The sequence below is a fragment of the Pagrus major genome, chromosome 3, assembly GCF_040436345.1.
Source record: "Pagrus major chromosome 3, Pma_NU_1.0".
In the NCBI taxonomy this organism is placed as follows: domain Eukaryota; kingdom Metazoa; phylum Chordata; class Actinopteri; order Spariformes; family Sparidae; genus Pagrus; species Pagrus major.
In genome coordinates, this window is record NC_133217.1 from 4,223,494 (window position 1) to 4,367,672 (window position 144,179).

The 144,179-nt window shown below is 40.9% G+C and overlaps 1 protein-coding gene across 1 annotated transcript; it reads left to right on the top strand.

Annotated features, from left to right (window-relative positions):
• The first annotated feature begins 18,299 nt into the window (after positions 1–18,299).
• On the top strand, positions 18,300–115,687 carry trps1 (trichorhinophalangeal syndrome I). Its single transcript, XM_073463704.1, has 10 exons — positions 18,300–18,318; positions 49,641–50,342; positions 52,000–52,115; positions 57,749–58,361; positions 58,737–58,951; positions 59,409–59,610; positions 59,696–59,936; positions 65,813–66,638; positions 109,140–109,262; positions 114,095–115,687. The coding sequence occupies exons 1-10, from the start codon at positions 18,306–18,308 to the stop codon at positions 115,685–115,687; spliced, it is 4,644 nt and encodes a 1,547-aa protein (XP_073319805.1). The 5' UTR covers positions 18,300–18,305.
• The last annotated feature ends 28,492 nt before the right edge of the window (positions 115,688–144,179 follow it).

A 144,179-nucleotide genomic window follows, 5' to 3' on the forward strand; every position in this document is an offset into this window, starting at 1 on the left:
TTCATTTTTAAAAAAGGTCAACGTTTCGGACACAGAGATGTCTTGAGAAAAGGTCTTTGTGACTGAAATGTTGAATAAGACAATGCAGAGGTAAACAGATGTGCGCAGGAATTACTATTCTTCATCGTAACTGATTCATTGAAAAATTGCCAACTCGACCTTATCGCAGCTCTACCCTCGTGTACATGACACAGCAGAAGTTCAGGGGCGGGTGAGGTAATTTATTTACATCTCCTGCTGAAATCTGTCACTACTGGGAAGAATGCAAGCTATTACTTGTAGATGGGATATCAACATGCTAGCAAATAAAGTAATCCCTTTTTAAAGACCTGTTGCCCACTACAGAAGGAGTGTGTGGCAGCGAAAAACACGAGAATTAATTGAGTTAAACATTTTGCATCGCTGAGACGGTTACTGAGTGACTGAAGTCGCAGCTGGAGCAATTGTTTTTTTTTATAAAACTTTGATTTTGCTGTTTTATTTCAGTTTCACTCCTGGTTTATTCTGATAATACAGCATAAGTGTTCACAGCTGACTTCTCTATACCTCACCATTTAGCTCCCTGTGTTAATATAATCAAACAAAGCAGACGCCTTATTGTCGACAGGATCACGAGAGATAGGTTTTAAAGTGTTTTCCTTCATGTGGACGCACAAATCTCATTTATTTCTGATTTCTGATTCCATTTATTTATGGTCGGGTACCGTCTTAACCCTCATTGTTTCCAATAAGCAGGAAAAGATAGCATCTATTAGAGCAATCAGCCGTTATTCATCTCGAGCCTCGCTGCAGTTCAGATAAAGGAAAACCTCCATTTGTCACGGATAGTTTATTTAAAGAAAAAACCTTTTTGCAAGGCTTCTGGCTCTCTTGGCTCGAAGCTCTGTAAGTCGCGCTGCTTTATTACCCGGTCTCTTGTTTTGCTCATATCCCAAGGACACAATTGTTTTTAACTTATTTTAACTGTCTGGGCACATTGTTCTGGCTCTTTCATTGCTTTATATTAGCTGCTTGTAACGTCTGCGATACAGTATTTGAGCTTATTCTTCTTTTGAATTTACTGGAAGTCGCTCTGGAAAAGAGTGTCTGCTAAATGCCCAAAATGTCATCCCCACTCTGTCTGTGGTTAGTGCAGCCTTGTTTAGGCTCGAGTTTGTCTCTAATGTTTTTGGTCTTATTTTAGACTTTTAAGTCTGTCTTTTAGACGGCCTGCTTCAGATAACGAGCACATGGTCTTGGTTATGGGTGATCTTTTTTCCTTCTTTTTGTAGTTCTTTTGGGACAGACAAATCCTAAATATGGGACAATTTTTCTTCCTTAGATCTGAGAGAATAAATAATCCTTCTGTCACGACACAGTGGAGACTGATAAAGTGGTGGTTGAGCAGATTGAAGCATATACTAGTAGACGGTGATGACACAGGCAGCAGGAGAGTTTTATGTGGTAAATGTAGACTCAGAAAGGTAACTGAGTATCAGTTAAATCTCTCAAATATGCTGTTTTTTATGATTTGGAAGACATTTTTGTTCCTCTGCTCAACACAACTTTCCTCCTGAGGCAATTAACGAAAGCTCACTTGTCTGAGAAATGTGCCGACCTGTTATGTGATGTGATATGAGTAGCGAGTTCTGACTGCTTTGACTCAGCATTGTACTTGGCATGCTCGGGCTTCCTGTGCACCCAGACGTTCAGTTATCAATCACTGTTCACACACGTTTTTCGACCTTGCGTAAAACAGAAGTGGATGATTTGTTCCAAGGCTGCGTTCAATTAACTTTCAAATAAATCAAGATCTAATTGAAAATTATGCTCATCAGCTGTCGTATTAGAGTTTACCACACAACAGTAGCTTTTCTGTACTTTCCCATATGTTATGAAACATAATTTTCACTGTTGGTTAATCTGTTGATTATCTTCTTAATTAGTCGATTAGTTGTTTTGTCGATAAAATGTCAGAAAATGGTAAAAAATATTTATTAAGACCAAGAAGGTCCTCAAATGTCTTGTTCTTTCCACATTCCAGATATATTCAGTTTGCTGCCATGGAGGAGAAAAGGAAGCAGAAAATGTGGAAAGAAAAGCTGGAATCAGATAATTTAAACTTTTTCCTTAAAAAAAAAAGAAATTACTCAAACTGATGAATCGATTATCAAAATAGCTGCTGATTTATTTAATAGTTGCCGACTCATCGATTAATCAGTTAATACTTGCAGCTCTACACAAGTTACAAACATTGTGTGACTCTGAGTATGCCTGTAATAACCACTTTTGTTGGACGACCTATTGTTCCAGAAATAATTGCAATAAACAATATTGTAATACCACCCATATAATTATAATAAAATACTAGAACACAAAGAGCAATTGACTTTTAATTGGCAATCTGAAACAAATATTAAACTATTCTAAATTATTACGACATAAATAAAAAAAAACAAAAAAACCACGCAATCATAACAATAAAAAAACAGTTAGTTGAAAAAAGTGAACAACACGTACATTTTAACACAACTGCAGAAATCGAGGTCATGGACATAAATTGATCAGGCGGTAGTAAATGACATGAGACATGTACGAGGAGTCGACAGTGTAATTATCGTGACAGTTGCTCCTCGTCTCCCAGCTATGGCACAGGTGTCGTCCTATGTTTGAAAAGGTAAAATGAAAAAGAAAGAGCTGAAATATTGAAGACTGCGTATCTACCGCATTCCTATAAACAGTCGTCGGTAACTTGCTTGAAACAAAGTCGACAGTGACATGTGTTTTGAATGTTGGTGTCACTGAGCTGTTAATAAGAAACGTTTGGAAAGTGGGGAAAAAAAAGTATTTACTCTGTATTATAAGATGACCATTTTACTATTGAGGCTTTGCAGAATTAGTCAGTCAGCCTTCTTACACTCTGACAGTGCATTAAAAGTTAACATTAAATTTGATTGATGTAGTCCACAGGCACTGTGGGTCTTGTTGTGATAATAGGCAGTAAAAGCTTCCTCTTAATGGTTTCACATTTGAAAATGAGGGCTCCTCATTAAAAAGGTAAAGTCCAATTGCAACAACTTGTAATTGACGACGATAAATATTGAGCTAAAACCTGCGGGAAAAATCACTAAAGGGGGAATCAATTTAGCTATTGTGGTGAATTATTAGGGGATTGCCCTTTGTAAATTTTTAATCCTTGCATAATGACTTTGAATGAGATCCAGTGTTGCTATTTCTCATGGCAACAGTATTTTAAGTGGTTGCTGTAAGTGGAGTGGAGATATTTGCAGCTGTTAAATCAGGACTTCATATCATTTTTAAACATTTGTGATTATTTCATATCATTTACACTCGCGTGTCAGTGTAAACACATCCAGGATTTTTTTCTTGTATTATTCGCTCAGATTTCTGCTCTCTTTTCATCGAAGAAGATATTGGAGCTTATTCTGCTACCTTAATGAAAAGCCAATGGCTGTCATTTAGTTTTCAGTGTTAAAAAAAAAAAATTAAAATGACTTGAAAAGAGTCAAGAGCAAGATAATCCATCAGAGTAAACACAGCAGCTTGAGTTTAGTTTTGTCAGAGATTACTTTTTGTTTCATTTCTTCACACCAGGGTTTAGTGTTTACCTATCAGAACACATACTGTGTTGTGTAAAGCTTGGCCTGTTGTTGTTACTACTGGGAGATATGAAAGTCTATGTGAGGATAGAAACTTCCTATAAACAAGAGAATGCATCGCCAACTTTTTGATGATCGATAAATCGTAATTTTTGAGGCAACAATGTCGGCATTTGCTGCTTTTCTTTGTCATTTATGATACTAAATGCAGAATTTGGGGGTTTTCATCTGAAGACGTCACTCTGGGCCCTGGGAAGTTGTGATGAGCATTTTTCACTTTTTGAAAAAATATTTTGGAAAATAATCACGGATTAATTAATAAAGATAATCAGAAATTGTCACATGGACACAAATATATGTATTTATATTTAGGAGGCCACTGTTAACAGTGTTTCAAATTTGTTTTATCGCCCTTAATGTTTGTTTTAAGAAATGCAAAAGAAAAAAAGTATGTTGAAATGTGTTTGGCACGCATTAGGAGAAATAAACTAGCTGTAGAAAAAATCAACAATGTTGCCAAGTGATTCTGGTGGACAGAACATGAATCAAGAGGGGGGATGATGGCTTTCTTAAAGCAAATATTTAATATATATACAGTGAAAAGCCAGCGCAGGCCCACAAATTGATATAATTACTGTATTTCTGTGGTATAAGATAAGATAAGACTTTATTAATCCCTCAGCAGGGAAATTCACGTGTTACAACAGCTTAAGAGTCATAGGCAGAGGGAAATGAACAACAGTGACAGTTGAAGATAAAAATGTAAAACAGAACAAGCGAGACGAAATAGAATATGTATGTAATATGTATATCAGGCAGCTTTATAGTATAATAGAGAGATTGTGAAGGGAATGATTGTGACATGCATTTTCAAGCTGTTAAAAATGCATTTTAAACTCGTGCTGTACGTTTTATATACTTCGCTCAAGTGTTCCCGTAAGCACGGCTCCATCTGTAGTTTCTTACAGTTTTCACACAACACCCGGACAGACAGACAGACAGCGAAAACTATCTATGGAAAATGTGACAGTGGCATAAGTGGCATGAGTTTGGATGTGATTTATGTTGTAAGCTTCTTTGTGTGGAGGCTGAAAAGGCCGTGCAACACGCAGATGGAGAGACTGCTGAACCATTTTCCTCAAGTACTGTATGCTTAATTCAGCGAGACTTTTCTTGAGTGGAAGTGGCAATCTTTTTTTTATTTTTAATCGAGGAAGCTGCTTGGGTAAAAGTTATCTCTCTGAAGTGAAGACACAGTCGATTGATCCTGATTGAAGGGAAGTCTTTTGATTTTTATGCTTGTAAGAGAAATCAACACATCCACCTGTTGCTTTGCAGCTGTAAGTTAAAGTCTTTTACACCGTTACAGGTCAAAGTTTTGTATTTAATCAACAAGTTAAGTGCACGACACAGAACACATTTCCTTATGCTATTTTCAAGCTGAATTTGAGTTATGAGTTATTTTTGATGTGGTGTTGCAGGTGATTTCTACCCTCTGTAGCTCAATATATTTCACTAATATGGCATCCGATGATGATGATGCATATCTAATAATAAAATCTGAAATGCATACATTCTCATGGTTAGCCTGCAGTACTGGAGTACTGGAGAGCATTCATGCCAGACAGTTCAGCATTGTTGATAGATGCCTATCAGTCGTTCTAACAGTCTATCAGCGCTTATCTCCTTCCTCTGAGGTCAAATCTGTCTCATGCTCTGCTTGGTTACGATTGAACTGACTCACAGATTGTTTGTTTCTGTACTAAAGGTTAACTGTCACCAGTCAAAGCAAGAACCTGCACACTCACATACACACATGAGATTTCTTCGCTGACGAATTTGTTGTCTGTGTTTCACTTTTTCCTTTTTCTCTGTAAGTGCCTCCGTCACCCTGTTTCTTTATCACTAAATCTCTGTCTGTCTTATTCTTACTGTACCGCGAGACGAGAGAGACTGTTGGCGTCACGTGTGTTTGATCGTACTGTAATCGTTGTCAAAATATAAGATTTACTTGCTCCCAAATTGCAGCTAACTCTCATTTTTAGTGTAAATACGCGCTGACGTTTGTTTGCTATTGTGATCCTTCTCAGTCACAATAACATTTCTTCCTGGATTTGATGTGGCGGTCTCCTCTGTGGAGACATGCCTTCTGCCCGGCGCATGTCTTGCAGTTATATGGCATTATCGCCAGCTACTACCTCTTTATTCGATGCCACAATATTTGTTAAAAATGCCATTTTATGTGTGTATCTGCGTGAGTGAAATATGAAGCCATTTGTTTCATTTCTGAGCGAGTTCTCGCAGCCTTGTTAGAACCATATCCCTGCTGAGGAAGGGGACTCATTTTTGCCTCTTTTAAAACTTTTGGGCTCTCTCTCCTCCGCTCTCTCTTGCACACACACACACACACACACACACACACACGCACGTACAGCCCCATTAGTATTGTAGTCTGGGATCTGGCTAAAACATCTGGCGACTGAGTAACTTTTCAAAGTAGTCTTTGTCCTCACTCTGTGTGCGTGTGTGCTCGCATGCGTGTGTCTGTCGCTGTGAGCGTTCGTATGTGCGTGCATGCGTGTTTGTGTGTCTGTGTAATAAGGGGCAGACTTTTTATGGCGTCCCGTCAAATTAAAACTATGATTTAAACGACTAACAAGTAATTTTTTTTTTCTCTCCGTAAAGCGAATAGCCACACCAGCCTCTGCAGATTTTGTGCGCGTGTCTCTGGCCGTGTGGACTGTTTAGACTGTAGAAAAAAAACATAAAATAAAGATTAAGCATGGATCTGGTAACTGTAATTCTTGAGTGGCCAGTCTGGTCGGTTGTGTTATTTTATTCATGTAACTCTGGCCAGCTGCACCATAGCAGAGGGAAGAGAGAGCACAGGGGGATGGGACGTGACACCCGTCCAACTCGCCTCTGGTCCAGCTTGACATTTCTGCCCATCTTCTGAAAGAACCAGTGAAATGTGGTTAGATGCAGCTAACAGTCTCACCTGTTTTCCGTGCGATGGGGCTGGGCTGGGCTTGCTGATGCTGTTAAATAATCTTGCAGTAGCAGCTTTGGGCTTTAGAGGATACAGGCCTGCAGACAGTGTGAGCTGATGCCCTCAGGGCTTCTCTTCAAACCACATAAACTTTGAAAGAAGCAGGGATTCATCTTCTCTTAGAGCAGTTAAGAGTGCTTAATCGGCATATTTAAAGGTGTAGCATCTTGGCCTGCTGCAAAAACTTTAGTTTATGTGTGTGTCATATATAATGTAGGGGGTTCTTTGATGTCAAATGAAACATTGACTTTGAGCTCTAAGCCACAACCGTGGGCGGAGCTCGTTTTTTTTTTTTTCTTTTCTAATTTGAATTTCAGTTGCTGCAGCGTGATGCAAATGACAGGGTCGTCTCGGTTGCAGTCACTGGATTAGCTCTGTAGGTATATACTGTAAATGTTGTCTCACAAAGTGGGAATTAAAGAGGGTGGTCTTCTTGTAGTATTGCAAGTAGGGCTGGGCAATTTTAACCTGAAATGAATATGATGATTTTCACATACACACTGGTAACTATTAATGAAACAATAGCTCCTTTAGAGCTGCAAAGATAAGTCAGTAATGGACAAAATAATCAACAACATGGATGTCATTTTGAGTGATTTTTAAAAAAAAAACAACTTTTCTGTTTTGTTTTTTTTTGTCCTCTGTGACTGCACGTCTTTGGGTTTTGTACCATTGATCAGACTAAACAAATCATTGGAAGGCTTCACCTTGAGCTTTGGTAAACTGATGATGGGTGTTTTTATATTTTTTACTTTATAGTATTTTCTGACCATTTACAGAACTACAAATAAGGGCTGAATGATATGCAAAAAAAATCATAATTTTGACAGATATCTCATAGGAGTGGGAATGGTATTTTCTGCATTTCATTTGGATTTCAAGCATGTTCCCTCACATCTTGAGAATATACTGCCTTTATATATCTGCTTATATTAAATCTTTTACTGAGCAATAAACAGACAATGGTGGGTTGTAATGTTTAACATAATCAGGGGTTAGGAGAACTTAAATGTGTCTGTTTAAAGAAGAATCAAAGTGAAACATTCTTCTCTGATGGAACACAAACCAAACCAACTGAAAGTAGTTTGTGTGATATTGATTTTTGGTTTCTATTAATTGCACAGCGCTATAACACCGACACCAGCATACTTTTTAAAACACCATCCAAGAAGCCTTGAGTAATAACTTCCTCAGGACTCACCTTGGGTCCTGAACCAGCAGCAAGAGAGAGATGTGTGGATTTTGTGACCATCAGCATGTTTAAAACAATTCTCACTGAAAGGGGAAGTCTTCTAGTGGTTAACTCTGTGCAACGGTCCAGCACTCCCCTTTAAAGGATCTTGATAAGTGATATTTGTCATGGTCAGCATGTTTTTTGTTTTTTTTTATTCTGTCTCTCACGAAAAAGAAGAAAAGTCAACTTGCTGATAAGTGTGTGTGTGAATGTGTTAACAGTGTGTTGTTGAAGTGTGTGTGGAGAAGTGGATGCATGGATAGATGGACGGCGGAGGGAGGGGAGGTGGTTCTTTTTTTGAAATGGAAATGAAGGGGGCACACATCTGGGGGTCTTTGAGACTTTTGTCGAGGGGATGACGAGAAGGTGGGTGTCAGAGGCCCACAGTCAGAAGTGTGAGTGTGTGTGGTTAGTAGGGGGTGGGGGTTAAGAAAGAATAGATGGGGAAGAAAAGGGAAGAGGAAGGGGTTGCTTCTCGTTTCTAGGGAGGTAGAAGATAAGGAGAGTGGGATAAAGAAGGTAGTCTATGGTCAGTGTTGGCCTGTGTGGTGGAGAGAGAAAGAGATGGATAGATTAATGAATGGGGGGAGGGGAGGGGAAAGGAAGTGAGACAAAAGATGAGGTAGTAAAACTAGTGATAGACATAAGTAGAAAAGGAAAAGGAAATGTTTAGAACAATAAGGTGGAAATAAGAGAGGAAATAAATAAAGAAAGACGGATGGACGGACGAGGAACTCATTTGCATAGACACAGGAGCGGGACGGGGAAAAGTGGGGAGAGAAAAGGGGGCAAAAGATCACTCGCTATAGTCGAAAACTTTACGGCTGACAGTTGAATTTACTTCGGGCCTGTGTGTGTGAGTGTGCTTGTGTGCTTGTGTCTGTTGGGGTGGGTGGAAAAGCACAGCGGGGGGCATGGTGTTTGTTCTGCAACATGGCTTTTGGGCTTTTTAGTGCTTCACACCCCAAGATGTCCTCTGCCTTTTCTTTAGAGGCCGGTTTCACCTAGATGTGAGAATCTCTTTCTCGGAGTTGCTCCCATTTTCTCTCTCGCTCTTTTAGTCGAGTTGGGAGCTGTTTCTGTCTAATTATCAAGCAAATTTGAAGCAAACGCTTAAAAATCAACTGATTTTGGAGCGAATTAACTAGGCTATGCAAATGGTAGTTTTTGTCAGAAGTCGACGGTAGGGGCTACGTACTGCGTGGCTGTAATAAACAGAGTAGAAGAAATAGAGGTTGCGAATTTGAAGCAAAACCAGTTCTTTGCCAACTGCCACTAAACTTTGAAGAAGAAGAAGAAGAAGAAGAAACAGTCTGGTCATCTTAACCTTCTACTTGGAAATGTGGGAATTAATCTTGGAATGGGAATCTAATGACATTATCTGGGAAGACGCCAACAACGGACACAGCTGCTTCGTCTTCTTCTTTTTCTCTTGAAGCGTAAAAAGCTCATCAGTCATGTGAGTTAAATGTTGGCTACGTATTCAAAGAAAGGTGTTTCTATGAGGGACATTGACTGGAAAACGGCTTAAACCACCTCGAGATGACATAAAAACCTTTTTTTGCAAAATTGAGGAAGGTTTTTCAAATTATTCATTTATAGTTCCATACCTGCAAACAGTAGGCGATGAAAAAGAGGGAGATTTTCTGTTGTTTTAGTATGAGTATGAAATCTGAACATTAATGGGAGAAAGGGTCAGGATCACAGCAGGATAAAGAGTTGAAAATAAGGAGACGCATGCGGGTATGTACCGTACGAAAATAAACATCGCAATACTGAATGTTTGACATGTACATGATGAAGGAGCAAGTTGAAATTAGATTACATTCCCCTCACATATAAAATGGGTTGGGAACAGGTTAGGGAAACCCGGACAGATGACATGCCTTGACAGATCGACTTAACTTTTGTGATTGGCCGCTCCCTCTGCTGTCTTGTGTTCTTTCAGTTGCTTGGACAATAAGAAATATGCCCTTTTATGCGTCTTTACCAGATTTAAATAAAACTTCCGGGTATGTGTCTGTTGTGAGATTAGATAAAACAAGTGCTCTTCCGTGTTTTTCAACGAATGAAAATCTCTTCAGGATTAGTTTGGCAAGGTGTGAATAGGGAAATACTCCAGATTTATCCTGCCTGATACTTAAAGCAGATCTAATCTTGAAGAATAAGGTAAAACAAGTGCTTCTTGTTTTGTTTTTCAGATTGGATTCCAGTGATGTTGCACCACAGGGCGACAACTTCACTTAGACTACACATATGGGGTTATGAAGCAAAGTCTCTGAAGAATGAGGCAGCTTTGACAGTTTTCAATTTTACAGATGAAAATGGAGGAGGTGTAGAGAAGGAGGGAGGAAGAGAAGAGTATTGCATCCTGTTGTAATTTGTTACACCTTACAATAACGCTCCGTGTGCTCCAGACCATAACCACTTCATTAGGTACACCTGTGAAATCCGATACAGCAGCTCAGCCATAAATCTACCTGTACAAAGACAATGATGCTCAATTTTGACTGACACTGTCAAAGACTTATTAGTTAAACTATATATATATATTTATATGTTTATTTTTGAGGTTGCACTTAAAGTAGAACATGTGTCAGAGCTGTTGTACTTGATTGGATTATAATGTGCAGGTGTACCTATACTACTCACAGATACCAGCCACCTACGCCTGATATTTTTTTGTCTCATCAGGATCCATTAATCCCTGAGAAATGAATGAAAAATGTGAACATTGCATTTCATAGTGTTAAAGAAAGTGCGAACAAATTCCCGGTTGTGTCGCTTTATTCGGATCCACACCAAAAGCTAATGAGTCTATCCTGGGCTGAGAACCATCCTCCATCCAAATTTTGTGGAAATATCTTGATGAAGGTAATAATTTATAGAAAATCAAACAATTTTTCATATTTAAGTGTGAGAATGAGCTCAGGAGTCTGATTGTAGAGCAGCGGCTACTTTTGTATCTCTTGTCAGATAGCAGCTGGGTGAACAGACTGTGGCTGGGGTGGGTGTTGTCTTTTAGTAGCCTTTTGGCTCTGTGCAGACATCTCACTTCACTGATGTCACTGATGCTCGGTAGATAGGTGCCAATGTTGTTCTGGTTGGTTTTTAATCACCCACTGTAGAGGCTTCCTGCCCTGCCCTGTGCTGTGCTGTGCATTGCCCGTGCCAGTTTATGATGTTTCCAGTCAGAATGCTTTCTATTGCTTCTCTGTGAAAGCTGACAAGAACTTGGCACGGGTCTTTAGCCTTTTTTTTAAGTTTCCTTACAAAATATGGTTTGCATAATCATTTTCACATTATTTCTTTGCAAATTAACAACATAACATTCCTTGCTACAGTCCAGGAAAGTAAAAGCTGCTTTGGCATTCAGTCGCCAGATCAGTTTCGAAGCTTTATACAAGAATCAAAGGAACGTTAATGGCTCAGTATCTTTGATTGAAACAAATTAAAGAATGTTATAATTGCTGTGAAATTCCCTCATGAAAAAAAATTACATGACTCACTGTGATATTATGATCATTTGGCTTTGAGTTTTTGATTAAAGTCCAGTTTTTGAAAGGAGTCCAGCCCTGCGTTGACATCACACAGGCCGTGAAACCTCCCAGTCCTGCTTCCCGATGGTGTTCGACAGGGAAACGCTGCTTCACTTGGCCAGCGTGCAGATAGAAGGGCTCTGGAAAGGAATATAAAGTCAACATTGTGGGTTGAAAATGTTCCGTTGTGTGTCTGTATGCATACGCGTGTGTGTGTCTTAAGTTTGTCCAGACATTTTTCCCGTTGGGCCGGCCGCTCGCAGGAAACGTCCGATTCTCCAGAAGTGGAAAGTGTGTGTGTGTGTGTGTATACATGGCAGAGAGAGTATAGTGTATCGGCGTGTTTCTGTCTGTGGATGTGCGTGTGCGTGACTGACGTAATGTTTGAGCTTACCCAGACAGACAAACCAAACCAAACCATCACACACGCACACATACAGAGGTGTGTGTGTGTTTTAAAATCATCAGATATGCCTGGCAGACTTGCGGCAGGGTGGTTGAGATGCATGTGTGTAATGTGTGTTTCTGGCAGAGCTGCAGTTTGTTTTCCGTATTTTTTGGGGAAAAGACAGCGAGGCGAGCGTCAACAATCAGCATGTTGATTTATGCAGCTACTAGTTCCTTCCATTACGCCTACAACTAGCACTGAAGCAGAGTTTGTTCTCCATTATTTTTGATGTATGAGAGTCTAAGCTGCGGAGAGCAAGGTCAAAATCAACAGTCCCCTCGCTGATTTATGCAGCTCCCGGTTTCCTGCTACTATCGTACATCAAGGCGGGACATTAACACCGTCCATCCAGGCAAAGAGGGATCCTGTCTTGACTGTGGTTGGTGAGTTTGTCCCCTCTACCAGCCACAGCAGCAGCTAACCCAATGGCAGTTTCTGCCACTACGTTAACCAGACCAGAAAGTTTTTCTTTCCAGTCCACAAACTTTAAATTTTTGATGAATCCTTCAGTCATTTGTTTTTTTTTTCTGCTGCCATTCCGCTGTATTTTAGTAACCAAACTGAAAATTTACAGCTGGGATTTCTCATTTCCAACATTGCAAGAATAGTTTTACTTCCCTGAGTTACAGATGGCATATAGTAAAGCATTAGGAGGCCAATTTGAGCTGTTGATTTGATTGATTTTAATAAAAAAAATTTCTGTACATCATCATATTTCTCTTGTGCCTGGTGCTCTGAGGTGCATACCATTTAATTGCAATGTCGCCAGTCTACCCGGAGACCTTTGTCGCATGTCACTCACCCTCACTCTCTCTCCCCATGACATCTACTTTACTGTCAACTCTTGAATGAAAGCACAATGCCCCAAAATAGCCTCATTAAAACAAACCATACTTCTGAGACTGCTGGCTGCATTTTGACATATTTGAGTGTTGACAATGATGCCTTGTCTATATCCAATAAAAGCCCTCGATTCACACTCCACAGGAAGAAAAAGGACTGATACCATTAGTTTGAGAGTTTAGTAGGAGCTGAGAGGCACTAAGAGGAACCTATCTATTACGGGGAAGTGGCAGTGTGTCAGTGACATGTGTGTGCATCTGTGTCAGAACAAAACTTGAAAGCTCTGGGCGTTGCTTCTTGTAATGAAAAGATGGACCACGCCCTCAGCTTTAACCTCAACAGCTGAAGAGATCTGGTTGATCAGGGTTACTGATTTATGTAAAATCGTTGGCGTGGTCGTGTTAGGACGGTTTGTTCTCTTTGAGTTTTACATGGCTCTATTGTTTGTCCCTACGCGATAAAACCTGCCTACATTGCAGCGCACACAGCAAACCAAATGGGCGTCGAGAAGGTGTAGCTTTGATAAGAATATGTCGTATTATTTACTTGGTTTTCCTGATTTTCTTGATTTTCTTGAGTCATTGTTTGGTCCATAAAATGTACCAGGCACCAGGTTTAGGTCCTGAAATGTTTTGTTTTGTGCATAAAACCATCCAAACCCTCCAAATATCCAGCTTCCCACGAACCAAAAGCAGCAAATCCTCACGTTACAGAAATGTAACTAAGGAAGTGTTGGCCTTTTGTGCTTTCAAAAACAACATTGTTGCAGATGAATTCTTGGAGCTGCTAATTACTCTATTAATTGACTAATTGTTTTGGCTCCACTTTCATTTAAACTGTAGATTTTAGTCAATGGGTTTAATTTCAACTCAAATATTCTGTATGTAACCGTAGACGGTCGTCAGCGCACCGTTTTGACGCTGACATCAGCAGTTAGTGTCAGCTGCTCCTCAACTACTGACACGTCCTCCACTGGGAGATATCATATTAGTATTTTCTAGCCAAGGCCTAAAAAAGTGTATTGTTTCATTCTCTTTCACACTCTTCCGTCAGTCCACATGACAGAGGAGTTGTGACTAGCTGACTTAAATTGACCCTCGGGGGTTACTGTAGCTGTTGATAGAGAAGAAGACACATTTTTTATTATTGTGATTTAACATGATATTTGTGATAGAACTGTACAAAACAATGCTTTCTCTCTAATGTAAATTTCAAGCTCATTTCTGGAACATTATGAAGGCTTCTGGCAATTTCATAGTGTATTTAAAGGAAGAATGAAGAACAGATGTATCTGCCTTTCCTGTTGTATTTGCCTGCTCTTTTGCCTCTCATTCAGCTTTTGATGATAAATCCATGTTGCAGTAGTGATGAGTCAACAACTGTAAAAATAAGACCTACTTTTCCGCCTGTCTGTGTAACCAGGGTAAACATAGCCATGCTGTAACTTCGATTTAGCCCAAACGCACTCAGAACACGAGCAAACAATAAGAACCAATCAAGAACTTTGAGGCAATTTTCATACAAAAAATATATGCAAATGCACTTTAATTTTGAATTCCCCACGCTGCTTTATGTATTTGTAATACAAAGAAAGTAGGCACACACAAAACAACAACTTTCAGATGTGGTGATGTTCTTTTCAGCTGTGCTTCACAGTTAAATATTCTATTTCTGCGTTGTGATTGGTCGAAGGGAAACCCAAAATTACATAACGTTTTAAACGGCGTGCCAATCCTGTCTGTCTGCTTCTGATATCTGATTTCTGTCTGTCTTCAATATTTTCTGAGAACATTTGAACATCACGCTTTGTGAATTTAAAATACAAACAATCCAAACAACTGAGCGAGGCTGTAATTATAATGTAGCGTTTTAATAAAAAACAGTGTGGTTTCCTGTCGGTCCAATGAGTAATTGATGGAATGTGGAACTGGACTCGGCCTACATGACATCTGAAAACAAACCAATATGCATCAGAAAAACGAAAGCCCTCATAACTGTCTGTCTGTCGGTCTATTTGCTTGCACTGATACAAGATAAAGTCTTATTAGTACATGTGAAGGATCAGCATTGCGTATTTGGAATCCAAACAACAAAACCGACTAAAATAATCCATTTCAGATGGAACGGTTGAGTTGAATGTGAGACAATGTGCTCTCTGTGCTCTAATTGGTGGAACATGGAGCTTAACTCTGTCTACATAACATCTAAAAACGCAGCAAGACACATCAAAAAGAGCCTTTCAAAGACAATCATTTTCCCGGGGCAGAGGGGAAAAATCACTGAGAGACAAGGAAGAAACAAGCGTAATTAGTTTGACCACCATGTCATCTGAAACGGCATTAGCAATAACAATTGAGAAAACAATAAAAGATGAGGATAAAGATAAATTAGGGGGCTTTCGTTTCATGGTAATAATGATTAAAATTGAGTTTGAGTGTGGTCGTCAGTGTACGTGTATTTTGGTGGCAGTGACACCGCTTAGCATGTGTGCGTGCGTCCGCGTGAGCGGGGGGGAGAGTTAGTGAGTGGGTATTTGTGTGTAATCATGTACGTCAGGCCGTCATGAATGGTGTGTTTGAGACAGAGCGGAGTGTGGAGTTCCTCGGGCTGGACCAAATTGGAAACAGAAAAACAAACATTCCCTAGGAACCCCCCCCCTGCTCTCCCACCTCCTCCCACCCCTCGTCTGCCGGCTAGTGGCGCAGTCCAACCTGTCTGGGACAATGTAACGGTCTATAGTCGGAACGGACCACACACATTCGCGGAGGGGGGTCGGAGCGCAGGAGGAGGCAGCTGCGGTGATGCTGGTGGTGGCGGCGGGGGGTGATCTCACAATGACAGTTGGAAAAACAGACAGAAGACGCATATGAAAATGACAGAGCTCAGTGATGGATTGATGGGAAAGACAGAGTGATGGAGAGGGAGAGAGAGAGAGAGAGAGAGAGAGAGACGGGGAAGAAGTGAGACGGAAAGTTAAAGGTTGATGGACGGACTTGAGTAGATGAGAATGAAAGAACGAGATAAGTAATGGTGTAGGAACAAAGAAAAATAAAGAGGATAAGGAGAAAAACAGAAAGACAGATCGAATAAATGAGTAAGCAGCAGCTCGACTGAGTCAGAGTTCCACAGGGAAAATATTTAGAGTCGCACACACTCTTAAAGAAAAAAGAAAACTCTTTTCTTTCCCTTTTCTTTCCGTGTTGCGAGTACTACTAATGAGTAAGTCGCCTGCTGGTTCTTCTTTTGCTTTCTTTCGTTGGTGAAGTAAACGTTTTCTTTCAGCGCTAATAGCTAATGCTATTATGTGGCCAATCATGTAATAACCGGAAGCGCGTGTGTGTGTGCGCACAGTGTGCATTCTTTGGTGTTTGTGTGTGTCCGTGTGTTTGCATTCGCTCCTCATAATGTGTCCATTTATGTATATTTAAAGCAGCAAAATATATCAGATGTTCTCATCGAGGACACAATGATAAACTTCTACCTCGAACTGATATACAAAAAATCTTTATATTCTGAAAAACATGACTGTTTTAGGATGGGCGGGTCTTTGAAATGACTCATAATTTCAGTAATGACTCATAATGTGCTTAACTTCTTGTGCCAGCAGTCCTTTTTGTTTTTTTCCTTTCTTTTAAAGCAGCAGATATCCCTTTTTTCAGATAATGACACACTCCAGCTCCCAAATAGCTGCTGTGTTAATTTTCTATCTATAGTCCGAAAAAGTTAGAACTGCTTGTGGATGTGGTGAGGACCGCACTGAACCAGGTAAACCACTGGACAGGTATAACAGCGCCTCCTTCGCCCCTTTACTTTGCATTTAAACTCCGAACGAAGTCGTGCAACTCGTAATGGAAATATGAAGTTTATAGTTCTGTTACGTCCCAACGAAAGACAGTTTAATATGCGCAGAAGATAAAACGGTGGCTTTATAAGCGCCCGAGAAACAGGTTCCAAATATAGACTCCGCTCTGAAGTGTGTGTATGTGTGAAGACTTTCGGACTTGTCTCCTCCACACACACACACACTGCTCAGACTGACCCAAGGAAACGGGCTTTGTATAAATACAGACTCAGATTTAGATTTGTGGTGAGAGGGAGAAAGAGGCAAGACGGATGGAAAGAAGAAGAAGGGGTGGCACACAGTGAGAGAGAGCGAGAGAGGAGTGGTACAGACAGAAAGAGGGTGGGGTGATTTTTGTGGTTGGGGCAACAAAAGGGGGAACTGAGAACTGTAGAGTCTGACATTTAACACTAGAATTACCGAATAAAGAAAATACAAGCGTAAACGGTCGCCACTGGAAATTTAATATGCGAGAATGGGTTTATTTATTAATTCCTGGAAATTGCTCATTGACGACTCTCTTGTTCTGAGTCATGAAGCGATCAATATTGAAATGGAGTGAATATTAGAAGTAACACAGGAGAAGAAGCCACTGATTGCTGCTACAGTCTGTAACAGTTTCCTTAATTTGAATTAATTCCTCGTAGTGTTATTAGTGGCTTTTCTGTCACCAATTTATTGGCAGCACACAGTACTGAAGTCTTTATTCAAATTACTTGTAGCTGACTGAGTGTGTTTCCACCAGTGTTTTTTGTTTAATAGATAGCTGTTATTAGACTGCACCAATTTCTATAATGCACCCCTCCCTCCCTTTCAGCTGTTGTAAAGAAGTATTTCCTATCAATAGAGCCTCCTCACTAGAAGCTTTTTAAAAAGGGGATGGCACGCATTTTTACAAAGTGGAAAAAATGACAGGTTTCTTCATTTGAGCTGGGTGATGCTTTCCATGTCACTGTTTCTCGACGTGTGTGTGTGTGGAATGTATTATCGGTGGCTTGGCTTTATCCTGTGCCCTTAAAACAGTCTTCACATGTGGAAGGCTTTGTCAGCTGTCAACTACGGTGATGAAACAAAATTGGTACAATTAGAGTGTTTGACTGGCTGGGGTCTCAGCAGGGCATTTAATATTTCAGCTTATTGTGCACCTTTTGATCAGCCAGTCAGTTTAGATGTCTGAAGTTGGGGCAAAATGGTTTCCCATATACATAAAAATGTGGTTCCAGTAAATGCTGCAGAATGTGGTCGTTTCTAACTTTATTTGTTCTCCTGTCATTTTCCAGGTTGTTAAAGTGATGGTGGAATCTGACAACCGCGACTGAGGACCTAAACCAGAACCAAAAAACAAAAAGAAAAAAGGACCGGACAGCAAGAAGGGGGCAGCCTGCATAATACTTCTTACACGGATCTACAACACACATAATCGAACTCAAAGCTGTATTGCCCAGCTGTGAAGCATAACAGGAGCAACAGCCCTGGACCAAAGGTAGCTGACGCTACATGGAGTTTAAGACCTTCTTGCTCTGATGTTCTCGGACCTGTGTGGAGTTACGTGGACCTGATAAAGAAAATGATGGGATATTAGTTTGGGCCTGACACCTGGTTTCTGCTTCCCATTACCGTGTGTGGAGTACACAGAGGGACAGTAGCCGAACTGGTGGCTGCTGCTGCTGGACGGACCACTGGGTCGAATCGAGCCGCTTCAACAGAGCTGATGCCAAGGCCAGGAGTCAGCCATGATGTTTTTATAACCTGATGAACGACAGAGGTAGGACAGCCATTTTTTAAATTATGAATCCCTCAATATTAAGGTTAATTACTTTAATACCCTTTTTATCTCCATCACTAGGATTATATGACATAAATCATTTGATAAAATGAAATACTTAAATGACTTTTAATAAGTTTAATATGAAATAAAAAATAATGTATAATTTATTAGCATATGTGTGTAAATTAAATGTCTGCATGCTTTGGTAACATTTAGTAAATAGAGGTGGGATCATATCCCTTATATTAACCTTTCTGAAATATTAGATCATTGTCATTAAAATGTTTTATTTATACCATGAAATTATAATATACATCATTGAATTTATTTGTAGAATTAGCCTCAATCTTTAAGCATTGCTGTCACTTATGTAGGTTAAAGTAAAAAAAAGCACAACAGAATGAATAGACCAAGTTTGGTGTGTGTGTGTGTGTGTGTGTGTGTGTGGGTGGGTGTGTGTGTGTTGTCACGCCCATGCCAGAGCATATTATTTTAGCACAGTGACCCATGTTTGTTGTTTTAAAGTTCATTAAAAACTAATCACAAAACTACAGGCATCATTTGTTCGGAGGAAAGACAAAAAGCTGCAGCCGGCCTCTCTGCCTCTCAGAGCTGGAGCAGCTCGCGGGGCTCAGCAGCAGATCATTGTTGTTGCCTTGCTGCAGCTTGATTGCAGAAAGGTGGTTTGAGAGTAAATGACTTGCTGATAAAATGGCGTTTATGCAGAGCCACTCCGAGAAGTCTCATGAAAAAGTGCTCTTAGTCATCACAGTCGGAAGAAGTGACTGTGTGTGTTGCCCCAATGTGCTACCCATACGCTGTGGTCTTTAGGTTCAACTGCTGCACTTGCGAGGGCGGAAAAGTGTTTGTGCGATTATTATCCACATTCAGAATTTTTCTAAAGAATGCGTCTGACCCTGTGGAGCGATTGACGAGCGATTACCTGCTCCGTCATTATGCTTACTTTGTTGCACCCTGGTACAGTAAACCTCTGCATGAACACAGCTCATTAGTTCCTTACACTCAGTAAAGTTTAGCAGTAGCAACTCGGTCAGTTGTTTGAAGGCTAAGATCATATTCAAGTAATTGTTACCAGACGTGTCTTGTAAACCGATCCTCTCTGACATAACTGTTGATTTTGCTTTGCGAATGCTGCAAACTTTGTTCTCCAAAACATCGATAAGTAACAGTGTGTATCTAGAAGCCAGTATGACAGTGATAGGGAGCAATTAAAGGGTGACGCAAAAACTAGACGTGTTCGGGCTTGTTAATGACGTGTGGAGCTTTTATTTGTTTAACTGTTTGAATTGAAAAGGCCAGTGTTTCTGATGCAGCACACATTCATGCATTTGGGAGTTTATTGTACTACAGGAAATGCAAGTACATACAGTTGAGGTTATTATGTAAGTGTGTGCACAAAGGTGCAGTGGTTTGTGGTGTGGGATACGTTGTAATAATAGCTGTGATTATTGTTTCCGTTGAAATACTGTACGTGTGTATGTTTAAAGTAAGCAAGATTTTGTGTTTGTTCAGTTATACTGTATATGCAAAACAATTCTTTATTCTTGTGTGTTTGTATGTGTGAGTGCATGGACTTTAGTAAAAGTAAGCAGCAGCACGATGTCCCATATTTTGCTGCATCGGGTCCGTCATAAAACTGTGCATTGAAGGTGCATGCACGCACACAAACACGCACGCATACACAAACGGCTTCGATTTTTTCCGAAGTCATCACTCGTACGCACACAGATACAACTGCTGTGTTATCCTCCTACACCTGTGTCATCACACACTCCTCTGTCTGTTTCCTTTCTCTTTCTCGCACATGCTCTTTTTCCTGCTGCGTCGACAGTTTTCATTGTGAACAGTTTCTGACAAAGTAAAAGAAAAACAAAAGAAAAAACGCAAGAAGTGTTCTCACCCAAAATAACTGGGATGTTGTTTCTGGAAGGAAACAATGTGTTTTTTTTACAAATGTCACTTTTCAGCGCTTTGAAATCAATTCCACTCCCTCTAATTGTATCGGGGTGGTGGCAGAAGCCTTCATGGAGAATTGCCCCAAATCTCCTTAAATAAAAATGTCAGGCTTTGTAAAGTTATTTTTTGGGTGTCATTTGGGTGAACTGACCCTTTAAGAGCAAATGCATGCCTTATTCCGTGTGTTCATGCTGTGTTATTTTAGTGTGTTTGTGTAGATACATGATAAGTGCATGCTTTAGTATATGGCACCGGGTATGTACGCATGAGACCTTGTGCGCACATGTGTGTGTTTGTATGTGTGTGCGTTTGTGTATGTTTTTCATTATGTGGTATGGTGGCTTTGCTTGGTGATGTTATTCAACAGGGCGGATTGCTTTGAGCTGCTTGATGCTTTTAGCTGTGGTCTGCGTGAGTGTGTGTGTCCAACTGTGTCTACGCATGTGCCTTTTTGCATGCCTTCAGCTGTGTATATACACATGTGCGCGCGTGCACGCCGCGTATGTGTTGTGGTATTATATAGTCTTTGATGTGCTAGTACAAGTCAGATTTGGCAGATTTCTTAGAAAATTGAGGAATGTTGAGTGGAGACAATTCAGTCGGGCCCACGAGCAAGTTTGACTCTCGCGCTACACACAGACACGGTTGCACAAACAAACACACACGCTCACACACATGCACCCACACACACACACAACATTCAGGAGTTGCTCCACAGATGAGTTTCTGCTCTGAGGCAGCGAACCCCCATGCAGGTTTTTTTTTCTCCTTCTCGTCTGTCAGAAGGTTTTTCTCTCTCTTTTCTTCTGCGTCACCTTTTGTCTCTGTGTCTCTGTGTGTGCCTCTTTCACACAACCGTAAACAACAAGAGTTAGAATCGGGTTCAGTAAAAAAAAGTGTGAACGTACATATGCGAGCTACCTGCTGACCCAGTTGCATAAAATGGGTCAACAAGTTGTTCATTGTGTGTCTGATGATCTCATCCTCTCACAGTAGGATGTACTGCACACACAAACATACACACACACGCACTGACACAGGTTTTTGTGTCAGTGTTTCATTCTGTACATGTGTGTGTGACAGCAACAGGCACCCATTCATCATCCCATACAAAGGGCATTAAACCTCTGCCCCTCCTACACGCACATACACAGCGCGTTTTTCTCCTTGTCCCCCAAACCCCAAACAACAATTAATTCTAATTAATTCCAATTAAGGCTTATTAATTATGCAGACAAAGATTAATAAAGGAGGTGTCACCAGCTGTCATGGCAATTAATGACTTAATTTGTTGGTTTGTTAATGATCGACTTGTTTAAAGGCCAAAGAATCAATCAAAGATCAAAGTGACGGATGTGTGTTTGTGTGTGTGTGTGTGTTTGTCAGTCTCTGCGTGGGTTTCTGTCTGAAGTGTGTGTCTGTTTATTATAGTCATTCGTAACCAGTTGGAAATTGAGGCAGTCTGTCATCACTATTATCTCGTTTTTGTTGGCTTTGTCACTAATATATAGGGCTGGGATGAACGGGCGGGGTCAATGGGCGGGTTATTGAACTACAACAACCATAATGCACAGCACTATGTGGACAGTGCATCAGATGTTTGTATCTGTCAAACGTGTAGTTGCCTATTAATAAATGTTTCACTCAATGTTGAAGAAGTAACCCAGGAAATAGAATTTACTTTGGCATTTCTAGTTCCCAGACCGATGACAAATTCATGATGAATGACTTTACCTTTTTCCTCGGATAAGCATGACTCTTGGGCCGAGTCCATGGGCGCTTGAGTCCCAAAGCTAGCCCCAGTACAGCTAACTTTAGCTCATTCACAGCCCAGACCGTCCGCAGCTATGCAGCCACATATTAGGAAGGAACAGTCAACTAAGTGTTGGGCTGACTTCGCCCACACTCAGCGCAGTCAGCCGAACTTGGCTTCTGATTGGCTCTATGATTGATAATAAATCAGTGTAATGTTGGAGTAGCTTTTTGCCAATCCTGCCCTCCAGCTTGCAGTATGCTTGATTAAGTTAAGGTGCTTTGCTTTGTACCTTTGACACTGCCTTTATGGCAGCATTGACTTTATATCGAGAGTTTTCACTTAAACACTCATGAAATTCGGTTGTTCCTCCCATCCACCTGTTTGTGCACTCTGTATCGGACTGCTGTGTGCAGCCATATCAGACTGACGTTTCTTTGCCACTTTCAGTGTTAATTTTCCGAGCTTTTTCTAAATCCGGCTTCTCTGTGGCAGAAAAAAAATCCATTAATCAGATTAAGAACGGTAACCAGGCAAAGCAGGGGCAATGGACCCAACCTAGTTTTCATGGCTTCTACCGATTTATCTTCCTCTGTCTGTGTCTGTGTTTGTAGAGGAGTTGGGGCTGAAATCCATTAATCAGATTAGGATAGCGAGTGACCACAGAGCTAGAGGGAGACCAGACCCCAACTAGTGGTTCAGTGTTTCAGTACTATTACACCACAGGATTACACTCACAGCTTGTTGCTTGAGTGTGTGTGTGTGAGGCTTCTGTTGTATATAAGTCTGTGGACCTGTATGTAACATAGTGGCGTAATGCTGATACAAAACTGGTTATGTGTATCACCACAGTAGCACTCAAACACACACACACACACTTGCTCGAGTCTTGTAAATGTGTTAATGCTAACACGTGCCTATGAAAAGCTTTCCGCCTCAACGATATATATTCGTCTGTATGCGTGTGCTTCTCAAGCCATTAGACCTACATATGTGTCACTACTTGCTTCCACACCCATTCACTTACAAACTACCCTTTAATGTTTGCTCGTGCCTGTGTGTGTGACGCTACCTGTTTGTGTTTGTGTGCATGAAGCTTGCGTATGTGCCTTCGTCTGGGTGTGCACAGATGTGGGTGTGTGTTTTTTTTTTTTTTGTTCACTTGGCTACAACAGTGTGTTGTAGCCAAGTGAACAAGTGTTAACAAGCTCTGTGCAGACTGTATTTATTTAATCCATATGCTGGTGAACTATACAGCTGTGTGCTGCTCCTGGTATGTCTGGAAGGAAAAATCCCTCTGCAGTCGCAGCCTTGTCTGAGGTACAGAAATTAATGCCAAGTCAGCTCGTATGTGGCTGCTTATATTGACAAAAACTTTTTTTTGCTTGAAGGAGCACTTTGCTGCTATTCAACATTCATCACCATGTATTAGTCATACATACTGCCCTTACTGGCAGTACTTGCGGATATTTTCTGTATCACGTTGGCAACTTTCCCCATTCACTTATATCTCCTGACTTCACAGGGAGAGTTTCCACGCGCAGTGGATTTTATGGATTGCTTCACATTTTATAAAATGTTGTCAGAATCTATGCAGATTTGTGTAAGGCAGTCCACTGTTGAGGAAATGCAACAAAGACACAGAGGCTCAGGCGGCTGCTGATAGTGCTGCTGCCAATTCGTCAGCTCCAGGTTCGCTACCCAAGACGATAAAGACAGAGCAGCTGGGAGCTGACAGGCTAGTGGCTAGCGGTGGTGCAGCAGCTAGCAAGCCAGCGCAACCAGCTAAAGCAGCCAGGCTGCTTGGCAGGGTAGAACAACTTGCCAGAACAATAAAAGCAGAGTAGCTGGAGGCCGACAGATAGTTCCAACTGGTAGTTTTTTCAGGTCCAGGTGCCCAGCAAAGCACAATACGAGCGAGTCAGTCACCATGCAGCAGTGAGTTCCTCAGTAGACCGCTGTGTTTGTTTGACTGCGTTGCCAATGCCAGTGCAGGGGGAGCGATGATCTGTGAATCAATGTGGGCACAACAGGAAGACACAAGCATCGCCAAAAACAACAAGAGAGATGCTGAATGAGACTGTCTGTAAACATACAGTACATGTGATTCTGCTCGTTATCTGTTGATCTTCATAATGTTGGATGCTTTGCGCAATACATTGAAATGATTTCAGCAGTTGAGAGCAGAGCTGCGTGGTGAAAAATGCAAGGTTGTATTTACTACTCAGTTTGTCTGAATATTAAAGCTTCTCGGGAACAAGCTTGTCAAAGGTGATCCATCATGTCTTTCCATTCAGTGCTTGCAACACTGATACCAGTTAATGGTATTAGCTAGTACATCTAATTTTTGTGTATGGGGATTACTGCTGTATGTAAGAACAGTCTACTTGACTGGCGGCATCCAGTTGTCACAGGGACAATAGAAAATGTGTCTGTGATGAATAGAGATGTACCCTGGAATGTCTCTGAGGAATATATGTTTGTTTGTATAATGCTAATGTCGCTAAGTAGGTGACTCTTAATATAGTAACTATCAGTGGCTGGCTACTCAGCGTGAGGCTGACGAAAAATCTGGCACATTAAAATCCGAGAGGATGCAGTAAACCCTATTTTTTCCCTGATGATTCTACCTTGTGAGCGACAAATAAATAAATAAAACCACTGAATTTCTTTATCTAAATACAGTTGGGAGGGAAAAGTACGTTGAATACTTGCTCATACTTCAGTAATAATAAAGAAAAGTAATAAAGAGAGGTTTCAGGAGAACATTCACTTAAGGACAGTTAGATTTGTTTTTCTTGACAGTGGTGAGAAAAGTTAGTCTGGAGCTTCATTAAACAGAACGTTATGTTGTTTCTTCCCTCTTTTATTGAAAGGAAGTTTTGCTCACGGTGGGATGACTCAGTCTTGCTCCCTTTCTCTGCGTCATGTCTTACAGAAAACAATTTTTTTGGTCTTAACGAATCATTGCTGAGTAAGTGGACTTGGAAAATGGGATGTTTCCGACTCCGGCTGCTTTGAATCCCTCGGATACGTTTGACTGCAATAACAAACACTGCAGAGTTTGACTCCCGAATCCTTTCAGAGCCAATTGTCAGTAATGCAACATGAAACGTTCCATATTGTTACATATATTGAAAGACCTGCCGAGTCTTTGACTGCACCGGGAAAATCGGACAATGAGACATTTGCAGAGAAATAGATTTACCTTCACAGACAGTAAAAGGCAGTGGATGAAATAACACTTTTAATGAAGGAGTGTGGGCAGCATACCATATTGATAGAAACGACAAAGACGGCAATTAATTGATTTGAGTGTAAAAGACAGGGAGAGAGATATTAGACTGAATGTATAACCATGAGAATGAAGTCATGATGATCTCAAGGCAGACTTAATAAGGAGGTGTCTGTGCTTTGTTTAGTTAAGATCTGCTCAAGTTTGGCATGTGATACTGCTTCAGGACTGCTGCCAGTTCATTTGTCATGTAGTGAAATTTGACTAAATGCTTTGCTTTTATGCCGGCGATTGTCTCAAAGGTTGGATTTTTGTCAGAAATTCATTGCTAAATAACTCTAATGCAGGTTTTTAAAATCTAAAGTGTCGGCGGTGGCAGTCCACAGTAAAACCCTGAAGTGAAGTGTAGTTCTCTTTTTGGTTTGGCTTCCAATCAACCCTGTCAGTTGTTTATCTTGCTGACGAGGTAGAAATGTATATCTCTAATGATACTTTCTCAATCCATGTGAGCGAGATAGCAATATGCTATATGCTAATAGCAAAAGCTTTTGCCAGGGATAGATAGACTGATTCTTGGCCTGGCTGGTGGAAGTAGTATAAAATGGAAATACGCAAATAAAGAAAGAGTACCTCAAAATTGCACTTGATGGATCGGGGTCATTATCTACTCACTGTCATGCGAATAGAAAGTCAGTTGAAGTTTGGTAGACCACAAAACATTTCTGAGCTTCACAGCAAAACAGCGTTGCAGCGTTCTCCTAAACAACAATGTAAAAAGCAACCATGAAAGAATTTCTGGATGAGATTTTTCTTTAAGTGTAGTACATTTTCATACTTTCAGCCAGACTACAGCCAATCCCACCAGAGCCCTGAGATCTAAGATGTCGTTAGATTAGTAGATATATATTTCACTGTGGCGGTCTAGAGCATTGTGAGCACAGGGGTCAGGTGTTGATTTTAATACCATCTTTGTCTGATTCAAAATAAGTCACATATTAGCTGTTATACTAGCCGGTATAACTGGCGCTCTGTGGTTCTGAAGTGTTCCAGCTCTCACAGACATCTGCCCCAGCTGCTTAACAGAGCAGATTTACAACTGCCTCTGTTGGAATATGAAGTTGAATACCTACTTTTAGACTGGGGAAAATAACTAACCTCTCTAATGGATAAGTGCCCTAGAATGCTTAATGCTGAGCCTCTGCGTGTGTATGCCTGTGTGTTTCAACGTGTGTGTATGTGTGTGTGGTAATCTCTATGGCAGGTTCCTTGCCATTAGTGCACTGTTGAACAAGGCAGCAATTCATTCAGCAGGTTTAACTGTCTGGTGTGTGTGTGTGTGTGTGTGTGTGTGTGTGTGTGTAGCTATGTGGCAGGTTTCTAAGTGCAGAGTGTGTGTTGTTTTTAGAGAATTGTTTCCGTGCGCCTGTCTGCACCATATGGCCCAATGTGGAAAAAGGCCCCTTTAGGGGTCTGTGCATATGGGACTGTGTATGTACGTGTGCGTGTGCGTGTGCGTGTGCGTGTGCGTGTGTGTGTGTGTGAGAGAGAGAGAGAGAGAGAGAGAGAGAGAGAGATAGAGAGAATATGTGTATTTGTGTGTTTGAATGTGTGTCCAGCGGTCTGGTCTGCCTATGGTGAAGCTGTAAAAACAAAGGGAGAAAAAAAGAGAATACATAGGAGCAGTGATGTCAAATACTATACCTCTCCCTGTCTCTCTCTCTCTCACGCACACACACACACACACACACACACACACACACACACACACACACACACAGAAAACATCCACCGTCACGGTCCTCCACTTCTTTCTTTTTAACTTATTTATTCTCCTATTTTTTTGTTTTTTCCTCTGGTTTTGATAACACTGCTTTTCTTTTTCTCTTCCTGATTTGACATTTTTTGTCTTTTTCTTGTGTCTTTATCTATATAAGTTCTGATGACTGAGTCCAATGTGTTGTCTCACTCAAATGATCACTTTCTCTTCTTACTTTAATAATTACTTTCTTTTCAGGCAAATGTTTTCGCCACTCTTTTGTCATTTAAAGCTGCTTTTTCTTCTCAAATTGGTGAAAATAATCACTTTAATTTTTCCCTCAGTAATCACTTTCTCTTCTCTTCTTGTTTTTCATTTGTCTGTTTTGTTTTTCGCTTGTCGTTTATTTTGTCTAATTGGCGTAAACCTCAGGGCTGTGGTAATGACTTCTGAGGTTAACGAGCTTCTGCTAACAATCACTCACTCACTATCCACACACATGGACAAGTACACACTTGTGCAACCATTCACGCACTTACATGCGCTCTCAAGTATGTATTTACAGTGTACACAGATGTAAGCATGTACTTACGAACAAACTGCACAAGACGCGCGCATATGCACGCACTTACAGTACAAAATCTGCAAACACTGACATTATTGCCAGAAACGTGTCACACTTGATTCATGGAGCCCGCTCGCAGCTTCACTTTGAATGTCAGATCTGAAGTTAAAGCCACATTTGCAGGAAAAAAACAAAAACCTGCCAATTAGACTTAGTTGTGACATTTTAATTAAAAAAAAAGTGTGCGGGCATTTTCTGTAACACGTTGAGACACAAACATCTACACCTTCATTCTGAAATTCTGAAAAAATTATAAATGCAGCTGTCCTCAGGCAATATGAGTTCCTGTTGATCTTAAAACCATAGAAGGATCGAGAGTCTGATGGTCTTTTGAAAGCAGAATTCTCTATTAATCTGGCTCAGCAACACACTCACAAACTTGCAATAAAACCTGATCTACATTTCTTAGCTGCGCTTAAAGTAAAATCAGGTCAGCATACTACAAATGAGGTGCTTGTGGAATAGTCAAACAGTGTCTGAACCCTCACCCTCCAAACCTTTCCAACACAACTACTTCTGTTCCTTTTTGCTGTCCAAAGGTGACTGGCCTCCTTTTCACAGCAATGGCAGCTGAGGCTCATGGGTATTGTATTAGAGCCATCCACCGTGCAAAACCTGAGCTCCAAATGAACTTTTTTCACTCTGAACCGTCCAGACCAGAGTGAGTGCACAAGTGAGGAAAACAGTCCCAAAATAAAAATAAAAATTGCTTCTTTACTTTGTAATCATCATCTATAGTTGTGAAAGTATTAGCATTCAAAGTACTTCCACCTCCAAACTTTACCCAGCTAAAGTACTTAAGTAGATCTACTTACTGTAAACGTGTTGTGTCACATTAAACTGCAATTCACTGTTAAAAGATTCATGCTCCTCTGAACAGAACCTGTCAGTCCTGCTGTATGTTTAGCTCAGTTAGCTTGTTAACTCTTTTAGCTCTATTAGCCGTGTTTGGGTAAGCTTTTGGCTTCGTTAGTTATTGGCCCGCTTCAGCTTAACACACCCCAGAACTCTGCCCAGCACCTGCTAACAGCTAACCAGCCCTTCTCCTGCTGATTTCAACACAGATATGTGTATCATAGCATTTTCACCGCATCCTTATGTTTTAAATGCGCTGAGTAGACAGCCAGTCATAGTGTTTGTCGTTTGCCAAATGATAGTTATACATGCATAATTACAAAAATGTATTCTGGCCTCGAGGTGTTCCAGGCAAGATCTCAAGACAAGATTTGAACTAATCAAAATGTGTGGTCGCAGCATCCTTCTTGAGACTTCTGTGTTTCAACTGTATGTTGAGGAACGATGAGGACATTGCTAGAAGAAAATTTTGAAATTGGAATCAGATTGGGGAACGTACTTCTGCAACCAGCAGCTGCAGTCACTTTACAAGTGTCATTTTGTGCAGTCTTAGATGATGTGTTGCAAAATCTGACATTTTGCAATATGTAGATGCAAATCACAATAGACAGGACACACTTCAATGTTTTGAAAAGGACATACATTTGATTGTAATGGCGTATGACCAGAGAACACCAGCAGTGCTTGAACACATTGTTTTCACTTTCTTAAACTAAAAGCCTCTGTGAGTACTGTGCCATCATTAAAAAGTTGTGATTTATAAACACAGGTGTCTAATGCATCAGACTGGTCATCCTTTTCAGAACTTGATGCATCCCTTTACATTCAGTGACAGATTAGGGATTTTGGCTGAATAGCTCTCAGATGCTGAGCTCCACTAAGCTTTATTGATGACTGGAGTCTGACTTGATTCTTGACTGCAGTCTCCTGCTAGTTCTCCCGGTGTGAACTCTGCTTTAATCTCTCCTCCCTCTCTCTTGCTCTCTCTGGTATCTTGATATGGTCTGTGTTCTGCTCTGACTTCCAAACATTTACATTTCTGCTTTCAAGTGCTGTTTATATATGACTCTTATCTGCTATCTAACACACACACACACACACGCACATTAAGACAGGGACAGACGGTGAATCAAACCTTTAGTCGTCCTGACAGCAACTCTGTTGCTATGTCCATAATAGGACAGGAGGAGAGAGAAAGAGGAAGGCAGTAAGAGAAAAGAGTGCCACATAGACAGAAGGAGGGGGAGGCAGATAATTTGCCACCAGAGTGTTTTGTGGTGAGGTGAGGCGTGGAACTTTGGTGACTCGAGCTCACAGGCTTTTTGTGATACTCCACTGATCCCCTGTAGCGAGATTTCTCTTTTCATCTCCCCCCTGAAATTGCAGCCTCCGCTATAGAACAGCACCCCTGGGACTGGTAAGGATTCGGTGTCTTGCTCAAGGACACACTGGCAGGGTGAATTCTTGCAGTCACAGGGGAGATAACTTGGCCTTCTGGTTGAAGGATGTTTTAGTCTTTAGTCACTCTGCCATTCTGCCCTGCTACCCTTGGCTTGTGTGCTCGAATGCTGCCCTATCTTGATAAACTCCTGACAAATTTCCAGTGTGGAAAACACACCTCTGGGACCAGTGGCTCCATCGTCCTCTTCAGTCTGCAGGAGAGGACAGAAAAAGGTACTAGGGTTGCACATTATGTATACTGATGTGGTTTCCCCAACTTTTGGGTGTTTGGCCTTCAGTATAAAATAAATCAGGCACTAGTTTAAACAACATGACGCTTTTGGTTGGTGGACGACCAGACATACACACTACGAATACTAGCAGATATTAGAAGATTAATCAGTAATAAGAATAATTGTTGTTTGTAGCCCTTTTTTAATCAGAACATGAAGAAGTAAAGTAATTAACTTGGTGCACTAGCATCTTGAGGCTGTGTTTTGATCTGACCTTAATGTGCTAACATGCTCACAATGAAAGATTCTAACATGCTGATGTGAAGCCGATAAAATGTGATTACCATGTCTAACATCTCAGTTCATCATGTTATGATGCTAATTAGCAATAAAGACAAATGAGTGTGTTCCGATCAGGATTTTCAGGGCTGATCACCGATCACCGATTGCTGGGAGCAGTATTGGGAGGATTAAGAAAATCAGTCAGGACAACTGATGTTTCCATCTCTAGAGCCATGCTGCTAAAAAGTCAACCCAAACATAGGTTTTGTGTTGGAAAAAAACATGTTTTTTCTGCTTTCCTCTCCTGTTAATTATCTCACAATCTCCAGGTTGGAATCACCTGTTTAAAATTACTTGAGGGTTTAGGTATCAACTTCTTAAAAGACACGGTGTTGGCCAATAAATCCGTAACAGCTCCAGAATCGCTCTTCGCAGCTGCTTCTGAACTCTGACCCCCCCTTTTAATCCACGGCAGGAGAAAAGACAGTTCTGTTACGGAGAGCAGAGTATCACATCTGACAGGGCTACTTTTCATTTGATCACCTAGTGACACATTGTCAGACGGCTAGAAATCAACAATGTGTTTGACAGCGCTAATCCGTTTTCTTTTATTGGGGATAGCTGAATTTATTGCTTCGGGGAGGGAGATTTGCCAGGATGATGCTGAAAGGTAGGCTCGCTGAGGAGGAGAGGGCTGATAGAAAGTCCTGTTATAGTGAAATTATGGTGTGAGAGCAGAGAGAGAGGGAGAGAGAGAGCGGGAGGAAATGACACATAGGTGGAAAGAATCTCATCCTTGCTCCTGTCTCACACTAGCTTTCTCTTTCTTCGTCTCTGACACATTTGCACACTTTAACGTGCACACACACACACACACACACCATAATTGAACAGTAATTGAACACTTCTTATCTACTTATCTGTCCAAAGAGGTTCAAAGTAAAGATTCACAGATCAGTATGTGTCTGGCTGTGTGTGTGTGTGTGTGTGTGTGTGTGTGTGTGTGTGTGTGTGTGTGTGCGCGCTCATGTGCATGCGCCGTGTGATTCTTATCACAGTGTTTGACTCAGAGCTGCTTTTAAGGCAATGAATTCACATCTCGTCCTGTTTCTGTCTCCCCGTCTCTTCCCCTTTCGTGCTGTCTTTTTAAATCTCTCCTGGTCTGTTCCTGTGTTTTAATCTCTCTCTGTCTCTAAAGTCAAAGAACAGTTATTGTCAGTTTTTTCATTACCAAACACAAAGACAGCAGCTGCGCCCACAAAATTTGACTAATAGGTGCTCAATTTCCTGTGTGACATAAAATGAAATAGTACGAAATACAAATCATATGTCTTTTATCTCCTGCTTCACTTATATTTCCTCCTAACTCTGATTAATTGACTGTATCCATTCATTCATCTCTCTCTATCGCTGCACTGTTTCCCACAGTCACATCTCGTCTGTATTCTCTGTAGAGATTATGTAAATTTGAATCCAGAAACATGCAGAGATGCAGGTTTGACAGGTTGAAAGATAACAGATAGCAACAAGAAGAGGAGGAGTCGATATTCTCCCCTGTCTCTTTGTCAGTGAGCGTTACACAGCATGTCAAGCTTTGGGCAGATTTGGTGGAAGTTTTTGGGGACAGATAGGCGTCTCCCCTCAGGATCAGTTGATTAGGCTTTAGAGACCTTTTGGTATTTTCTGTGCAAGTCAACGCCAGGAGGTAAACCATTCTGTATTGTCAAGCGTTTGCAGAGTTTGAATCGTTGCCAGAATTGCGGTTTGTCATGTTTGAGTCATGCTCGTCTGGAGCGTAATGGTGCAAGTGCAAATATTAAATACAGGCAACAGGTAGTGATTGACGGTGAGGGAGATAGCCGAAAGGCAGATAGAGGGGAACAGTCAGTTGTACCTCTGAATAATTTCCCCATTGATGCCCATGTATTTTTGACATTTTACAATACACAATCTGTGGTTTGGCCTCAGGGCTACAAAACATTTTCCAACATGCAGAAGACACTTTCAGCTGTCAATTGCGGTAAAAATTGAAAATGGAAAAAATGGAAGAAAGTCTCAGCCGTACAAAGAGCTGTTTTTTTTCTCCCTTTATCATTCATCAGCGGTGTAGATCAGAGAGAGATTAGAGAGTCGAATAAAAGGAGATGAAAAGAAGGGAAAGACGGAGGGAGGGGCTGGGTATGAAATAAAAGATGAAAGGATTTAGGGTGTAGTAACAGCTAGATAGGTTTAAGCAATGAACTCCGTGTGTTTGTGCGCGTCCATGCTTGTATTTGTGTGCGCGTGTTGATTTTTAAGGGTGTACCAGCAGTTAGATGGGTGTGAGAACTAAAGATGACATACCTTCGCTCTTATTACTGATCCACACCTGAATCGCTTGCAAATCTTTTGACCTACTTAAGGTGTCCTGATCTAGTCACATGACTTCAGCAGGCACCTGAAAGAGGTTGATAAGTTCTGACAGAACAGGCAAGATAGGGTGTGTTAAGTGTTGCTATTAATTTGAAGCCTGAAGAGCTGATAGCGAGCACATATTGGATATCACACCCTCAGTAAAAAGGTCCTCCGAGGTGAGATCAAGAATTCTGCCAATGTTTTTGGAAATCAAGCGCAAAGATCACCCGATCCTCCAAGAGATAATATCAGTCTACTTTTCCAGGCTTATCTTTTGGGCTTTTGCAGCTGACAGATGTCGGAATCTTTTATATTCACAATCCTAAATCTTCTATTTGACAGGTAAATTAAATGTACAGGAACATTGAAAGCAGGTGCGGACACACACGGAGGGCTGGTTTGACCTTGCATAAAGGAAAAGCACAATGCAGCAGAATGTGATGTGTATGTGCATCACCTTTTAGTCACTCTTTGGGATCAATACAGCGGCACGCAGCTGTGTTTCTTCAATAAGAAACGTATCTGTACGCAGTACCAGTAAACCTATATAATGAACTGTGCATGTAGCCTGTATCAGACAAGTCAGGTTTAATGCCGTGTCTGCCCTCAGGTCAGAATACGGCAAAAACAACCTAACTGATGTCAAAGTGAATTTCCACAGCAGGTGTTTACCGGGGGCTCTGTTTGCATGCTTTTTCAGTTCTTACCCAAAGTGCATTGCAGAGGGGATGCCAGCGCCTGCTCCACAATACACGATTAAAGGTCGATAACATTCTGTCGATATTTCAGTCAGAGGAGCCGTGTCAGGACAACACTCCATGAATAATCGCCATCTTCATCCCACTTGCAAAGCCTCTTCTCCCCTGTCCGCCATAAAATCATCCCGAGCAGCCCGAGACAGATACTCACAGGTGATCGATTTCAGTTTATCATGTTGAGAATGCAGAATTAGATCAGATCTGATCAATGTACATTACAGCCGTCTCCTTGGTGTGTATAAGCAGCTTTGTAGTTAAAGGTGCAGGCTGCAGTAATGTAGTGATTTAGTAGACTGGCAGCTTGTTTGCCCGATAACAATTAAAGTACACGATACATAAAACAAAAACGCAGATATTAAGCTTGATTTGTATTTTATTGTTGCTTTTCATTACATTGACCTGACAAATTGAGCTGAGCTGAGGGTTTTTATAGGGCCTCGACAAACTAATGGCCATTGTTGACAGTCTATGGCCCTAGTTAATGCGGTGTGTCGCGCACTGTTGGCGCTAGTCAACCCTTGTCGGCTGCATTTCAGCCGACTGAGCATGTGGAATCTGCGGTGGAGCCTGGCGAGATAAATCACTGTGACTGACAGCGAATCCGTGAATGAGAAAGGGAAAGCTTCATGAGCCTGTCATTGTAGTTTTAGCGCAGTATAGAATATCGCCACCTGGTGGTATGGAGAGGTATTTCCTCTCACGCAGGTGAAGAACGTACAAGCTAGTTGGCCGTCGGCTGTAGTCTTTGCAGTGTATTTGAGTGAATCTTTTTGGCCGAGACACAGGTGACACGAGGCAATGCAACAGTCCCCGCTAGTCTTTGATGACGGTTTGGTGTGTCTGGGCCCGAAGACGCTGCTCATTCAATATCAGCATTCTTCAAGGCCGGTTGGGGGTCTTGTTGCAACTTGCCATTGTTTCCTCCAGTATTTAATGAAGGCAGAAAAATCCCCATATAAAAACTTGTAAATGTAAATTAGTGGGGAAAGATAAATTTTAAGGCTGAACGTGTTTGTTGTGTTGCAGACACTTTCGTAGTACAGCTACATGAGTTAGGAGACAATGCTTAACAACAGGAGCCTATTTCATGTGTTCAGATACTAAGTTTGACTGCTTCAGGAATGTTACCCGCCCTTTAAAGCTGAAGAGCAATACAGCACCTGCCTGAAGAGTTAAACTCAGAAAAACAACATTCGGGATGTTGTTTCCCATCCTTTCCACAATCTTGTTGCAATGTTTATTATTTAAAAAAAATTAGTGGGGATATATTTATTTTTCAAATCACATCTCTTGTCTAGAACGTTCACCTTCAGACATGTTTATCTTGTCATGTTTATATGGAATAAACGCAGCAACTGCATCTTCGTAGCTTTGTGAAAACTCTTGACTTATGGTTATTTACAATCTCTCTAGGCAGTGTGAAGACTGCATTGCCTTTCATATACATGTGCATGCAGGTGGAAATCCTGATACAGCAGGATTTATACGCTGTAGGTTAAACAGGGACACTCCCAAAAAAAAACAAAAAACTGGTATAGCACTGTGGTGGGGTGATGTGCAAACACGCAGGAGTGACTTCGGGTGTGAAACAAGACTATTGCATTGTCTCTGTTGAACATCACACACTCCCATAAATATGTGTTTATGTAAGCTCTTACAGCTTCTATAAATTCAATTTACTCCTAAAAACTTCTTTATGATAAACCTAAAACAAAGTCTTAAACCAAATGTGTGTGTGTGCGTGTGCGTGTGCGTGTGTGTGTGTGTGTGTGTGTGTTAAGGAGCTTATCTCAAACATTGATGTCGCAACGACCTGCAACTTCCCCAAGCACAGGAAAGCTCTCTGTGTGTGTGTGTGTGTGTGTCTGTGTGTGTGGGGTGGGGGGATGATTAAAGATGAAAATGAGTGAGAAAAGCAGTGTGTGGCTGTTACGCAGGAGAGCTGGATGATGTGAGCTTGGAGCCCCCCCCCTCTTTTTTTTTATTTCAGGTAAACCTTCTCCATCACTGTTCCGCCGGGCGACAAAGCTTTAATTAGTAGAAGAACTTTTATCGCCTCTAAGAGGATGATGAAAGCTTTTCCTGTGAGTTACTTGAGGTATCCTCCTCGTGATGAGTGTGACACTTGCTCTTGTAGAAAAGAAATATAGCCTGAAGTTAAAACAAAAACTTGACACTTCATGAAGAGTTGAAGGCCCCCTCAGACTTGGACTGACTTCTTAACCCCGCTCTTATTGTCTGTGTCTTCTCTAACTCGTAGAAATCAAAGTGAAAGCTCCAGGTAACACCTTTTTAGCTATCACAAAATATAAAATGGATACATGGTGATTTGCAGGAAACCTCCTCAGTGTCTTCTTTTTGGTGGTCTCTGATGGATGATGACTCCATCGCTGGGATTATCATTTTAGGCATAATTGTGAGAAAAATTGCTTTTTTTTTTCTTATTTCACTCGTTAATTTTCATCCCAGGCTGGATGATTATCGTTCAGTCGGTCTTCTAGTCAATGTTCTTGATTGTTTTAATGCAGAATGGGGTTCTGAAGTAATTCTCTTAGAGCTAGATGTCTCTGTAGTCCCTCTGGGCAGGACAAAAGTCTGATAACCATCCGCTCGCTGTCTGTCTGTGTGGATCTTGTGCATGTGTGTGTGTGTATTTGTCAGTTGTTATGCAGGATAGAGGAAATGAAAGCTCAGACTGAGCCCCAAGGCTTTTCTAAACTGTCTCAGTGTCCTTCACATGCATGTGTTTGTGTGTGTGCGTCTGGGCCCGAGCACATCTGCTCCCATAAATAAGTGTGTGACAAACACGAGTTAGTGCCGAAAATGAGGAAAGAATACATTGTCTTCCTCTGTTATAATCAAGCACACACACACACACACACACACACACAAATGCATATGCATGCACTGTATGCACGCAGTGTAAGGAAGTGATTGAATCTCAGCTTTTATTGTGAAACACTGGGCAGCGCTGCCACCTCCTTCCTCTTTTTTGTTCTGTGTGTGTTTGTGTGTGTGTGCTGAACTACGGTCTGTGTGTCTTGTGCATGCAGATGTGTTTTGTGTGTAGATTTAAACTATCTTTCCTTACATTGTGCACACTGTGTAATGTATTACATCATTCAGGCGATAGTGGTTATTACTTATTATTATATACTAATAGTAATTTAATATATTTTCAAAGAAAATATCATTATTAAATCACTTTTCACTTCAATGTATTGCTGTTCACTAACTTACAAAAACACATTAGTTTATTGTTCAGTCTGCTCACATTACTATGACCCAGTTTGTGCGTGTGTGTGTAATTTCCTGGTTGTCCCCCAGCAACCCCCGAGCTCTGATCACAGGAAGTTGAGAGGAAGTTGTCAGGTCTCCACTTTACACACACACACACACAAACACACACACACACACACACACACACACACACACACTTCTACCTCCTCCCACGCTTTCACACTAGTAGGAGAAATGGTATCGGCGAGCGAATAAAGAGTGAAGAGGAGCAAGAGAGAAGGGGGGCAGGGGGAGGAGACAGCGTTCAGGTGCGACAGTCTTTTTTTTCATGTGGGGCTCTCTTTCTTCGTAAAGTGTGAAAAGCCTGTTTCCACTCTGCTATCTCTCTCGTCCTTTCTGTTTTGCCCCCCTCCTTCTCTGTGAGGCATCTGCCACCACTCATCAAACAAACGTGGCATTCACACGCGAAGACTCAAAACATGGTGGAGCGACAGGCTGCTTTTCATTGTAAGAGGGAACTGGTGTTGCTCAGTGGCACTATAGGGAAAAGTTGAAAAAAGCTTTACTTCACGCAAATGTTCCCTGAGGCAATGTGGGCAACAACCAGATGAGAGCCGATCACACTTGTTTTAATTTAGAAAAAGAAACACAAAGTCATTCGCTGCTCCAGGATGACTTCAAGTGCAGGTGTAGGACAGCAATTCCCATCAGTCCTGCCAGTGTCTTGACTCACAAAACAAATTCTACTAGAACTTCATCATGTGTACTAGGCTTGCCGCAGTTGTCATTGTAACACGTTGTCTGGGCATAAACCAGTTAGATCAATTGCCCACCGCCCACAATTAATACTTAGTCGGATGACGGAGGCTACAGCGCAAACTAGCAGGAGTGACGTTTCACTTATCACATGATGAGAGTAAAGAGATGATGACAGAGGATTTGTTGTCAAAGCACAAAGCCAAAGCACCTTTTTGGCAATATTTGGGATATAGACCCAGTGTTAACAGGGAACCTGATAACGTTAATGAGGGAAAAGGAGTTGGTTACTTCACTGAGAAGTTGGAGGTGTGCTGTCTGTCGCCCGCAGCTCTTAATCGAACAGCTCATTCTTGTTCTATTACTCCCACAGACTGTATAAAACTGTCATATTTCAAACTGATCCACTGTCAACAAATGCTGAAAATGACGGTTGTTTTGCTTCCTTAGACGCATTTTTGATTAACGATAGCACTAAAATGCTAAACTCACTGAACACATTACCTGTGACTTGCCTACTTCCTAATAAAAGTCAACTTGTGTTTCACCAGTTAAATGCTTTCAATGTGAAGCTGCAGCAGTAGTAAATGTTCGTTCTGCATTAGCAGTAAGTTAACACAGTGCTCTGTGTGTTGTTACAGGTTTATTAGCTGGTGGAAAAACTGAACTGTGTCAAAATGTCAGAACACAAAATGATAAGAAAGAACATAAGAAAGAATGTGTTTGCATAAGTTCACATTTTCATTTTCATTCACAAGTTCAGAAAATTACATGATTTATTTCTCAGCACTAACACATGCAAAAAGACCAGGACAGGGAAACTGTTGCTTGACAGCACCATGGTGAGATGAAAGGAAACATCCTTATATCCAAAATAACTTCAAAAAGTAAAAATAAATCAGATTCCAAAGCTGAACTGCAGATTATCTGTAAAACCCAACAATCGATGGTAGAAAAACCTGACCCACACACGGGATAAAGCTTTTCACTGCAGCTGCCGAACAGCGTTCTGAGTCCATTCTTTGTGAGCGGCACCAAACTGTTCCTGGCTGTTTGACTGTTATAGCCAGTGTTTGTGAGATGGTGCGCCCTCAGTGTGCAGAGTTAAACTGTTTCTGATAGTTACACAGTAAATCAATATCCTGAGATAGACTCCATCGTCCTGTCTTTGAACACAAACATAGAAAGTCAGTGCCCGTGTTGCTCTCTAAAACAGTTGTTTCAGGGGATTTAGATACGTCATATGTTTTGTGTACTTGTCAAATCAAGCTAAATAAGTTTTCAGGCAAAAAGGCGTAATTGTTATCGTAAGATTTTGATATTGTGGGTTGTTCTTTATTTAATATTCATATTTTCTTGTCGTGTTGTGTTTTTTTTGTGCTACCACCACGGACGTTTTCTCTCTCTCTCTTGTTTCACACAGTATTTTGTCTTTTTTACTCTTTGTTTTAAAAAGAGGCTTTTCAAAACAGACGTCTCTTTAATACAATAGTGCTCGGATTTGGAGGACGCCCTTTAATTATTTATCAGACACTGCTTTTGATGTGTTTTTCTTTTGTGAGTATATAAAGTGTTTTTATTGTGTATCTCTGTATACTGTCAGCGTGTTCCCTTTGGTATTAAAGGCTGTGATTTAATACTTTAATCGCAGCATAAAAATGTTTTTGTTTTTGGTTTGAAGGACTCCAACACTTTTGCACCCAAAAAACAGTTTATTGTTTATTCGGTTTGGTTTAGTGCAGCAACAGATTTCAACCTAGTGATTGTTGTGTGTGTGTGTGTGTAATGTCCACCACGTGTGTGTGGCACTTGAAGAAAGGAAATGGGGATTTGATTAAAGTTTGGATTATTTTTAAATAATGCGAATGATTAGATGCAAATGGTGGAACTAATCTAATTTGTTTATGTTTTTAAAAAAAAAATAAGAGATGAGAGATGTAATTGTTAATCAGTCCCTGTGTGGATGTGTGTGGATTTGTTGTATATTTGCTCTGTATTGAAAGATTTGTTAAAGGGGTACTATGTAGTTTTGGAGAAGAAATTGAAATTCAGAATTTTAATATAAATATAAATCATATAAAAAAAAATGTCATAACTGAATAAACAAGCTGTTCTCAGAGGAAAATAATGTCCCCAGAACACTGTTTGAATCTAGAAAGGTGGCAGGGTCTAAGTGAAACAGTAGGTTTCTCCACTAAAACTACATAGTGCGGCCACAAAAAAATAATATAAACTTATATAAATGTAATTTTTGTATGTTGACATGTGTTATCCCTTTTCTTTACATTTGTGTCATCCACACGAATCTTTTCTCGTAGTCCACCTCTGTCTCCTGGCAGCCAGTTTAACATTATTAATTACACTCACACACACACACACACACACACACACACACAATCCTCATAGTCAGTCTGTGTGTGTGTGTTTTTTATCATCCTGCATGTGTGAAACTGCTGCGACGTGACAGCTGTATGATTTATCCTTTAAGTTATAAATGCAACTCCACACACACACACACACACACGCACATAAATACACACACAGACACATGCGACGTATAGCTGTTGACCACAATCCGTGCGCCGCTAATATTGGTTAAGGTGACATCATCAGAGAGAGACAGAGAGGGATCCATTTTTAAAGGAGCTCTCTTAGACGTGACCACACACACATGGTATGCTCCACACACACATTCACACACAGACAGAGTAGACTCTAAGGACCATAGCAGGGGAGCTTTGTGTGTGTATGTGTATGTGTGTGTGTGTATATATAAAGTTAAAATCCAGACAGTCATTCCAGAGGCCAGACTATTGAGTCTTATAAACTCTCAGGTCACAGATTATTGAAATAGCAGAAGAGATATATAGTCTGCGACTGTGTGTGTGTGTCTTCTGTTACACTATTTTACCAAAACATCACAAATTGCTGAGAAGAAATGCAGAAATCCAGACGTACGCATGAACACACACCTGCACGTGTATGTATTTATGTGAATAAATGTCTGATTTGATTATAAAGCACAGTTGTGTGTGTGTGTGCATGTGTAAGATTTGGATGCAGTGTGAATGCCTTTGAAGTAGCAGCCTGGATTCATGCATGTGTGTGTGTTGTAACACTGATTTATTTCAGCATCATTTATAGCCCCATTGGGAACTGAACCAGCAACCTCTTGGCGGCTATTTCACTGTAATAGTCTGACATGCACACAGACAGTCTATTGTGTGGGCTAATCTAAGAGAACGTACCTTGTTTTAACCTGCTAACCTCCACCAATTTGGCAAGAAAAGCTTGAACAGCACAATAAGTTCAAATCTGTTCCTTTGGAGAAACTGAGTAACCTGTTTTTATACTCCTCTGACCCACCTGTGGGCCTCGACACACACTTTAAATAAAGTTTTATAGACTGTGAGTCCCAGGGCGTGAGCGTAGCGCCTTCAGATTTGCCTTTCCAGTTGAAAAACAGCTAGTTTGTGCCGTGTCAAGTAAGTCACAGTTGATAAAGTGGGTTTCTGTCACTGGTCGCATTTTCTGTGTGCTGTAAAATTAAAGAGTTAATTGAGCTTAAAGGCAGAAAATCAGCTGTTTCAATTTTTGGACCAGTTAAAAGAGACACTCTTCTTTTCTCAGCAGTTTTTGAGTTGCACTTGAACGGCCCCAAAGCGATCAGTAGCCAAAAGACCATGGTTATACTGGACAGCTCCCAGTTATGTGTTCATGTCTGTGTGACTGGTGTTAACCAGTGTTCTGCCTAAAGGGGTAAACAGCCCTCCTACAGAGTATTACACACACACTTACCCACACATACAGTGCAGTGCTTTCCAGACCCTGTGTGGTGCAGTAATCCAATGTAGTTATTCGAGGTCAGACTCCTCTAATAGACTTTTAATAAAGTTTGTGTAGAGGGGGGGCTGGACGAGGGTTGTGTTAGTGTGTATTTGGGTGCATGCAACATGGATGCAGTCGTCTTCAGGGGCTCTGTTGTCGTGAAGTAGTGCGTCTTCCACTATTGGTTTCTGAATCTGTGTTTACTGTACCGCAGAGCTTGTGCTGATTAGAGTGCTGCAGAGATGACATATTTTTGTAGGCTAACCCGGAAGTTAGCATCACCGCGGTTCCCTCTGTTGAAAGCATATGGGATGGGGATCACTGCAGAAATTATGTTCTGTGGCGAACACAAGTTTATGATACTTTTGATCAATGTACAAGTCGTACAGTTAGAGTTAGAATAGCAGCAAATAAAGTCTACCTGTAAACACTGACTAGTGAGTGGATGAGTCTGGGCAGGATGTTGTTAATGTCCCAGACAACTCCTGTACTCTCATTTTGCCACCTTTTTTAAGACATGTAAATGCTTTTGACTTTAAATGTGGGGTATTTGCTGACATATTTTATGTTCTTGTGTTAACCACAGCCCTTATTTTAGGCAACTAACTGAACCCATTCAATAAAACCCATTGACTTCAAGATGAGGGAACCTGAAGTACAAAAATGCAGGTTTTAGGACTCTTTCCTGCAGCACATATTAGTATTTCTCTGTTTACTTTTACCAAATGAAAGCAATCATTGCTCATAAACAGTAAGTGCAACAACATTGATTTAAAATGTTAAAGCTAAAATCTCAATAATCAAAATAAATCGGGAAAAAATATAAAAAAATGTTGTTAAACTTTTGGCTTGTTTGAGAATCTGGGAGCTTGACTGTGCTTTCTGTTGTTTGTTCTGCATACACTAACTTTAATATTGTTGTACGTAAATACAGTTTAAGATATTAAGAAGTATATTTGCCTGATGTATTATTTGTAAGACTTGAAATAAGATAAAATGGCAGTCTTTGCATTTACACACATGTCTAACATGTCTTTGCTGTGTTAAATGAATAGATGTCCATCTGTCAGTCACTTGGGGTGATTAAAGTTGTTGTACTATCGACGCCTACACCTATACAAACACATGCCTACACACACTCCAGATTCATGTGACGACCCCAGAAGTAAAGGGAGAAGAGGAATTGAGATTGAGAACGAGACAGCAGCAGAGAGGAGGGAAGGAAATGTATGAGGGCGAGTGGAAGCAAGAGATTAACTGAGAGAGCTACATGAAAGATGGACAGATAGGGAGAGGAGCTGACAGAGGGAGGTGTGTCCGCCATATCGGTTTGTGTGTGTTGGTGAGAAAGAGACTGATACAGAGAATAGAGGGCAGAGAGAGGCAGCTCGAAGGAGCGAAGGAGCCGAGGGAGGGACTCTCAGAACAAGAGAGAGCGAGAGAGGTATTGAAATGTGAACCTCTGATTAAGTTTGACATTTAAGATGACATATTTTGCATGCTGTTACCCCATTACAAATGAGTCCTACACTCTGTCAGAGTGTGTCTGCATGTGAGTCTATACGTGTGTGTGCATTTGTGTCTGTGTGTGTGTGTGTGATTTGCTTGATCCGTGGCAGGAATGAATTGGGGCCCTGCTACACAACAGATGAAGAGTGTGTGTGTAAGTAAGAGTTCTGGCATTGATTAGGGGCCTAGCAGGCAACTGAAAGCTTTTAGTCTTAAAATGGCAGGTGGACCCCGTCTCGCAGTGATTTTATGTTGTCCCCCCTCTCTGTCTCTCGCTCCTTCTGTTTCTCCCCCAACCCCCCCTCCCTATCTTCAATTAGACTCCTGCCTCTGCAAAATCAATTCCAAGCTGTTTCTTGTCCCCCCCCCCCCTTCCCTAAAAAAATAAAACCCTAGAAATGCTACCTTCGGCCGACTCTTTGCCCCCTCCTTATCCCCTCCGACACACCCGTGCTCCCATCCAGCACTCACAAGCAGCGTGCACTTGTGGCCGATTCCTATTATTATCCCACCGCTCTAAATAGGCTTGGTTTCACGGACTGATCTGTTTTGTCTGTGTGGGTACTAAAACGGTCACGTGCTTGCTTTCATTAATATTTTCTTCAGCTGCTTTCATTCACCGACACGTAACCCAAGGCTACAAGCCATTTCAGCGTGACTGCCATTTTGTGCATCAGTGGCCTTCCTAGAAGTAATAATCTGTGACTTTTTCATAGAAATAAATGACTGCTGAGTGATACAACACAGTACTGAAAGCTTTGACACTTTGCAACAACAACAACAGCTGGTGTCTACCGGGTCCTTTCAGGGAAAATCCTTTTTTACAGACAGGAAGTGATGTGTTTCAGGTTTCTGGCAGCTACCGCAATGGTATTTATTTGGAGTAAAATACAATGTTTAAGCAGCAGACCCTGGCTGTGCACAGAAAATATATCAATGCAGTGGCTTTTTAAATGGAAAATCCAATGAAAAATCACATTTTTGTTGTGCCAAATTATTGGACACATTGACTGTAGAGAGGAAAAAATCAATAAACTCATCAATCAATCAATCCACAGAAAATTAATCTGCAGCTGTTTTGTCAGCCCATCAATCATTTGAGTGTTTTTCTAGCATAAATGCTGAACCTTTCGTGCTTCCAGATTCACAAAATACATAATTCCTGCTCTTTGCCTCTTCAGGGGTATTTTGTATTCTTCAGTTAGACACATATCGTGGTGTATCATTAGATGATTGTCTTGCAATGTATCGATTATCACAGAATCACTGTATCACGATACTATCGTTATCATGGGCAACGTATCGTGAATCTTATCGTGAGTTACCCAAGGATTCCCCTACACTTTTCTGTAATGTAGCCTTGGAAAACAGGAAAAGACAACACTTACGCCCTATGACAATATCCAAAATCTACAATGATCTACTGTATAGTCTCAGATCACAATAGCGATATACCGATATATTACCCAGCCCTATAGCACTTTGTACCAAATCTAACGGTGTCAAAGTCATCATATGCTAAAAGACATTTAGCATTGATGCTTAAAAATACACTACAAATATTAATCTGACAAATCACATGAACATGAGCTTAAAACTGCTCACACATCCAAATTGCAGATTAAGAGGAAAAACAAAGAGGAAATATTTTATCAAGTCAATTTGCTCTTGCATTAATTCAGCTGCTTAAAGTATTTTCAACTTAAAGTGACTTCATTTAATTTATTCAGTGTGCCATTAACCCTAACAGTACACATATTCACACATACTCGCTGTCAATGACTTTCATTCTTCAAATTCCCCGTCACTTAAAAAAAAAAGGAATTCAGAAGACGACATCTGGGAAATAATTTATTTATTAAGTAAAATATTGGCAAAATAAACCGAGAACCCCGCTGTGTGTTGCTGCGTGTTATTTGAGGGGCAACCAGCTGGATGCCTGACCTGATGCACGACTCCATCTTGGAGTTTGGGACAAATTGGGCCCAAACTGTGCTCGAATCTGTTGAAAAGTTTAAATAATGGGAAGTTATTTCCGTTGTCCCACACTAACTTTGAAGCGGGAGGAGAGGTTGTGTATGAAGTGCCCCTCTGCGGCAGCCCGATTGTGGCTAATAAACACTGTGCTGTTTCCAAAACTTAAACTCACTTTGGAGATTAGGAGTAGATGTTCTGAGGATGCTCATTAGTATGTGGGGCTCATCTGCTCTTTGCCTCCTGTCTTTTTTCTCTCCTCCTTCACTCCTTCCTTTGCTCCTATTTCTGTCTATCCATTTCCCCAGACAGTCTCTTTTTTCTTTTTAAATGAAGAAAATATATTCTCTGTACTATCTAAAGCCTTTCCTCCCCTCCTTCCATTTACTACTTTCACACTCTCCCTTCTCTCCTCTCCTCTCTACTCACACTTGAATGGCAGCAGCGAAAAAAGTGAGGACAGATGATGAGGAGCAGGAAACGTAGGGACAAAGACTGAGAGAATTATGAAGACACGGAATGACGCAGATCAAGAAAAGCTTGAGAGGGATCTCTCTGTGTAACGAGACCTTGCCTTCAGCGTTATTTCTTCATATGTTGCACATTAATCCTTTGTTTATGAAAGATGGAGATGCCAACTACAGCTGTCCCACAGGGGAGGAGAGCAGCAAAGCTATCTGAGAGTAGAAGAAATGTGTGGCTGAGATTCGGTATCAGTGACACAATGATACTCATTTACAGAATTAGCTCGGAGTCAATGAGTAAAAATGGTCGAGATGTACTGGTAATCTCTTTTTCCCATTAGTGAAATCGAACTATGTTATCTGAAAGAAAAAGAGGCTATTTGATATGTTACGTAATACATTCATTTTTTCGGTGTTATGTGGTGATCGTGTACAAATGATTGTGTTGGAGTGGCACAGTATTGACGCAACTTAAAGGAGACCTATTGTGCGTTTTCATTTTTTTCTTTTTCTTCAGTGTATAATATGTCTCCTTATACATATACAAAGGCTTTGGAAGTTAAAAAGGCCAAAGTCAGCACCAGCAGAAGCTCCTCTCTCCCACAGAAAACACTGCTCCTGAAACATCTCGTCAGTAGTCTCGCCTTTAATTCGGTGACTTTGTGACATCACACTACGTCACCATGTCCACATTTGCATAATTTATGCATAGCAGGTAGTTTGGCATGAAAGAATTGATTTAGCGCAGCTGATCTGCTGCAGTAAGCGATGCTGTTCAGGCGTGTGTGAGCTGACCAATCAGAGCAGACTAGGTATTCAGAAGTGGGGCCTTAAAGAGACAAGAGCCAAAACAGCGTTTCAGACAGAGGGGGAATACAGAGCTGCTGCACTGGACAGTATGAGGAAACTGATGTGTTTTTTGAGCATTAAAGCATGTAAACCTATTCTAGTAGTAACCCAAAATTAAATGATGAACCTGAAAATAAGCATTATATGTCTCCTTCAAATCTTTCATGAAACACAGAGACCCTTTTTAGTACATGACAAAAGATGGTAGAGGTTTGACCACTAAATGTTTAAGTTTCCAGACAGAAATGCTAAACATTTGCTCAAATGTGTGTTTTTGCTATATTTTTGCAAACTGAGTGAGATTTAGACTGTTGGTCTGACAAATCAAGCAATTTAAAGACGACATCTCGGGGCAAATGGATATTATAATAGACAATTTCATTATTTTCTGATATTTAACAGACTAAATGATGATTGGATAAACGACTGATTCACTGATATTGAAATGATTTGTTGTTTTTGTAGTCCGAGTCGTTTACTTAGGGTGATTTGCAGTCAATCCCTGACGTGAGATGCTGGCATTGATTAGCTTTTGTTTGGGCCCATCACCAGCACGGCCCTACCAGGAGTTATAACTTCTGCCTGTGACATTTAACTTGCTTCAAGAACAACAAACTAGGGGATAACACTGCAATGATATACAGTGCTATTTTGATAAAAGTTGCTTAACACCAAGCTACAAACATGTAACACAGATTCAATTCTCCAATATGTTTTCCCTACCTTGGCCAGACATACTACTGAAACATCCCACACCGCTCTTGGTACGTCCTTCAACAGGTCTCTGGGGGTGATTTTTGGCAATTTGAGATAAAAAGCCTCACTGGCGTTTGGGCTAATTGTAGTTGATGGAAATGATTAACAGACGCATTTATCCTGACGATGGCATTGGGGCCATTGTGGTGTATAGGCTCTAATTGTAGCTAGTAGCAGTAGTTGTTATGCGGTATGTTGTGGTGGGTTGTACCTAATTGTAGTTGATAGTAATGGTTCCAGTCTGTGTATACAGCCTGAAGCAGACAAAGGCTGTACTGCGACACTGACACACACACTCACACAGAGAGACAGAAAAAGAAAACATACGGTACAGCCTTTCAACACACACCTCGTCTTCTTGCCCACATCTTGGGGGCATGCAAGTAACACGTATTAGCCTGATTGTTGATTTCACGCTTCGGCAAAATCATTCGTAATTTTCTTATTATCGCTTTGATTAACTTTCGCAGTCACCACGGAGATCTTACGGGGCAGATGGAAACACAGTTAGGTCAGTCAGTGCTTCTTAGGTCGGGATTTCAGCCTCATTGCTTTACCACAACGATCTGTAGTTTTCCACTGTGTGTGTGTGTGCGAATGATGAATTCTGACTGGGTGTGGTGAACATCAGATGAGATTTTCCTCCGCTCCCTGCGCTCACTCACTCTCCCTCACACACACACACTCATGCAGACACACACAGTGAGTGCCAGGGCTGGTCTAGGCGTGGGCCCTCGCAGACATAAATTGCTTTAGTTTAATAGTTGTATGGTAGAGAAAGGCGAAGGAAAGAAAAAACGTTAAAACACTCGAAAGAGAGAGAATTGGATTCAACAAAGAAAAGCAGCTGTCACTCGGCCGTCCGTCTTCTCTTCTTCTGCGTTTGTGTGCGCGTTTGTTTTCTCTTTTCTTTCCTAATCCACTAGATTACATTACAGAATATGGTCCCTTTTAATATGTTTACGTGTATCCCGATCTGTTTGTTTACGTCCAGCTGATTATCTGCTTTCAGCTGTATTCCCCTTCCCTTCTGAAGAGCGTGTGTGTTCTTTCTCTCATGCTTTAACTGTTTGCAGTTCGCTATCAGCAAATAACAATACGCATTTATCTCTGGCAGGAACACAGAGCTATCTCGCTGCCACACACATCATCAAACATGCATTACTCACGCACACAAACACACACACATATTGCATTGATCTAAAAGTGATCAGTTTTTGGCGTCTATCAGGCGTCTGTCGGGTTTCACTTGTGTTTATTACCAAACTCACACACACACACACTCACGCACGCATACAAACACAGCGTATGGGTCAATGGGTTGACTGTGTTTACGACTGAATATGAACTGAACGACCACAAATAAACACACGCACACACACACACATGCTCAGAAAGCACACACACACACACACACACACACAATATCTCTGTCTCTCTGTCATGACTGTTGTGAACAATACGACCACAATTGTTCTCTTTTCAAACAAAAGGAACATTATGGTTTAACATAAAACACATGGTTGGTTATTTGATGGCTTTGTATAGTGATTATAAGGGAGGGAAGGATGGTGGGAGGAAGCGGGGTGACAGAGGGAGGGAAGGGGAAGGAACAGAAAAAAAACATTTAATGATGGAATTACTGTTATTGTTGCAATTATTCTCGCATGTGAAAGATGGAAATAAGAAGTTTAAAAAAACGACTAAAATGCATCGCGATAAGTGCTTTTCAGGTATTTAACGCTGGTTATAAATGAGCACGGTGGCAAGATGAGTTGAGGGAGAGAAAAGGGAGACAAGAAGGGGGTTAAAGTAAACTGGGAATTTGTTTTTAAAAGAGAATAAAGAAGAGGTGACACAGATGGAGCACGAGGGACAGTGAGAGATGAGAAGCCAGAAAGTGATCGAAAGAGATGCAAGAAGGGAAGAGGAATTTGGAGGGCTGCAGGGGATGAATCGCAGTCTGCCGCCACCCTCATCCATCTTTCTGATATGGGATGTGTGGTTTGATGTGGTTGTCTGTTGGCCATTCTCCCCGTCTCTCTCTCTCCGTCTCCCCCCACTTGCCTCACCCTCTCTCTACCACCCCTCCCGCGCCATCCCAGCCTTCTCTGATATGGTTTGAGTTTTGATGTGGTCGTGTGTTGAAGATTCTCACGGATGGTTTCCATAATGATAAAAAAGATTCACTCCCTGGTTTACAAAAAGGAAAAAAAAAAAGGCTAAAAAGTTGCACGTAAGGATGCAGCGAACGCACACACACACACACATCCCTGAAAAAAACTCTCACAGCTGAGATGTTTCTGATTTGTTGGGGCTGTTTTTCTTTGACGAGGTTTGCGGTTGAGGATCGTCACAGATTTCAGCCTTCAAAGACGATTGTAAATTGAATCAAAGCTATTCTGTACACATGCATCATTGTCAGAAAATTGAATTTGTGTGTATTTGAGTCCTGCAAACACCTTGTATCTCTTAGTGTCTTGATTTTAAAAGGATACTTTAAAATCTGCTTGATATTTCATCCCCCAGTTCCCTCATGGATGCATAAACAATACCGAGTCTACATGCTTTAATGTCAGCGCATCACTCGAACAATCAAACTAAAACTTTCTCTGTCTCTTTTTCATCTTATCAGAGATGGTGAGGAAGAAGAATCCCCCTATCCGGAGTGTGGGAGGCGAGGAGGAGGAGGAAGAAGAGGGGAGGAGGCCAGCAGGAGAAGAAGAGGAGGAGGGAGAGGAGGAGGGGAGAGTAGGAGCAGAGGCTGAACGAATAAACCGACCCTCTGAGCCGGAATCCTCTGACCGGATCAGAGGAGATGAGGAGCAGGAGGAGGAGGAGGGAGAGAGCGAGTGCGCATCCTCATCTGTCTCTCCCTCATCCGTCAGTGAGCGCTACAGCAACGAGGAGAGAGGGGGGAGGAAAGGAGGGAGGGCCAAGCAAGGAGGTGCGACGTCGACCGACAGACCAGAGAGCCAGTCGGAGGCCGAGGATGGGGAGAAGGGGGTAGAGGAAGGAGAGAGGAGCGAGAGAGACAGGGGGGAGGCAGATCATCTCACAGCTCCTCTCCACTCTGCTCCCCACCTCCTCCCCAGACAGGAAGGAGGGGAGGAGTCGACAACTGACACCCCTCCGCTCTCCGCCAGCCCCTCTCCCAAACTCCAGGACTTCAAGTGCAACGTGTGTGGTTACGGTTACTATGGCAACGACCCCGCCGACCTGGTGAAGCACTTTAGGAAGTATCACCTGGGTCTGCACAACCGCACGCGGCAGGACGCTGCCCTCGACACACACATCCTGGCCCTCCACAACATGGCTCCCCAACACACACCTCTAGGTAATTACTCTTCGCTTAAACAGTATTTCAGTTATTTTTAAACCTTTAGCCTATGTTTACATATTTTGCTGTGTAAATGACTAATAAAGGTACATGAAATTATGGTATTGGTCTGGTAGATCACCTCAGGTGGCAGCCACGAAACAGGCTGCAAGTGCTTGTTCTTGCCACTGACAGGCTCTCGTCTTGTCTTGGTTGTTATTCTAAGCGTCTGACAACATTGTGGAAAGGATCCCTACAGAGAAAGACCTTTATGGTAAAGAGTAAACCCTTCATTCTTAACCAGAAACAGCCACTAAATCGCCCTCTTTAAAGCCACCAGACAAAAACAGTCATTTTACCGTGGCGATCGTCATAAAACACACTTGAGACTCGACAGAAAATGAAGACCTTGAGTCGCCCAAAAGGATTTAGCTGCTGCCATTGCTGCCTGTTTCACGGCTGGTGGCTGAGGCGATCTGCGGGATCACTTCCAAGACTTTTTGTACCCATTTAGACACCAAAATATGAAAAAAAATAAAAATAGAAATAGGGCCCTGGTTTCAAAGTGCTGGAATTACTCGTTAAATTGTTAAACATGTGCTGGTACTTGTTGTTTAAAATAAATGGATGGTATCATAGATCCATGCACAAGATCAATTAATAAACATCACTGATTACAGGGCTTTGGGAGTAACAGTATACATGAAACAGGATTATGTAATCAGCATACAATTCAGATACATTCATTAAAAAAAGGGGATTTCTAATAGGATTACACTTTGAGAATAAAGAATGATATATCCATGCACATGTGCACACATGACAACACATGGCTTCACTGAGTGAAACAGAAAACACAAGTCTATTTTTACAGAACACACACACTCGTTATTAAGATGAAATAAAAGTCATCCTATTGATATTTCTTTTCTTTAGAATAATCCAAAAGTAACAGAAAGTAATCAAGTTACATTACTTTAATGTTTTGATACTTGATTATGTTACTGTCTACATCGTTTAACAGGTAATTAGTAACTGTATCAGAATACATTTTTAAAGTAAGCCTCCCAACCATGCTGATCGTGCTTTGGAGCAAGCATTGCAAGTGTTAGTCAGCTGCCCCGAAATCTGAACCATAACTATCCTATTATCACCTCATTATGTATTAACATACATGCTTGAACCCTACTAAGTTTATTGCAGAGTGAGTAAGTTATAAAATCCAAGGAAAAACGGTGCTTGTCATAACAAGTCTTAAATACACAAATATAAAAGTTTAGATTGTTTAATGAAGTCCTTTTTATTACATTTTGAGTGCACGTTTTTGATTTTGTAAGGTATTATTGTGACATTTTTTTCAGTATGCTTGTAAAACTTTTATAATAAAAAATATTACAGGTGTTAAATTTCATTATTCACACTATTTACATCAAAACACCAAACCACATGCGGAAAGAATAAATCACACATCACATAAACAGCTTGCAAACAGTTCCCCGTGTGCTCAGGTGGCAGCAGTTTCTAGCAACAAGAACTTGTTGATTGTTGATCTAAAAGTTTTCCTCCTTCCCAGAAGTCAGACATGTCCCTGAATGTTTGTGCTTCTGGCAGCCTGACCCGTGTTTGTTTGTCTGCTTCTGCAAGTCTGACCTCCTCCTTGTTTTTCTGCTCCCAGATATACAGGCAGGACAGGGGCAGAGGAACCAAGCCAAAGAGTTGGGGAAGACCAGACCAGATGTGCACAATCAGCAGCACAGGACGGTAATGATGAATGGCACATATGACGTACAGGTGAGCACGGGCCAAGGTCAAGAAATACAGATAGATATACGTGATGATGATGCCTAACTTTTTTCATTCAAGTCTAATCAATGCACAAGACATACACTGAAAGAACATACGCACCTTTAAAATAACATGAAGCCATCGGAAAAGCTTTATGTTATCAACATCGCTTAGAAACACTGATCCAAAACAGGCGACACGCTGATTCAGTTAACAATTCAATATAAGCATTGCTCCTAAATCTGTAAACCCTGGCCCATAACTGAACCGACTAATTTATTGGGTCGAACAATCTGCAACTGATTTCTAACATTGTGTGTGTGTGTGTGTGTGTGTGTGTGTGTGTTTTGGACAGTGAGGCATTGTGCTGCAAGTTATAAAACTTTATAGACTGACAGATGGAAAGACACAGAAAGGCAGACAAACAGGGCACCGGGCAGACAGCAAGGCCACACTTGTGTGTACTCGCATAATCAAGCACACGCACACACTGATACAGGTACACAGTCGTTGTAATCACTCACAGCCAATGCATATGTACACACGCATGTATACACTTGCTCTCATGCATCGTTGTTTGTGAATACATTAATGTGTATCCTGCGCTAATAACTCATATTTACTAACTATGATCATTGCAGCAGCCAGTAAGTTTTAAAAGACTAAAAAAACAACATTAACTGCAACTCCAACATTTATTAACCTACCTAAACAACTATGGCGGGATGCAGTATGTCATGTTTTATTGTGTGTGGACCTCAGGAAGAGTAGCTGATACCTTAGTTGCAGCTAATTGGGATCCAAATAAAGAATAAACACTATTCAACGTTCAATGTGTAAACATTTTAGAAAGGGTGATAGTGTCAGGTGTGAGCTGCTTTGCTGAGAAATTGCAGGATGAAGGCAGGAATGCTGCAAACTTAACATCCCAATTAATATTTCCTTCTTGTTGTCCATGTAATGAAAGATGATTGAATTTTACCTTGTAATTATACACCATCAGATCACATCAAAAGTCATACTTAATTAACACGACAGATCAGCCAGTTAATTCTAGGATTAAAAAATCCCTTCATTTATTTAGTTTTATGTCACTTATTATTGCACTTTAAATCAACAGTTACTAATCAGTCAAACCAACAGCTGTGGACTGGTTAGAATGAAACCTGTAAAGTCTCTGCTTAACATTGTACATAGTTTACTGTCCCTGTTATTGTAGACATGACTGTCTCACAAGGCAAGTTTATTTATATAGCAGCATTTACAGTATATACAGTTGTCTCAGACACAAGGTTATTTAAAATGCTTAACAGAGACATAGAAATGCATTAAAAATAAGATATTAAGAACATTTTAAATATTTTTTTATTGACAAACAAGAAGAAAAAAATAATCGTTACGGATTAAAAATATGCATTTAAATGACAAATAAAACAAAAGCAAGCAAATAAAAAGTTACACATTAAAAGTAAGTTCTGGATCAAATTATTTTAGCCACAGTAAAGAGTTTTTTAGTGGACCTCAGGTACTCAGGAAGCTTGTCTCACAGGTGGGGAGCATAGAAACTAAAAGCTAATTCATCTCACTTGGTTTTAATTCCAATGAAGGAACCTGTAAAGCCTCAGACACAAGTATGTACATGTCAGCCAAATCTGAACCAAACTGACTTTTTTCTTCATGCACACACATTATTTATTGCCTCGTGAACTTATGTAGGTCTTCCTATGCTACTTTTAAAAGACTAGGTATACTGTAGATCTTAAAAAGAAAATCACATGTATGTATTTAAATATATGCTTGAATATGAGTATTCAACATGAGTATTTTTGTGAGGCAGCAGGATGTTATTTTGAAATGAACTTGCTAAGACGGAGCTCCATCAGGTCACCATTTGTATTTTAAGCGGTCACTAGTGCCAAACTTCTGTAGACATTGAAATGCCATTCAGTTGCTTTTATGAAGCAGGATAATGAATCCACAATTAGACCTCATCAGATTTAATGAACACTTACAAAATAGATATTTCAAGCTTTATCGCAATATGTTCTTCCTTATTGTCGAGCTTTTTATGCCGTATTAATTCATGTTTTTTTTGGATGTTTGAGAGGCTGTCACATTCCTTAAAAGTCACATTTTTAACAATATGCCAATCAAGAACAGGGCAAAAAATGTGAATTTCAAGTTTATAAATTAGGCTTCAACTAAAGTTTTTATTTTCATATTTCATACTGTACAGTGTAGGTTTATATTTTCAGTACTTGGCTACAGTTGTAGGTTCTCTTTGAATGATTAATGATGATTAGAAACAAAAATAAGCTCTTTAATTGTTACTTAATTAAGCATATCAGAATTCAGAATTGGAACAACTCCAGTTTTGTTAACAACTGGGACGGGGATTAGGACTTTCAGTGTGCGTGAACAGTAGGGTTTTGTCTGAAAAGCTTTCGACAAGATGATCTAATAAACGTAACATGTGTTTGTGTATGTGTGTGTGCGTGTGTGTGTGTGTGTGTGTGTGTGTATGTGTGTGTGAGGAGTTTCATTTCACTTTAACCAGGAGTCTGTAATGGCTGTAAGTCACGTAATGGACTCAGAAACACACATAGTATACACACAGTAGTCAAGCACTGCACACACACACACACACACACACACACACGCACACACACAGAGTCAGAAATAGAAAATCCAGTGGGCTTAAGTCGTCATTATGAAGAAAAAGTGAAAGTATATTAAAAAAAAAGCGAATGAAAGGGGTCTCTATTCTCTCCATCCCTCGCTCGCTTTTTCTCTCTCCCGCCCACGTTTGGAAAATTCCATGTTGTCATTTGCTAAGAGGAGATGTCCCGTCGACCAATGAGATTTCAGGAGAAAAAAGACTCGGGGAGGAGAGAGACAGGGGGAAGAAGAAAAGTGCGAGAGAGAGAGAGAGATGGAGGAGGAAAGAGGAGAAGGGAGTGGAAGAGACAGACAGAGAGAAAGGCATTGAAACCAGTAGTTATAATCGGCTGTTAGGCAGCGTAATGAAACAGCTGTCAGACAAATTTAACTTTCTTCTTCTCTGTTCTCCAGTTGTCTCTCTCATCATCTGTCTCTCTTCCACCTTCTCCTTTAGTCTTCACTCACTCTTTCTTACTGATTCCCTTTATTCACTTGCTTCTAAATTAGCTTTTCATTCGTCTCTCACCTCTTTCTTCTCTCCCTTTCTCTTACTCGACTTACACACTCGTCCCACTTGTCCTCTGCCTCTTTTCTGTCCCCTTCGCGGTCTTTGTGTATCTCTGTCCATTCTGCTTGTTAAAATGACTTGATGCTTGGCTCGTGGCTCTTCTCTAATTGCCTCGGCAGGGTCTGTGCAATGTGAAGATTGGATGATTGCCGTTGTGAGATCACAAAGAGTAATAGATCTCATTTAGCCTTCTGAATTTCTTCTCTTCAACGAAGCCGAAATATACTGTCTCACATTTTAAATGACTTTTCCTTCTCATGTTGTAGCGTGTATAAATGTTTTGTCTTTGTCTTTAGTTTGTCCTTTTCTTATTTTTGAATATTTCTGCTAAGGCATTAGCTCTCTATGGATATAAATTCCTCATCTAAAAGAGACAGACAGATGTTTAATGAGCGAGTTTTAAATGCAAAAAGGGAAAACAAAGCAAGTTCTACAGTGTTATTCTCCAAATCTGAGTCTCCAAGATTTGTTGTGAGAATGCATTCATATCCAAGTCCAAAATATGGCAGAGTTCATACAGTAATTATGACCGAATCATCTGCACTGAAAAAAACAAGCTAAGTGCTTTATTAAAAAAAACCTCAAACCATACACCTTTACTCGCTTAACGTGCAGCCTACCAGCTGCATTTTGTTCTTGCCAAACCTCCATTACAAGACTGCCAACAGTCAGCATTAAACCACAGATCCGTAAAAAGACAAATCCATATTGTACAGTAGTAAGTCTAATGTCACTGTAAGACTTGCCAGGTTGCCTGCTCACCAGTATAGCCAGAAGCGCTCTATAATCACCTACAGTCGACGGGCCAACGTAATAAAAACCAGACGAGTGTCAGGTTGCTCGCTCAGTAATGTAAAATCTTGGCCGCTTACACTGGATACTACAGTAGAGCCTGATGGGTCTGTTATTGGTCAGTTAGTTTGACTTTCAGCGGCCTTTTAATTGTCTACAGTTACATACAAAAAATATTGGAATACTTTTGATTTGTGCTGTTTAGTGCTGAGAGCAGATAGAGCACAGCTTTCCATATTTGCAGCAGTGCAGCGCTGTGTTTGAAGGCTCATGTTACCTGAATATCTGCTGCTTAGGAATTAAAAATGACAATGGTGAATGTATTTTGTTCAAAGACAAGTTATTATAGGTACAGTACACCCAAATATGCACATTACAGATATATAGACTTATGATCCAAACTATACTAAACTAAACTATTGTCTAATGTCTAATAACTGTTGGTATGCTGTGAATTTTAAAAGCTGACTTTTCTTTAAAAAGTCAGAAAACCGATTATCGATCACCAAGTAGACTATTTGATTTAAGTTGTACAAGCTAAAAAGTTTTAACAGCTTGAATTTATTAGTCTACTTCAGTTGGTAATCGATCGATCAGTTGGTTTCCTCCTTACTCTATAAAGGAACTTTTGCAGATTTTACAGCCTAGATCCATCTTTTAAATATTAAAGATGATTGGTTTGAGTTGGGGTTTAGTAGCATTTTATTGAATCTGAATCTTACACATGACTTAAACACAAAGATTTATGTTTAGTTTTTGTTCACTAAGTTGACAAAATCACTAGTTGTAGCGCTCACTTATGCACCTTGTTTTTTCTGAACTATGGGACTTGCTCTAAAAGTTCACCTTGTCCTCCAGTATACAACTTTGATGATTGTTTTAGACAATATTAGCCTCTTGTTGGTGCCAAACTACAATTAAAAAGGTCCACCTGCATTGTTAAAAGGTAACTGCCATTTTTTCACATGCTTAAGTTGCATTGTGGCTGATGTAGGCCTAGGTTTTAAAAAAACAGTCCACCAGTCTAGCATTGCACTCCTGTAACACTGTTGGACTCAACGAATGGTCAAAATCGATACAGCAGAACCACATCACCTTTTTTTCCTTTTCAAAACATGGTGCCTACATTACCCACAATGCAACAGAGTCAACGAGTGAGGGAGTTACCCTTAAGTTACCCTTGGTGGTGTGGCAAATATGAAGACACCAGATTGCAGAGAACACATCAGACATCAGCCAGAAGTTTATTTTTATAGGCTGTTAGATGAGTATGTAATTAACGACAGCTGATATAATCTACCAAGGGCAATGTTTGGCGTTTAAACTAGCAAGAGTCAGCTGTCAGCAAATGAGAAGTTGTCGACATTGCTCTGCTTTGCATAAAAGGTTTGATCAAAGATTTGTTAGCGTTGTAGCTCAGTAAAAGTTATTTCGTTAACCAGGAAATGGATCCAGATGGAACCAGCTGTTTATAATCTTCTCTGCCTGTGGTAGCACTAAGCAAGGACCTGCTGATCTTCAAGTCTTAACCATGTATGAATTATACAGACATTGACTTGTGATATTAATGTAACAAAACCTTTTTCTGTCTTTTTCTCTCTTTTCTGCTTGGCAACAGGTGACGCTAGGTGGCACGCTAATTGGGATCGGCCGGAAGACCTCTGACTGCCAGGGGAATACTAAGTACTTTCGCTGCAAATTCTGCAACTTCACATACATGGGCAGTAATTCAGTAGAACTTGAACAACACTTCGTCTCCTCACACCCAAATAAAGTCAAAACTCCGCCAACCACGCCCCTGCTGGCGACCAATAACCTACCAACGCACGACAACCAGATGAAGGAACGGAGTCAAATCATAGACGGTGCAGAGCAAGTCGCGGTGATAGCAGATGACGATTCTTTGGTCGGGTACTCCATCCCAGTCAGGGCGTGTTCAGATACGTCGAGCTGGGCGGGGGAGCCGGGTCGAGGTCCTGTGCAGGCGTATTACTGGTGCAAATTCTGTAGCTGGAGTTGTGAGTGGTCAGGGGGCTCGGCGAAGCTTTTAGAGCACTATGAACAAAGACATAGAATGAGCACGGGAGGCACCATGAGCCCCAACAACTCTAATCCCGGGGGCATGGACAGAGAGAGGGAGAGAGGAGGGAGAAGGGAAGGAGGAGAGAGAGACCACATGGCATCCAAAAGCCGCAAAGATCTATCATCCAACCCATCCAGCACCAGCCAAGGTAATTAAATGGGAGAAAGTATGTTGAAATGTGGTGGTGAATTGTGCTGCGCGTTTTTCAATAGAAGGTATCCACTTTAATGGGCCAAGATTAATGATCATGGGTAAAAAAAAATTAAATAGCAGCCTAATGATTTTCTTTTTCTCTGGTACTATAATACTGCTTGACTTTGCTTTTCCTAGAAACTCGACTGGCCTCTACTTCTTTAGCTGTAACAAGTTCCATAATCCTGCCTGACCGCTTCCTTTTTATTGTTTATAGTTTTATGATGGTACTTGACCCTCTTTGTTATTTATCTGACATCTCCTTGTTTTTCCACTCCAAGACCCAAACTGTTTTATTTAACAGGCCTTCGCTCTGTTTTCTGCTTCCCAGGAGAGCCAAACAGCAGCGACTCAGAAGCAGTCGTGACCAGTTACAACTGCCAGTTGTGCGATTTCCGGTACTCAATGGCCCACAGCGCAGATGTGATCGTCGTAGCGCCGTTGCTGCTGCACTACCAGCACAACCACTCCATCCACCGATGTTGCATCCAGCACTGCATGTACTGTCCACAGGGGCTCTGTCAGCCACATAAACACCTGGGGGAGGTGAGACTAATAAACTGTTGGGATGTTTATTTGCTTGATGTTTTTCGTATTTGCTTGGCGATTAGAAGGAAAAAAACAAAACATGAGCAGTTTTTTAAGCGCAAGAAAGTAAAATGGAATATGAAAAAATGTAAAGGTAATTGTTCCAATTTTCAGCCTAGTTAAAATTCCCCTTGCTTCCCCCACTCCACCCACGCACGCTCCCCCACCCTCCCGTGTGCCAGCTGCCAAACAGTACCGATGCAGCTGTTTCAAATGCATAGAGGACGGTTGGCAACCAAAATTGCTGGTGGCGTTGTTGAGTTAATGATGCACATTTACCTGCACAGACAAAAACACAATTACATCAAAACTGAGAAAACATCAGAAGTCTAAATTCACCTTATGTGCACAGTTTCGTCAGTGATAAATAAAGCTTGCTACTCTTTAACGAACTTTGTCTGATTTTTTTCAACAGGTGTCTCACCCCTTCGCTTGTCGGAAGCCCACCTGCCCTAAATGCTCGTGTTCCAAGTTCCCTCAATCCACCAAACAGCAAGACACCGTCAGCTCAAAACCGACTACGGCCACCTCACCCAGCATGACCCCTCCTAATCCTAGAGGAGACCCAGGGGTGACTCTTCACACCTCCAACCCCGCCCATCCTGTTGTCACAAAAGGTATTCAAAGGCCTACTTCATTTTCAACTTTTCTTTATATGTCAGGAGATTTGACACGACATGCTCCTATGTTTTATGATCCCAGGCGTCACCCACTTGTGCGACCAGTGTGCCTTCGCCACCACCGATATCGACGTGTTGCTCCAACACTACGAAAGCTGCCACAGCCTGATAAACCTAAAGGGGGCACCTCCACATGTTAAGGCTGAGGATGAGGTCGGGGGAGACAAGGAAGGGGGGAGAGGAGGAGGAGGAGAGAGGGAGTACTCTTGTACTAAGTGTCACTTCATCACAGAAGTGGAAGAAGAAATTTTTAGACACTACAGGTAAGAGAGTCTCTGTATAAACATTGTGCTAGGATTGTGCTGGGATTCAAACCCTTTTAATTCTCTCTTTTTTTGTTTTACTCCCAATTACCCAGGAAATGTCGATCAATCCCTAACTTAGATATTTATTCTTAAAAAGACAGATTTTAATTTCGAACATGTAAAATCCAAAGAAATAAAACAGTAGAAAAGCTTTCAAAAAACAAGCCAAGAGCAACAAAATGAAAATAAAAAGAACAGTAAGCATTTACAAAGTCAAAAATCCAGCAACACGTGTAATATAACAAACAACTTTATTGTTAGACCAACATGTTTTGGCTAATGGGTTTCTTTTTATTGTAATGTGTTGTATAATGACCCACAAATGAAGCGGTTCTTTATAGTTCAAGTGTTGCTGGTGTTAAGACTCTCCATGCGCCTTGGAAGCAGGTGAAGTTGAGCCAGAAATCCCAACTGTGTGATGAGCTTCATTGATATATCCCTGCAATAGATATTTGTTTCTTTTCTGCTGTTTATGGGTCTCAGGAACAAGATCAGCACAAGGACGCCATGACCTGCTGAGTTATCAAGGCCTTAATCCAATCTTGGCATCGACTCTGTGAGAATCTAGTTATGTTGAGGACCTTTAGAAATGATGGGCTTTGCATCACTACCTTTTAAAGCTATTGTTTTCTTGTGGAACTATTTAAAGACAGTGCTGTGTGTTGCCATATTTTTAATCACCTACATGTAAAAGCGCTATAAAAGAGTACTCTGCTGATTAAGCACGCCTACATTAACGTTGCCAGACTCACAACGGACAGTTTAAGAAAAAAAAGGATCAAAATCGATGCAGCAGAACAAGATATATCATCTTTTTTAATTCCAGTCACCCCACTTCTAGTTGATTTGTAGTTTTTAGTTTTCCCCAACTGATGCAATTTGATTTCATGCAGATCCCTCTGGAGCAACAACAAGGCTTTATACAACTATGTCAAGCATACAGTAGTACTTAAAAAAGATCTCTAAACAGACCTTGATGTGTTAAACAAGTGGAGTATTCCTAAAATTGTAACTACTCTTTACTGACTATCCTTCGTTGGACAGCTTTCTCCAAAGAGGATCGGCCTGGCAATATAGAACCAAAGACTTTGTGTTAAAGGTGCAATATGTAATAAGTGGACACCTGTCGGATTCAGGAAATCACCAGAGTAACTGCTAAATGCTACTTACTGTAACTGCCATTAGCTAGTTAGCTCAGTTAGCCGTGCAACTAGCTGTCTGGACTGGAACCCCGGGGACCAAGCGTCACTAGCACAGGAGTTATGGACAGGGGCTAGCTGGTTAGCATGCTAACTTTAGTAGATGTCTCTGCAAAACCACCAAACGTCAAAACTGTTACTTCTTTAAGTTTTGAACTAAAATTCCTACATGTTGCCCCTTTAAGTTTTGATGTTTTAAAACTTATTGGTTTTTATGAGACAGTAAATCAGTAAAATTGTGTTTTTTGCTTGCACATACAAATGTCTGTGCACAGTATGTGTACACCTGCTAAATAAGCCATAAGCTCAGTTTCACAAATTGTTAAAGCCTGTATAGGTCAGTCTAGACTCAGCTAATTTGTTGCCTACATACCACACACAGAAACACACACACACACATGTTCTCAAGGTTTTCAGTGACAGCGCCAGAAAAAATGACAGAGAAAGCTTAAGTATGTTAGGGTGGGGAAGAGAGGGAGAGAGAGAGGGGTGGTGTGGGAAAGTTGTGTCTGAAGACTGAGAGACTGAGAGATAGTTGTGTGAAATCGTTTTGGCTATTTTAGTATTGATCTAGATTGCTGATCTGGATTGCTTCTTGAGATTTGCTCTCAAACAAACTCGCAAACACAAGTTACTCGTTTTCTCCAACACACAAACAAACATAAAATTACAGTCTGACGGAGCCGTCTCAGCAGGACGTCTGCCACAAATCAATGACAGATTAAAAAAGTTTGATTCATTTCAGGGTGAGAGCGGGGAGAAGAAGGTGAGGTGGAGAAAGATAGAGAGAGAGAAAAAGGGATGTATTGACGGAGAAAGGAAAGAAAAGGTGGAAAAAGAAGGAGACGGCATGGGGGGAAGAAGAAACGGAGAGAAAAGCAGAGAGGAAAGTGTGGATAGAGGGTGACAAAGCGAGAGAGACAAAGAGAGAGCGGAGGGGATTTAACAGTCCACTCACGTCCTTAACAAAATCTAAGCTCTGAATCTCGGAGCTCAAATCAAATAAAACTGAAATAAAGCCAGAAAGTTTCACACCACCACTAAAATCAACCAGACCTAAAAGGATTCCAAGGCCAAGTTTTAGAAAACAAATCCAGGATTTAATTACAGGGTGCTCAGAACAAAGGCACGTAGTGTTTGGGGGGGAAAAAGTTACCAGCTGAGACAAACTAATCAATCTCCCTTATAACTTCCACACCGTAACACCCTCACTGAGGCTTTGACAAATGTTGTGATTGCTGAGAATGTGCATTATGTAATTACAATGCCAGTATTTTTAGGCTATTTATGATAAAGCTCCGAGGGCTTAAAAATAAGATGCGCAAATGAGTGTTTTCATGCACAAACAGAACTTCAAACATTTTATTAAACATAACAAACAGACTTATAAAGCTTATTCTCAAACATCTTTATATTGCAGAAATACTGCCATGCTCTCACTGTAATTATTAACATTTGTGTGTGTGTATGTGTAGAGTCGCAGGTTTGTGCTGACCTCAGCAGGTATAGGGGTTGTGACCGGTAAGACAAATTTGTTATTTGAGAGACTTGAAGACTTTCAATGTGAAATGCACAAACATGTGGTATCTTGGCAACAGTAGCATTAACAAGGCCTTAGCACTGACAGAGTTCACATGTTGCATTGAAGTAATATCAGAGTGTTTGCTTTGCCCTGAACATTGTTAAGCAGTTTTTATCTTCAGGATATAACAGACATTTTTTGGACCATTTTTCTACATAACTCCCTGAAAAGATCTTTTAAAATTCTTTGTCCACATTTCTTTGTGTTGCTTAACAAATGAATGCCTCCAAGGCCAAAATTACCAGCAGTGAGTTTCCCAGTCAACCCCTCATACTTTAGTAATGCGAGGTTATGTATTATTCTCAAAGACTAACTTTACTTATAAAGTTTTTTTGAAGATTTATAAATCTGACAAATGCCATTTTAGTTTAGCAAAAACTCAGAAACATTTAGTAAAGCTCATAAAATCAGTGCATTCAAACTAGGTTTGTAAAGGTATGAGAGTAAATATCACAACTTCGCTGTGTCATGATAAGTGGTATCACACCATTATTATAAAAAATATTTGCAGATACAATGAACCTTAAAGGATAAGTTCACCCAAAAATGAAAATTCAGTCATTATCTTCTCACCCTCGTGCTGATGGAGAGGCAGTTGAAGTTTCGTAGTCCGTGAAACATTTCTGGAGCTTCACAGCAGCAACTGAAGTAGATGGGGACTTGTTTTAAAACGTAAAAAAAAACAAAGAAAGATAAATCATAAAATGGCTCCATACAGATTGTTCGACATAATCCAAGTCTTTGAAAGCCCCTGAGATCCCAAATTGATTTGTGGATGATATTTTCACCCATCGGCACGCAGTCAAGCTTATGGACCCACCTCAGACGGAGCACCATTACACAACGCTTTTAGCGTACATTGAAGATTTTGTCTTCTAAAATGGTGTAAATATCATCTTTTCACATCAACTTGGAATCTTGGGGCTTCAAGATATGTGGATTACGCTGGATGAGCTGAAATGAGCCATTTTAAGTCTCTATCTACTTCAGTTTTTTAGGAGAATGCTGAAACGCTGTCTTGCTGGGAAACTCAAGAAATGTTTTGTGGATTAGGAAACTTCAACCGACTTTCTATCTGCGAGAGAGTGAGCAGATAATGACTCAATTTTCATTTTTGGGTGAACTTAATGGCTTGAAAACAGACTCTTTCTGTGGTTGAACCAGCGTTTTCTTATAATTTCACAAAATGATAGACTGACAGACGTAAAACTTAATATATTTTAATAACAATAACGCGGCAAAATTCTTACCATGGTATACCTTGAAAGTGTACTGCTGCAACCCTAATTCAGACTGCTTTGATATTTGTTATCTTTCAACACAAAATGAAATGTCCTCTCTGATTGTCTGAGGGGAAATAACATGATTCTCTGCATGTGAGACAGATGCAGTTGTTGATGGTTCTCAGGGTAGAGATTAGATCAGCACATATGTAGAATGATGATTATCATGAATGGGTTTGCGTGTGAGAAAGAAAGAAAGAAAGAAACAGTGAGTAAATGAGTCTGTAAACTGCGCCCGTCCATGTGTGCATACATGTGTGGTGTGAGCGGTGATGACAAACAGAGAGGCCGCTGTGTCTTTGTTCAGCATCTGGAGACATTTAAGTCCATTAGGTACAAGGTGTACTTTACTCATACACACATATATATGTATATATATATATATATATATATATATGTTTTTTTTACAAATGTTCTACAAAAATCTGGATCATTATGATCTGCTTGACAGGCAGTTTTTTTATCTTCATCAGTTAATAAAGGGCAGCAGATAGACAGAAACAGATAACATATTCAGAGAAAAAGAGATATAAAACAAGGCAAAAAACATGTCAGTAATAAGAGAGTATGTGTGATCTTTAAAGTTATATACTTGGATGTATCCTGAATATTTGTGTGGGTGTTCATCTGTGTGTTTTTCTTTCCTTTTTCTGCGTGCAGAATAGTTCTGGCAGGTTCCTGAGCAGAATCCAAAGGCATGACAGATGCCAGAACAGAAACACGACAATTTGATTGTTCTTTGGTGTTTTTAATGACATTTTTGACATATTCCACTGTTATAAACGAGTCGTTGCATTGTGGCAGTAATGAGAAGTCGCTAGTGAGAAATATGCAGGAGGAGAAATGCATTAAGAAAGACAGGTCTTATTTGTTGTGCTGTTATTTATTTTCAGGAAGATTTATTTAATGTATTTGTGAATGTATATTTTGACAGCTTCCAGTTAATGCTTTTCCTGTACACCTAAATATAAAGAAGCTGCCCATGGCAGGCCCCCCAAAAGCCACTGCAAACAGATCCAAGTTCTTGGTATAGATGCTCGATTGATTTTGCTCGCTGGCCCGCACAAGAAGCACCAAAATTGTCCTCTGAGCCAGGAAAAACCCTGATGCTGTGTATCGTATATATTGGCGGTCATTCAGGGCCTTGCCAGCAGGAAATGAAGGTGGTTTGTTGATGGCTGATACATTTCATGTCATTCAGATTCATTTACATTCCTCACAGTTTGGTCCTAATTCATGGTGATTCAGTGGAATACTGAGTCACTTTTTGGCAACAGGCTCGGTGAAACTTTACCTGAGTGTTTTGAGGAAATACACTTTCAATTGAGTCATTCAGGGAGTGGGTTTTTTTTTTCGAAATGTGATCAATTTAGCCATTTTTTCCCATCTCATATACAGCCCAATAAAAGCTATTAGAAATGAAAACAAAACCAGGTACTTAAATCGTAATACTTATGTTCAGTCTCGTTAGTTTTACTGTTCTGACTTCAGTGTGACTCACTCTCTCATTGACAATAACCTCTAATGAGCAAATCGTTTTTTCAAGAGGTCATGTTGGCGTCGACAAACCTGAAATTACTCTTTTTATGTATATGTTTAAGCAGTTTTATAATGTCAATTCGTTGCCTGCCATTTCTCAATTACAATGAAAGTAAACTTTTCCGACTCCTTTGTACTTTTCTATATTTTTGATACAACATTTTATTTATTCTTACTCAAGTTTTTTTATTTGTGGATAATTCACTCATGGCCTTTTTTCTCTCCTTGCAGGCGTGTCCACGCATGTTGCCGTTGTCGACGCTGTGACTTCACAGCTCCTGATTCGTCTGCCCTCCTCGACCATTTTAACTCAGCCCACTGTCACGAATCCTCCCCCTCATTGAGCTCATTGACAACGACCTCCTTACCCACCTCACTGACCACCTCGCTGACACCTTCGTTAACACTCTCAGCCAATGGCTGCTCAGCTCCCTCCACCTTAGCAATCAAGGAAGAAAGCAAGGGGGATCTTCGCCTCCTCTACTCCCTCGCACCACCCGAGGGACGGCTGGCAGAGGGAGGCAGAGAAGAGGCAGGAGGGGTGGTAAAAAGTGAGGGAGGTGAGGAGAAAGAAAGAGAGCGTGAGAAAGGCTGGGTCCTCGGGGAGACCAGAGGACTGGGAGAAAGAGGAGGTGAGCAGGCCCACGGTTTACTCTGGGTGCCCAAGGAGCGAATGGGACCCGAAAGAGGAGTAGAAAGAGGAACAGGAGGTGGGAGCCCTTCTCTTTTCCCCTCCCCCCTCTCACTGTCGTTTGTTTCAGCCAATCACGAGGCCTCGCAGCAGAAAAGAGGCGTGGCCTCACCTAGCATGGTTTACCTAGGAGACACCAAGTCGTTTTTGGGAGATACCAAGTCGTTTTTGGGAGACGCCAAGCTGTACGGCGGTGGGAGGCCCGGAGGAGCTGCTGCAGGTGTAGGCGGAGGGGAGAAACAGATCCAGATGGCTCCTCAGCAGTACACAGGAGGAGGAGGAGGTGGTGGAGGAGGTAGTGGAGGTGGAGGAGGACAGGAGACGAAAGGAGGAGCCGCAAAAGAGGAGTCCCAATCCCTTCTACGGGTAAGGCGGAACACGTGCACCCCGCTGTTTCACATTCAGCTCATTCACTGATTGAGCCTAATTTTTCCTAATTTCCTCTCTCACACCCTGATTTTAGCCTCTCACTCTCTGAATGAAGACCTCTGTATCTAGATCTCTATAAGCAGATCTGACCTGCTGAGAGCATTAGTTGTCATAGTGCTTCTATTAATACGCCCGTATCTTCCTTTCCTTTGAACCACATGTGAGGATTAGACCTCATGCAGAGAGCAGCGACAATGAAATCTGTAATTCGTCCGTCATTTAGAGCACTTATGCAGATTCACGTTGGCCAGAAACGTGTGTGTGAGTGTGTGCATATCTCTGTGAGCTTTTGTTCTTGTGTGTGTGTGTGTGTGTGTGTGTGTGTGTGTGTGTGTGTGTGTGTGTGCGCTTCCATGACATAATTTCCTTTCCCATAAGTTGCATTCATCTCTTTTCTAAATTAAATTTTAACTCACAACACTGAGAAACTTGCCTGTTGCTATGGCAACGGAGAGGCAAACTGAAAGTTCCCATGGTTACCACCTGTCAGTCAGCTCCCTCATCCCACTTTGTGGCCCACAATGCTTTTCACTTCACAGTGATGTCATGGACTGGCAGGAACAGACTATGGTTTGCCAGCACCGCAGAGCTTATTGGCTATGATCACATTAGATCAGAATAGACTGAACTGTGTGTGTGTGCGTATGTGTGTGGTTGTGTGTGTGTGTGTGTGTGTGTGTGTGTGTGTGTGTGTGTGTGTATGTAGTGTCAGGGCACTGACATGGGTCTATGTTACTGGTATTATTGAGTGTGACAGTGGTGTTCGTGGTGTGTGTACACACATCAGTGTGTGAGTTGAGTATATGGCTTCTTTGTACAAGTTGTGGGTTGGTCTGTTCCATGTACGTGTGTGTGCGCGCGTGTGTGAGGTGTTGGCAGTAACTTGGCAGACTGGGCAGGGTGGGGCAGCGAGAGGTTTGCTCATTATCGTGGGTGGGGCAGTGTATGTCTGTGAGAGAGTGAGACAGAGTGAGAGAGAACATGCATGAGGGAGAAAGGGGAAAAAAACTGAGATGAAGAGCGGAGGACCGAGAGAGTCCGATGGAGATAAAAGTAAAAATTAACCCCTTATCGTACAGTTTTCCCATTTGTTTGCCTCAAGGAAGAAAAAGTAACCAAAATTTAGCTCCCACCAAGGTCTCAGATTGTAATTTTTACTTTTCTGTGTGTGTACAGATGTAACAAATTAGTTGTACAATGTGAATGAGTGAGCTTTATAGATGTGTTTATTAGGACAGAGCCAGGTTAGCTTCTGCAGAGCTTCCTTTCTTTATTCTAAGAAGAGCTGACTGGGCAGAAACAATGTTTTTAATGGCTGCACCATTCAATAAAATCCGATTTTTCACATTTCCCCCCAATTCACATGAAAATATTTGGTATCTTTGAAAACTTCGGGATCTGCGCTAAAGTTAAAGCTCCTCTAATGGATGTTTTTATTTATTAAAATAAGTGTTAAATTGCTCTAGAATCCAACAGTCAGTCAGTCAACATTGTCTGTCCTCCCCCCGCTCATGCAGTAAAAGAGAAAAGAAATGTTCTGGTATCCCTGCCCGCTTTATCCAATCAGGACAGAGAACTCCTTAAAGGGGCGGTCCTGTCTGCTCATGAATGTGCAGAGAGCAGGATTCTCCTGTTTGCTGCTAAGGCTGGCGATTACCGCCGCGCCTTCATGTGGTGACGTTAAAAGGGAGGGAGGGAGGGAGGGGATTGGTTACTGCAAAAACGTACAGGAAGTTAGCCAAAACGCCGACAACGCTTACAGCTGCTTTAAAATAATGTAGGAGAAGAAGAAGTAAGAGATGGAAGAGACCAACAATTTATTAGAGGAGAAACACGAACATGACTTATTACTTAAATAGCGTCATGAGATATGGCCTTTGCTGCTATCTTTCTCCCTCCTCTCACTACACAATATTTATTCTCAGTTTCCATGGCATGCGGTGACAAGTCTAACACACACACGCACGCACGCACATTCACACAGGCTTAGGTTGACTCATCACTGGGCAGGGTAAGGGAGGGGCACTAATGCAAAGGATCATCTGAAATAACTTAGTACACACACGCACACGTTTAGTTCGATTTAAATGCAGCCTTTGACGCAACAGGGCAGAGTCTGAATTATAAAAAGGTGAATCGGCCCGAAATACAAATTGACTCTTTGTAAATGGCAAGTGAGAGAGAGAGAGGGAGGAGAGGAAGGAGGAAGAGAGGGAGTTAGTGGGGAAGGAAGTGAAGGATTATAAAAAGACAAAAGCAGAAACGAATATTCTGTCATATTCCATCTGAGCACGTGTATGCGTGTGCATCTTTTCTCTGTGTCCTGCACTCGTGTGGGTGTTTCTCCTCGTCCTCACTTGTTCTTTCTGTTCTCCCCCGCATCGATCTGTCCCTCTTCTTCTCTTTCCACTCTTTTTCTTTCATTTCCCTTCTTTTTCCTCAAAGGACAACTCACCTGATACACGTGGGATCGATACACACCTCGCGCACACACAAAAGCATTCAGGCGTGCACACACACACAGGCCTGTGCACACACACACACACACACACACAGTTCTTAGTATTCTGGTATTGGAGGCGTCTTGCTTTGTAGAGAGGGGAGAATATTTTCTTTTGAAAGGCCTGATCTATAATTGCTGCACAGTGTTGAGACATTGCTCCACTATTGGCTTTGTTTTTGTAGTGATTTATTGCATTGAAGACATTTGCTCAGTCTGAAATCTTATTTTCAGTCAGTTTTGACTGACTGCGCGAGGCAAAGATAGACTGTGTATGAGGTTTAAAGATGAAATTAAAGTAAAAGCCTGCATGACGTTTTAGTTTATAAATGGAATTGGACATACTTTGAGTAATGGTGGTTTTTCGAGTTAAGTAGGGCTGAGAAAGGTCCACCTCTGAGCCAAACATATGTGAACGCATGTGAATGTACCCAAACACATGTGAATCGACCCGAAATTTGGTCCGTCTAATACGTTCCAGACTGTGTTTTCAAAGGGAATTCCACCTCAAGGACAGCAGAGAGGAGGAGATAAATGGACGCATGCAGAGGGAGGAAGAAATAGTGGATGCGACCTTACGAACACAATATAATTGTGTTCATCTTATGTGGTCATAATGCAATACTGAAACGTAAACCTCCAGGGTTTTAAAAGTCCCATGCGTGACATTCAATTCCATTTGAGTCGAGAGACAGACGGAGAAAATAGAGACGAACTGAGAGAGATAAACGGGAATGTGTGCTTTCAGCAGATCAGAGAAGAGTTTCATTAAAGTTTCTCTCGTTTACATTTCTGCCCGACGGAGCTAATTATGTTTAAAAGACACACACACACACACACATGCACGCATGCACACACACACACAGCTGTATTTCCATAAAGCTGTCATTACTTTGCATTCTATTTCCCTTCTTCCCTCTTTCTTTGGGTAAATTCATCCGTGTTGGTGTACATGTGCGTCTGTGTGCGCTCTCCACTGCTTGTGTACTTAATTATGTGCGACATGTGTCTGCATTTGCATTCTGCCTGTGCGCGATTGTGTGAGAGCAAGTGTGTGTGTTTTGTAAGGAAATTAAAGCATGAAGTGAACTTATTTTCCGTGCTGATAATTTAACATCACTTTATATCCGCTACAGGAAATTATGGAGCTTATGCTCCAGTATGTGTGTGTGTGTGTGTGTGTGTGTGTGTGTGTGTGTGTGTGTGTGTGTGTGTGTGTGTGTGTGTGTGTGTTGTGTGCCTGATGCTTTTTATAAAGGAAAAAACTTAAGCGATTTAACTTATGAATTGTGGGCCTCGACTGTTGTGCTGTTTTATGTGAATGTTGTCTTTCTATTTCCAGGTCCTTTGCACTCCCACTATAAACTCATAAAAACAGCCACTTTAAAGAAGCACTGTCTAGTTTTGAGGAAGAAATTTTGATCAGTAGAGAAAGATCTCGATTGACTGATTCTTTTATGCCTAAAATGAAGATCCCTTGAAAAGTGCTCTAAAAATGAAACATTGTGACGAAGAGATTTATTTTAAAGGCTGGAAAATGTGTTTATGTGGGAAGAAAGAGCTGATAAACTTTTGGTGAGAATATGACTTGTGGACCTCACTGATCAGCTGATGTTAGCACAGATATATTGCTGTTGTCACGCAAGAGGAATGCCAAATATATGTTGGAACCAATTTAAAAAGTGTCACGGAGCTCTGAAAAGTTTATTTTTCAATGCAAAAATGTCTCCGATTGTTATGTGTTGATATTGAATGGACCTTTTCAGACAACCTAACAGCTGGCAGTACACAGTGGAGCATTAGCTAGTCTTTCTAGTCATCACTGAGAGACCTTGGTTGCTTTGTTTCTTTATTTGCTGTTATGGAAGATTTCGCTCTGGGAGACAATGAAGGTACCAGTACGCTGTATATGCCAATAAGTCCCACAATGCCAGCTATGAACAGCAGCCATTAAACATCAACACAGAAGTTTTAAAGCTGCATTTTCTACAGACATCCTTATAAAAATGGAAATGCTCCGCTAAAGCTGTTAGCATCTCATGTACCGGCCTTATGGAAAACGAGCAAAGTGCTGCCTTTATTCTTTCTAGTTGCTGCGGCACGGTTTGTGTGTGTGTGTGCGTGCATGCATATCTGTGTGTGAGTGTCGGAAAAAGGGAAGACCCACTGATATTCATCAAACTGCACTCCCACTCTCTCCCTCTCCACACACACACACACACACACTCAGACAGAGTTGTCTGTTCTGGGCTGCTCAGTTTGTTTGTGTAGCAGTCACATTTCCCATCAGGACACAGACTCAAATAAACACAGCCATGCTGGAAAGAAATATAGTGTGTGTGTGTGTGTGTGTATGTGTGTGTGTGTGTGTGTGGTAATGTGCCTAGTGTATAAAATCCAGGCTGTGTTTAGTGTAACAGAAACATAATCAGACGACCTGTTTGCTGTAATTTTGACCTGCGTGTGTTTGTGTGTCTGTCTGTGGAAACTGGCGGATAAGCATGTGTGTGCGTGTGTCACAGTTATGACCCGCGTGTGGCTTAACGCTGTGTGACAGTCCACAGCAGCCTCATTGTCTGCGAGGAATATTACATTTGGCTTGAAAAACAAATTACACCATTTTAACCACATTCAGACCCATTTTGGGTAATCCACACATGCCACTCTCTCACACACACATCACAGCTGACGACGCGCGTAGAAACAAGGTGACAGCTTGGCATTTTTGGCTCACGCTAATCAAGAAGTAGCTTATTTGCTTGACTATAGCTTGGCTCATGTTTGGATGTTAATCCTCCTTTCAAGTGGGCTTTGAATTCTCTGATTGATTGATTCCGACTCGGGTAAAAAAAAAAAACATGACAAGTCAAATGTTCCTTGTCAACCTGCTTGGCAAACATGACTTTGTACCACATCAAACCACTTCTGAAAGTGTAAAGTCAGTCATCAGTCATAGAAAAGTACACTAAATTGACGTTAAAATCTCAGGATTTGCCAGTGTGGTTAGTTTTTGGCAGTAGGGTGGCGTAGCGATTAGTCACATGTCCCTCAGCTGAAAGCTCAGGCTCAGTCCCCTCTGCCTGACGAACTCTCCCCAGCTGTAGTGTCCTTGAGCAAGAATCCCCATTTGCCCCAGGGCTGCTGCTGGGTAGCTGACCCTGCAGTTAACCTTCGTGAGGAGGAGAGACGAGGAGTAACTCCTTCTGGGATCAGTGGAGTATAATAGACACTTTCCTGTGATTGTCTAAACTTTATTGGCGCTCGGTGAATCGTCCTATTTATGCCACACCGCACCCATCTGGCACCCAAGTAGGAAAAACCATTTAAAGTATTCAGATACATCTTGCACCAACCTTGAGATTAAGCGTGATTACACAAGAATGTTGATCCGAAATGCATTTGTACAAAAGACAGAACGGACCGCCTTTACTTTTTCTGAATGATGCAGCAGTTGCTCTTATAATATCATGAAAAATGATATGATTAGTTCGAGCTGAGCCTAACATGCCATCTATTTAAATATCTTCCATTTCTACTTAGCGTTTCATTGGTTCAGACACATGCCGCTTACACACATGGCCTTTTCATTGGTTGAGCTGGGTGCCCATGACACACATGTTCCACCCTCCCCGCCAGTGAACCAACCAGGTGTTTTTCATCATGTCGACATGGCAACGGTAAAACACAGTGGTTATTTTAGCTCCTAGCTGTAATTTAGACGTTTACATCAATTACTGTTACAATCAGCTTACCCACACACTACTGGAAGTGTGTGTGTGTGTGTGTGTGTGTGTGTGTGTGTGTGTGTGTGTGTGTGTGCATATGTTTGTTCTTTTTATATTTCTTGGGTTTTTTTTCTGCCATGGATGGCTTTCACATCCAGTGTGTGTTTCTCTTTGTCTCTCTCTCCCTCTTTTTTGTGTAAGGTGGGAGCAATTCACCACAGGCTGCAAGTGTGTGTGTGTGTGTGTGTGTGTGTGTGTGTGTGTGTGTGTGTGTGTGTGTGTGTGTGTGTGTGTGTGTGTGTATGTGTGTGCGGGCTTATGTGCATATGTGTGTGCATGCAGGCGTGCATATGCGTGTGTGTTCACACATGGAACCAATATTGGGGCCAGATGATCATTTTGCTACAACAAGACCTCTACACGCAACGCTAGCCAGCTACACACACAGGCACACACACACAGAAATGTATTGGGTGCACCGTTCTGGCAGCACTTGTGTAATTAGGAAGCTGATTGGTTAGATTAAATGTCCATCTGACCCCTGACCAATAGTTAATTTGAAAGCCCTGCCTGCCTTCCCCTCTCCTCTGCCTCTTGGCTCTCTTGGCCCGTCTCTCCTTCCTCATCTCTTCTTTTAATCTGAGGTTCCTTCACACAATCAGGACTTTTGCCTCGGTAATAGTGACTGATGTAATTTGACAAACGAGAGAAAAGAGGCTGGAGAAAATGGTTGTAATGAAAATCTGCTTCCAGTAAATGACTGAAAGTAGACTACAATTGGCTTTTTCCTGTTTTTATCAATCAATGTATCGGGGCCATAGAATATAAAATGCCCTGCTTAGCAGAAACACCAAATGTAGAACAATGCACATGTGTTTAACACATCCGTTTAAAGAATTTCTTGTCTGAAATATCTTTCCTTCCTTTTTTTCCCATTTTCCTCTCCTATATTTTATTCTAGAGTAGAGCTCAAGTCTATTTTTTCAAGGTAAGGTTATGGATTTGCTTGAGTTTAAAGATACCTCTTGATAAACGTTTGATATTCTGAGTAATCTGGTGTTTCATCCATACAATCACTAATTTTTCAAATTAAACAATCCCATGATCGTAATTAATCATTGTCTCCTGGCATCTCACACCTGAATAACCTTAAAGCTTGATCTATGGCTTGGAGCATGACAGTTTTGATGAGTGTGTATCGACACAAATGTTTTTTTAATTTATTATAATTCTTTTTTTATTATTGATGTATTTTTAAACAGAAAAAAGTATCGCTCGTCATTCTTTTAGGGCTCCACAATATGATAAAAAAACAATCATATTGGAATTATTTTGACAGATATTGCGATATGATTCATGATTAGTGGAAATGGTCATTTCTGCTTCGCAATTTTAAATTTATGCTGAAAAAAACTACTAAAATCATCATGATGTGACTCTTGTGGGGTCTGCACCAAATAAATGTGTTTGATTTGTATATGCCAGAGCATCTCTGCAGCACTACAGTATGTCATTATAATGCTATTTAGCTACAAATTTTACCTTTATCAAAAAATTGCAGCTTCTCGCAATTTTGATGATGCACTATATTTTGATTAACTGTGCTGCCCTACTTTCCTTTCATTCCGGGCGCTTGGACACAGTCATATTTCATTGCACAATGTGAATCCAACCTTTTTGTGGCTGGAGGATAGAGTCTGGTTACCACAGGGACGACTGAAGCCTTTTGCCAAAGCATAAATTAAAAACACTGCAAGGCTCTTTAACTACAGTTGAGTGACAAACGTCATTAAATAATAATGATCAGAACATACAATCAGTACCTTATTTTTCACAAATGCCTTTATTGTATATTGTTTAGATGTGATGATAAAGGCTTCAAGAGTCTGGAAAAGTTTGATTTAGGTACCTTGAAAGTGCTTGAATTTTTTTACTTTTACTAAAAAGCTGAACAACCCCTATCTTTGGGTTGATTCTCTTCTCTGCATTAGACCTTGTTCACATATATGCCCACCACAGTAGAAACACTTTGAACTTGTATCTTAGTGGAAGGATATGCCTTGTAGCATTGAGGCGAGCAGGGAATCGCTAAAGCAAAGCTGTAAATTGTGTCATGTCATGCAAGACAAAAAAACTTCTAAGATCACTTGCCAAACCACAACAGCAAAAACAATGAGCAATAAGAAGCTCAGATAAACCAATCTGTGCTCCCACCCACATTTTAGCCGCTGCCATCTCTCCTCCCTTGTGACACAGCTCGCATCTTGAGTGCGTCTTGTATTCCGGCCAAGTTTGAGTGTCTGTGAAAGATGGGACTCATCTTCACAGCAGCACACCTCCCTCACTGCAACCAGAAAGTAGGTTTGGTAAAGAATCTCAAAGTGCAGCACACGTATTCACATTCACATCACATAGGCACACACACACACACTCGGGCCACACACACGCATTCTCAAACACACATACAGTATATGCACGCAAACACGCACGCACGCACATTGGCTCGACCAGTCATTTTGACACTTTAATCCACTTCACTTTAGGACATCTAGTCACACCTTACTTTGGTGTGTGTGTGTGTGTGTGAGAGAGAGAGAGAGAGAGAGAAAGAGAGAGGGGGGGGGGGAAGTGTGTGTATGTGTGTTTGTGAGAGAGCAATGCCATGGCAACCTTGGCGATCCAAGGACCTCTTGGCAAGGTAGCAATATGGCTCTGGACACGTGCGCGTGCAGCACACTCTGCCATCCCTGTGTGTGTGTGTGTGTGTGTCTGCGTGTGTGTGTCTGTGTGAATGGAATGTAGATTGGAGATTTTTACTTTTAACTCCTCGCACATCCACCCTCAAACTTAACACACGCTCGCAGTGTCATGCATACTTAATCTGGGGTGAAAGCTTGAGGAGTATATCAGTTTTCTCTCTCTCTTCTTCTGTCCGTCTCCCTCTTAACTCCTCCCTTTCTCTCCGCCCGTCTCCCCCTCTGTGTCCCCTGTGAGGTCTTCACTCATTAGGAATTCTCCACTAGTGTGTGCATGTGTGTGCATGTGTGTGTGTGTGTGCGGGAGTGTGTTTATGAATTCTGCTCCACTGGCATGATGCATCTTGTATACCCGATTTCCCTTAAGACTCTTTCTCTTTTGTTCTCTTTCTCTCTCTTTCTCTCTGTATCTGGCTGTACAACACAACAGGATCCGACACAACTCAGCACAGCTTCAACTGCTCAAGACTTGTTTGCTCTCAGAGTACATATCGACTCGTATTGTGTTTCTGTGGTCCTGTGTAGCTCAGTGGATCGAGCTAAAGACATTACAGTCCAGTTGTGCTGTAGGAGTCTTGTTTTTGTTCTCTCTTTACAGCCATGACGTTTTGATGAGAGCCATCGAGAGGCTGAGTCTGCTCAAGTTGCATTTTGGGGATCCGTTGCCACAGCTTCTCCACTACATCTATAGGTGCAAACGGATGTTGTCACGATACTGGAATTTCTAACATCAGTACAATACCAAGGCAAATATTGATACATTGCAAAAGATTGACACAGGTTAATGACTGTAGTAAACAATAAATATAACACTTTTTTGGGGGGTTTTATCATTTAAATGAGAATAGTTGGTCTGTCTTAAAGGTCAGTCCATCTTAGTTGAGCCTGGGATGAAGTTGTTGCTATCTCCATGGCTGTCACATTTTTTTAAAATCTTGCCTCTATCGGTTCATGTTGATAGTGTTTTACTTGGAAATCTGTTTCTTATGTGTGTGTATGTGGCTCACACACACAGACTTGTTTTGTTTTTTTTACTGAAAGAGAGAAAGAAGACAGATCGTGGTTAGAAAGTACTATCTGTTGTCAAATATCAGTGTGATATCGTGTATTTTATATAAGCTCGTGTAATGTTACTTGTGCTGTTAGTTGAAGGTGCGTCACTGCTGCAGATGTTTGGCTCCTGAGGATGTACAGACACAAACACACACACACATGCACACACACATACACACACATGCTCTGACACAAACAATCACAGAGTCAGGTCCCCTAGTCCCATCTATCCTGTTCTTTTATAGACCAGGTGCAGCCAAACAATGGGTGTGTGCATGCATGTCCCTGTGTGTGTGTCTATGAGTATGTATGTGTGTGTCACTCTGAGCTACTGTTGTTCTCACATGTCCTTGAGCATTTTGTTTTCTAGTTGTCTTAATGAGTTTTGCTGCGTAAACATTTAACAACTGGATATTACTTACAAAAGGAGATCTCACAATGCACACACACACACTCTTACACACACGCACATTCACTCACACAGTGTCTGTAGTCTACATTTGTTTCCCATGAGAAGAAAACATAGCAACTGGCCCTGTGTGTCCACTCGCACCAGATCAACACCATTACAACACTGTTATCTTCTCTCTTCTCAGAAATGTTGGAACCGCAATCTGTCCGTCCAACTGCAACAGGATATTCTTCTCTTATTCACGCCAAGTCTGATAGGATCCACTTCCAGTCCTACATTTATTTCTGCATTTTGGGTCCAGGTCACTGATATAGCCAAAGCCATTTTAAAGAGAAAATCCTCTCTGAAAGTGGATCCATGTTGCTCCTTTGATCTAACACAGCTCACTGATTAAGAACAACTCTCTCCCTCTCAGTCAAAGCCACAGACCTGAGAGTCGCAGTTTTATTGTGCAATGCAGCCAAGAGACTTGTGGACTACACTGACAGTAAATAGGCGACTGACAGAAATATTGGAGGGTAATGGTTGGAATTTCTTCCCCATCTGTCTACTGGATCTTAAAGGATAATTACAGTTTATCAAAGTGGGATCTTATTTTCATTGGTTCGAGTGCCATTTCTGTCAACAACAATACTGAAATACTGTAACAGCAAATTGCACAAATGTCATTTTCTACATAATGTTTAAACAAACGTCCCCCAAGGTTTGTAGACCCTGTGGTTTAACTTTGTCCTACCTTACTTCCTGAAGTTGTGCCACAACTTTCAGTTTTACCTTTGCAGTCAAGTTAATCTAAACTTAATTATCACTTTTCTTGCCATGGATTTTTTGTAGCGATGTTGGCGTGTTCTCAGATCTCAGCAATTGCTTTGATGAGAACACTATTGAAGTGGCCAAAAATGTAAAACTGGGTTTTTCCTCTAACCCCTCTATCATTTTCCGATTGGTGACGTGGTGCGAGATCAGTGCATGATACGTAGGACCAAACCATAAAAAACAACACCCACAGTGCTGCCAGCCTCCTTAGTTAAAAGTTACATGCAACCACACATATATATGAGTAAACATGAAGCCTGCAAACACACACGCACAACTTGCAACTTACAGATGAACATATGTGAAAGATCACCATTATGTAAAGCCCCCTATTTGCAGATCAACCAGGAAACAAGTGTAGCATTACCTCAAGACCACCAAGACAGTAAGCAGTAGATGAGGGAAAGGAAGAGAGAGGGAGATAGAGAGAGAAAATAAAGCACCAAAGAGACATGAGTAGGAGTCAGAGAGACAGTAAGAGCAGGGAGAGATGACAAAGACAGAAGGATGAGAGAGAAGACTCGGGGAGAACAAGTAAAGAGAAATAAAGGCACACAGAGAGAGAAGGGAACAGCTGCCAAGCTCTGAGTGGGGTTAAGCATCACCACAAGTACAACCTAATAAGGTCTGAAAGTGTGTGCACACACAAACACACACATACACACAGACTTGGCCAGTGTTCAGAATCAGTGTTTCTGCAGTAAGCAACAGTAAGCAGTAACTAACATCTGCCTCCAGAGCCTCAGAGCTGGATACTGTTATGATGTGTAATGTTTTCCTGACTTTAGTCTACATGATATTTAAAGACTCTTCTAAGTCTAGAAGAATCACTCGGACAGAGCTGTCCTACCAGCCTTTTTCCATCTCTCTGTTCTCTGAAAGAATAAGTTAATATTACCAAAACTACTACACATCTACTACTACGAGGTACCAGTGTCTATTCTGTGTTTTGTGAAAATGCGTGACCTGCAGAGTGAAAATGGTGATGACTCCATTCAGATTCTACCCAAAGTCACACACTGATGGTCACAGGATGCGTTGCAACATCAGCATGTATCCTGTCTGCTGTGCTTTTTTCTATGTTAGCCTGCTATCTACCAAGCTACGCTTGAGCTGGAGATTGCTATCTGTCTCTCGTTCTGCCTGTGGTGTGTGTGTGTGGTCTGCTGTGTTTCTCTACACTGTCTACACTGTAAATCTATATTCTAAAGTTTCTTGTCCATCTGTTTCCAAATGTCTTAGTGAGAAAATCATCTTTAAAAAAGTGTCATTTATAATGCAGCATTTCCAGTCTTCTTGTGACTGATTGTTATTAAATAAGTGTCAGATTAAATGTCCTTCAGTTTATGTCAGTTGAGTCAGTTGATTGAAACAACTTCAATGACGCCACAATTTCTCCTGTTTGTAGCTTAACGGTCATTTCATGTATAATACTCACTTTACAACAGTTGCCAGTTTAAACCTGTCTGTCACAGAAAAGAATTTAAAGTTCCCATGAAATGGCCACTGGAGTGCTATTTGCCTCCGCATAGTTACATGCTTCCTGTAAAAACAGGCAGCCAGAGAGGAACTTCTTGCTGGTATTGATTGGCGTTTACCGTAAGCAATAGTATTAAATGTGCTTTATGACCTACATCGATCTGGTCCACCAAGTCAACTCTGCTCAGACCGACAGCTCCCAGTGAACACGGCCGGACCTGGATGAACAATACAATCTCCAAGTAGACGAAGGCCAGTTTGACAAGAGGTTAAGCAGTACTGAGGTTGGTTTGTAGGTTATTGGCACCCTGGGGCTGAGTCAGCAATTAAGACCACTAACGAGCTAACGGCAACTACATTTAGCACCACGAAGCAATCACTTTATCAGCAAAACTAGCAGTATAAGTTGATTGAAAACTCTGTAAATCGCCTCTGTACTTTACCTGGCCTCGGTCATTCTCATCGACTGTGCACGGCCCTGGTCCAAAGGTGTTCATTAGCCGTTACTTTATCAAAAAGTATAACTGTCTTTCTAGAGTTGAGGAAGAGCAGCCGGGGGACTACAGAAATGACTCCATAATATATATGATCCAGTTTCAACCAAATCAGTGAATCATTCTAAAACAGCACTGCATGAGGCCCAGCTTCAGAAACACTCAGCTCTGGTGGTGTCCTTTTGTTTATACATCCATTGCAACAGCATGAAAATGATTAGTAATCAATTAGTACATGCCCTCGAATGAAGGATTAGTCATCAACATTTTGTATTGTTTTCCAGGAAGTTACAAACTCTAAAATACCATTAAAAATACCCACAAAATGACTTTTTTGGCTATGGCTTTGCCATTTGACTTTAAGGCGCAGCACCTTCACAAATATTGGTATTTGACTTTTGTAACAACGCTCAACAATTTCAGCGTATGTGCATCAGTCATCTACTGAAACATATAAACTGGCTCAGGCCTGGAGGACTTGAGGTAGAAGAATGTGCATCTTTGTCACTGAGTTCCCCAAATCCCCTCTTTAGCACTAGCCGAGCAGCAATTCACACCTGTTAGACTTGATTTGAAACCAATATTGTAGCTGCTCCATAATCAGGTACAAATCACATTCTCTGGTCTGAGCAGTAAGTAGTGATCAAGTTTTGAGGCCAAATGCAAGAGAAAGCCTCTCAGGGATTCTCTGTTATTGGGCAGTTCTGAATCTATTTAAAAGTTCTAAGGGTTTCTGTGTTTGTGTGATTTTTGGTTTGGTGTTTCATGAATTCAAAAGTGATTAAATAAACAGTTATTGGACAAAGGATTAGATTACTCTTTGGTGGTGATCCATATCACCAATTAGCATTTAGCAATTCATGAAACGATACGAAGGACTTCCACGTTTGCATGTTATTCCAGCATCCATGTGCTATTATTCTTGGACGGAAAACATTTTAAGGCAACTATAAAACAAACATGTATGTCACGGAGGCTGCTGGGTTGCAAATTGGACAGCAACAATACTGTGGAAGGTCTAAACAAACTCAGCAAGTTGACTAGTCCAAGCTAAATAGTACCTGTTGAGTCCCTAGCATGCTCTAAGTGAGGAATGGATGTTGACATGGCTGCCTGCAACGCAGCTCTGCTAAGTAACCTAAGAAGCCAAAAAGAAAATCGTCAACTCTCACAGTATTCAGACAATAAAAATTAAATCACACACACACACACATGCATGTAAAACAAAGTAGACAACTCCTGCTTGCTCTGCCCTTCTCTGCCTCGGGCGGGGAAAAAGCAACGGAGCCCTGCAAAACAAAATGAATAATGGGAGGATGGAGAGATACGGGATAATTTTGTGTGTGCCCCCACCCTCCTCTCTCTGAGTGGTTATCACTTTCTCCCATTGAGTGCCTCCGTCTCTCTCTCCCTCCCTCTCCTCATTCTCTCTTCCCCTTTCTCTGTGTCCCCCTCTCTGCTGAATGGAGATTAAAAGCTGATAGGAGATTGCAAAGACATGTTGCACTCCTGTTCTGACACACACACACACACATGCATACAGATGGTAACATTAGCTCTTGTATAGCTGGGAGCTCTTGATGTAAAACACATGTTCCTGCCTCGGCAGTGTGTGCCGGTGTGTCTACGGCTGTTTAAACCAACTTTATCGCTCCATCAGTTCAGAGACAAGGAACGATTCATTCAGAGAGAGAGAGGGAGAGAGAGGGAGGGTGGAGGGGTGAAGGGTAGGAGGGAGGAGTTTGTATGTGTGCAAGCGTGTGTGTAGATGTGTGTTTGGGAGACAGTGATTGACAGAATTTGTCCCTTCAGTACTAATCAAACCTTTAGAATGTCAAACACAGTAATATTCACAATACGGATTATCCCAAAAATCCACATTGTCGTTCTAACGTGATACCTTTTCTGGTTCTTTTTAATGATAGATGACATCGGTTTCTATGTGTAGTAAAGCAGTTTGACAGTGTTACAGGCTGCGAAGACTGACTGACAGAAAATGTTCGTCGTTTAACCACTTTCTACTGTAGCTAACATTACTGTTTGGTAGGAAAGAATGTCAGTTCATTCTGAAATATCGACGCACATCTTGGACACATTTATTTAAGCCTGGACATTTTTCTGATGTCACGTTCCGGCTGTGAGGCTGGAATGCTGGGATAATGTTATGCTACTGTGTCCCAGGTTGCAAATCATATAAACGTAGGTAATCTGACAAATTATTATCATTGCACAACTTGCATATTGATCAGCAACTGAAAAGATGATGGAAAGTAAAACATCTAGAGGGACAGCAGGCCGTATTACAAGGTAAAACAACATATTTGATGACCCCATTATCTGACGTTAGTATTTAACCACTTCCTTGCAAACATCTGATTACATGCAGTGTTTCACTTCCAGATTTAAATACATCTTAGCCAGGAAATGGTTGAATTTTAAAATTAGCTGTTGTCTAACGGAAGCTAATGGGCTATCAAGTATGTTGTTTTACCTCGAAATGTGGCTTGATTCACTGACATCAGTTTGTCGTTCCAGTTCCTGACAAATCAGGAAGTGGTGAAATGATACTAATATGACAGACTCCCTACATTTATATGACTTGCAACCTGGCATTCGAACTTCCTACCCTCAGGGGAAAATGGGAAAAAGTGTGACTGTGGTCTATTGTTTTCAGCCGAAAGTAATTCTCTAGACAGGGTTTGAATCAGTTCTGAGCATTGTTTGTGGTTCTTTTGCAATCAGCTCAATCAAAACTGTCCTATGTCCAACATATCAACCAATATTACCCTATTGGAGGAGTATTGGCACCTGTATATATGCACACAAAACAGCGAGGACATAGTGCTGTCATTACATAGGTTGAGTTTAGTTCCTGTGGCACCATAGTACCTGGAACTTTTCACTCAAAACAGGTTAGAAGCTGATTCATGTCTAAATTGTAACTGTGGAGCAGGTCTGAAAAAGAACAGCAGCACCATGTCTGCTTTTGGTTAACCACCAATATGGGTTTAGTCTAGTAGAAAAAAATACAAAAATACAGGTGACTTCAACATACACATACTTACACGTACACATATTTTACTCTCTGCGCTCTGTGTTGCATCAGACTTCAAATTATCCCGTACTGTTCCCAGCGAGAAAGAAAGAAAGGAATAACAGAGACGGCTACTTGCTTGAAAGGTATAATCCATCAAAGAAGAATCAGCAAATGAACGTATGAAGTACTTTCTTCCTGGCTTGTGTTTACGTGGTGCCCTAAGTTTAGTTCCATTTTTTTATTCTCTGCAATTTGACAATAGCGTGGTACCGAAGCACTGGATCAGAACTGAAGTCATGTTTTAACCGAGCTGCAGAGTGCAGTGAAATTAAAACGAAACACGCATGTTGATAACATTTTGTTAAACCGATTGATATTATGGTCGAACACACTGAGTCAAATAGCAGAAAACAAATAGATTTGCTTGATAAAGGTTTCTTCTTGCCGCCAGTCGTTCTAGGAGACTGAACTCATCTACATTTAGATTCACCGGCCCAATGTGTGTGGTCATCCGTGCCTTTTAGTTAGAGTGTGGGTATTTGTGCGTGTGTGGATGTGCGAGTCTGTGTGTGTGTGTGTGAGCTTTATTGACCACCAGATGAAGGCTGTGTGTGTGTGTGATGAGAAGCAGGCTACCAGATGGACTTATGGGAAATAAAAAACCTTTTATTTATTTATACAATTTGATTAAATGGCATTTGTTTCTGTCTCCTGGTGTGTATGTGTGTCCATGCGTGGTTATGCGTGTGTGTGTGTCTATGTGTGTGTGCCTTGTATTTAATGACAAATAGAATAGAGGGATCAGAGCAATCAGGTTTGAATGATTACTATGGGAACGGGGGAGAGAGACTGATCAGGAGGTAGAGAAAGGGAAGGAAAATAGACAGAATCAACTTATTCTTACACATCAGCACACTACAGACATGGTTGCTTCTGTTTGTTGATCTCTTTCATTCATCCTCATTTTGTTCTAAAAGTCATTTTTTCATCTGTGTGAGATCCCCCCTGTTCTCGCTCTCTCGTTTTCCTATCAATATCTACTTATTTTAAAAGCTTTTTCAATATTGCCTCCGGATATTTTTATATTTTCTGTTATTCAGATTAGTTTCTCGACTATTTTCTAAGAGATCAGATGCATAAAAATGATATTTTTGCAATTTGGCCAATGATTATGTTTGTTATTGACAGATTTATTGGTTATAGACAGCCCAATGTGTCATCCTCAATTTGCTGGTTTTATCCAACCATCTAGGGCAGCAGCGAACAATTATTTTTATCATCAGTTAATCTGCATATTTTCTAGACAAATTGTTTGGTTGATAAACGTCAGAAAACTGTTGCTGTGTGCAAAAAAAGCCCATCACAATTTCCTCAAGTTCAATCTATCGTCTAAATCTTTTCTCTTCCTCCTGACGCTTTTATCTGCAGAGACTTATAATAATTGCATTCAGCCATGTGGATACAACCAAATAATTGCGAATATAAGTAAATGTCTTGTTTTGTGCGACCAAAACTCCCAAAGTTATCAATTTACCAAGAAAAGCAGCAAATTCTTGCGTTTGAGAACTTGGACCCATCAAATATTTGCAATTTTGGCTTGAAAAATTACTTAAACGATATATTGCTCATCAAAATTGTCAGTTAATCTTCTGTCAATCCGCTAATCAATTAATTGACTCATTGCTGCAGCTCTACAGCCAACAGCTCGGCCTCTAAAGATATTTAATCTTTAACAAAGAGAAAAGATGCAAATTTGAGAAACTGGAAGAAAAAATGTGTCCATTTTGATAGCTGACTTGAAAAATTAAAGCAACATTATGAAGAAATTGATATTTGGTGCCACTTGGCACCCCCTACAGGTACTGAGTGCCACAGCACTGTCATAAAAACAAATCCCAGGTCTGTAACAATTTGTCAGACGTAATGTAGGTGCTAACTACAAACAAAACTCATAACATCATAACAATGTTATGTGTTAAAAACATGTATGTTGAAGTTAACATGTATGTAACACTGTGATGCTACCCTCTCACTGAAGTTACATAGTGCAGAAACAAGTGATAGGAGGGCGGAGTGGCTGAGACAGAGACACCATTCACCCTATTACAAGACACTGTACCATCAACATGATTCTGAAGCTGTTATGTTAAGGTGAAAAAGTTACATAATGTTGCTTTAATCAAAACTCTGGCGGATTACCTTTTTGGGCTTCAGCTCATGGTCATGATGGGTGCTCGTCACACATATGAAGTACTTACCGCAGTGCTTTCCCACCTATGGCCCGATTTATTTTAAACAGCCGTCAAGTGCATAAGTCCTGCTGAAGGACATCTGTCTGTTCTTCTAATTTAATATTCAGGGATTTTCTTGTGCTTTGCAGTGAAGCCTCCAAAGGTCATTCTCGCCAGTTCATAAATATTTGCTGTAGGTTAATTCCAGCTTGGGAGTATTGGGATGTTTTTCATGCACCTTCCTCTTTAGTGTGAGTCAGGCTGTAACTGAGATTTAATGGAAAGTGAAAAATGTACCGTCATCCAAAAATATACATTGTGTTATTTTAGGAGTTGAGACATAGGGGATGCATTACATACAGTTGAAAGTAATATAGTTTGGTAATCAAAACATGAATGTTGTGATCCACATGTTTTAATGTTAATTTACTTTGGCTGCATGTTCGTATTCTGCTGTATTTAGTTCAGAAGCTATAACACACACTGCATGTCTAATAGACGACATTAATCATTTCAAAAACAGCACGATGAGCAGAAACTACCCGCAAATGCTTGTGCAACTCCGCTAGAAACTTTGCACGAGTGTTGAAGTCAGTGTGGTCCTTGAGTTATGTCACAAAATATCAAAAAAACACAGTGATGATCAAAGTAAAGAAACATTAAACCCCGAAAGAATTAGGTTGGGCGTATTTGTTGTTTGATTTTCAGAGGAGGGTTTGTGGTATTCTTTTGTCTTGGTTGATTTTTCTCATTAAGATAATTTTAGGTTGGATGCTTTTCTACAAAAGTTTTTTGGATCGCAACTCCAATGATTTAGAAATGTGGCTCCCCGGAGGAGCTGAATGTAACTGCCTTAGCCTGCCAGTATATTGTGTGTGTGTGTGTGTGTGTGTGTGTGTGTGTGTGTGTGTGTGTGTGTGTGTGTGTGTGTGTGTGTGTGTGTGTGTGTGTGTGCAGTACAGTGTAATGGCTGTAGGTTACAGACAATGCAGTGTGTGAGTGCACAATGTGTATCTGTCTACTGTACACCGACTAACAACCTGCAGCTTTGCTCGACACACTCGGCTAAAGAGTGTGATCTGTGCGTGTTTGTGTGTGTGCGCGCTGGTAAGAGCGAACGAAAGACGAGGAGTGTCTACATATGTTCCAGCACAGATTCCAACCTCATAAATCACTTCAACTGGTGTTAAGTCAATCTCTGTCTCTCTCTCACCCTCTCACTCTCTTTTCGTCTCCCTCTCTCTCCCTCTCTCTCAGTAGAAACACGCTGTTCTTCCTCTGCCAACAGGGAGATTTGTGTTCTGTGTCTCTGTCGTATAGGATTAGAGAAGAGACAGAGAGAACAGAGGGAAGAATGAGAGAGTGGGAGAATGAGGAGGAAATAGATAGAAAGAGGAGAGAGAGGAAGACGGAGAGCCGGAGAGAGACAGAGAGAGAGAGAGAGGGAGGAAAACAAGATTTTTTGCCTTTTTCTTGGCAGTGTGTGAGTGTGTGCTCTCTTTTTTGGCCCGTCTCTCTCCTTCGACATCATCTCTGCACTTCTCGCTTACTCTGCTTGTGCGTATGTGTGTGTGTGTGTCTTTATCTGTGCCTGTGTGTCCTGATGTTATCCAGATGTGCAGCTACAGTGGGCTGTAAAACTCAGAGTTATTGTCATAACATTGTTGCTCACTGTGTGGGTGTGAGTGTGTGTGTGTGTGTGTGTGTGTGTGTGTGTGTGTGTGTGTGTACGGGAGGGTCGGCTGGTTAGTGCACGTGCGTTGCTTCCTGTCTTCGTCCTAGCACTTTATTACCGTGCTGATGGAGAGCCAACACATGGACACACACACATTCTGCACACACATGCACATGCCGTATGAGTAAACAGTGTGATCTGTTCTATTACATATTTACAGGCTCATTACCTCATCTGTGTCCAGGGTGTCCAGCTCCTGCTCTATTTGCTCATCTGTGTTGGTGGATTTAAGATAACGTGATAACGTGATTTGGAGTCAATAGCTAACCGTCTTTTGTATCATGGCTCTGTCGGAGAGGGTACATATAGTTTGCCGGCAAATTAACCATTTTTATATCACATTGGTCACACCAGTGTGCCTGAAATGTATGTATGTATGAAATGTAGCAGTTTATGTTTTAAACAATTGAGGTGACTGCCATTGCTTGTTGCCTGTCAAATTAAATGTATTATTGGGTGCAACTAAATTATGCGCCGGTGCACCTAAAAGAAGGGACCAATCAGCAACCACTAAAAAAAGTAAAAAGCTAGCCTGGAGCCCTGACCACTGTTACATTTTCTGAGTTTTGAAAAAATAAGGGCTTCATAGAAGGTCAAGAGTCATTTTTTACATAGAAAACATGCATTTGTAACTAGCAAGTTGCCCGGCAGCTGTCAAGTGTAAATGACAGATGGTGCGCAGAGTACTCAGAATCTTCTAGACAACACATCTAAGAAAATGATATCACCATTTTAAGTGAATTACCAAAAAATCTCCGAATTGAGACCTCCGAGATTCAAAGCTGTCCTGTTAGCCTGTGAAGCTAACGTCAAGGCTGCATTTAGACCAAATCCTGTGTTGCAGTTAAATGCTTGTCCTCCCATTCATTTGAATGAGGGTAAAGTGTTTCTGCTGTAGTGGTGCGGATAGCAGAGCGTGTCGAATAACACTTCAGTGGCAAAATTAGTTGAAAGAGACTCAACTTTTGGAAAAACACAACTCAACGTCATGTCACAGCATGAATGAATCTATTTGGAAGTGTGCAACAGTTTAAAACACTTAATTTCATTTCATTCACTGTAGGACCGGCATTCATAACCTGCTGTAGTGAAGACACGACCCGCTGATCAGAGGCTGAGTATAACCTGTCAGTTGCAGGGGCATGAGCAGCGTGGCGAAGCTACATCGCAGAGTTATCAGCAGTATTCATGTCAGTAAATATACTTAGTGTGAAGGGATTTCCCAATGTATGTCCCTTTCCCTGTTTACTTCAGAGATAGTGTTACTCAGAGGCTCCTGAGGGCACTGTTAGGGTCAGATGCATCTCCAGGAGCAGAGTAACCTCTTCCCCCCTCGGCAATAGTTCATTCACAGTCTGAAAGGAAGGACAGTTGTGATAACAGCTGAGCCAATAAGGTGGAGCCGTCTCTGAGGCAACCAAGGTTACATTCCAACTCGCCTAGAGTTTAGTGTTCTCCTCCAACCCGGAGAGAAGACGGACCGTCTCCTTTTTAGCCTTAACTACACATGTTCTATCAATCACAATGCAACTTAGGTAAGCATATCTTCATTTGGCGGGTAACTCTAGAACCAGTAGAGTGTTAGGACATATTTAATGGTGTAGGATAGCATTGGCTGTGCATTTACATGTGCCGTTGTGCCAGTGTAAGCCATCAAGTCTCCTGAGTCTCCTTCTTCACCTGAGTTGACCCCATTTAAGACGGTCTGATATCAAACCTTGGCAGACATGACATAAACAGTAATTACTTTATATCCCACAATTTATACAGCTGTTATCAATGGCGTGATTATTTTTGAATACTGTTGAGTGATGTCAAGTAAACCAAAATACAAAAGTATATGTATTAACTTCTTTCTTTGTCGATTAGTTGGCAAGTTTAGTTGACTGTTTGCTGACTGACCCTGACATTATTAACAAAGTCAACAACAAATACAGACCTTTTGTTTAATTAACCGAAAATAATCACATATATTCACTATACTATACTTAAGTCATGCAACATGTTCAAAACAATAAATTCTCGTTATCCACACTTCTTCATATCATACATGATAAGATCTGCCTACAGCAGACTTTCAGAAGAAACCTTTTGCTGCCTGCATTCATGTTCATTATGAAAGTCTGTAATGACTAATAGTCCAACATGAAGCCCTATAATGTGGTTGTGTCTAAGTTTCAGCCAAGTTTTTTTTTTCTCTTCATTTTCACAACGCCCAGCTCTGCTTACTGTCAATCACCTGACAACTGTAGGAAGAAATGTAAAGCCTCTGCCAGGAAATAATCCCTCAGTGATGTATTACCTTTAAAAACTACATTGTACATTCATCAGTGACATTGTCCTAAACATCAGCAGTTAATCTCAATTTAGATTTGTCACCTTGAATGCTGTAAAGTCACATATTCTCTTGAATAGAAAAATCTGAGAAAGTCACTTTGATAATGTCCTGGTACACATTTTGCCCCACGTCACCTCGTATAATGTGCTGAACTGTGTGTGGGAGGAGGTGGCTCTTCATCTGTGACACCTCCAAGTGAAGTTTTGAACCACTAGAGGGAGCAACAAGCTGTGGCTCCCTGCACTCATGTTTAAAAACGTATTCCCCATGTTCACAAGATTGCACTTACTGTGTGGATAGAGACGACAACAAGAGAGGAACTAGGGTGATGTAAGATGTGTTTTCATCTTTCTCTCTCTGTCCTTTGTGTTCTGCTCACTTCTGACACCAGAAGCGATGGACACGCACTCCAGCGGCCCCGGCTGTTTTTTGATTCCAGCCGCAGTATAAAACATATTTTGGGGTGTCTCTGTGTTTGATATTACCTCATCCCTCTGCGTTGTGTTTCTGTTGGAAGTGATCGGTATCTCTCCTCCACACCCTTACTGTTTACTCCTCTCCAACCTGTGGTGTCTCTATTGTTTTTATTTGTTTTCTCGCTGTGAGGAGATGAGAAAAAAGATATAGCAGGAGATAAAATAATGGAAGTTAAACCAAAAGAAAAAAATAAAGGAAATCGGAGCTGTGGAAGCATCTCCTCTGCCTCTCTCTCTCTCTCTCTCTCTCTCTCTCTCTCTCTAACCTTGTCTACCTGTGTCTCGTCCCTCTCTCCATTCTTCCTTTTCTCAGTAATGACTAGGTGCTAACTATCACTTTGAAGGTGTCGGTATTTGCCAGCTGTATCTGTCTTTCGAGAGTGTACAAATGTGTGTGTCTCATTATGAGAGTGTGTGTAGGAGTGTGAGGAGAATAAGTCAGGCCCTCAGGCTGTATCCGCATGAATGATGTGCGAGTGTGGGTATAGTGGATAATATGAAGCTGTTAGTACAAAATCTTACTCACTAGCAGTAATTTGTTCACGTCCTTTCTTCCGCTGTCCTGCTTGCTCTCTCTTTCTCCGTGTCTTCCCGTTTCTTTCTCAGACAGATTGCCTTCTGCAGGGGTGGTAGAGAAGAAGAGATAGACATTGAGAAAAATTGAGATTCCTCGTCCTTGACTGACCCAGTTCCATTTCTCACTGAAAATGAAAAAGTCTGCTTTGTAGTTCCCTCCAACTGCTGTTTCTATTACAAGGACTTTTGTTATTGGCTTTTTGAATTTAATAAATCTTGAACAGGTTTTTTTTTTTCTTTTTACCTCCCTTGAGTAATGCAAACAGCCAGTGTTGCTAAGATGATTTATATAATGCTTTTCTTAAATGTGTATTTCGTCCCATACAGGTTTTTTTATCCCTAGCCCTAGTAATCATGACCGGTAATTTATGTATGTAAACTAATTTACAGTACATCAGCACACATATCAGTCACATATTAGACCATATTTAGTTTGTTCTTTTGATTTGCTTAAAGGATAAAAGAAAGGTCTTTGATTGTTGAGTCTGATTTCTAGGTCGTTGGTACCCCCCACAGACAGGAGGGGAGGAGTGAGGGCAGATTGTACGCTAGTAAATCAACCATGGATGGCGTCTTTCTGGCGGGTGGATTAAAAAAACTTCAGGTAGCTGAGTGTATCCCAAAGTGTTTGACAATGTGGAATGAGACCCCACAAATCAACTTTCTTTCTCCAGGACCTTCACCCCACCTTTAAAACAGTCAGAGCAAATTTGTTTTTTACTATGCTATGTACTATCATAGCACAACACATGAACTCACTTGTTTTCTTCCGTAAGGTATAAAATTAGCTTTAAAGGCATTTAAAACCATTTGAGACGAGAAAATTCATCAAGACTGGGGATATGGTGTCGAATGCTTTGACGTTCTGCCATTGCCATGGTAATCAACATCCGAATCTGTTGTCGAATGCTGCAGGTTTCAGGAGACGGTGCATCAGCTGCACCAAAAAAGAGGCAAAAGACTGATTAAAAGCGAGAAATGGTGCTCCTCTACGGCGTTTGGTCTCAAAACTTGCATGCACAAAAAGTGAGAGCATTTCTGCTTTGTGTGCACAAACGTGAGCTTGACCCTCACAGCTGCTCAACTCTTTGAGACTTTGGAGGCAGAGATGGAATAGACAGAGGCTGATGTCTCACCTTCTGCTCTATATCTCATTAGACTTATAATTACACTAATAGCAACCCCCCCTCCCTCACCCACACTCGCTGTTGGAAGTTTCATATATTCAGGGGAAATTAATAAAATGGTATTCCTGGACAGCTTTAATGTTCACTCACAATGAAGTTTTTGACAAAAACACTGCAGGTTGCAGAGATACACTAAATAGCATAAAGGGAGCAATAGACTCAAATGGTGCTCAGGATTCCAGATCTGGCCTCGACTGTAGCTTTAGCATGCTGCCTTTGGAGGCGTGAGAGCAGAGCTTGATGCCAGATTTCAAACCTGAGCTGACTGTTTGGCAGGGGCCATGTGCCATGTGTGAAAAGATCCTTTTTTAAAAGTCCAATTAAAGCCTCAGATAAAATGACAGGCCCGATAGGATACCTTTTTGTGTTGTTGCTGTTTTCTCTGTGGATGGAGGGCTGTTTGAAGCCCAGCATGAAAACGCTCGACATAAAGGACTTCAGGTGATATTCCCTAAGAAACCATTTCTCTCTCTCTCTCTCTCTGATAACGAGGGGGTTATCATACATGGTGCTGTCTGGAGCAAATAGAACAAAGATGAGACATCGATTACACACACAGATGCACACACACACACACACGCTCACCTACACAGTCCTTGGAGTGTAGCTGATCAGTTCTTTTTGACAGGTAGAGCACGGCCATCAACACCCCAAATGTGTGTGTGTTTCTTGTTTGAGCTTGGGTTTGTGCGTGTCGGTGTGCAGCCCCACTGCAGTGAAAGGAATCTGGAAAAGAGAGAGGGATGACGGAAGGGAAGGGCTGGAGAGGGGTTTGGAGCAATTCAGATATTGATGTGTTGGGTTCTAACTCCAGCCTGAGGGCCCGTCAAGGTGGAAAATGTCAAGCGGGCCCCTGGACAGGTGCAGGTCCACTTAGCATCGCTGGAGCCTCAGTGGTGATGCAGAACAAGTGTACACACAGTTAGAAAGAACAACACACTGATATGACAAGGTTTCACTGTGTAAAAGTATTAAAATTTCCAAATAAGCTTCTCAAACCACTACTGCAGAGTAATCCTCTACTGCACTCACATATTTATGCAGATTAGTGATTAATTCACTAAGTAATAACAGAAAATGAGGAGACTAGAACTTTAATAATTGATTAACCAAGCAAAACTTCCAAAAATTTGCACTCAGTTTTCTCATACTCATAACCCCCTCTGTTTTAGCGCCTGTTTCTTTAAGCCCCACCCCCCAAATACCCAGTCTCCTCTGATTGGTCGGCTCACACATGCCTGACCCAGCACCGCTAACAACGACGGAACAGCTGTGCCAAACTAGCTGCTAGGCTCAAGTTATGCAAATGCTAATGTGTGACATGGTGACTTAGTGTGATGTCACAAAGTCACGGAATTAAAGGTGGGACTACTGACGGGGCGTTTCAGGAGCAGTGTTTTCCGTGGGAGAGAGGAGCTTCTGTTGCGGACTCATGCCTTTTTAACTTTCAGGATCTTTTTCATGCACAAGAACCTATACAACACGCTGAAAGGAAGGAAAAGAACGAAAAGGCCTTTAATAACTACTGGATAGATTTCCATGAAAAGTCATACAGACATTTAAGTTCCCTTAAGGAAAGAAATGCTGTTGTAGTTTTATGACTAAATACCAGCTTTCCCATCCGATGCAGTTATTTGGTTTAACTTTAATTAGTTTATCTCCTGCTATATCTTTTTTTCCTCATCTCCTCACAGCGAGAAAACAAATAAAACAATAGAGACAACACAGCAGTCACTAGTCCTTAACCTCAGTAGGACTGACATTATGAGTATGTTAAGATGTTGACGTTTGGTTTTAGCCTCTCAGAACTGCTAGCATGGCTGCAGCCTCTTAATCTTGGCATAGAATAAATGATGAATTGGAAGATTAACAACAGATTAGTCAATAATGATTACTGTTAGTTGCAGCCCGACTCACAATGTTCCATGCTGTCTTCAAGTGCTTGTTTTAATCAGTACTTGCTAACTGTTGTTTTCCTCCACTTCACTCTTTGCTTGAGAGTAATTCAGAGTTTCATTTTGTGTCTGTGTCTGCATAAAGCAAGGTGTTCTCTTTCTCTTCAGTAGCAGGTGTAGTTGTGTCAGCAGCAGCAGCTCTTTGTCCCTCCCCATAAATAATAATATAGCCTCGACCTTAGCATTGCACGCAAACAATGCTACCTTTCTGTGCATTCACACCTAAACGCACATACACTGGTGGATCATACAAGCAGCGGCTAATAAACAAACAGTCTTCTTCACCATTGACACTGCTCAGAGACGATGTCAGCATACAGTCAACAGCACTCTACACTATTATGAAGGGTTGCTGGCGGTTGTGGACAGTCATATTGAGGCTTGCATAATGCAATGCTACAGCATTGTCAGTTCCACGGTAATGATGGTTAAAGGTCATAGTATTTCATTAATTTCAGGCACTCTATATCACAGGCAGTAGTGATGTTGGTGTGAATTGCTCCTGCTGCAGAGAAAAAAACTGGGTGGATGGAGATGGAGCCATCAGAGGACATAGAGAGAAAGATATCTGAATTGACAGGGTGAAGACATAGACAAAAAATGTGTTCACTGTAGATTTTTACCACGCTGTTGTTTCTAAAGTCAGAATATTTGCACCGTTGGCTCAGAGGAAATTTTTAATTCATAATTTTCCTCTCTGCATTTAAGCAATCGCTAGTTCCTGCTCTCATTATTCTGTGGAAGTCCAATATGGCCTCTGCATTTTGATGAGTGGGCCTTAATGAGATGGCTAGCCTTATCATTTGTCCTTTTGGCTTCAATTTGATGGTGCACTTTGAAGTTGCTGAACTGCTCATTGGGCTTTAGGGCATACAGTGCTACTATTTTCTATGTGTATTCTTCATTTTGACACCATTTTTGTAGAATATAAAGTCAACTCTTCGGGGTCATTTCATCTGTTTGAAATAATAGGCTATATTACCTTATCTCTAGTAGGTCATTTCTAGATGCAGCATTGTACTTTTTAGTGTTTACAAACGATCCCATCCATACACTTTAGCGGCCGTTAATACACCTGCAAGTCTATGTGTGGGAAACACTATGCCTGAAAATTGAAAATCAATATGTGGTGGCCAATTTGGATATGGTGTATACACAAATTTATGGGAAACCCTGTCACCGTCGTGAAATATTAACAGCTATTTTGCAGTTCGCCTTAATTGATGGTTTTTTATGTATTCTGCATACTACAATAAATATGGTTTTTGGAAACTGTTACTATTAACTATACATATACTATATACTGGTATCCGTCCATGTAGGCATTTGTGTGTGTGTGTGTGTGTGTGTGTGTGTGTGTGTGTGTGTGTTGACCTATGCTGCAAAAGCATTAGTGAATTCAGAATTAGTTGTACCGTAAAGCATATCCTACTGGGTGTGTGTTTGTGTGTGTGTATGTGTGTGGATCTGTATCTTCCTTCGCTCAGTGTTCACCTTGACCTCTTTGCCCACCTAGTGTTGCTCATTTCCCACTGCATTGACCTCTGACACTAACACACATGCTCACACAGAAAAAAAATACATAATTTGCCATCTGAGAGACTCTGAAAATGTTCCACTTCACTACTCCCGATCTCTCGCGTTCGATCTCTATCCGTCTCTCTCTCTCTCTCATACATTTATCGACAGCACACAGAGAAACAGACAGGCAGGTCACTGCGCGGGTGAATAGGTGGACAAAAAGCCGAATCGGGCGACAGGCAGACAAAGTGACTGGTGAATGTAAGAGTACAGATAATAATTCATTCCGCTGTGTGGGAACATAAATTAAAAGCCAACAGGAGGAGCTTCTTTGAAGGACCTCTGTGGAATTTAAAATATTACGAATGTCAGCGATGTGATATTTCCTTCTCTACTTGTGGATTCACCAGTGTCTCCTCACCACCCTGGCCTCCTCCTCCTCTTCTCCCCTTCTTCCCTGCTAGGGCTAATTGGGGAGATAAAGTCATTTAGCAAGGCATTGAGTGTGTGCGGCGTGGTGTGTGTGAGGTCATTTGGAGGTGTAGTACTCTAAAGTGCCATCCATTATGCAGTTTGGTTGGAATCACTCCTCCTTTTCTTTCACTCTCTTCTTTGCTTTTTTTCCCACTCTCAATCATTTTTTTACATCTTCCTGTTTCTTCATCTCCTCTCTTCGCTTTCCTGTCAAATGTCGTTTGGCAATTAAGATGCATTGTCATCCTTACCTTGTTCAAATTACAACAATTTAAAATATTTAGAAATCCAGCTGTTGCCATCAGTCCAAAATGGAAATTTGGGAAGTTAGGAAACAGGTTGTTTTCATGTCAGTGTTAACTGAGAGAAATGCGTTTGTGCTGGTTTGTGTCGTTTTTTGATGTGTTTCTCACATTTTCTTACTAACACAGTTTATTGCCTGTCAAGTCAGCTTACTGCATGCACCGTTTTATGTCTTTTTTTATTTGTGCACGTCTACATTTTTCCTCTCTGTAGAGCCATTACTTTACCAACTGAGTAAAATGGTTTGACTAATCACCAAATCAGACTACTCTGCAGGTTAGCACCATCATTACCTGAGCATCATTAAGTGATGTTAATAATTGTAACTGAGCTTGAGAACGTGTCATTTTGTTAATTAAGCTGTTGTTCAAATCAGGCGAGACTTCGATGATCAAAATCTTTTATAAAGAGAGTATTGAAAGGGGGATTTTTTTCAACATTGAATATTAAACAAGCACCTCTGCATGCACAGCAAAGAAACTGAACCCTTGCTATTTGCAATTTACATTAGAAAAAGAAAATTCAGTAATCGAAGACCCTGCTGCATCATGGGTCTTTAGGCCATTATCATCCCATTTTTAAATTGTTTTTATTATATGTATTCTCATAAACCTCACGGTCATTATCTTGTTATTACAGCGGTACAAGTGGGACATTTTAATTCTTAATGACAAAAACTACACAGCCCCAAAGCTGTGGCTCCACACATACTAAAATATCTGAGGTAAATTCATCCAAGGTTAGCATAAATATATAGCAATTAAAGTAGCCACCTTTCAAACACAAAGGCTGTGAACAAATAGTCTTTTTTTGCTTAAGAGCTGGGTTAAGGCTGTTAATGCTAGGGAAGGGTGCTGGGATACACTGACCATCCTTTACTTAATGAAAGAAGGTAATGCCGTCCCACAGTTCCGTGTGATCCAAGTGTTGATAGAAAGACAGGTAGGTAGGGAGGTCAGTCAGTAGGTAGGAAGGTAGGTTGGTAAGTAGATTGGTCGTTCGGTGGGTAGGTAAGGAGGTAGGTAGGAAGGTAAGAAGGTAAAGCGGTAGGTCGGTAGGGAGGTAGGTAGGCACTTTTTTGATCCTGGGGGAAATTTAGGGTAGAGTTGTGATACCTTCACCATTGCAGTTGTCTTTTCCTCTATCTTTATGAATCCTCCTTCACATCTTTCCTTGACCTCATGGCGTTTTCCATCAAGAACATTGACACAGGACTTTCTTTATTTGGCTGTCCTACCACAGCCCATACTTCCTCCTTTACCTTCACTCCGATCAGTGATTGTAATAATTCATTCAGAGACACACAGTAATATGAAAACTGTTTCTTTGTCAGGTGTCAGTTCAAGTCAACGTCAGATAAGAATGCCCTGAATTTAAGCTAGGAGATGAGCTGTTATCCCTACTGAGAGAGAAAACACACTAATACAGTCCTCAGTCATTCATAAATTCCCATTAAAGGGGTATATTTTTACTTAATTAGACGGGACAGTTTAGTGTTTTAGGTTTCAGTTCGACTCACAGTAATCTAGCAGTTTACACAGACAGTTTTACTGTGTAGCATTACTCATGAGTTAGCTTCTAGCCAGCCAGTACCTGAACAGGTCATGTGGGTCTGTGTTGTGTGGGAATCAGCCCACTGAACTATTCTCAGATAAACAATAAAATGCAGTCTAAGACAGTTAATAAGACACTTAATACCAGTGGATAAGACTACAGGTATTAAGGATGCACATTATAATAACTCCTCTCTCCCTCTCTTTCTCTCTCTACCTCTCTCTCGTTCTCTCTCTTTTCCTTTGGGCAGTGGGGTGAGTTAAGATTTCAGTGTCCTGGTTTCCACACCAGATTATGTGCAAGCTGTGTGTGCGTGCGTGCACGTTGCAGCAAAGTGTGCTAATGTCGACCTACGGGGCCTTCCCACGAAGACACTCACACACACACACACACACACACACAGACATGCATTCTGATAGCCCCTCTTACACAAACACACACACATGCACGCACACACTCGTGCATGCAAACACAGACATGGTGGCTTGCTGGTCAGTGTGAAGTGGGTCACCGCTCTCCAGACACAAATATGAAAAAGTTTTCTAAGGAAGGAAATATAATTTTAGATAAGGAAAATAACTTCTAACCACTGAAATGCACATGTAGCTTTTTAATACGGAAAATGCAGATAAAAAAAATACAAATTATCATTTATGGTGGATAAAGCAAAGCATTTTTAAGCATAATGAGAATTCAGCTTAATTCCTTTTAATTCTTTATTGAATATCACATGCACTTTAATAATAATAAGCACTTTAAACCACTCAGCTTAGAATAAAGAAACTTGTACTTCTGACCTCTCATCACAGGTTGTGACCGTGGTTTGACATGAGTCATGAGCAGTTGATTTTATTTTCCTTTCACAGGTTGTCGGAATTAAAGATAATGTTTAAGAGGACATTATGGACTTTTATGGAAGAAAAAAAGCACACGATAGAAGGATGTTTGAAAATAAACCAAAAAATAAAATGGAACAGTTTTTATGTCTCCGCACCAGCAACAGCTGTAGCCAAGGACAAGGTCATTGTGACCTTGTGGCCTCGTGAACACGATATTTCAGAAACGCAAATGTCTGCTATGACTGAAGGAAGTTCAAATCTGGTACAAGGATGAACTCAGGTCAGAGGTCAGAGGTCAAGGTCTCTGTGACCTCGCAAAACACATTTTTGGCCCTAACTCAAGAATTCATACTATAGTTACGAAACATTTTTACACAAATGTCTAATAGGATAAAACGTTATACATTATCATGATAACAACACAAAAATGATATTTTATAACCAAACGGTCAGAGGTTAAATGCACTCTGACATCATAATATTCTGCAAAAAAAATTCTTCCCATGATTCAACGCAGCTCAGGAACAATAACTAGACTGGTGCGCAGAGGGATACAACCACAATGCAGTAATTCTTTTTTCTTTTTCTTTTTCATCATCCACTGACCCTTCAGATCATCTTTTGGTCCCGACTTCAAGGTTTGGAACCCCTGGTCTCAATGAGTAATTCTCAGCTGTTTCAGTTTGCCGTCCTTTCCACACAGTGACAAGGTGTAAACACAAACAATTTCAGTGCTGATTGGTTTCTGTTTCAGGTTAATTATTTGAACTTGAGGTGAAAAAAAAGAAAAGAAGAAAAGGAGCTCTGAGGCTTGGCCCTCTGTTTCTCATTGCTTTCAGTGTATTATAACATGCTCTATCCTGCACAAAGAAAGTACAAGGTTGAATCACTTCTATTACAGGAAGAAGAAAATACACACAGTGTATCTTATGCTATCTTATCAAAATGATAAGTTTACGCTTTATAGAATCAGGTGCTTGATGAAACCCAAACCCACGCAACTGCATATCAGTAGAGACACATAAACTACACATTACCACACACACACACCAGTACAGAACAACAAGCGCACACATATGCAACCGTGGTCTCCAGATCCATGGACTGCAAGACTGCATGCATCAAGGCCGTTTATCAAAATTAGATCAACGTGGAACGATTTCCTTTTTGTCTCTGTTTGCTAATGTGCTTCTCTTGCCCCCCCCCCCCCCCCCCCCCCTCTCTCTCTCTCTCACACAGTTCACTGGTTATCAGGCTTTTACCCAGAACACACAACTGCGAAGTCGATGCAACCGCGATCGTTTATCAAAATTAGATCGATGAAAATAGGATTTTGCCTAAGTGCGGCCCGGTCTGTGTTTGCGTATGAAGCCGTCGTGCACGTTTTCTGCACAGGAACTGAGATTCTTGCCGGTCCGCAACAAAAGATTTCGACTACTGTAAGAACACCGAACACTGGAGGGATGAAAAGACCGTTGCAGAGAGGGGAAGAAGAAAGGGCCGGAAAAGAGTGATAGCAAAGGGTGAAAGGAGGTTGAAAGGAGGGAAGTGGGCCACATCTGTGTGTGTGTTGTTGTGTGTGTGAGAGAGAGAGAGACAGAGAGAGAGAGAGAGAGAGAGAGAGAGAGAGGTTGACCTCACTCATCTTTTGTGCCAAGTAGGGATGTGTGTGTGTCATGGTGATGTCATCTTGTTCCGGTGCTTTCTGCTGCTTTTTTCTTTAGACACTCAGCTGACACTCTTGGTTTCTAACTCTTCTGCACACACACACACACACACACACACACACACACACATAGGTAGACATACACACACCCAGAATGACAGGGCTGTTGTGAAAGCTGACATCTTCTATTTCACTCTCACAAAGAGTTGAGCGTGTGTGTCTGTCTTAGTGTGTGTGTGTGTGTGTGTGTGTGTGTGTGTGTGTGTGTGTGTGTGTGTGTGTTGTAGTATCTTATTAACAAAGGATCTGGGTTGTCGTGTCTTCCGCTCCCTTATCCAGCCCCTCTGCTGTGCAGAGCCTCTCATTGTTTTTCTTTTTTACATTCATAGAGCAGTTGCCACTGTATAATAACAATATTCTCATTGCACAAACTGTTATCGCAACCCAGCACATAACACACTTATCAAGTTTCAGTTTCAACTTTTTTTCGTCCCACTGGGCAATTGGTTTTGCAGCGGCTATTAAAAGCGCCTTGCATAAAAGTGAAAGACTAAGAGGCATAGAAACTGACAGCCCCCGATACAAGGTGTTGATAGAGCATCTTAGGCCGGCGTTATAGGACAAATCACCATCGTCATCATTATCACAGTCTCCGCGGCCATCAACACCAATCAATGACAAGCGATCATCACTTTCCTGCTGCTTATGCCGTCACGTAGAGGCCTCAGGCAGGATGGATAAAGAGGTCGTTACACCTGATTATCTTGGCAGAAATGAAACACTGTCTTGTAGAGATGTGGCTTTCATGGCCTCTTAATTTATGCATTATTTCATATAGATGTTAATAAGTTTGATCATTAAAGTTGAACTCGACCTGGTTTGTATTGTGTCCAGGGAGCTGCAGTGTTTTAGAGAAAACTTTGTTGTCATTTCTGGCCTTTGCCTCAAACACCATTGCATCATCATTGTGTATGTACAGCATTTATTCAGAGTAATACCTGCGCCAGTGTTATTGCAGTAGATGACTACAAATCTGGAATCCTAAGGCAGCACAAGAACCTTCCAGCTCCTCTTGCTCCTGCTGCTCACTCTGCATGGCTAATGTCTGAGGATGGATCTTATTCAGTGTTTTTTGCTCCTTACATCAGCCTTGGTTTTAAAACAGTCTCATATCATCACTCAGTTTTTTTCTTCATGACCTGAAATTTGATTTTCTTCAAGTTCCGTCACCGCAGCCTCCAAAGAGGGGAGATACTGCTGAATGTGCTGCATTTATATGGTTGCGCTGGGAGTGTGAGAGCTGCTGAAGGAGAGCTGCAGGCTGTGTGAGGAGGTTAGCTCGGAGCAGGCGCACACTGAGCTGAAGGTCACGCCTCGTGTGATGGGGCAGAAGGTGCTGTGTTAGGACACAGGCCGGCCATTTCCCGTCTAGCAACAGTTTCCTCTCTGCCAACTGTCTTTCAGGCTCTTCTCCATCGTTTTCACGGAGTATTGCAGTTTTACTGCCACAGAAATCCTTTGAAATGATTTTGATATAGTGTTGATACTCAGCTACAGTAATCGGTTGCTGACAGTGACGCTGAACCGTGAAGCTTCTCATCTTTTCTGAAGCTTTTTCCAGCTGTATTGAAAAAAGTCAGTTTATTCATTAATTAATCTGTTATTACACTTTTCATGTTCATGTTTATTGAGCTAACATTAGCTAATGTCGTGATGTTAGCATTAGCTGTCAAGGTTGAATTTACCAATAATGCCGCTGCCAATCATCGCTCTCCCATTAGATAATCATAAGTCTGTCTGGGCCAGAAACACTTTTGCCGTTTGGACTTTTAGCCGTGTAACGTCAGTAGGCTGCCTTCAAACTTCTCCGGCGGATCTGTTTCGGTGGATTGCAGCTTCGTTGACTTGTTTGTTGTTTTGAGCCTTCTGGCAAACAAGGCGTTCAACAATCTTTAATTCCTTTAAGACCTCCAACAAATAAGTTGTATCAACCACGGACCACTTTTTTTTTGTTTTGCTCTCGTCATGTTTTTGTGCTTCCTGGCAGCAACGTCACCAACGTAACCTGTGATGTTACCCTCAGTCGGGGACGAGCATGGGCAGAAAGAATATAGTTATCTCGATCTGATTGAAAATGAATTCAGATCAGGCCGGATTGGGTCAGTCTCTTCCGATTGAGGTGTCCACATGAGGCATTTTTGTTCTGATTAGGCGTTTATTCTGATAGTTAGTGGAATATCAGGGTCCATGTAAACGCAGCTATTGAGAATTCATTGAAAGGACTGCGCATTAGCAGCACAGCAGGTTTGTTTTGCTACAGTATGTTATCATTATCCTTTTTTCTAAAATGTCTGTTGACTCCTGAAGGGATAATTAGTCGTTTGGTTGCACCCCTTCACAGAGATACTATAGGCAGGGCATTTTTTTGGAAGTTTGCTGCTGTACTAGTTTTTCTCCGCCTCATTGCTAATGTCATCTGAGGAGATAATCAGCAGGAGACGCAGCCTCTATTGCAGGTCGCAGTTGGACTGTGTCCGTTTTTCCAACTGAAAAACAGCCCATCTCTGCTCAAAGTGAAAGAGAGGTTCAGTTCCTAATCGTGTTTTCTTCAAATATCACAGATTTGTCTTCCCCGCTGACTCAAACAATCTTCAGCTGGACTGCTTGATTATCTAAGTGACTGTGTACCATTTGTACCTCTGCTTCTCAAGATTCTCCTAAACATTGGTTGTGATTAGTGAGTAGTATGATAAGTGTTGTTTGTTTGTTGAGCTGCAATAATTACTCCATGAATCAAGTAGTTGATTAAACAATAAAAGGTCAACAATTTTGATAATGATCAATTGTTTAATTCAGTTTTCAAGCAGTTTTCTGGTTCCAGCTTCTTAAATGTATTTGGATAGATTTGCTGCTTGTCTTTGTTATTTATGACATTAAATGATGACTCAAATGGTTTTTGGGTGTTGGTTGATATCAAAGCAGTCAGTAGTTGTAGCCCAGGTTGTTTGTTTTTGCTTTTCTTTGTTGGGCAAGAATAAACTAGCAGAATAAATAAATTTAGAGTCGGTTCAACTTAAATTCATTCAACTCAAACCCAATTATTCTATTAGGAGAAGCTATTTAAATGCACACAGTAGTCTGAGAGTAAACCACACAGATGGACCTCTGCAGCCACAGACACACACACACACACACACACAAGAGCACCTATAGGGAGGGTCTCTGTTAAATTGGTCCCAGATGCTTGTGTGTGTGTGTGTGTGTGTGTGTGTGTGTGTGTGTGTGTGTTGGAGGGATTCATTTGGTGAATCTTTATCTGAAGCTACCCCCAGTGCACAAGTCTATTTCTCCTCTTTTTTTTTACGTGTGTGTGTGCGCACATTAGAAAGCGAGAGAGCGAGGGACAGATCCAGTGTATAGGATATTGGACTTGGCAGTATGGAATTTAGTTAATTCCTTCAGCTAGTCTTCTAGCTTGATTAAATAATCGCTGATTTAATGCAAGTCAGTGCGTGTATCAATTTAAGTGTGTAGGTGTGTAACCGTGTGCCTGTCTGCGTGTGTGTGCGCGTGCGTGTGCATGTGTGTGTGCAAAAAGCAGGTCTGATTTACTCCATAAGTGAATTAAATGTAATTTCATTTTGAAAGACTTTGTTTGGAAAGCCCTCTTTTTAAATTTATTTTAGACCGCAGGGCGCCTCAATCTATTTCTTAATCTCACATTCTCTCTCTCTCTCCAGTTTCCTGTCTGTGTCTTGCTCTCACTATTTTGTCACATAACTTCAAGGTCAGCAGCACCTTGGTATTTTAGTTTGTGTGTTTAGTTTTCTTTCACCATAAAATGAAAAGCATCTTTCGTTGCAAAATGAGATTTTCACCATTAGAAAATGTTTGTTTAAAGTGGTACAAATTCAAGCAAACATTGGGACAAAATACTGGGAAATGTTGTCTTACTCTGTAAGGGATGTTTTGATGGGCCGGGAGATAAGAATTGACTTGAATGTTGTTTTTTTTAAAATGGACGCAAAGCATTTTGTAGCACAGCAGCTGATGTGGAGGCCACCAGTCTGCCTCACCAGATTATTTCAAGTGACGCTACACCACCAGAGTTTAAAGATGCCACCGCATATTGGTTGCAGATGGAAGCTAAAGTACATTTCAAGGACCCAATATTGCTCCAAAACCTAAACCAGTGGATGCTTATCTATTTCGGCCAGCTCTTCTATAAAGATCTGAGAGACCGAGCCGTGTAAACAGTTTGTATAACATCTGTAAATTTATGGCTTCAGGAGAATCTCAGAGTGGATTCAAAGCCGCAGCTGAAGGGTTCAGCCACTGTGTGGTTACACCATATGTTTTGATGTTGAATAAAAATCGGAGTCTCGAGAATGAAGTTATAATTTATTAGTGCATTTTATGAGCAGAGTCACGAAAAAAGTTACAGAGAAACAGCTCATAACTTTAAAGGAAAGCAATCACTTTAACCCATTTAATGGAAAGTTGGCTTTGCGGTGCAAACCCCATAAAAGTCCAAAAACAAAATTAAAATTGGAGTTTCGGAGTTGTTCAACAACACGGAGAGGAGGAAAACATGTAATATAAAATGTTGCCTGTTTTCCCCAAACAAACAACAGTCAGGTCATGTCGCCTCTTTTATGCATTCTTGCATTAAATCTACTGCCACAAGGGAAAACAGGCTCTCTGTCAGAGCTGTTTGTGCATTAGAGCAGAGACTGACCATACTGATTGTGAAAGTTATTAAACCAATAAATGCTGTTTTATGTGCAGCCTGCCACTGAGTGGATTGTACTCTGGCCTTTTCATGAGCACTACGAGAACGATAAAATCTGCAAACATTGTCTACATGGCTGGGGTATATTTTTGATGCAAACTCGTTGTTTATACTGATCTTTTCACCAGGAGATTAAATTAACTAATGTCCTGTATCTCCTTATTTGAGCACACAGGAATAAGAAAATTCCATGAGTGTGTTTTAATAATAGGATTCAATATTGGACACCTATCAGCTTCACTTAGAATAAGGCCTGGGGATAGAAGAAAAACTAAACTTTGTAAACAAACAAAAACTTTCAAGTTTATTTGTTGGCATGGCTTTGGCTTGATTAGGAGGAAGTTGATAAAAGCTTTAATTTCCTGACTAATGAATGTATCTATGTGTGTGTGTGTGCCTTCAGCATGCATGTGCTTCAAGTGTGTGTGTGCGCGCATGTGTCAGAGGGCGTTGCTGGTGGTGCTAATTGAACGGTATCATAGGCCGCAGATAAATAGATGTCATTAAGACCCTGCGCTCTAATTACCTGCAGCCCTCCTCTACAGGCTGAGGTGAGTGGAAGAGGCCAGGTATCAGTAATCAATCAGATAAAACACGCAGCGGTGCACAAACATTCTGCGGACACACATGAAAACTCCTAACACACAAACAGAGTGACAGAGCCGCTTCTGTTCAAGTTATAGAACTGTGTGTGTGTTTGTGTGTGTGCGCGCATGTGAACGTCCACATTTCCACACATGTCAAGCCGAGCAGCCGATAATTGAAAAGGAAGTGAGAGATCATGAGCCAAATTTTGTGTGTGTGTGCGCGTGCGCGCATGCACATTTTGACAGGTGGTGGGGGCTATTTTATGCACTTTCCTGTGCAATTGACACTTGAACCTTTCTGTCACAAATACACACTTGAAGACACACGCACGCACACACACACACATTGTGCTATCCTTGCACCGTGGTTTTCGGAGTAGCCAAAATACCCTCGACACACACACTTTTGGATTGCGGCCTCTCATCCAAATCTTGCATGCCTTCATTAGTCAGTGGAAGCAAATATTTTCAGGTGTGTGTGTGTGTGTGTGTGTGTGTGTGTGCGTGTGTGTGTGCGTGTGCGTGTGCGTGCATGTGTTGCGATGAGGGGCAGCTGTGGGGCCATATGTGAGTGATTTGGGCGCTCGGAGGGAAACTGAATTCTGATGACAGATGCAGTGTTTGGCTTGCAATGCTAGACACACACACACAGACACACACGCACACAGACACAGGAAGCGTACATCAATCAATCACCTGGCTCTGTCTCTCTACATGTGGTGACCGTATGGTGAGTGTGCAACATACACACAGAGGCAGGCACACACACACTGATTCTGGCTCTGCGTACCACTGAGAGGATTTGATCATGTAAGTGTTCTGCTGTCTGATGTCAGATGGACGAAAACACATGTACCATAAAGACTCTAATATTAGCTCAGGTGTTTATGGCAAACAGCAGTATCGGAAACAGGACGCTCTATTATACACATTTTGGGACAGAGACCACGTTTTTCCAGAGCAAATAAACACGTCTTTGGTCTTCCTTTGTATTAAATCTTTGAACAATGTAAGTTTGATTTTCTAGCCTGATCCAGACAGTATGAATAATGTCATCGTAAATGTGTGTTTATGAGCTAAAATTTGCGGCAAGGAAACAAAAGAGCTATTAAAGCACTTTTCATTGGCAGTAGGATTTGATGTTTAATCTTTAAACACTGTCTAGTGCAGGTGTGTATTCAGTTCCTGATCAGCTGCTATTTTGATGGTCACATTGATCATTTTTCGCTCCTTTAAGGGGACCTAACTTCCTTGTATGTTTGCACAAAGCAGCTAATGTACTTTGGATCCTTGCCATAAATGTTCAATATGACTTTTAGTGTCATATTTGCAGTACTGATTAATTATTTCCACAACACAACACCAAAACTGGCAGCTGATATTCTTCAGCTGTGTCTGCATTGCATCTCTCAGGCCATACTGTATATGTGCTTGTCTGTTTGTGGTGTGTGTTCCCAGAGAAATGTTAAGTGGTTTTAATTGCGCTGTGATCCTTGCAATACACTAGATTGCAAAAATAAACCGAGCGGCGCTGTGCCCACTGGGCTCTGCTGCTTTTAGCTGGCAGCACGAAACAGATGCTCAGTGGAAGTGCTGGTAGTGGCTCCATCTGTAGCTGTGAGACTACAGAAAGCCTGATTGAAGTGTAGCGCTCTTTTGTGAAAAGTTTAAATGTTTTAAACTTCCACCACTGGGTGCTCTGAGCCCAAAAAAAAATGCTAAGCTCTCGGCACTGTCATGAACATAAAACAACAAGAAGCCGGCGCTGAAAGGAGAAGGTCCCAGCGGACGCAGAGTCCATGATGGAGGGAGAGCGAGAAACAGATCGGGATGACAGAGAGAAAACAAGACAGAGAGGGAAGGGGAAGGATGGCAGACACACGCTGTGTGTTATGGATTTTTAGTAAGCCATAGCTTTAGGCACATACAACATACAGACATTCACAACCATATTGAGCTCATCAATGAAATTGTGATGGTGCTACTGTGCAATCAATCAAACTTTATTTGTATTACGCCTTTCATACACAGTATAAGACAGAACAAATGTCGACCGTAATAGAGTTAAACAAAGTAAATACGCCTGATTTTTTTCATCAGGATCCATGCAATATTCCCTGAGAAATCCACCAAATGTTGGAAAAAGCCCTATCTCACAATGTTAAAGCAACATTATGTAACTTTTTGACCTTAGAATAACAGCTTCAGAGTCATTTTGATGGTCTTGTAATAAGGTGAATGGTGTCTCTGTCTCTATCAATCGTTTCTGCACTATGTAACTTCAGTGAGAGGGTAGACTCACAGCGTTACAGACATGTTAACTTCAACATACAAGTTTTCAACACATACCATTGTTATGAAGTAATTAGGTTTGTAGTTAGCACCTACATTACGTTTGACAAATTGTTACAGACCTGGGATTTGTATGTACGACAGTGGTGTTGCACTCAGTAACTGTAGGGGGCGACAAATGACTATTTCTACATAATGTTGCTTTTAAGTAAAAAAAAAAATTAAAAGAAGTGTTGTGAAAATCTGTTCATTAGTGTTTGTGTAATCCTGCTGACAATACAACCAACTAACATGAACTATGTGAAAACATAGTTCGAGAAAAGCTTTACTAAAAACTAGATGAAATAGATTTAAAAGTCAACAACAGACATAAAGCGTGTAATATACAAATTAAAACAGAATACAATTAAAAAATAAATTTAAAAACATAAATAGACTGTGAACAAAATGAAGCTCATAATGTCTATAAACCACTTTTAATCCAAAGCCAGGTTGAAGATTTGAACACTTCCAGCTGCTCTCAAATCCTCAGGCAGACTGTCTCAGCTGCTCGGAGCATAAAAGCTAAAAGCTGCCTCACAAAGGTTTTAGTGCTGTCCTTCTGTAAGAGCCAGAGGCAGAAATGCACGCAACACACAGGCCAATGAAGAAAAAACAAATTACATGCTAGATTTACTTATATTTAAATCGGTAAAACTCCCTGGAAGAAGTCTAAAACTAAAGCGGGCACCAATCCTGGAATAAAAACGTAAAGAAGAGACAGAGAGAGAATGAAATCGTTGATAGACAGGCAGGTGGAGAGAGAAACACAGCCAGGGTGGAGAAAGATGAGGTATGCTGTCCTCTCAGGGTCATAAAGGTGGTGAATGGGGCCAGAGACTTAATGGGATGGAGAAACGTTGTGATTGGCTCATTACTGTGATGGAGCACGTTGCCACGACAATTGGCCTTTTCACCCCCACACCCTTCCTTGCACACACTACTTTTCTATGCACCACTGCTCGATGAACTGCAGAGGTGTGTGTGTGTGTGTGTGTGTGTGTGAGTACGAGGACGCGCCCACTAATACTGTAAAAGTCAAACACTTGCCTGTAAAGCACCTCCTGCCGTTCAGATAAACACTAAAACACTTTGTGCTACAAGGTGAAAGCATAACTCATCTCTTTCCGTGTCCGTCGAGTAGCACTTGACGAAATTACCGCAGTGTCTCACATCTCCCTCGCAAGAGACACATACTCGTATGTTTAAAACACACACAATTTATTCTGCTCAAGGAGATCATTTTCTTTTCGTTGAAGTATATTTTCAGTGTTTTTATTAACCTTGTTCAACTCAGAGAAAATCAGCGCAGAGGAGAACAATGTTCTCAATAGGATTTCCCATTAGGCATGATAAATGAGAGCACATCATCTTTCTGCCACCAAACCAATCTGTTTCCTCTCTCTCTCTCCTAACCTTACTGCCAAGTCACTGTTCTTGAGTGGTGTGAAAATGAAAAAGGTATCAAATGTTAAGTCAACATTTTCTGTCTTTCTTTTCTCTCCATGACTTTGCATTTTTCTTATCCTGACGGAAAGATCCTTCATCAAGCTGTGTTTTTACCTCCCCCTCTAATGTTTTCTGTTTTTCTCCATCCACAGCGGCGCAGAGGCAGCGGGGTCTTCTGTGCAAACTGTCTGACCACCAAGACATCGTTGTGGAGGAAGAACGCTAATGGAGGCTACGTCTGCAACGCATGTGGTTTATACCAAAAACTACATTCGGTAAGTCACACACACACACAGACATGTACATGTGCATGCAACACAGTGCACGAGACAGAGCACTGACTTGTTGATGATGAATAGAAACAGTTGCACCAGATGTGGAGCTTCTGTGTTGTGCAGCTAACATTAGCTACTGTTGCTTTCTGTTAGTGGAGCACAGAGAGGCAACTGAACGTGCACAAAGTCACATCCTTTGGACTGTCGCAGCCCAGCATCGATCAAACAACATAAACAAATCATCCAAAAGCTTGTACAGGCAACCGAGAGAAACAGGGAAGGTCTCATTTATTTTATTTTACCTAACAATACGATCACATATGACAAATAAGAAAAGTTCAGATTTTTATTTTCGACGTCTACTCAAAAATGTTCAAAAAACTAATTTGTCTCATATTGTCCATTGCTGCAGCACCTCTATTCACCCTGTGTTTTAACACTCCGTTTTAGTCCCTGTCTCTTTAAGACCCCCCCCTCCCAAAAAGCCCAGTCTGCTGTGATTGGTCAGCTCTCACAGGCCTGAGGAGGCACCGTCCACCACATCAGCTCCGCCTTTGTTTTTGCAGCCATGGCAGTGCTGGGGCTGGTGACTGTATAGTGTTGACATCACAATCTCGCAGAAGTCCTGACGGCTCGTTTGACGGCAAAGTTTCTGAAAACGTACTTGCTTTAGAATCAAAAAAGATATGGAAAACTTAAGCTTATACTTATATTCACACAATATGGGGCCTTGAAGTTTTAGTTTCTATATGTTTGTGATCCCATTTATTCCAGTTTCCTTTCAAAGTAAATAGAAAAAAGGACAGGGTGGGCGCTTTAATTTTCAAAATTCACTTTAAAGGTAGAGAGACAGAAAGGAAAGTGTAATAACACCCACAAGAACAAACTCGGTGTATCATCATACCAAAGTTAATTTGTAGTGCTACCTATCCACTCATAGGAGACCTACATGTGCTCACTCATAAAGGTTGTAGTGGATCAGGAACCCTGTACTTTAACTTATTTTCTGTCCGTGCTGTGTTTGAGTACATCAACAGGGTGGCTTTGACCACTAATCATCATTCTCCTGTGTGGCCGATTAGCATAGGATACTAATTAAATGGTGCATACCGCAGTTAAAATTCTTGTATATATTCTGTGAATCCCACTGTGAAAGTAATATTGTGGATAAAGTCTATTTGATTTGGTGGGTGCTGGGAGTCACAGAGCATTTCAGCAGTCACAGCGAGCCAGTTCCATGGAGTGAGAAATATGATGGAATGAATCAACTTTACCATCTAAGCCCGGGGAAAGTCTATGGAAATCCCAAATTTAATTAGACTGCATGAATTACAGATGAGATAAAGAGCCAGCCTGGAATTTAGTTGACTTGAATATTGAGCTTTCTCACCTCAGATATGTTTTTATGGAGCTTACACTAATTTCACACTTGAATATACCTTTTTAACTGAAGGGTTTACAAATATTATCAGTGTGGAACAAGCCTTCGGGGCTCCAACATATATAGAAGCTGAATTCATGTTCACATATTGGCTTTTTAAGCTCAGCTTGTAAAAGTGAACAAAAATGTCCCACTGTAATAAATCACAGTTTTAATAAATGCATCAGGGGGTTGACCGTGTTACAACCCGGAGCACCGCGCCACAATTATCAAATGGAGTTTTAAAGACCTTTTAGAGGATGACAAGCTACAGCAGTGTACTCCTTCCTGCCCCTGCAGTTGTCCTTGGTTCAACCTGTTCATCTCATCTGCCGCTCCAATCACGTTCCGGCCCCCCTCCACTCTTGACAATCCTCACGACAACCGTATTTTATATCCCATAATAAAAGTTTTATACGCTCTACACACATTATTAGAGAGGATAGCAGCTAGTAAAACACTTCAGAGTGAGAGAGGGTGAGGAAGAGTTATGAATAAAGAGGCGGAAAAAGGTAGACATAAAGGGAGGCAGGAGGAAAAACAAAGAGAGGAGAAAGGGAGGAAGACAAAGAAGGGGGGAGATTAAGGTAAAGAGGGGAGGGGGAGGGTGTATGGAGAGTAGGAGATGGAGGGGAGATGGAGAGATTAGGGGAGGCATCCAAGAAGAGACAGAAAGAGATGGAAGGACAGATAGATGGAGAGAGAATTGTGTCTACCAGCAGTAACTCAGCCCAGGACCATAAAGGTGTACAACATTACAGATATCTGTGTGTAGCTGGGTGTCTTCTGCAGGGTTGGAGACAGAGAAATGCTATAAATGTTGAGCATCTCACTTTTAATATACATATAAAAAATAATTAGACTAACCACAAAGTATACAGTATAAATTAAATGAAAACAGCTGATTTATGTATGAAGTTAAAACGAAATTGGTTTGATTCGAAGGACTAGTGATCTAATTTCTATTTGGAAACACTTCAAACGTCAAGTAGTAGTTACACACACTGTGACCAAGACGCTTGAAGATAAACTAGCAAGGTAAAGAGGAAGAGGACATTTAGAGGCAGACAAGGAGGAAGACGCTGAGGTGAAGGCAAAGCCATTGGCATGTGTTAATAAGATGGACGCCACTTCTTCTAACTGTATGAAAACAAAGCCAAAATATCATTTTGAGAGACAAGCACTCCCATCTGCGCGATATCCAGTTTCCCGCTGCTCAAATATGATATAAAATGATGAAAAATGATACATCAGTGTGAAAAGGCAGATCTAAAATGACGGAAACCATCTTTGGAAAAATTTTATTTGACGTGTACTTTGAGTTTTTTGTTTGGACCGTGACCCATCTGCTACCATGGAAGAGGTGGGTTTTAGGAGCTATACCGCAGCCAGCCACCAGGGGGCAATTTAAATGTTTTGGCTTCACTTCTGAAGAGCCGTCATGACATCCGTCTTTACACATGTCAATGAGCAAAACACGGTACGCTTCTTGCCAACGTAGTGACAAAGAGCAACAGTAAAGGGCAGTGAGAGAAAATGTGCCCGAGTGAAAGGCAGAAAGTGCATCACACACTTGAGCGCACTCCAAAATCAATGTTTTTTTATAGTATTCATACTGACTGTTTTGAGTATGCTTTATTTTATGACCTTACCAGTGTGAATGGATTAAATCCCGCCCAGAAAGAATATGCAGTGTGAAGTTAGACACAGTTTATGGCTGTTTCCACCATGGAGGTAACTGTTTCTTCAATGCAGTGCTCCTTCTGCATTAACTCCTGTCTGTCCCTGCCTCCTTTTTCTTTTCCTATTCGTTTCATGTCCCCTCCCTCGACCTCCTCCTCCATTCACCATATACAGTATTACTTTTCCCCGCTCTCATTTATCTCCTTCATTCCCGTCTCCCCTGCACTCTCGTCTTTACCGTTTCTTCTCTCATTCTCCTCACTTCTCTTTAGCCTCTTGGAAGCACAAAACCTCTACAATGACTGATAGACCCCACCCAGGGAATGACAGCATCTTTGCCCACGTCACACACACTGACACGCATGCATAAGCTTTTCTACACAGACCTGTAGAGACATACATTCTCACTCCCAGACATAGGGCTATCCTCATACGTGCATGCAGTACATATACAGAGGGATGATTCATTCTGGGGGATCGCATCTAGAAAGCTTCAGAGGGTTATTGCTTTTTTCCCCTTTAAACAGAAGCCTTTCTAACTGCCTTTCATCCACTTAAACACCTCATTCATTCATCCATGTTGCTCTATCATCATTCCTCACCATCTCTCTCTTCTCTATGCATCTTTTTCTGATTGGTTTTTATCTGCCATGATGCATGTCAAGAGCCCTACAGCACTTACACCGAGACACAGCAGGGAGTTTCTAGAGACATACAGGAGGCACATGAATGTACATAATAATGAGGCTCTTTTCTCAGTATTTCGGGCAAAGAACGTCTAATAGATTAAACCCGCATGCCAGTGTAAATTTGAATAAACTGAAATGGCGTTTCTGATGCTCAAAAAGCTCTTCACTTTTTCCCAGTTGAATTCGACTTTGTTGTCAGTAAACGCCGCATGGAGATCACTATTCATAATATATATTTAGACAGGAGGCCTCAATGAAGCCTGTTCTTCAATAGGGAGAAGGACAGCAAGTCATTACTTCTGAGTTGAAGTGTAAACACATTAAAAGACACTTTAAACTGCGCAGCTTATTTTTTACCTCCAGGAAAGAAAATATTTTGCTAATTTGTCTGGAAATGTTTTTGACTGTTTGGATTTCTTGGCATGTATTTAGGAAGGGAAACATCCAAAAAGTTTCACCAATCATTATTCCAGTGGGAAATTAAATTAGTTAGGAGAGCTTCAGAAAGTGTTGATGTTACTGAGCTGTTTTTATTCTGTGTAATTCTGCTCGTCTTTAGCCATTTTAACCCAAACACTGAGTTCCCCTCATAAGTTGTACTGTGGTGTAAATGTTTTTTAGATTGTTCGATGGTTGTACCTTATTGTTAGAGATTACTCAATAGACTTATACAATAGGTAAAACACTGATGAAGGCACATGTTTGTGAAGGATCTGTCAATGAAGTAAAGGTTGAGTCTTCAAAACAAACTCCACTTACATCAGATGTAAGCGCTCCCCCTTGTGGTAAGGGCAAAAACCGCAGTCTTAGGAGGGCTGGATATTTGCATGTCAATTAATTATGCACAAGTTAAGTCAATATGAACTGAGACGTTTAAAACTTTGATCTACCATTGGAAGGGAAAAATGTTTTTATGTCAAATATAACAAAATCCACATCATTGGTGTGTAAACAGAAAAATGAATTATCACTAAATCTATCATTAAAAGATTTTAACCCTTTTCTCTCTGTCATTCTTCTTTGTCTCCTTTATCTCATAGACACCCCGACCTCTCAACATCATAAAGCAGAACAACGGTGAACAAATAATCCGACGGCGAACCCGAAAACGCCTCAACCCTGATTCGCTGTCGTCTGAAACCCCCGCCCCCAAGCAACAGCGCATCACCAGCGAGGAGCGTATGAACGGCGAGGAGTCCGACCGAAGCTGTGCGTCGATCAAAAGCCAGCAGCCTTCCCCTCGCTCACGCTCACCCAGATCCACTCAAGCCTTCCTTGCCAATCAAACGTTGGAGATCCACCGACGCATGCCTCCTCTGCTCCTGCCTTCGCACCCCCCCTCATCGTTGGTAGCCGAGGCCAACGGGGGCATTGTTGAGGGAGGGATAATATCAAAAGTAGAGGGAGGTAAAGGAGGAGGGGGATCAGAAAGAGGAAGTCCGATTGAGAAGTACATGCGTCCATCCAAACCGTCGAGTTATTCGCCCCCTGGTTCGCCCATTGAAAAGTATCAGTATCCCCTTTTCTCCTTACCTCTCCCACTAACCCTCTCGCCTGATTTGACCCCTGAGTCAGACTGGCTACGATTCTGGACCAAGTATAAGATGGCAGCAGCCTCTGGGGTTCCTGGTAGCATCAGTAATCTAAGCAGCCCCGGTAGCCTCGGAAATAACGCTCATTATCTCAGTGCAATGGTGACTCCAGTGCAGCATCATCAGCAAAGCTACACGGTGCCTTACTGTGCCTCTCCCTACTCTCCTCTTCCCCCTCCTCCAGCTCCTCCTCACTATCCTCCACCTCCTCATCATTCCCAAACCTCCTCCTCTTCATCGCTAGAAAACGAAGCTCCTTTGGATCTCGCAATAAGACAAAGAGATACAAGTGCTGCGAATGCGCACATGTCGACAAATGGCGCCGAGAGGAGAAGGCAGGAGTCGCCTCTGGCTGAGAGGTTGAGAGAGAGCTGGAAAGGAGAGAAAGAGGAGGAGGAAAGAACAGACGAAGGAGGGAACCAAAGGGAGGAGATAGGAAAGGAAGAAAAGCATCATGTGGCAAAAAGTCAGTCAAGTGTCCCGTCAAATCGCGCCATGGTGGAAGCGTCCACGCAGGACGACCTGAGCAACCGTTGCGTCCACTGTGGGATCTACTTCCTAGACGAGGTCATGTATGCCCTGCACATGAGTTGCCACGGCGACCAGGGACCATACCAGTGCAGTTTTTGCCTTCACGTGTGTGTGGACCGCTATGATTTCACCACACACATACAGAGGGGCTTACACAGGTACACAGACAAAACGTCACAAAACAGGGCTCACATGCAAGACGGCATCCTTCAGAACGTCACAGTGATGTCAGAGGAAAAATATGACGGAGATCGCAGTGAGGTCACAGACAAAAGCGATGATGTCATAGGAGAATGTCATGACGACCAAGCAAAAGAAATTACAGGCAGTGATGCCACTGACAATGAGACAGAGGTTGAAAAGGAGGTAAGAGAAGAGGGTCATGACGTAACAGACCAGGAATTGGAAGACAAGATGGTGTCAGATAGTAGTGATGACATCACACAAACCACAGAGGTCACAGCTGATGCTGAATCTAAAAACATAGATGAGAACACAGAGAGTAATTAATCGGCTGCGTTTGACTCACGCAAACCTTGAAGAACGTGTTTTATTGGATGAATAAGCTGTAAATGTCTCCACGTTCCTGGAGGCGAGCTCATGTCAAAATGGGCCTATGCCGGGCGCTAAATGGAACACATCCTCATGCTGGAAGCACTCGGCTGTCAAAATGGTCAAAAATCATTGTAGGATCCCGCTGAACTGCTGCAGGGACAGTTTGGAGAAATAGCCTGAATCCTGTGTTGAGTGACAGTCACTTGACAGCTCTGTGGCAACTATTCAACAACAGAGTCCGGGCATGCAGCTGAAATCACCTTTAATAAACAGCCACTTCATGTGCTTTCCAAATAAGAGGATTGGAAGCTCCAATGAAAGTTGGACTGGTCTCATTTAGAATGAGTTTGAGGAGCTCAGCACTTGCACAGCCACCATACAGCAGAGCAAAAAAAAAAAAAATGCTCAAAGTATAACACTTTAACTGAACTGAGCTGGTCGGTTATGCACCACGCTGAACTGAACCCCGAGCTGGTCCAAACTGGTCTGATGCATCATTCAGACTGTTTTATGTTGGTACAACCAGATCTGATCTGGTCCCAGAGCATGTTTTTGACTGTTTCAATGGATGCAAAACCAAAAACTTTTTTTTGACTCTCTGAAACTGGTCAGTGTTAAACCAGTTTGTTCCAGTTCTGCTGGTGTAACCTTGGTACAAAAGGATCCGCTGGTTTCTTTCACACGTGCCCTGTTGTCTCTGAAACTGACGGTGCAAAATCACCACCGCTGCAAAGTGGCCCACAATGGGAGACCTGGTCGGGTTTGATTTGACTTTTTGAACTGCTAAAAACCAGTTTCAACTGGTTCAACCGGAGTAATTCCGGACCGAAGTGTTCTCTTCATCCATATGGATCGAACCAAGTGACATTATTTTCTACCTTCCTCCGTGCCATGATACTAGCTACGTGCCTGGCTGCCTGCCTAATAGAACAACCATCTATTAACCTGCTTAACATTTATATTAATAATAATAATGGTAATAATAATTATGATGATGTTATAGTACAAAACATGCAATTTGCTACAATTTCCTATATATAATATGTTATTTTGTAAAGACAAATAATGCTTTTTTGCAGGAAATGGTACTATAAAAATTAGTCTATTTGAGTTTTGTTTTTCGAGCTATTTGTTGTTTGTGTTCTCATGGAGACTTGTTACATTGATAACAGCCGTCTAACAGAAATGGTACAGCAAATGAGGGGGTTGTGTGTGTGTGTGCATTTGTGTTATTGCGTTAATGTCTGTAAGGATCAAAGGATGTGTCCGTCCCCAAACGATGGTGTAAAATAATGAAGGCTTGCGCTCGGTATTTCAGTCCTCAGGGGTCACACGTGTTGCACACCAACCCACCTGTTTCACAGCATGTGACACATCGTTTTTACATGTTAAAGGTCTATTGGTTTTAGCATGTTACATACGTTTCTCTTACATGTATGTTCTTATGTGTTAAAAGGTCAAAATGGTCTTAGTATGTAACTTTTTTTCTTTATGTATTTCACATGTTGTTAGGTTACATGGTTTTATAGAGAGACTTAGGAACATTGGGAGGTAAACCCTAATTTTTATCATAAGGATCAATTATTTGGGTTAACAGTATGAACTTTTGCTCTGTGAGTCGACAGAGATTCTTGCCTACAGTGTTTTATTCAGCCTATCTCATATTTCTGAGAGTCTGGTAGATTACCTCTGTGTAGCATGTTAGCATCTTATAAAAATCTGCAAAATAAGTTGCCTTTTCTATGGATAGGAACTGTTACATGTTAGACCCAAATAATACTGAAAAAAAAACACAAGATGAGAGTGTACAGTTACATTTTATAATCCAGTGAAGTAAAAATGATCATCTTGCTTTCAACACCAACTGATTCTGCCATTCATCACCCACTTTTGGGTTATAAATCAGCCTTTTAAACACACTTAAAGACCCACCTGATGCCATAACCGAGTCTCTCTTTAAACCAAACTTTTACAGTTCTCATCAGTGATTTTTCGTCACGACAGTCAGGTCTTTGTGTTCCCCTATTCTCCAGAACAGAGCAACGCGGCGGCCATCTTGTTTATTTTTATAAAGAGAGAATCACTTCTCCAGCCTTGCTGCCTTAGTTGCTAGAAAACAAAAGAAAAAAAAAATCACCAAGGGACTCCTTTGAAGGAAATAATAATAGGCTGAAAGAAAATAAAAGACAGGAAGAAAGAAAGAACAAAAGAAAGATATTTTTCTATGCTTATCCAAAAAACATGAATGAAAAGTATTCCGCCTAGTGCCTGGTAACTTGTACAGTTTTTCTAAAAGGTATGTTTATCTGTGTCAAAACGTTATGTAAGTTATGAGTCAGGCAGAAGTTGGGCAAACAGACTTCTGTATTAATTCCAATGCACCAAGTCATCAGAGTCATCTGTTCTGATACTGGATTTCAGCCCTGCTGTCTGTCAGATACTTGTTCACACTTTTCAGCCCATGAGAAAGACCCACATGTGCTTTTAAAAAATGAAATCGGTTGCCTTTTATTTTTGCATGTATGTGCACGACTTCGCAGCAATGTTGAGACACAACACAACATAACTTTGTATGAAAGAGAAGATGTTCTCGACTGTGTATGTGGTTTATTTGGAGAGGGAAGTTGAATTATGGCATGCAGCCATGTCACCAGAGGGCTCATATCATGGTAGAGGTGTTATTGTTCTAAAGAGGAGTCTATCATTAGTATGTTTGGGGTTAAAGGGGCACTGTGTAGTTTTGGAGAAGAAATTCAAACCCAGAATTTTAATACTTCCAATATTAATGAGGTAATAATACAAACTCAGAAAATATTTATTTTTTCCATAACTGAATAAACAAGCTGTTCTCAAAGGAAAATTCCCCAGAACACTGTTTGAAGCTACAAAGGTGGCAGGGTCCGCCAAACATCAACAATATATTCAGTTTATTCAGTCATAAAAACAAAGAGTTTGTTTATTTAGTTTGTTTAGGCATAAACAAATCAGCCAATGAAGATCTTTCTCTTCTGATCAAAATGTCTTCCCCAAAACTACATAGTGCTCCTCTAAGTGTAGACCGTTGTGGCAGCAAAAGGTCAAATTTCATTTCGAGATTTCTTTCTTGCGGAAAGTACAAGACAGCAACGGAACAAACTATACAATCATACAAATTCCACACTCTATTTAGCACTCTACAAATTGAAATGAACTTTTCGCCAGAGCAATCAATGTGTTGTTGAGTGCTGGTTTCAGTTTAATACCTGGAGCATTTATGTCAGATCTGAAAGAATGACCTTGTATACTCTGTACGTTCGGGCATACAGATTTTCCAGTCTTTTGAATAATTGAATATGACACATCGAAGCCAGCTGATACCTTTGTTGAGGCTCTGTTGGAATGCTAAAGGTATATTGCATTCGCGTTACACTTCTTAACAGCTGAATTAATCTGTCACATGAACGTAACCCAAGCACTCAACATGTCACATTCAAACACTAAGGCACCTTTGAAACCGTCAGTGCGGGGTATTCACACTGGAATTGGAAGTCTTGCAGTTTAATGCAAGGAAATCAGTCAAACTATTTATGACCTCTGAAGAGTTTGCTTAACACCTTTACCACGTATGGCCCCTTTAATCACATCTTTCAATTAACTGCATTAATGACATGGTGAATAGGTTCCATCATGCTGTAAAAGGACTGATGAGGAGAATTCAAACAATAAACTGTTTGAATTGTCTTTATTCTAGGAAATCTGTAAAGTTTTTAAATTTACTTTTTTTTTAAAGTTATGGGCATCTCTTAAGGGGCTGCTAGCTTAATAAAAAATGTTTACATTTGCAAATGTAGCAAATAAAAAAAGCAAAGGATGATGCTTTGTTAAAAGACAGAACAAAAGGAAGGACTGAGGGATGGATACCTGCTGAGATGGAGAGATGGATGCCTTTGAAGAATATATGGGGAGGTAGACGAATAGAGAGATATGGGGATCAAATGACACTTGTCCCCTCTCTTTTGTTGTTCCCCTGTCTTCAACATATGTTAATCATATGTTGTCTGATTTGACACACCACCTCTCCATCTCTCTGTGTTTTTATCTCTCCACCTGCTACTGCTAATCTGTCTCTTCTTTTTCCTCCACTTTCCTGCGTCCATTCTTTCGATAAAGGTTGATAGAGCGGTCAAGGGGGTTTCAATGAAAGGTCGACACAGAACTGACAGAAACTGATTACGTCAACAACAGTACAAAAGAATTAAATGAAAGCTAGAAGTGGATTTACTCAGATTTACTGTAGGTTTACTCATTTGCCAATGGGAATCACATTCGATAAAAATTCAGCATGAATTTTCATCGTTTAAAGGATGTGAAGACCTTTGGTAAAGATTTTCATGCTAGGAAACAGTAGGACAAAAAGGGATTCGATAGTTTTTTGCCTTTTTCTTTGGTTAAATCTGGTGTACATCTCATCTTGATGAGCCACAAGGATGTCTCAGTGAGCTGGAGACAAATTCTGACATTTCAGCGTGAAAGACTTACAGAGTTGAAAGCAGAAAGAACACAGCCTTGATCATTAAAAAAAACTTTGCTCATGCACATTTTTTGTATTGTAAGTGCTCTGCAGAACCATTTCCTATCCAAATATCTTCTTTGCCAGCTTATCATTGTCTCTGAAGAGTCACTTAAGGATACTGTATATCTAAAACGTAAATAGATATCACGATTGACAGGAATTTTTGGGAGAGCTGCCACTTAGGGCTAAAAAATAGGCAATTTTGGTAAGAAATGAGGTTCTGCAGGACACACATGACTTGATCTTGTTTTACTTCAATAATGAGTGTATGTTTTAGATTTGATGGCATTTCACATCAGCGTTTACATTGGGGAGCCTTAACAAGTGTTTTTTAATTTTTTTTGTCTTTGTCAGAATGTGTTATAGAAAATTATGCTGTTGCTTGCACTCCATTTATTATGTTCTTATTGCCAAGGAAGGGATAACACACACAAAGACACACACAGGCAGTGGTACGGATCGAGTGTACATTATGGGATGTACAGTGTTAACCATGGGAGAGAAGGGAGCTAAAGGCCAGTTGAATAATGGTCGGACACACACACATGCATGCATACACACACATCAACTATGTACATTTAACCAATATATTTTAGTAGAATTTTGTCTCTATTCAGTTGAATGGCTTTTATAGAAAAAAAAGGATTTTTTTTTTTTAGGTTTTTTTTCCCATGTTGTATTTTATTCTGCTACCTTTCTGTACGTTATTGTTTTTAGGTTTTATTTCATGCAAAAGTGATATTTCAACAACATATTTTGACAGCCAAGAAAAAGTTTGTTACACAGCTAAACTTGAAGAATAATGTTGATGATGATGATGACGATGATAATAATTAATAAAAGTAATAACAAACATACCGAAAATGGACTGTTGGTGTTTGATTCATTAGTGATCAGTCTTTGGGAGGAACCAGTTCCTCTCTGATAAATCACAAAATAAATGTTATTGTAATCTGTTACAGTGAAAGGGGCACTGAGTAGTTTGGAAAAGAAATTCAAACTCTGAATTTTAATATTTACAATATAAATGAGATAATAAAACAAACCCACAACATATTTATCTTTTCTATAAATGAATAAACAAGCTGTTCTCAGTGGAAAATAAGGCCCCCAGAACACTGTTTGAAGCTAGAAAGTTGGCAGGGTCCGCCAAATATAAACAAACAGTATGAAACTGTGTTCTCCTTTAAGGTCAGTTTGTTTATTCAGTCGTGAAACCAAAAAGAGTTTGTTTACTTAATTTCTTAAGGCATAAAAAATCAGTCTATAAAGATTTTTCTCTTCTGATTAAAATGTCTTCCCCGAAGCTACATAGTGCACCTTTAAATATATGTAATTAGATGACAGTCACTAGACAAAATGTTTGTGATTACAAAGGGGTTACATCCAAATATATTCTTCTTGGTAAAATGCTTATATGTAACATTCACCCTTATTTACTGTGCAGGAACGGCTTCTTAGAGCATATTTTTCAGACGACATGGGTCATCAAAGCAGTAGGGGCAAGGTTGAGTATAACTATCAAAGGTATGATGGCTTGGAGAGTTGTATATGTCTAGACAGGCTCCATTCTCTGGGCAAGGTTGTACATTGTGACCTCCGTCAAGGCAGTCATGTTTTTGTCTGTGTCCGTTGGTTTGTTGGTTGGTTGGTTGGTTGGTTGGTTTCTCAGCAGGATATTTCCACAACACGCAGATCCAGACAAAGGGACGGATCTGGGAATTTCTCTTTAAAAACATTCATTGGAAAAAGTCATTAAATGTAATGCCTTTGATGAAGTAGTTAGAAAAGAACATTTTTAACAGGGTCATTTATATTCTGTGGCCTATTACATTTCAAAAGTAAAATTCCCAACACTATTAGTGATTAATTGTGAAAAGGAGACGAAAACTATTATATTGCTCTATAAATCCTCTGTCAACAAAACCGACAGGCTGCAGTATGTAAATCCTTCCTATCATGTGTTCGGAGAGTGGGTGCTAATCTGAGACAAACTGCAGACTTTGGAATCACAAAGCCACAAATGTGGCTGTGAACTGAACAGATGTGATTTTTAACACAAAGCTTTCATACCGAGTCAGGTGAAATATTTCAGAAAAGATTTGCAGTCGAAGAAAAGAGTGAATCCGCTCAACATACCTCCCGCTGTGCTCTCTGAATGTAGCCAGGAGCTCCACAGCCATCATGTATTTCTATTCACATCTGTTCTATTCTGCTCTTGCCATTATACTGGCTTGCTTCTCTCCTGATACAAGTATCATAGTATTCGTTTATTTAATATGAATAACATACTCTTGAAAACAACTGTCTCTGAATAAAAACAAGTATCAATGAGCCTTAATCACGGTAATGACACTGTCAGTCTGTCATGGTCCTGAATGAGACATTTGGAGCTGCTCAGATAGCCATGATATTTTGTTCAGGCATTTATGGCTCCCAGTGGAAGAAACCATATGGTTTTTGTCAAGGTCAGATAGATAGATCTGTAATATAGCTCGGGGCGAGACCCTGCAGGGCTTTAAACACATTCAGAAAGAAGGATCTTTTAAGGAATTGGATACCGGATGGAGAGCACGTGTTAAAATGCTGGTACAGGCGTAGTATGTTCCCTTTTTTTCCTTCTGTATAGGAGTCTGGCCTCAGCAATTTGTACCGGTTGTAAGATGTGAAAAGAGGCATGTTTGACACAAAAATATGAGAAGTTAGTCTTGAGGATATTTGGGCATTTATACATTTTCCTAAATCTTAAGATGAGAAAGTCCTGATCTTAATAATAATTCTGAGCCGGAAAATGTAAAACTCCAATGTTATGCTCATTCTCTGGTCTATACTTTAATATTGGGTGTCTACTGGAATGTGTTTACATACTTTAATGTTCAAGAAACATATACATTTTCTCATACTGTCCACTACTGCAGCTTCTCTATTCATCCTCTGTCTGAACGCTCCATTTTAGTGTCTGTCTCTTTAAGGCACTGCTTCCGAAAAGCCCAGTTTGCTGATTGGTCAGCTCACACAGCCCTGAGCAGGCACTAGCCACCGTGGGTCTGGACGTTTTCCCACCATTGTTCATGCAACCATGGCCATGTTGGGGGTGTGGCTGAGGGCGTTGACTGTATAGTTGTGACATCACAATGGCAGCTCGTTTAAAAGGCACAGTTACTGAAAACAGAATATATATTTCTCTGTGGATTTAGCATTCTGATTCTTTCACAGTATTTATATAGCGCCTATACCTGCGCCATAATAAAAAAGACAGGAATTCTCAATTTATACAATATGGGACCTTTAATTGCAGAAAATTATTAGTCATGGATCATTTGACACTAGGCATGCATTTAGTGAGGGTAGTCTAGTTGTTGAGTTGAGTGGGGAGGTAAAGTATCATGCAACAGTGAAATGAAGTATTGTGTTTCTAAATAATTTTGCCTAGTGGAAGAATACCGATAAAAGATTTAGTAGGGGACCAAGGACTGAGCCTTGAGGGAGTCCACATTAAAAATACGCCGGGGCTGGAGGCTGTATTAACATTAAAAGAAAAGGTCATGTTTTTGTAACCCTGTAACCATTTATCTAGTGCCAAACTAAAGTAGAACATTTCTGCAGAATCAGCACTTTGTTCCATGACAAGGTTGCCTGAAAACGAAAAAGATTTGCTCTAAACATCAATGGCCGCCAGAGGATAAATTGGACTTTTCTTTGTGATCATCTGAGCTTTCCATTGAGACCACGTTCAAGCCAAGATTTCAATTTACAGACAAAAAGTAAACAGAGATCTTTGGACAGTGTTTGAGCTTTCCTTTTTGATCCGAAGCCAGGTCAAAATGTTAACTTCAAACAGAAGATTTTCATGATGATGCTGATTGTACTGACCCCATGCCCTCCCAAAAGACTCTAGATATTAAGCTGCACTAATGTTCAAACGGTGAGGTTAAAATGGCAATATTAGATAATGAACACAGCATATTCACTATAACAGCACATTATTGACTGAACTTCTCATGGCACAGACCTAATAAAGCATTGGTGACTTAACCAGAGGCACATTTCTCTCCAACACACAGCATGCAGATATCATTTGAGAGCACATTTTAATCTTGCCGTAAACCTCCTTTGGGTCAGGAACTTTGACAAACCCAATCAGCGCAGCGGTGCTATCTGTCACAAGACAAAGGCGGCTAATCTTTGTTTTATATTATGTTTAGCATTATCAGGTTATCTCCGTGTTTATAATATGAACATTGATAAGAGTCGATTAACTCTGCTTTAGATCCTGCAGTGAAACTATGAGGCAGCGGGGTGTCATTCAAACGTGTGTGTGTGCCAGTGCGTGTTTGTGTGTCTGTGTTGTGAGTGTGTGATGATTGGCCACAGAGAGTCAGTGTCAGACTAGAATATTAAACACCCTGGTGTCTACTGGAGAGGTCAACACACAGACACATGCAGCTGCACATAATTATGAACCTGTTCAAGGCAAAAGAGAAAAAAAAAATCCATCAAATGAATAAAAAGCAAAACAAATAAAAAGTGAAAACAGCACGCAACAATTCATGGACACGTTTACATACTATGTATGGTAGAAGGGGACACAAAACATCAGATGGCAGATGTATGCCTGCCTGCACACACAATTCTTCTATTTTCCGATGTCACGCTTGCATATCTTCTCTGTATGCGCCGTCTGCCCCCTGCCTGTCTGTCTGTCAGCCTGCCTGTCTGTCTGTTTAAACATCTCGCAAACATCATTTCTGTTTATTGTAATTCATGTTTATGTATGAGTTACCTACACTGTTGACAGAGGGTTTGACTCTGTGTGCCTGTTTGTAAGAGAGCAACAGAGTAAGGAGGTGTATGAGTGTGTGGGTGCATGTGTGTGTGTGTGTGTGTGTGTGTCTGTGTGTGTGTGTGTGTGTGTGTTGGCGAGCAGGTGCTTATGTATGAAGCAGCAATGTTGTTGCTGCTGTCACGTCTTCATGTGGGTTGATTGGGACTAAATAGATAGATAGATAGAGAGAGAGATAGGTGAAAATGTGATGTAGTTTGTGGGCACTTTGAATTATGAATGTGGCTCATGTTGACAGTTGTGAAGTTTGATAGTCAACCAGCGTGCAGAGAGGAAGAGAGTATGAGAGAGAGACATGGAGGTAGACAATAGGCTACGGAGAGAGGGAGAGAGATGATGTAGCTTGTAGGCATATTGAATATTGAATGATTCCAACATTGACTGCTGTGAGGTCTGTGAGCTGATTTCATATTCATTTTGGGTTATAAAACTGTATAGATAGATAGATAGATAGATAGATAGATAGATAGATAGATAGATAGATAGATAGATAGATAGATAGATAGATAGATAGATAGAGGTTGAGACTTATGAAATCGGTCATTTAAAACACAATGAGCTGCTGTGATATGTGCAGGATCTCAGTCCCTGCTGAAAGCATAATTACAGCTCTACATCGCCTCAGTATATCAGCTGTGTATCATCAGCTTCACAGTGAGGTCCACTGCAAAGGGATTTGATGTGTAATCTTCTTTCCTTTCATTTTCTCTTTGCTACCCTAGTCGCTACAGTATGTTCACTATTTCTTATCTTACTTTTTTTTTCCAAGTTCAGATACATCATTGGCACAGCAGGAAGGAACCCAGGTTTAAAAGTTACTGAAACGAGTGTGATTTATGTTAAGATACAACAGTCAAGTGTTCTCACATGAGAGAGGAACATGTACATGCTAAAATGCTAAAAGGAGAGGTTTGTCCATAGTCAGTATTTTTGATATTCTAATCAGATCCAGTGGTAAACTGTACCTAATTCTATGTACTGAAGTACTATGCAAAATGAAGGTACTTATTTCCATTTTATGCATCATTACTTCTCAACTACATAGCGGAATGAAATATTGTACCTTTAACTCCACAAAAGTTGTCTGACAAGAGCAGATTGTAGACTTACTTTTGAGATTGCAATAGTTCATACCCTACCTTGGCAATTAAAAAAACATGTTCCCCCACTTTATGATAAAGTGAAGGATGAAGTGTTCTCCTTCCTCTTAAAATGAATAAAGTATTTAAAGCCCTCCTGGATTAGCTGGAAAATGCATCATCACAACACTGACAACGCAACGGTTTTTCTGAGTTTGTGGAGAGTTGACTTTATAGAGATACACGGTTCTCTAAGGACAGCAACACTACAAACCATAGTGTACAATAGATACATACATAGATGTATAATTTACTTCTACTTGTGCTTTTGATACTTAAGTACATTGAATATCAGATACTTTTAAGTGCTATTTGACTGGGTGACCTTCACTTTGAGTAATATTTTAACATGACACAACTTTACTTTTACTCATGCGTGTCTTTTGGGTACTTTGTACAACACTGATCAGATCTCAGGATAAAAAAACAAATAAGCAGAACACTTTCTGACTTCCCCAGCTTGTCTGCAGCACTGCCCAAGCCCATTAGTGAAAAATTTCTCCAAACACCTGGACACTTTTTTAGCAAACACTACTCAAACATGACTAAATAGAGCATTTGTTGGGGACTGTGTTGAGCTGCAGATTTGATGTGCGAGTAAGTACTCACAGCAGCCAGACAGTGTGTGTGGGATTGAGTCAAAATAAACTACAGCGCTCATGCCCATCGTAATGAGGGAACAGTCATCCAGGCGACAGTGCGGCTCAATTATGTGTTGTTTACAGTTTTTGGAGGACAATGGAGCACACAGGAATAAGCCATATCAGGCTTTGGCTACAAAGGCAATACGTGTTAGTAGCATAGTGCATTCATTGTTAGTTTTGGTCTTTTTATTTAATATATAGAATCACCAGGTAACATTTTCTATGAAGTATTTGTCCATAATGCATTATAACACATTATGAACACACTTATAATGCATTATAATGAGTCTACAGCACTGTATAATCATAGTTGAAGTACGCTATAATCATTTTAAAACACATTATTATCACTATTACCAGGCCTTATAACATGATAATAAATCTGTACATTAAAATAAGCGGCACACATTCAGCATGCTAATTCGCAGTGTTTTGCTGCTCACGTAGACAGCTTCATGCATATATGATTATATATATATGTATGTACACACACACACACACACACTCACACACTCACAGATGCACACCCAGTCACCCACACACAGCTTTTCCTTGGCCCGTCCTTCACATTAGGGCTCAGGAGTTCTTTAATAATAACTCCATTAATAACATCTCCTCACAATAACACTGATAATAGCGCGCGTCTCTGTGAGTGTGTGTGTGTCAAGCGAAAAGACTGTTTCTATTTCTGAGGAAAACTCTGATAAGCTTTTGCTCAGTTTTCTCACCGTCAGCCCACCACCTCCCCCACTTTTCTAATAAAATGCATTTTAATTCTCTCCTGAGCACATGAAGAGGACATGAGGGCAAACAGTCAGAACAGCTGACAATAAAAACCCCTTTTCCATTCTATTTCTGCTAGATTTGTTTTTAATCTGTCTTTACTAGTTGGCGCCCTTATCCATGTTGCACCCTGACTCTTTTTTCTCTCCGTTTTATTCTGATTTTCAACTGTACAATTTTCAACTTTGGATTCTGCATCGTATATTAAACTTTCATGGGGCTCTTGATGTTTATGGGAGTGTGTTTATCTGTGTTGTGTGTTTTTTATGAGAGAAATACTGGGTGTTTGCTGGATGTGTGTGTGTGTGTATGTGCAGTTTAAACATTAATAACGCTTCTTTCTCTTCAAATCTTTCTCTTCAGAATTAAGCGGGAAGGAAACTCACAACCAATCTGAGCAGCAGATTTTGCTGGCCTGTACTTTAAGTATGCGGTGAAGACTATTTCTTCCTTATTGTTTTTATAACTTTATTGTTTATTTGCTATTTTGTTTGTGAAAGGATATTTGGGCTGTGATGCTAAATATATAAATATATATAAATTTCCCTCAAACAGTTTGTTAGGGAAGCGTCTTTGTGTCCTCACATTGTACCTCCTGTGCTCAGTGCCCTCAGATCACTGATGTACACTCGCACAGCATCAATGCGTCTGTTCCTTTCCGCTTTATTATCTCCCACAGTCTCTCCCTGTCCAATCATCGGTCTGCTCACAGGGCAATGTCTCCCCAACAATTGGAATTTGATTGAATTTGGGAGACTGATATGTTTCACTGCTGCATTCTGACATCCTCAAAATTGAAGTTATTAGGCAAAACAGTGACATAAACACTGTCAAGTCAAAACAGGATGTGTCATGCATCCGTGACAAAACTTTACTGTTGCCTTCCCTGGATTATTTGATGCCCTATCTGGGGGGTCACACTGCATCTTTTTCGAGGAAGAATTAGATCAGTTTGGGGAGTCAACGTTGGAGTCTTAGGCCAGGAACGTCCACCGTGCAAGTACGCCTGGTTGAGCTGGCACAAACACGCATGTACACAACGTACACACTGATGCACAGGTCCTCAAAGTGGCGATATAGAGCTAATCAGAGCGTTTTCATGACCGCAGCAGTAAACAAACATTGTGTCTGTGGAGGAATGTGTACTGCTGTACCTACTGAACAAGAAAGTGTCACAAATTTGCCAGTGCGTACGGACATGTTGAGCGAGAGCTTCGTCAAACTGATAAGCAGTACTTGTTTTGAACTGAAGTGAACCTAAACAGAACAGGTCAGCTTTCTGTTGCTCAGACTCGGCTTGGCTTTCAGGTGACACACTTCAGAACGCAACATCATGTGAGATTGATCTTGCGTAACTTTAAGCATCGTGTCTGCTTTCAAGTACTTGCATGGACCATGTTTCTGACCTAAGAGCTCCATGTGGTAGATTTTATTTAGAACAAAAGAATAATAAAAGTAAATAGAATACATCAAAATTGAAAAACTTTTCGTAAACTTGATTCACACCTTTGTTTGAATTCACACATTCACAATTTTAAGCATTTGATAAAATCAGCTTACATACACAATGTTGTATAACCATTATTTTAAGTGGCCTACTTGTAACCTATAAGCAGTTAAACACTGATGAGGCATACAGAAATATGAGCTGAAGAAACTTTCACGTGCCCTAAAACATCTCATATATCATTAAAAAAGTGGCACACTTAGACGAAAGAACAGCATGAAGAAATATAGACTGGGAAAGTTTCTTTTGAGGCATTTAGAAATTATAGATGGAAAATGAAAAAAAGTGTCTTTGCACAATCATTGCAAATCATTTTTTATCAGTGAGGAAGACTGACAATGAAACCTAATTTTGTGTTGACGAGTGGGGATTTGGGCACAGCCTGGTTTCACTTACTGAAAAAAATGTGACACATTGGTTAATTTAGTATTTGGCCTCAATAATGAAACTTGCCTTTTGTAAACGCTTATGTACAACCACACGTTAGAATTATACCTGCCAGATACAACTTAGACCAAAGAAGAAAAGGAAAAGACAGAGGTCTTCTTTATGTTTTTCACTGTGGCCTCATGAATAAGATAAACAAACCTTTCCTCAAAAAACACCAGCGGAGAATGTGTTTATCCCACCATGCTGTGAAAGCCCTGCGAAACACTGCAATGACCGACTTATTGAGTGATTTAATCTTCTATTCATGCTTATCAGACTTCTACTCGCACTGACAGAAAAATTAGCTGGTTTAAAAATCACAGCCGATGGCAATTTCACTCCTTCTCTTCACGACCGGCTAATTTCCTCGATGATGATTCTAATAGTTCGTATACATCTTAACTCGGCTTAAGGCAACTGACATTTCACATCAACAACCACTGAAACAGTAAGTAATAAATATATTATTGAGGATTATGAAGGAACATGATAACTAAAAATTCATTTTCATTAATATATTCCCTCCTGCGGTCACATCGCTGGGAGGAATTTACAGTGAGATGGTTCTTATGAATAAGGGTGTGAAAGGGTCATCCAGCTCCAGGCCATGGTCCAGCCCTACGCACTGCACTGAAACAACTTTGAGTAAGATCCTACCAGAGTAGAAGTTTTCAGTATCTTGTTTGAATTCCACTTGGCATCAGCTGCCCTCCAAGTTCCCCTGACAGGTAGCACAAACTTTGCTCCACACCACCATGCTTTGTTAATAAAGACTTTAACTGTTGTATATAATTACCAAACAGTTGTATTAACACTTTGCTTCAAAAAGGTATTATTTGATGAAGCTAAAATGCATTACGCTATCTCAGATCAGTGTTTAAAAAAATGAACTTGCTTTGTCTAGTCTCTTCATCAGAGGATAAATGTATGTCAACAGGTTGTGAACGATTCAACTGATGAGTAATTTCCCTGTCACAAAGTTTAGAGTAATTCTGAGGGTCCTGACAAGGTAAAATGTTAGTGTTACAAGGTTACAAGGTAAATTTATTATCATTTTTAAAACAAGGGTCTAAAAAACTAAACTATGTTTGAACGCTTTGTGCTACATCTATTTTGTAAACTGGAGTGCTGATGATGATTTGAGGAGCACTAACGTAGTGGAGTTGTGACAGCCAGTCTGTACTGTCTGGGGTTTGTTCGTGAGGAAGTCCAATATCCAATTGCAGAGAGTGGTACTCAAGCTCAGTGTTAAGTTTTCCAATCAGCTTCATGGGTAAGATTGTATTAAATGTGGAGCTGAAGTGAAACAAACAGCATCCTGATGTAGCTGTTGTTATTATTTTTTTAAAGGTGTGTGTGAAGACTGAGTGGAGGGCAGTGGATTTGACAACCTCTGTGGACGTTTAAACTTTAATTGGCTTTAGAGAGGCGAGACCTGCATACGTCCTGGGAGTCCTTGTGGCCATAATATGCTGTGTTCAAGAGCAGCCTGCAGTGATGCCACTATGATCAACTTCAACAGTGTTTTGTTTTGTTGTTTCATTGTTTTTAATGTAGGCAGGACTCCCCTGAAAGCAGTATTTATCATCGAAATCATTTCATAATTGAATAAAGTACATTGAACTGAAACTATGGAACTCAAAGCAATAAGAGATGCAAGTTCTGTCAACACTTTTTAATTAAACATTGCGTTAAACTGTCAATCTCCCTTTGTTTTCTTGTTATTCTTTCTTTTACATTCTTTGTTTTCTTGTTATTCTTTCTTTTACATACTTTGTTTTCTTGTTAACTGCCACCTCTTATGTTTGTTATTCATTTGATTGGGTGCTTTTATCATGCAGTATTTGCAGGTTTATTTATGGCTGTGTATGTTAGTTTTCTTACTTTCTTACTTTCTTACTTTATTTTAAATGTAAATATTTTCCAAAGGATATACTTGCTCAAGGATACTTTGGCATGCACCAGGGGGAGCCAGGGAATCAAACCGGCGACTTTCCGATTATTGGACTCCTCCCTATGCCATGTCTGCACAGACCCCACAGGGTACTAAAATACAAGACCCTCACCTGACAGGGCGGGTGTTGCTTTCTGGCAAGATACAGAGGTATCCACCGCCTACTATCAGACTACGGAGCAGCTTCTTCCTCCAAGCTGTGAGGCTCCAGAACACTCCACCATAGTTCATTTTTAATAATAACAATAATGAGGCACAAGTGGCAACTGAAAAATTAAGCCAATACTAATGGAGCAAAAAAAATAAGTCAATGCTTAAGTACCATTATTTTTCCAAATTTGGGGGAAAATAAAGCAGATTTATATTCACTGTCACCTCCCAACCTGTCTGCAGCTGTTACATGCTCCCCCCTTTGTGTTTTCTGCTCCTCTGTTCTCCTTCCCTTCTCTTAGGTGCTGCTCATCAGGCAATTAGCCCGGCTTCATATTTAAGGGAGGGTGAAGGAGCAGGAGCTCTCTTCTTCAACTGAATAAGCCTGACTGTTTTAGATCGTCTCCGTCCTCAGTTGGTGTTTTGGTTTTCTTTTGAGGCTGGAGGTCTGGTAGTCCTGTTTTCATGGCTTTGTTTGTTAGTTTAGTTTATGCAGTCTTTTATTAGTTTAGAGAGTGAAGTTCTGGGTCCTATGGCCCGCTGCGTGGCTGGCCCAGACTTCCTCCATCTTTTTGTTCATTTTGCCCAGGCCTCCAGACTCCCATATTTTTGGAATTATTTGTAAATAAATATTTTCTTTTGCAAACATGTTCTCGGATATGGCGTCCTCTTCTAATATGTTGCCGGTCACAAGGCAGAGCCAGCTGTTTGTTTTGTTGTGGACGTAACAGCAGCAAAGAGCCGCAGAGGTGATGGAATCCGGTGTAATGTGCTGCGTTCCTCTGATCTGATTTGAAAGTATTTTCATTTTATGAACATACAGAGGGGAGATGGAATAAGAAAAGACACTGGAGATAAAAGAAAGTCCTGGGCTCTCTGGTGAGAGCTGACTTTGGTCGGAGCCTAAGCTGAACACAAACACAGACAGAGCGAGCTGTTCGGTGCTCACTTTTTTAAGGCTAGTGTAGAGTAAGGTATTTTGGCTGTTTGGGGGGAATTAACCCCTGGCAGAACTCAGAGTGAGTAACCCAACACAACACGGATGATCATGACCGAACTCACTCCAGTAATCCAAAAATCTCTTTATGTTGTCCGCCTTAGCGAGCTTTGCAGCTTTTTTTACAGTCAATGTTGAGCCCTAATTAGTAATTCATGAAGAAATTACAGCCATGATGTGCTCAGAAAAGCTCAGACAAGCTTGTAAATTGACTTTAGAATATATGTTTGATTAAATTAGTCAATAAAGAATACCACTATTGTATTGCTGTGTGTTAGGATGAGCCACTGAGAATCCTCCTCTTTAATTAAATCGTTTGACATCTCCATTGGTTGAGATACCACCTCTAGCTGCTCTCGGTGGGTATAAAATCTTTCCTACCTCCCTTTGTTTACTCCCCCAGTTGTTTCCCTGGCCACCTGGAAAAAAAAAAAAAAAAAAAACACAAAAAGGTTTTAAAACATTCCTAAAGCTGCCTGTGGCGGCTTTCCAAAAGCCTTGCATCTTTCTCGCTCTTTCTCTTTCTCTTTCTCTGTCTTTTTCTTTTTTTTTTCCCTGCACTGCTGCCCTGACCTTTGTGTTCCCAGCGTTGCCCGCTTGTAATCTTGGCAATCCAGGAGTTTAAGCTTATTCTTATGATCCGCTAATTGAGTACGTATAACAAAACCTCAATTGCTACAGAGCTATCAGCTTCAGGCAGTTCTTTCCGATTACAGTGTTTACATGGGTCAAAGCAGCACAATTTCTCCCAACAGCTCAGTTAACATGGATCCATTTAATAATTGGTGTACCGCTCATCACTCCGGTGCACTTCAGCATGTGATCTGCTTAAATACAACAACACGGGTCAAAGTATACCGACCTTTCACTGCTTGATAAAGTTGAAGAGCTTCCACTTCTTTGTAAATTCAATGACTGAGAATAAAAACAATTACCATTTGTTTTCTATTATTGTGACCTGACCATGATTGTATCCACAAAAATGAGATGAGACACCGAGATACTCACAATGTGAGTAAGAGGGTTCTCCTGTGTAGTGTCAATGTAAGAGGAGAAGGAATCAGAAAAAGGAGTGAAGAAAGCGAGTTCAGACAAAGAGAAGCAGAGAGGAGAATGAGGTGAATGGCGGCTCCCACCTCTCCTCTCCATCCCGCGCTTCATCCATCCATAATTCAGTATACCTCCAGGTCAAACTCCCAGTGTCTTCTTTACATCCCCCCTTGCTTCACCTCTACACTCCATCTCCCACTCCTCTTCTCCCTCTCTGGATCTTTCCTTTCTCCATCTCCCTGTCACCCTTTCATATTCCCCAGATATGACCTCAGGGATGAGAGACCTCACTCTGAAATGTCAGAATTTTATTGGTGTTTTTTTCTTCTTTTTTTTCTCCAGGATTTTAATTATAGGCATATGCACATAGACTTTTGAAGGGTAGAAGTTCCTGATAGTAAAGTGTCACTTGCTCCTTTCTCTTTTCTCCACTTCTTCTTTCTTGATGCCTACATGTAGGGCTTGACGGTAGTTTTTTTTTTTTTTTTCAGAGGGAGCACAAGCACAAAGAGAGAGGGACAGCCACAAATTGAAAGTGTCAAGTTTTATTCATAAGCAGCTATTGCACATTTCATTTTTAAATTCCGAAAGTATTGAGTCCGTATTGGCCTTTATGTGTGTGTTTGTGTGACCGATTAACACCCCTTGCAGCCTCTAGTGTTACTTTTCTTTCCCAGGTAAAATTCAGGGCAACTGTGCACTTTTTTATACAGATTTGTGTCTCTTTAGATGGAAGTTCCTTTTACCTTCCACTCACAAAAGCTGAGTTCTCTGCCATGACTGAATGGGAATTACAGTACTTGAAAAATATCAAGTTGAAGGGAAGCTAAATTTCATATTCTTGCTGCTGTGGCAGCAGTCGAGTGTCGCTTGGGCCAACGTTTACTCTTTCTTTCCATTTCAAATTCTCATTTATCACCGTCACATGTCACTTTGGCCCTTATTTTCTCTCATTTTCACACCCCGTCTAAGCTTCAGTAAATAATACCTGAATTCAATACATTTGTTTTCTTAAGAATGCTCAGTGTGTTCAGGTGTAAGGTGTCTGATTATCACACATACTCTCGTTATACTCGTTGACACTGTTGAAAACTCTGATTGGTACGTGAGGGGCTACGCCGTCATGTTTGCCATAATAGATATGCATCGTTGGGTTAGACTTTCAAAATAAAGCTTGCTGAAAGACATTTGCGATATTATGACATGATATGACTTTTTGAATGGTATTAACAAAGTGAAATGGTTGTGGTTTGGTTAGGTTAAGGAAATGATTATACTTTGGTTTAAACTATATTCACTCTCGAATCATTCAAGTACATTAACTAACTTACCTAACATAACTTTAAAACAAATCACTCGATTATAATCTTTGGCTATGTTCAGACAGCAGGCAAAACTGATTTATATCTAAACTACATCAGAAAGACAGATTTTCGTGCCCAGAATTCAGCAAAATAACTGCATGGGTTGCTGAGTAACGACGCAGCCCCTATGCTGGTCACCCGGCTTTCCAACATGGATGCATTATCATCTCTCATATCACACTGTCAAGTAGCGAACAGACAATTTATGTCAGCGTGACTACCCACGGATTGTTGTTCTCTGTGTTGTCCTCCATACCGATCTGCTAGTAGCAGCATGGATTCTGCACAGCTGCTCTGATGCCCTGCCGTTTGCCTGGGTTTGATGTCGCTGTTGTGTGTTGCGATGCACCAAAAACAGCGACTCTCCAGACTTCCTAAAATCAATCTGGATATGTGGATTTGGGCTGGCAGTCTAAACATGGCCTGAGTCAAACACGGGGCACGAACTCCTGCCTCGACCGCTGTGTGAACCATCCAACGACCACAACCGCCTCCTAGCTTCCCTTCTCTTGCTCTTTATACTACTGCACTAGAGGGGTGCATCAATAAGTGATGCTGGAGGGGTACCTACAGCATCATTCTAGAAATGTAGGGTCACTGACCATGCTGCTTCATTTGACATGTGGGTGTGAGAACGGGCTGACAGAAATCCAGAAAATAGTACTTTTGCTTCCAGGTCCTGCCTCATGCTCTACTATACGGGGGTACACTTGCATGTATTATGCATATACAGTACACCACGCAGTATGCCTATGTAAAGCCCCTGCATACACAAGCACACACACCACTCTTGCCTTCTCACCCTCTCTTTATTTGATTTCTTTATTTGTTTATCCATCTTTTTCCAAAAAACTGAATGAATCAGCACTCAGGCTACAGAAAATGCAATATAAATATAACTTAAGTAAACAAAAAGGCAGAGAAGAATCTCCTGCTATTTAGCTACATTTACTGACATAAATTAGCCCCTAAAGATATTTTTACTATATTTATGGTAAAGTGTCTAACAAATGTGCATGCAGGGCAAATTTTCACTCTCAGTTGTTGAATAGAGCATTGGGGAATACACACAACCAGTACGCAACAAATAAAATGGTTATATAAGTCCCAAAACATTACTGTAGGAACAGAACACATGAGTTTTAACTTAAGTTTTATTTAGAAATATATATAAAAACTTTGTTAATCTGCAGCATCAGTTGTGTTTTCCCTTCAATTCCAATGAAGTGTGGTGTACAAAAAAAATGAACACAAGGAAAACCTAACTCACGCAAACTATATGCCCAGGTAGAGAGAGGGAAACTTATATCCACCAGTTTATATAGCTGCTGTCACAGGTGGTAATTAGAAGTGCACTTCCTGCTTTCCTCCTAATTAGGAAGGACGGCCCAAGCAGGAAGTCAAGAGGCTGAGGGCTGTCACAATAACTTCACCTAATGAAAATGCAGTCATCATCTACTCACCCTTATGCTGATGGAAAGTTGGCAGCAAAACAGCTTTTCGGCATCCTCCTAAACAGCTGAAGTAGATGGGGACTTGTTTAAAAATGTGAATTAACAACTGAGAAAAAAGCATTAAATGTCTCCTGTTTTCGAGCCATTTTATGTTTGTTTTCCATTGTTTGTTTATGTTTTTATCTTCTTCAGTTGTTTAGGAGAGTGCTGCAGTTCTGGTTTGCTGTACAGACTTCAAAAATTCTCCTGCATTTCCATCAGCATGGGGGTGAGTAGATGATGACTGATTTCTCATTTTTGGGTGAACTCAGACCCAATAATTATTGATGCATTCATGCGTTCATCTCTTCATTGTTGAAGCTGGTAAAGGTGGAGTTAGTTTTAATTCCTGAGTGGCTTAATCTATCATAATACATCATTTATTAGTTTATCTATATGTTGTCTAACTTAATATGGGATGGCATCGCTAAAGTCAAAGCATATAAATAAGTTTGTGTTCAGAAGATTTCGTGATTCCACAGGTGAATTCATACACAATCAGCTATCAACCAAAAATCTTTCCACTTGGTTTATGAGGCGAATGATTCGCGGTTCAGGTTGTTAAAAAGCTCACCTGGCTCGAACATACAGTTTCTGTGAAGTTGGGTTCCTCTGTTACCTTTACACTGTGCCATGATCGCGTATTGCCATAGCAACCAAAGCAAAGTGGAATCATTGCGTGGTGCCTTGAGATAGTTTCTATTATTTATGTGCCCGTACTGACTTCATTTGCATTGAATTGAAATGCCCCAACCAGGGGGCGAATCTAGAGAATATTCATGGGGTGGAAAGAGGGTGGCAGAAATATATAGACACTGGTTTAATTGCTGAATATTACATGTGTCAATATTTGCTTGGAATAGAGCCTTAATTAAGATGTTTTAACTAAGAATCGTTTCAATATTGTGTCACACGAGTAAAGCCACATCTGTGTTTTACACTCAAACACAAGCCTATCACTTAACAGGTCATTAAAATACATGTGTTAATTTATATTCTGAGTCATTTCACAAGACTTTCATAAGAGCACATGTAACATTTGTGTTGAGTTAAGAGGCCTTAATATTGAGAACACTAGAGACAGAAAGGGTTTTTTGTAGTGAGAGCAAGAGAGAAAGGCTCAAGTGAAGTGGAAGAAGCTTGAATGAGTGGATAATGAGAGAACGGACGCTGTGTGATTAAATATGTATATAAGTTGGGCGGATAAAACGCGTTGAGTGTTGCAGAGGTATTGTAAGGTAAGGTGAGTTAAAACTGAAAAGGGCAGCATTGTGGGGTGAATGAGCGATTCAAATGGAGTACTTGACTAATTAAGAAAAAAATTTTAAAAAGAGAGAAGAGACGATTTAGTATGACAACTTATAAGCAGAGAGAGTCCAGAAAATGAGGAGGTGAGATGAGAAGGGGAGAGAGGGAGACAAAGGAGGGAGCATAAATTATGAAGCAAATGGAATAGCTTGCATGACAGAGAGCTAGGGACATGAATTGTAAAGAAAATGAAAGCGCCCACCAAGTGATATAAATTGACCGTAGATTCTCTCCAGCACTAAAGGCATTTTTAGACAAGTGAGGGAGAAACGGCAGAGAGCTGATGACTGGAGTGAACAAAGAGGGGAGATGGGGGGAGAGGAGGGGGAGGAGAGAATGAGTGAATGAGACGGAGAGACGGTGAATGAGGCAGGGAAAAGAGAGGCAGGGCCAAGAGAAATGGGGAACAAATGCATCAGAGGGAGTTAGAGTGAATAAATGAACCAACAAGAGAAAGCAGGGAATGATAATGATCCTTGAGGAGTTAAGGGAGGAGAGCATTAGGAAGGAGCAAGGTGGAGATAGGGTGAGTGACGGATGAGGGGAGAGTCGCAGGAAAAGGAAACAGAGGGAAATGAATGGTGAGGACAAGATGACAACGCAGATAGAAAGGTGGAGGTCTTTCTCTCCCTGTCTCTCTTCTTCTCTCATTTTCTAATACTTTATCACCCACTGTCATCCCATTGTTCAACGGCTTCTTTTTCCCTGACTCACCCACCCTGATCGCCGACTCTTTATTTCTTCATCCTTCCCCTCCATTTCTTTTCTGTCCTTCTGCTTCCTTTTTCCTCTTTGTTTTGAGACATTAATTTCCTGATAGTCTAGCCATTAACACATTGTGTCTCATTTATGGGATTAAATAAAAAAAATAAAAAAAATAGATAATGATGAGCTGGCAACATAGTCCACATTTCATGGTTCCAAAATTCTTCTATCCTTCAGTATAAAAGCCTTTTAAACTCCACTGGAACTGATTTATATAATTCAGTTTAATTCAAAATACTACAGAAAAAGCAGTGTGACTCTGTGCCTTGCACTGAAAGTATGCGCCGCGTTTCTAGTGCTGTGTCTCGCTGTGGTCGGCTACTTACAATACAAATCTTACAATGTTATTGAGAGTTGAAATACACAAGAATTAATGTCAATGGCCGATCTATAAATGGCCAACAATATCCAATCACAAAGGCCCATTATGTCAAGAAGTGTGTACTTCACTCCATTTCTTATATATACAGGGAACCTGAAACACAATCCTAATGGCATTATTATTTTATTAAACATATGCATGGAGTCAAAGCTAATCATACATGCTCATCGATGACTTGTTCAGGATTAGGCTGTGAAAAGAATCTTTGTTCCTTTACTAACTGGAGCTCCTCTGGCCTCAAGCACGTGGTCCTGAGTTTCCTCTCGGAGATAATCCATGAATAAGTTTACCTTATATCACATTTGTTTCCCCAGATTTTTTAATGTGTGTCATGTTTCATTTCCTGTCTTTCCACCAAAAACAGACCACCAGATATCCAAACCATCCATCATTGTATGAGCCAACAACGCAATCAGTTTCAGAGGAACAGAGGAAGATTTCCGGCAGTGAGAGGTTACTGAGTAAGCAGTTTGTCTGTGCCAATTAACTTCAGAAATTACCCAACCAAAATGATGTATGTCACGTATAGTCTTTCATTAATAACATTTTTAGAGTGAAATAAAGAGGACTCCACTCACATTTGGAGTGCTTTTCCAGCCATGTACACAGAAGTGAAAGACGACACCCAGACACAGCCCAAGTAAAATGAAGCGGATGACCATTTTAAGTCTTTTCTCACAAGCTGCAAATCAATAGGCGCTCTTTACTATTTCAGAGAACTCAGTGGAAAATCATTTTCAAAAGGCGTGTTTGCAATCTGTTTGTGCTTCTCTCTGCCTGCTGTGTGATTTGTAGGAGTGCGTGAAAATAGCCCAGAATGGTTTGAATTGCATTTAAGTGATTAGGAGAATTGGCCTTAAACATGACTTTACAGCTTTATCCACTGGAGGTCAAATTGAAGTGTTGTGAGATAAATACAGCAGCTACACAATTTGCTTCATTTTGTAACTAACTAGTACCTAATGCACTCTGTTTTAGTTCTGATGTGAAATAAAGTTTGTCCATTTGTCTACAGCAAGAAAGAATAAAAACAGTACTATCTGACTGTGCATTTATTCTGTGTCCAACATTCTGAGCAGTTTACTTGGTCAAGGCCCTTTTATATCTTTTGGCAAGGAATATTGTGTGTATTTGTATTCTTTGCAGAGGCGAGTTTTTGCTCAATGTCAAAAATATTTTTTTAAGTTTAGGGTTATAACCCGCACTGCCACCAACATTGTTTACTGCACAAAAAGGGAGAGCAATCCTTTTCATCCATCCCTCAGTAGCTGTTGCCGCTTCAGTCAGCTGATCGGTGCTCACCACTGATGCCGCTGTGTAGAGTGTCAAAGGTCTTTAATTACAACGGTGACCATATCACAGAGGAGATTATTGTTTTGTTGCCCGCTGAGGCTTTGCTGCCCTCAAGTCCACCAACACACTACCTCAGTTTGAGACAGTCACCTCAGATACCTTTAGACAAATAAAGAACCCAGAGACATTTACTTTTTTTTTTTTCAGCAGACTGTGTGTACAACTAAGATAACACAAAAAAGATAATAAGTATCCATTATTATGATTTTTTATTTGTTTGGTCTTTCATAACATTATTTCTTATTCACTTTCCAGACTGACAGAAGTACTTGTCCTTCAAAGTACTCTGTTACAGTTTGTGAAAAGGTGAGGACCCAAACGCAGAAACACACGGCAGGCAATATTAAGAAACAAAAGGTGAGCTTTATTAATTGAAGCTGAAAAAATAATTAAAAAAACAGATCCAAGAAAATCAAGAAGTGCAAAAATGCCTAAATACAAAAACATACTATGGGGAGACACTAGAAGACACTGGAAATAACACGGGTGAGTAACACAGGACAAACTGGGAGCACAAAGACTATATACACACACAACTAAGAAGGGGATGAGGTGCAGGTGTAGTGAGGTGGAGCAACACAGGTAAAGGAAATAAACGGAAAAACACTAGAAACAAGGAAGAGGCTGATGGGCTGGAAAAGCTGAAGACATAGGAAGGACGGAAATGCTAAAGAGGGAGATGCAGAGCAGGTGTGGGCAGCAAGAAAACAGGAGGGAAAATGACACAATAGGAGGAAATGAAAAGCAACACACGACACATGAGGGCAAAATTACAAAATAAAACAGGAAACCATAAACGCAAAACCAGAATCATAACACTAACTTTATTGTTAGAATGTATGGTATTAGAAATGATTCGATAACTGCAACACAAAGAAAGTTGATTATAGAACTAATTATTAGTTAGTGAGGGTTGGTTATTTCAGTTATTTTATCAGTAATTTGAATTTTGAGTTTGGGTTGAAGACATTAAAATTTCAGCAAAAAAGGTTTGCGTGTATCGTGGTGCTTTGCCTAGTGTTGTGTCGGGAGCCAATCTTATGGAGGAATAAACACCCGGAGTCACATCAGATTCTAATGTGATCTGAAGCCATTTCCAACAAGAGGTTTTCATTCAAAAGTTGATTTATCTTCATTCCTACTTACCAACCTGACTGCAGCAAAGATCCACTGAGATGACCTCCATTGTCAAGTGCCTATGGACTGTGAAATTTCTCAATACTTACATGGTAGCTTGACAGTGGTGAGTACAAAAAATTGCCATGTTTGTATTGTGTGATAATGTTAATTGTTTTCTTATGTAGTTGGACACAGTAAGCAATGACAATGCACTCACAATACACAGCCCCTAGGCCAAAGAACAGAGCTGCTGTGTCAGCAACAGACTACTTAAGTGCCTAACAGTTAGCACAATACACACACCCACATCAGTGAGCAGCTGGGCCCAGTATCCTTTTCAGACTGAGGTACATTCATGATACTATTTTTCTCGTGTTAATCAGATTTTAGCAGAGTTGTTTATTTATGTATTTATTAGACTAAAGAGATAACAGAGCTTATTGAACCTTGCAACCTCACTGCTCACTCACATTTCCCAGCTGGCCAGTATAGCTAAAGGCAGGGCAGTACACAGGATTTTGGAAATACCAAGGTGAAAAATTCAAATTTGCTTTGTAGTAGAGGGTAAAAGAAATTTTGGGCCCACTCCATGCTAGGGCGGTCTGATCCATCCCATTCACTTTGCAAGCCTGTCTCTAATCTAACTCTAACCATAGAGGTGAAATTTGATGTGACAGGGCCAAAATTTTTCCTCCAGAATGTGTTTAGGAGCTTATTTGGAGTCGTAATTTGGAGACTTAAGTGTCAGGGGCAACATTTTTCTTTTGTTCCTCCAGGACGGCGTTTGGAGTTGGCTGGCACCCATTTGTACGGACATTTTTTTTGACCTGGGGTTAGGGTTTGGTTGGAGGCAGGCCTGCAAAGTGAATGGGATGGATCACAGGTGAAATTTGACTGTCAGGGGCAACATTTTTCATTTGTTCCTCCAGGACGTGTTTAGGAGTACATTTTAGGCCGTTTGGAGTCGGCTGGCACCCATTTGTACGGACATTTTTTTTGACCTGGGGTTAGGGTTTGGTTGGAGGCAGGCCTGCAAGGTGAATGGGATGGATCACAGGTGAAATTTGACGAAGTGTCAGGAGCAACATTTTTCATTTGTTCCTCCAGGACCTGTTGAGGAGCACGTTTCAGGCCGTTTGGAGTCGGCTGGCACCCATTTGTACGTACATTATTTTTTGATCTTATAGTTGGAGTGAGGGTTGGAGGCAGGCCTGCAAAGTGAATGGGATGGATCACAGGTGAAATTTGACTAAGTGTCAGGGGCAACATTTTTCATCTGTTCCTCCAGGACATGTTTAGGAGCACATTTCAGGCCGTTTGGAGTCGGCTGGCACCCATTTGTACGGACATTTTTTTTGACCTGGGGTTGGTGTCAGGGTTGGAGGCAGGCCTGCAAAGTGAATGGGATGGATCACAGGTGAAATTTGTGTCAGGGGCAACATTTTTCATTTGTTCCTCCAGGACGTGTTTAGGAGCACGTTTTAGGCCGTTTGGAGTTGGCTGGCACCCATTTGTACGGGTGTTTTTTCCAAACTCATACTTGGACTTTGGCTTAGGGCATTAAGGCAGGCCTGCAAATTGAATGGGATGGATCAGAGGTGAAATTTGACAAAGTGTCAGGGCCAACATTGTTCCTCCAGGGAGTGTTTAGGAGCGTGTTTCGGGTCGTTTGGAGTAGGCTGGCACCCCTTTGTACGGTTGTTTTTTCCAAACTCATACTTGGACTTTGGCTTAGGGCATTAAGGCATTAAGGCAGGCCTGCAAAGTGAATGGGATGGATCAGAGGTGAAATTTGACAAAGTGTCAGGGCCAACATTGTTCCTCCAGGGAGTGTTTAGGAGCGTGTTTTGGGCCGTTTGGAGTCGGCTGGCACCCCTTTGTACGGGTGTTTTTTCCAAACTCATACTTGGACTTTGGCTTAGGGCATTAAGGCAGGCCTGCAAATTGAATGGGATGGATCAGAGGTGAAATTTGACAAAGTGTCAGGGCCAACATTGTTCCTCCAGGGAGTGTTTAGGAGCGTGTTTCGGGCCGTTTGGAGTAGGCTGGCACCCATTTGTACGGGTGTTTTTTCCAAACTCATACTTGGACTTTGGCTTAGGGCATTAAGGCAGGCCTGCAAATTGAATGGGATGGATCAGAGGTGAAATTTGACAAAGTGTCAGGGCCAACATTGTTCCTCCAGGGAGTGTTTAGGAGCGTGTTTCGGGTCGTTTGGAGTAGGCTGGCACCCCTTTGTACGGGTGTTTTTTCCAAACTCATACTTGGACTTTGGCTTAGGGCATTAAGGCAGGCCTGCAAAGTGAATGGGATGGATCAGAGGTGAAATTTGACAAAGTGTCAGGGCCAACATTGTTCCTCCAGGGAGTGTTTAGGAGCGTGTTTCGGGCCGTTTGGAGTAGGCTGGCACCCCTTTGTACGGGTGTTTTTTCCAAACTCATACTTGGACTTTGGCTTAGGGCATTAAGGCATCAAGGCAGGCCTGCAAAGTGAATGGGATGGATCAGAGGTGAAATTTGACAAAGTGTCAGAGCCAACATTGTTCCTCCAGGGAGTGTTTAGGAGCGTGTTTCGGGTCGTTTGGAGTAGGCTGGCACCCCTTTGTACGGGTGTTT

What these genes read in the sequence shown, in the direction of transcription:
- trps1 (XM_073463704.1), top strand. An exon ending in CCCATCCAGCACCAGCCAAG is followed by an intron (nt 58,362 to 58,736) that starts GTAATTAAATGG and finishes TCTGCTTCCCAG; the next exon opens with GAGAGCCAAACAGCAGCGAC. An exon ending in AGTCCCAATCCCTTCTACGG is followed by an intron (nt 66,639 to 109,139) that starts GTAAGGCGGAAC and finishes CTCCATCCACAG; the next exon opens with CGGCGCAGAGGCAGCGGGGT.